We start from the raw sequence: 144,179 nt of genomic DNA, 5'->3' as shown, positions 1-144,179 counted from the left end.
TCACAAGAGCTGTGTCATCCGCATATTTAATAAAATGCCTGTTTTGAAAAGTGCTAGTGCATGAATTTATATATAAAATAAATAATAAAGGAGATAAAACACATCTTTGTGGAGAGCCTATGTATGTTATCTTCACATCAGACAGAAACGAACCCACTCTAACACGCTGGACTCTACTGGTAAGGAAATCCATGATCCAATAAATAATACCGGTGTTAAGAGAGAATTCACTGGCTAAAATTTCTGCAAGTATCTTGGGTTGCATGGTGTTGAAAGCAGATGAAAAGTCCACAAATACAATCTTAGCATGGGCCTTTGGTTTCTCAAGATGAGTATGCAAAAGGTGCATTAATGTCAGAATTGCATCGTCCACCCCCCTGGAGGACTGATAAGCAAATTGCAAGGGGTCCATAAGATGTTGAGTTTGTGATATAATGTACCGCTTAACCAGGCGTTCCAGGCACTTCATAACTAATGATGTCAATGCAATTGGTCTGAAATCATTTAACTCTGTGGGTCTTGGCAGTTTTGGCACAGGTATAATGGTAGATGTTTTCCACAGGATGGGGACTTTACAGAGATTAAGAGAAGAATTTAAAATGTCAGTGAACACAGGTGCTAACTGTTCTGCACAGTGCTTCAGGATATTACCACAGATTTTGTCAGGGCCAGGGCTTTTCCGTGGATTACAACATCTAAAAAAGTGAAAGACATCCAATTGTCTGATATTTGATACAGATGCAGAAACAGAGGATGAAGGGGGCAGCACCGCTTCAGCACCGCTGTCTCCCTCAAAACAACAGAAGAAGGCGTTAAGCTGGTTTGCCCTTTCCAGTCCCTCACCTCCATGCATAATCAGGGAAGGATTCCCCCTGCCCTTGTGGGGGACATTGGTCATGGTCTTAATTCCCTGCCATGCCTTACGAGAATTGCCTGACACAAGGGTTGCCTCAATCTTCTGTCTGTACCTGCTTTATTTGTCTTTTAATCTGTCTTTGAATGTCCCTTTTAACTATATCATCCTGATTCCTGTATGCATTTTTCTTTTCAATTAGAAAATGCTTTAATTTATTGGAGATCCAGGGCTTGTCGTTTGGAAATACTTTAATGGTTTTTATGGGAATGACTGAGTCTACACAGAAATTGATGTATTCAGATATTGTTTCCACTTGTTCATTTATATCAGGGCATTTAAAAATGTCCCAATTTGTGCAATAAAAACAGCCCTGCAGGGCCATAATACTGTCATTATTCCATACTTTGAGTGTTCTTGGGGCTTCTCCCTTTGCAGGAGTCTCTGATATGTAGGCCGGAGATAAACCACAATGTGGTCAGATGCCCCTAGTGGTGGAAGCAATGATGACGAATAAGCGCCTTTGACAGTTCCATAGCATAAGTCTAAAAACTTATTTTTCCGGGAGGGACAGTTGACATACTGATAATATGTGCGTAAGCACTTTTTCACAGGACAGTTATTAAAATCTCCTAAAATAAATTTAGGAGCATCCGGAGACAGTAGATCAAGCTTGTGGGAGAGATTAAAAATAATGTCAAGTGATCTGTCGAAATTTGCCTTTGGATGAATATATACGACAGTAAAAAATATCTGATCTGTTCCTGATTATCAAGTACAGGCCATTCTATCTATCATGTGAGTTTACTTGCATTGTTGCTGCCGCAGTTTATGTACCTCCGGAAGCTAATGCTAACGTGGCTATGAAAGAACTTTGTGCTGCTATTAGCAAATTACAAACCCTGCACCCGGATGGAGCCTTTATTGTTGTTGGGGACTTCAATCACTGCACTTTAAGATCTGTTCTCCCTTAATTTCATCGAAATGTCTCCTGCACTACAAGGGGACATAAAACATTGGACCACGTTTATACTAAAGTGACTGATGCCTACAAAGTCACACCCCTCCCCCATCTGGGTCAGTCTGACCACCTCTCTTTGTTCCTGCTCCCCAAGTATACCCCGGTCATCAAATGTGTGAAACCTACAATAAGGATTGTTAAAATCTGGCTGGAAGGTGCTGACTCCACTCTTCAACAACAGTTCCAGCACACAGACTGGAGTGAGTTTGCTGCCCAGGCCACCACAAACTCTCCGATCAACATTGACAATTACACCAACTCTGTCCTGGAGCACATCAACAGATGTGTGAGCAGAGTGACCACACACACACACAAAAAAAATTCCCCTATCAGAAGCCCCGGATGAACAGAAAGGTTCGCCTCCTGCTCAAAGCAAGAGATGCAGCCTTCAGTTCTGGAGGCTTACAGCTCAGCCAGAGCCAACCTGAGGAAGGGTGTCTGCCAGGCCAAACTCAAACATAAACAGAGGATTGAAGAACACTTCAATTCTTCAGACCCCCGGAATATGTGGCAAGGCATACAATCTATCACAGATTACAAACCACCTAGCTCTGTGCCCCCCTCCAGCTCTGCCTCCCTCCCAGACGAGCTCAATCACTTTTATGCTCATTTTGATCAAAATAATAAAGAGATCTCACTCAAAGCTGAGCATCAACCCAGTGAACTGCCTCTCACACTCTCCACATCAGATGTTTACTCCACTCTGCGTAAAGTGAATGGACGGAAAGCAGCTGGCCCTGACGGAATACCTGGTCGTGTGCTTAAAGCCTGTGCAGAGCAGCTGGCTGAGGTCTTCACAGACATCTTCAATCTGTCCATGGCCCAAACAACTGTCCCCACTGTCTTCAAAACCTCCACCATCGTGCCTGTACCAAGCACTCCACTGCCTTAGTCCCTAACGACTTCCGTCCTGTTGCACTCACCCCCATCATTGCTAAGTGCTTTGAGAAACTGGTTGCATCTCACTTAAAATCCTGTCTCCCTGCTACATTAGACCCATTCCAATTTGCCTATCGCAACAATAGGTCAACAGAGGACGCCATCTCAACGGCACTTCACTCTGCCCTCACCCACCTGGACAGTCAAAACACACATATGAGATTGCTGTTCATAGATTTCAGTTCTGCATTTAATACGGTAATCCCCTCCAAGCTGATCTCCAAGCTCAGCCATCTTGGAATCAGCACACCCATCTGCAACTGGATTCTAGATTTTCTTACTAACAGACCTCAGTCTGTTAAGTTAGATAACCTCTCCTCCTCCATCATCACCCTGAACACTGGAGTGCCACAAGGTTGCGTACTTAGCCCTCTCCTGTACTCCCTATTCACCCATGACTGTGTTCCTGTTTATGGCTCCAAAACCATAATCAAATTTGCAGATGACACCACGGTGGTAGTCTGATCAAGGATGATGATGAGTCAGCCTACAGGGATGAGGTGCAGCACCTGGCTGTGTGGTGTGCCACCAACAGCCTGGAACTAAACACCCAGAAAACAAAGGAGATCATTGTGGACTTCAGGCGGACTAGGAATCATGCACACACACCCATCTACATCAACGGAGCTGTAGTGGAGCGTGTGTCGAGTTTCAAGTTCCTTGGCATCCACATCTCAGATGACCTCACCTGGTCCCTAAACACCTCCACCCTGGTCAATAAGGCACAGCTGCGGCCTTTACTTCTTACGGAGCCTTAAAAAAGTTCACCTCAGTCCCAGGATCCTTGCTGAATTCTACCGCTGTACCATTGAGAGCATACTCACAAACTGCATCTCAGTATGGTACAGCAATTGCTCTGCATCTGACCGACCGCAAAGCACTCCAGCGGGTGGTGAAAACTGCTCAACGGATCACCGGCACCCAGTTAACTTCCATCGAGAACATTTATCACAAGCGCTGTCTGGGCAGGGCAAGAAACATCATCAAGGATGCCTCTCACCCTAACCATGGACTTTTCACCCTCCTTCCATCCGGCAGGCGTTACAGGAGCCTACGCTCTTGAACTAGTAGGCTCAGGAAGAGCTTCTTCCCCGAGGCTGTGACACTTCTGAACACCACACGACCAATCTAACCTGCACATGCTCTTTTACTGCACTGGTCACAGTACTTCACATACATTATTTGCACTATTCATATTTTGCACAGACTGCACATGGTTAAAGCTATAAACTGTCTAAAGTTGTTACTGTACAAGCACAGTAAACTATTTCTACAAAAATATCATTGCACTACTGTTATTTTGCATATAATACATTGATCAACAATACTTTTGCACACTCATCCAACTGTATTTATTACCACTGTTCTCACGTTCCTGCTATTCATAATGTATATATAATCCTTCATTGCTCTGTTCATAATGTACATACAATCCCTACATTGCATTCATATTTATATTTTGTATATACTCTGATCAAAATTGTATATAGCAACTCCACTGTACATTCTGCATATCATAGCTTTACTTACTCTGCACTTTTATGTATATAAAACACTATATTCTTGCACTTCTGGTTAGATGCTAACTGCATTTCATTAGCTCTGTACTTGTACTCTGCATAATGACAATAAAGTTGAATCTAATCTAATCTAATAAGCGTATGCTTTCACGCCGGTCCAAGTCAGGATATGATGAAAGATTTCTGGTGCATGCTGAAGACAAACTGAGTAACAAAAGGTACGGGATGAGAGTGGAATTGAAACATGCAACCTGTGCTGCAACAATTGAACCCATGAGAGAGGTCATGACAGAACCCGAGCGGACTGTCAACCTGTGGGCCGGGTGGGTAATGTCTTTGTGGGGAGGATGGATGTACTGGATAATTCAAACTGTTTTGCCAATTGTAGTGATATGAATTGTAGCCGCACTGGGTTGTACATAATAATTAACTTAAATGATATATAGGGAATTTGAATAATTAATCAGGAATATGATTAATATATATCTCATATGACAGTTACATTAAAAATATTGAAGATGAAAAATAGCTCAATTGCATATATCAATAAATCATTACAAGGCACTGTAATTTACTCATTAATATGTCAATATTCCATTCTTCATATCAATTATAGTGATATCTCTTACTGTAAATTACCGCAAATCAAACAGTGGTTTGTCCAGCAAACGGTCGTAAGATTAACTTAACTTTCAATAGGGTTATCACTTCTTATAATTCAAGGAAAAATATTCTCTGGCCATGAAAACATTATCCTATCATTATGAAATTTAGGTTACTGAAAAGTAAAGAGCTTGTAGCTAAAGATTAGACATTTCATTGACTCGTGAAGTGAGCGTTTCAGTCAGAGACAATCATGAATATATATTGGTTTTTAATAATTGAACTAATAATACATCAAACTACAAATCACACAAGGTAAATACGCGTACGACAATATAGACAGTAAACTTTGTACAAGACATAACGGAATCCAAATGAGGGAGAGAGAGAGAGAGAGAGAGAGAGAGAGAGAGAATGAGTGAGAGAGGATGAATGAGAGAATAGGCGTGATCACAGAATCACGCGCTCAGTTATGCAAACTCACAGACAGTAACCCTTGAAAGACAACAACGAATCAAATCACCTTGAAAAGGTAATAGACAAACTTTAAGCAGCATTTAAATCTCCATAGAGAATGATACTTGCATGTGGTCTCTTTGTGATTGGGCATGTCCTCTCGTGTCTTCCGGGCTGATGTGTCTCTTTGTCAACCGCCAGACCAGCGTGCGTGTGAGCAGCGTGAGCGTGGTCCTGTAGCTAGGCGTGTTCTTCCGTGTCTTCCAGTGCTGCTGCTGCAGACTCGCGCGGTATATTTGAAAGGTTCAACAAAGAAATGTTTCAGAATTCGTCTTCCTCGTGTGGAGAGGCGAATAGGTGAATAAACTTAGTAATGAAAAGAAACGAAAACACGGAGATGAAAGCTCCCAAAGGAGCCATTAGAGTAAGAGAGCGTAAGAGTCAGAGTAAGAGTCAAGAGTCAAGAGGGGGAGGAACTTCCTGGGTCAGTCCTTATAGCTCGACTGGTTCACGCCTCTGTTCGCGTGAACAACCAATGAACGTCCGCGATTTGAAGCAGGAAAAAGTTCCTTTGTCTCTGGGGAAACACCCACTCTAATAAGTTCTGGCTTATCAGATTTCAGCAGTGATATTCTAGCAAGTTCGTTGTGACGAGTGGGGCGGGGCCGAGGGACATGGGAGCGAGGCCGGTGGAGTGATTGGAGATGAACTACACCTGTTCGACCCGCCGGTCTCGAGGCCCATGGAGGAGATGGAAGGATATAAAACTGGAGCGACGACAGTGAAGGACGAGAGAGGACCAGGCCTGGGCTCTTAGTTGTGTTTTGGTTTTTATTTGCGCGCACCAGTCGTCCGTGAGGGGCTGGTGCGCTGTTTTGTGTTTGTTTTGTAATTAAAGTTTCATTTTGATTGTCCGCCGGTTCCCGCCTCCGTCTTCCCAATGATTAGCAAGGTTTATCATTACATTCGTAATTCCAGATTAATACATTTTACACACCTTTCATATAGGTGGATAGTTGGGTCACAACATGACAATTTACATATAAATTACATATATAACTGACAGAAACACGACGTTACATTCATATGCAGAATTACACACATTTAAAGATTAACACACAATAAAATTGTACATACTCCAATTTTTGATTATGGAAAACATCTAATGCACCAAAAAGCAATACTTAATACATTTAGAATACAGTACTAAAAGGTGCCAGTGAGCTGGCTTTTTCCTGTCCTGTTTGTTAAGTCATAAAGTTTTACGACCTGCTAAGGGGATAGGGTTACAACTCATGATTCTATTTGAGAACATTAAAATTAGGAGAAACATTTCCAATTTATAAATTGGCAACTTGTAATCCTCACATAACAAGGATTAACCATTTTATGCAAAGCAAACCTATTCAAGATACATATTATTAAGGACTTACATAAAGAGCATAAAGAAAAGTTTGTTTGTGTGTGTGTGCTTATGTGTGTCTTGTGGAATGTGTTTCGTTTCTCCTTTGAGGCTGCTGACGTGACTTTGGAATGTCTCGTCCAGTGTCGTAAATAATTTAAATCCAGCCAGGCTGGCGCCAGGCCAGGCATTTAGCTTAGAAAAAGTTGGGTTTATATGCCTGAATTCAAAATCTACAAGTTTTGGGTTTGCATTGTTTTAGATTCAACGAACCATGATTCATTAGTTCAGAACCCATGAATCGATGACCTGCATATCCGTTACATCCCCCCTTTCTGTCGGATGAAGTCCCTGTGTGGACATCATCGGACGGCAATCATCAGGTGGGCAGATGACAGGTGAATCATGATGGTCGTGTAGCAGGTGGATTATGATGTCAGGTGGTTCATGATGGCAGGTGGTTCCTGGAGCTGAGGATTCAGCTTGATGAGGTTCGGTGGTGTCTTTGACTTGGCACCCCCTTTCCGGGGATTCCATCGGAGACCTCCAGCCACGGTTGTTGTGAGTTTGGCTGTAGAGGTTTGCAACTCGTTGAGTCTCCTGTATAGGATGAAGGTCACGCCAAGGGTCAGGATGTGACCAATGACAGTGGAGATGCACCGTTTAGTGTCGGCAGCAGTCCAGGCTCGGACCGCAGATGACGGGTTCAGAACGGGCTGTCGAGACAGTGCTTGGAGGGCTGTGTTGACGGGAGTAATGTCAATGTGTTGGGTGGCACCTTTCAGTACTTGGTCAAGCAGGTTGACACGGGTGGCAGTGTCATGCTGGTCGTAGGTCAGTGTAGCTGTGCGTACAGGATTGTTGACGAGCCATCTGTCACCTACAATCTCTGCTTGCGTTTCTGTGACTTGTGTATGAGGCTTGGCTTCGGCAGGGCAGCGTGTGTCGCTGACCAGGGGTTGCAACTCGCAGATTCCTTCAGCGTTGTGTCTGAGGAAGGGTTTGCTAAGGCAGAGATAATGAATGTCTTTGGTCAAAGTACACATGTGCAGGTTTGGGGCCAGGTACAGTTGTGTGTCGCTGTCGTGGTAGGCCACCACATCTGGAATGTGTGTCTTTGTGTTGGTGTTGCTTTCCCCCAACCTGACACTGACAATGTTTTTAAGTCTGTAGACTTGGCTTGACTCGCTGATGGGTTGGTTCAGTAGCACATTCACTTCTCTCTGCTTGGGATTGACGTGCAGTAGGATGGCGCTATCCAGAGTTGGCCAGGTGTATTTGTAGCAGGTCAGCTGGCGTGGTGATGGCGTAAGCCAGCACAGTTAGCACAAGGCTTAAGGGTATCATGTATGGTGGGGTTTTACCCGTGGTTAGGCTGTCATTAGAGGAGCTAACCCCCCACAGCATGTCTGTTGTTAACGCTGTAACCAGCTGAGTCTGGGTAAAGTCATTCTGGAAGACAGTAAACAGCGGCTTCATGGAGTTTACGGTCTGGTTCGCTGCATTGACACTGGACATACCAATGTTAAACGTTCTGGCGGCAGCAGCGGCTCTGAGCAAAGCTCCCGGGAACTGTTTGGAGCGGTGGTGTTGTCCACCTAACTCCATTTGTGTAACAGTCACTTTCTCATGTTGGCTGAACATGTGTTTGACATCGGCCTCAGTGTGTGTGAGGGAGTCCTCTCTCCATCGGACACCTGTCCAGCTGTATTGGGTTACGGTGCTGGGGTAGTCTGCTCTGTCGTCGGTGATCAGGAGTCTCAGTGGTTCTCTCGGTGGCAGCTGTCCTCTCTTTGGCTGACAGCACAGCACGGCAAACCACAGCAGCATCCTGGTACAGATAACAGGGAGAGAGAGAGAGAAAGTTTCTTCCCTCAGGCAATCCATCTTATGAACAGCTGATAATAACTGTGGGACACACTACACTATTTATATTTATATACACTACACTTATTTATCCAACACACATACTTAGCGTACACTTAAATCTTTTGCACATAATATACATGTACATACATGGAACACACTACACTATTTATATTTATATACACATACACTTATTTATCCAACACACATACTTAGCGTACAGTTAAATTTTTTGCACATAATATACATGTACATACATAAATGCTCATTGTAATATACCTGCCATACATTGTCAATTTGTATATTGTCATTCCTTACCCACCTATTTGTATTTTTTTGTACTTTTTATTCCTTATTGTGTTTTTTGTTCTGTCGCTGTTATGTTGCACTGCGGACCTCTGTCACGAAAACAAATTCCTCGTATGTGTGAACATACCTGGCAATAAAGCTCATTCTGATTCTGATTCTGATTCTGAAAGGGGAGGAAGAAATAAGCGAGGGATGTCTTTGGTTGGACAGGGCGGTCTCTTTGCTTCGTGGGCGGCGACTGGGTTTAGCTCGCCCTGGCCCATGTTTTGCCACATCTTGCTGCTGACATGACGCTTGCTTCAGCAAAGTCATTAAGGAGGTTTCAGAAGCCCACATGTCCGCTATGTTGGTCTGTGTAGACAACGGAGCCAGTGTAAGCGTTTCTGAGGTAGGCAGTTTAACTAGTAAAGTTCTTATGCTGTGTGTAATCACTTTAACCTTGAAAGTGGGTGGGCAGGTTGGGAGTGACCTCAGCCTGTTGTTTAGTGTGCCAGTTTTGGCAAGGGTGTCAGTTTGATCTTTTAAGTCCTTGTCTAGACCTGGTAGCTTCGAGTGTCCTTTTACCTTCCAGTACACAGTCACATTGTGTGTTTTTGTGATGTTATCACATTGCTGGAACAGGTGTTGGTGTTTGACTGGCTTGTTGTTTGCAGTTTTAAAACCATTCTGTTTACAGCACGGAAGATGGCACACGAAACTGAGTCTAGCATAGTTAGAGTCTGTACAGGTTTTGTTCAAACAGGTGTTGAATTCAGCTGGTGAGTCGGCATAGTCGAACGGACACCTGTTGAAGGTGAACAGTCGGTTGCCAAATGTGAATGCCAGCTTGTGTGGGTTTTCCGGGTGCACCGGAATGGTCCAGAATCCAGAGGCCACATCAAGTGTAGGGAGGATTGTGGCTCCTCTGATTCGGGGCATTTCTTGTTCCAGCTGGGTCTTGTGCCATCGTGACAGCGGCACCTGTTGATTCAGTTTCCTGTAGTCAGTGGTGGGTCACCCCCCGCAGTTAGTTTTGAGGGCGGGCCAGATGGGGGTGTAGTAGGTTCTGTTGCATGGATGGATGACACCTTTCTCCAGCATAGATTCGATGATCTCCTGCACTGGTTCGTGTGAGGTGATGGGAATCTTGTACTGTTTGACAGAAGTGGGAGGAGCATCAGGGTGCGTAGGTATGCGCACCGTGTGTAGGTTGGTAAGACCACAGTCTAAAGAGTCTTTGGCACAGGATTCTTTGAGCTTATAAAGAACTTGTCTGAGTCTTTGGCGATCTGTATCGCTCTGAAGTGCATGAGCATCTTGTAGAATTTGCTGCACTTGAGATTGAAAACCTGTGTAAGGCTCCTCCGTCGGTGTGTCATCCGTCAGTTTGGTATTGAGAATTGTAGCAGCTTCATCAGTCTCACTGACGTTCTGGTGGGAGACTGTGTATACTGCGAGGTGTTGGTCATCTGTCAGATCCCTTCCGCACACCTGGTCTTTGCTCACCGACATGACAGATGTGATGGCGATGAATTTGAAGGGTGCGGTGAACAATGTGTTGTTTGTACTCCCTTCGGGTATCAGTGCAGGTGGAATGGGCTCAATGACAGGTAGTACAAGTTCAAAGTCATTAAAGTCATGGCTCACTAGCCATCCCAGCCGGTAGGCCTTGGGAATGTTGATGTCAGTTGCCGTGCAGTTGTTGCACAGGATGTAGACTATACAAGATGACACTTCAGTGAGGGGTGTGGCTTCAAGTGTGAGTCTGAGTTCCACACATTCAGGTGAGGATTGGAACAAACCCAGCATGTGGTTTAAGGTTTGACCACATTGCAGGTTTAGCCGAACAGCGACTCCTTTGGTGTAAGCTGGTACCACCGTACCCTGTTTGTTGACTAAGGTGCAGAGGCTTGAACTTGAGCTTGAGCTTTTGTCTGTCGTAGGGGCTGTATATCCATGGCTGGCTGCTGGGGTTCCCGTGACCTCTGTGACCTGGCAGTCTGGCTCTGTTGGAGTTCCTGTGACCTCTGTGACCTGACAGTCTGGCTCTAGCAACCTGTGTGGCTGGAGGGAAAGAGGTTCTCGCACTCTTTTAGCACCCTCAGGATCTCTGCTGTCTCAGACGTGGCTGCCCTGTGTTTTTCTGACGTGGGCTCAGGATTGAGCTTACCAGTGTCATGTCGAGAGTGGTTCCACTGCCGGCTGTCGGGGCTTTGTGTCCTGGACGGTGGGGATCGGCTCTTTTTGGGTCGCCGGTCCCAGAATCTTTCAGAGCGCTCGTTCTGGTGCTTTGGACGAGCACCACCACGATTGTGTTGCCCTCTGCTGGCTTGGAACGGTATTGACTCTCTTTAAAAATGTCTGTGACTGTGGTGTTGTAGGGCGCCCTCTAGGGTTAACTCCAAGCAGTGCTCAGAGACAGAGATTTTGGGGTTTTTCACAGTCTTTTCATAAATAGTCTTTTGCTTGGTGCAAGCATTGTGGGCTAAGTTCCGTAACTCTTGTGTAGTCATGTTACGCGGACACGCTGGGACTCTGAGATGAAGAAGTTTTTAAGTCGACATCCTGTTCCATACCTGGTTCGTTGCATGGTCCGAAGTAGGCTTTTCTTAGCTGTCTATAGAAAGTCTGTGGGTTTTCAAGTCGGCCCTATTTGAGTGTGTGTTAAGGAGCCCATTGTCTGAGTCTGGATCAGAGAATTCAAGAATCAAAGTTTTTAGCAGTTGCTGGTAGTCCGCTTTGACAGTCTCTGGTTGACGATCCAGAAAAATATGCACATCACGGCTGGACGTGAATTTTAACAGGTACAATGTGTTCACATCTGTCACGTTGGTGACAGTTTGCAAGTGAAAGTCAATGTCTTGTAAACAAGCGTGAACGTCATGTCCTCCTGCAGGATCTGGATTGAACGTAGGGATGCTTCTGGCTAGCTTGTCAAGTTCTTGGTAAACTGTGCAGGGTTTAGTGGCATGCGTTCTCTGGAAGGGTTCTCCCCCCTCAGTTGTTGACAGGTGTTCTTGTAAGCTGGCTGGTGATTTCTTGAGCCATGAGCTTACACCCCCTTTTTCAGCTCTGGTTTCTTGGCTGAAAGGGTTGGAGTGGCGGGCCGTGAGAAACTCTGTGGTGTGCGTTTCTCCGATCCAGCCACTCTGTAATCTGTGAGATTGTTTCAGTTCTGTGTGAACAGTGTCAAGTTCATGTTGGAGCTCGTCTCTCTGCAGAGTAAGCTCGTTGATTTTAGCTTGGGCCGCTTGCAAGTGTGTTTTGCAGGCCCAGGTTTTATAGTCTCTTTCTTTCAGTTCAGTCTCTGTTCTTTTTAGGAGAGCGTCACCTTGCTGGAGTTTTTTGTTGAGTTCTTTTCTGGCTTCTCTCTCCAGCTGTTCTCTTTGATCTATGTCAAGGCAAAGATCTTGCAGGGCATTGTGAAGTTTTTCTACTTCTTTCTCTAGCTCTGGATCTGTGTCGTCCTCTTTCTCGTGCTGGTTCTGGGTTTCGAGGAGGAGCTGATCAAGGCGACTCTGGGTTCAGGCCTGGTCCGTCCCGGCCTCCTCCGCTTGAAGCTTAAGCGTTGCTGCTTGCTGTTCAAGGTCGATGTTGCTCCGTTCACTGAGCCGTGCCTGGGTGACGAGAATGTGAACTAGGCTTCCGAGGATCCTGGCGAGTTCTTTGTAGTAGTCGCTTTGGGTTGGATCGTGTGCCATCAGTTCATCTAGCTCAGTGTCTAGTTGCTCTGGGTGCTGCAGGTTACTGGCGTCCTTGGGCAGGAAGGGGGTCGTCACTGCTTTCAACCATGTCGAGAGGGGGCCCCCGTGGACTGCTGGACTGGATGACTGGAACATCCTGACTCACTGTCGGTGAGAGAAGCACAGCACACACACAGAAAGACCAATGCAAGTTCGTTCTACGGTTAACGAGCTATATTCATACGGGCTGTGCCGTTTGACTGTGCCAGTCAGACAGTTCAGTAGCCAATTTACTTGGGTCAACGAAGGACCTGAAATGGAGATTTGACAGGCAGTAGCCTAGCGGGTCACATGATAACACCGGCTGCTGGTTGTCGCTCTACTATTTAGCTTCTTTGGTGGCTCTCACAGGTTACTGTCTCTATGTGAAATGAAAGAAACAAATCACAACAGAACAGAGGATAGAAAAAAGATCAAAGTGAAACAACACTTGAAATTAGATAAAAACAATAGTAACACAATGTGTTAGTGAGAATAAGGAGGCCTAAGCCTAATGCTAGATTTTAAGATTGAGCTGAGTAGGATCTGAGTAGGAAATCTAGAAAGATGGTGTGGCTTGAAGAAGCAATGGGTCAAACACTTAAAATATATCCAGGGGAATATCTAATATTCTGTGGCTTGTAATAAGTGGATGGGTTTTATGATATTTGGTTCACCGGGTGAATTGAAGCCATTCAGGCGGAAACCAGTGGCTTGGTCAACCTCTCCGTCGCTCCCCAAACACTCAACCGCAGTATCCCCGGCCCTCCGTTACTCTGGCCTTGCGCCCTCTCAAAAAGCTTGTGACTTTTAACACAACCTGGCAACACCAAGATGTCAACCGCCAGACAGCACTACAAAATTGGGCTGTTTCCTAGAACCCTCTCTTAAAAAGAGAGTGGCCCCGCTTTAGGCCCTGGATTAGGTACTGGTCCCAGAGATTGCATTGTGTGTGTTGGCTGGACTGATTGACTACTGTTGGAGTGCCAAATTGCTGATGTCTCCACTGCGTGCCGCAACGGACAGAGATAAGAGGAACCGAGTTTCACTCACAGCCAGTGTCGGTAACGCTGGTCGGCTTCCTTGCTCACTGGAAACCTGAGATGACTGTCCAATCACCAAGGGAGTTCTACAATCAAATACACAAAGGATGAACAAAGGAAACTTAAAGTTAATTAAGGTTTGGTTTGTTTAACATCAATTGAGTATATATATATATATGTAGAAATGAGAGGTAACAGCTTTACCTAATAATGATAAAACAACAAACAAAACATTGTGGTAATGATGGTAATTATCAAAATAACCTAAGCCAAAGGAGAGAAGAAAAATAATAAAAATCAAAATAACAAAAGACAGGAATGAAACACGGGAGAAGAAGTAGCTGGTTTTCACCACAAGGGGGCGTACTCCCTCTCTGTGCTTAACCTGGTGAGCAGAAAACTTAATTCAAATTAAAAATTGGTTTAAATCAAAATTTAAAATAAGCATGTAAGAAGAATTAAAAGAAAAATCTGAATAATATCCTATAATAACCAATGATAACAGTAAGGTATCATTAATAATTATGAAATTAATCAAAAAGGGTAAAAGTAGACATGCAATTCAAAACAGAATTGAAAAGAGAGCAAAGAAAGCTGAGAGCTGTGAGTCGATTTAACAGGAGACTGCCACTAGATGGCTTACTTCCTTCTAAGTGGGTCAATCAGTGGTTGACCTGAAACATCTAGATTTCCACTATTAAACAAATACATTTTAATTCAAATCATGTTTGAACTAAACTCAAAGTAAATGTAAACAGTCTGTAATTGTCTAACCTGGAATAATATTTGCATGAGCAAAGCTGTAAATGCAAATAATTATTGAGAATTTAGACATCTAATTCAATAAAACACAAAGGAATAGAGATTTAGCAGTGAGTGCATTATCTGAAACAGCCACGAGATGGCGTAGTTGCACTCATGCAGGCTGACAACAGAAGGCAGGGTGTAATTTTAAACTTCTAAACAAATGAAGCCCTCTGGTGTTTAGTAAGCGGAATTACAGCCGACTTCAATGTGATCTAAACTGTGCGCTCATCAGCGCTGATTTGATGCTACTGCACAAGAGCGGGCAGGATTTTTTCACTGCACTAAGCCCAAATGTGCACAACAGGAATTTTCCATCTGTTGACTCCCATAAACATTTATCAAAATAGCACCTATGATTTAAATGTTTTAGGTTTACAATCAGGTAGCTAAGCCAATTTTAGACCAGGAGTTTTTATCGTTTATTTTTGAATATCACTGTGGTTCACCACGAATTCAATAACAATATTTAATAAGCAAGGCCTTTTAACTGAAACAGAGGAACATCGCCCATGTTCAGATTTACATATTGCAACTAATAAAAGATTTCTTCATCTTTTAATTATTCATATTAAATTGTTCTCACTGCAGAGAGATCTTGGTCTTTATTAACAGGAGACTTTTTAACATTATACTGCAGTTTACTTTCATTAAAATAACAGTGACTATACTGTTACGTTTCTATAAATACCTAACGTGCTGACTCATCAGCTTTTTGCCTCAGTCAGTTAGGAGTGAGTTCGCATCTTATCTCACAAGTACATAATTTCATAGCGCGCGTGCAGAAATTATCAATAACCATATACACAGATTGAACTGGATTGCTCACAAAACGAAGTTTGAAATGCGCGCATTCCTCCACCAAATAATATGTAGCCACACTGGGTTGTACATAATAATTAACTTAAATGATATATAGGGAATTTGAATAATTAATCAGGAATATTATTAATATATATATATATATCTCATATGACAGTTACATTAAAATTATTGAAGATGAAAAATAGCTCAATTGGATATCAATAACTCATTACAAGGCACTGTAATTTACTCATTAATCTGTCAATATTCCATTCTTCATATTAATTATAGTATTATCTCTTACTGTAAATTACCGCAAATCAAACAGTGGTTTGTCCAGCAAACGTTCGTAAGATTAACTTAACTTTCAATAGGGTTATCACTTCTTATAATTCAAGGAAAAATATTCTCTGGCCATGAAAACATTATCCTATCATTATGAAATTTCGGTTACTAAAAAGTAAAGAGCTTGTAGCTAAAGATCAGACATTTCATTGACTCATGAAGTGAGCATTTCAGTCAGAGGCAATCATGAATATATATTGGTTTTTAATAATTGAACTAATAATACATCAAACTACAAATCACGCAGGGTAAACCCAGCTAACACAGTTACGTCGTGACGACGTAACTGGACCAGACCATATTCGTCGCAGCGACGTCCCAAATAACGTTCCAGCGACGTAACTTTGTGATTCCCATATCCGTCGTGGCGACGTTACAGTGGAAGGTCGCTGGAACGTGATGAGTACGTCCCAGCGACCAAATTGGCACGTTATGAGAACGTTACTATAAAGTACCATATTGGTCGCAGCAACATACCAAATAACGTTCCAGTGGAGTAACTTTGTGATTCCCATATCCGTCGTGGGGACGTTATAGTGGAACGTCGCTGGGACGTGATGAGTATGTCCTAACGACCAAACTGGCACGTTATGAGAACGTTACTATAAAGTACCATATTGGTCGCAGCGACATACCAAATAACGTTCCAGTGGAGTAACTTTGTGATTCCCATATCCGTCGTGGGGACGTTATAGTGGAACGTCGCTGGGACGTGATGAGTACGTCCCAGCGACCAAACTGGCACGTTATGAGGACGTGACATTACCGGATCATATTGGTCGCAGCAACGTATTTTCACCTCACCATTACCTTGAAATACATAAAGAACTAATAAACTCAATCCATCTCTGGTGCAAAAAATAAACCTTATGAAATCGAATTGTAATCTAATTATAGGGGATTCATAGTAAATACATCAATTACATACATGAAATGCAAACCAATACAAAAACATTACATTCTAATATAAAAAAAACACTGCATTCATTCACAAATCAACATTTATTCAGCACTACGTTCTACAAATACTAAGCCAAAACATTTTGAACATTGCACCTGTTCTTTAACCATGCAAAGTGTTTCTAAGTCATGAGCACAGAAAACTGAACACATCAATTCACAGATTACACAATATAAACAATAGAAAATGTTTGTCTTATTAAGGATGGGGATAGTTAATGACGTTATCAGTGAAAATTATATATAATTATCAGTACACTTATTGATACAACTCTACATAATTTGGTGCAACAAAAAAATACATGATAAATAGATATGAAACAATTCAGCAGATACTGCAGTGAGCGTCGTATATGAGGCTCCTGGTATAAATGTCTGGTGGTGATGTGCTTTAATTACACGGCATGCAGGAAAAATATAGGCTAATTCATGCGCACGATTTTCTATTTCATTCCCTCGATTTGCTAAATCATGTACACTATTTATACATCAAGAGAACGAATTAGTAAATTGTGCATACGATTAAGCAAATCAATGAAATGTAAAAGTAATCGTGCACGTTTTAGTACATCGAGGGAACGAATTAGTAAATTTTGGACATAATTTGTTTTATTTTTCTTGCATGTCATGATCAGGGCTCTGTGCTCACTATCAGAGGATAAACCTAAACAATATAGCAATTACCAAAGAACCATAATTTTTGAGCTTCTCAGAAGAAAAACATTCATAAAGCGTAAAGATATGACAAATGAACAATATAGAGATTTCTAGCATCTTTCCTGTATTATTTGAGCGTATTGACTTTCTCAGAAGAATCTGTGATCTCTGATTACAGACTGTGGAGAAGACTCTTTCAGACAGTGCTGAGGAGGCAGAGTTAGGTGCTGGACAGCCGATAGAGAAGAGGAAGAGTGTGTTTCTTACCCTAGCAGCAGAAAACAGGCTCTTCTGAGGGAAGGACAGGAGGCTTGATGCAGTGTTTTGCTGTAATAACAATGCTTCTTCTCAGCACCTGATGTTCTTCAGAAAAGAGTTCCTCTAGTGTAGAGTCAGACACTCAGATTTCTTGCAAACTGGAATCTTTTAATAACATTTAGCATATTATTGTAGTCATGTTCATTGTTTTTATTATAACACATGGAAAGTTTATGAGAAAATTGTTAAATGTGTTCTTCCTCCTCTTCTTCATCCTGGGCCTGCACTGTCAACATCCTTCTCTGGCAGCTGAAAGGAAGAATCATCTTGTTAATGTTGCTCATGTATGATCACAACCAGTCAAAATCTGGAATCTTTTCTTTATGGTTTTCAAGACAAGTCTCTTCTGTTCACCAAGGCTAAATTAATTTAATCAAAATTACAAAAAAAAAAAAAATATTGTAAAAAGAAATAACAGTTTTCATACTCTTTTTCGAATATACTTTAAAATTTTATTGAAATAATTATGAGGCAAAGCTGAATTTTTCAGTAACTTTACTCAAAAGGGTAAAAACCTTTTTGATCAAAGTGTACATCTGCTCATGACGTACATGATGTGAATCACATCTGCAGTTAGCTTACTACGGTCGTTAGTTCCACTGAACTCTATTGGTAACGATGGAACTTGTGACCAATATTTAGTTTTGGGAAACACTCCCCATAATAGAAATGATGGGGAAGAAAACTTAGCATTTCTGGAGAGTCAAATTTTTACTTCATGATTATTTTATAAACAGAAAGATCAAAACATTGAAAAAAAAAAGGTAATCTTTTGTAAAATTACAAAAGTCTTCTCTACCACTGGTATTCAATTTTATGCATTCTTGCTATTAGCCCCCCCCCAAAAGAAATAAATGTAACTGTAGTTTAGACAAACCTTTTGGGCAGCACAACTGTTGTCAACACTGATAATAATCAGAAAAATTGATTGAGCAGTAAATCATCATATTAGAATGATTTCTGAAGATCATTTGACACTGAAGACTGGAGTAATTAATGCGGAAAATATAGCTGTGCATTATAGAAATAAACTATACTTTTAAAATATATTTAAAACGTTTGACCATTGTGTACATTGCTACATTTAAATGAAAACTCAACTTGTAATAAACAATGCACACATTCTCAAAGAACTTACATTCTGGTGATTATTTCCTTCCCTCACTGCTGTCAGTTCCCTTCAGTCATTCCCAGACCTCCTCGTTTATAATCTTTCCCTCAAATCTACAGAAACAAACAAATAATTTTATAGACAATTTGGATAAGTCACGAATTGCAATAGTTATATAACTATAATCACAATACTCAATTATATATATAATTATAAATAAACATTGAATCGGCACACAAGTATCGGGATAGTATTGAATTGGCAGATTAGCGTATCATCCCAGCCCTAGTTACTACAGTCAAAACAATGAAACTCTCTTCAAGAGCGCACAATAACTAAGATTTAAAACTGTTAAAAGAAAAGGCTCAAAATATTGCACACATATAATACACAACATCAATATCTCTTCCCTTGGCATTTTGAACATTTCTATGAGTAATGCTACACGCTGTGACTCTGTGTTGCTTCAAGTGCATCATTCTGCGCACTGGTTGTGTATAAGCACTGCGCACTGTATAAGAGCCATACCCTTTTGTATTATAATACATTAGCACAATGAAAGATTATTAAGTCTTTCTTGTTCTGCCCCATCTAAAGTCAAAGTCAAAGTCACCTTTATTTATATAGCGCTTTAAACAAAATACATTGCGTCAAAGCAACTGAACAACATTCATTAGGAAAACAGTGTCAATAATGCAAAAATGATAGTTAAAGGCAGTTCATCATTGGATTCAGGGATGTCATCTCTGTTCAGTTAAATAGTGTCTGTGCATTTATTTGCAATCAAGTCAACGATATCGCTGTAGATGAAGTGACCCCAACTAAGCAAGCCAGAGGCGACAGCGGCAAGGAACCGAAACTCCATCGGTGACAGAATGGAGAAAAAAACCTTGGGAGAAACCAGGCTCAGTTGGGGGGCCAGTTCTCCTCTGACCAGACGAAACCAGTAGTTCAATTCCAGGCTGCAGCAAAGTCAGATTGTGCAGAAGAATCATCTGTTTCCTGTGGTCTTGTCCTGGTGCTCCTCTGAGACAAGGTCTTTACAGGGGATCTGTATCTGGGCTCTAGTTGTCCTGGTCTCTGCTGTCTTTCAGGGATGTAGAGGTCCTTTCTAGGTGCTGATCCACCATCTGGTCTGGATACGTACTGGATCCGGGTGACTGCAGTGACCCTCTGATCTGGACACAGACTGGATCTGGTGGCCACGGTGACCTCAGAACACTACCATCTACCACATGTTGCTGCCTTCATTACTGTGCTATACATTTAAAAGAAATTTATTTTACACACACACACACACACACATATATATATATATATATACATATATATACATAAATACACACACATACACACACACTTTTGCACATCCTGTCATACCAGTGACTGGATGTTGCTGCAATAGACTCATTTTGCAGCATTAAGGTTAACGATTAATCGATTAATTGATCGTTAATTTAAACGATGAAAATTGACATCCCTACAATGAAGTATAGAAATTCTATATTGATTTAAAAAAAAAATGCAAAAAACGACACTGATATCGGATCGGAATTACTGTCTCTTCTCATAGTGACAGCCAATCACATTAGTTTTCTGGTATTGCATGCACTCGATTGGCTTGCGTCTGCGCTAGGGTATTTGCATAAGACGTTCTGATTGGAGGACGGCTGCATTGGCGCTTGAAAAGTTTTCAACTTCTGCCACGACCAACGGACCCAGAATTAATTTCACCATGCTTGACGTCACTCCATTTAAAAGTAAACGAGAGGCGTTGACTCCCCGTGTGAATGGGGCGTTATATGTCTGGATACCGCTGCACAAATCTTTCACCAATGAGAAATGTAGTTCCAGCACGGCCTTACATCCAGGACAGCAGAATGGTCAGGATGACCTGAAACACATAACCAACTGAAATCAATTTAAATGTATTTAGTCTAGCCTGAGTGATGCTGAAACAACCAGGTTTAGTTTTTCGCCCAGGATAAACTGCTTCCTGTGGAACAGTCTCCATGATGAATGATCTCTTGATCCTGGATCCTTGCTGCCATCCACTCGGAGATGATTTGCATGATATGTGGTTGTGTCTAAAGGGTAATGAATCAATGTTACAAGAATACTGATAGCAGCACTATTGATCCTGTAGCTTATATAAATGTTTTCAGTACCGAACAAGTCAGGAACCAAATTAGTACCAGTTCTTGAAACCCATCTCTACTTGTAATAGTTGTCTTGTTGCTGCTGCGCAAACTGTCTCTTCACCTGACGATAAATATAAGTGTTCATTTTAAAGCAATAAATAATACATTTAAATTACTAGGTGGTAACAAATATATTTCCTCATAAGGAACTCACTGAATCATTGACTCAACTGGTGGCAGCCAGGCCCTAAAAAAGTAAACAATTTGTTTACTTTTTGTGAAACGAAAGTATCAGATCAATTTGAGAATTAAACTAGCATTAAAAAGCATGCATGTGAAAAACACCATCAACACCAATAATGAACAGATGACAGAATTTACAAGCCTGCCACTTGAGGGAGAAAAGGGGAAATTATTAATCCCACATACACTGAACATGATTTCGGCAGCCTCGGTCTAATTAACGTTAAACTTCATACAGCGGTTTATATTCAAGTTCACAGCATGGCTAGCATGAGCATCATCAAGAGCGAGCAGCAGACATTCAAACAAACTAATTAACGTTACTACGGTTAAAAAATATATATAATTAGAAAGTGAATACTGTATAGTTTATCGTGTTAAATTTCAAATAATTTAAAACAGGTAAGGTTATATTAGATTTTAACAGTTAACGTTACCTTAGACCACCTCTGAGACTGCTTTTAAGCTAATTAACGAAACAGAGCATTTATTTATTAAATTGAGAAAAACTACAAAAATACAAAACACTACTCTTTGATGGCATTTAACGTTATATCAGTTAAAATCTATGAATAAAAGTAGATTTATAGCGCTTACCTTTCCTCCGTGTCCGTCTGCTGGAAGTTGACCGTTACAAAATGACGGGCATGCGCACGTCACGCACTTCATTTAGAAAGTGACGTGCGCTGCTAGTTTAAGGTTTAAATGTTCATTTGTCCTGTACTCTTTCATTAACAAACATTATCACCATTTGCTAAGTAATTTTTTTTTTTGTTCTTAAACTGATGGCATATATATATATATATATAATTCATGCCATCTTTTAACATGCTTGATGAATTTTTTGTATAACATATTTCCCAAAAAATAGGCTGCTCAAATGGTATCTTAATAATAATAATACATGTAGTGCAATAATATTAAAAGTTATCTGAAGACCAACTGACCACGACAATACAGACAGTAACTTTGTACAAGACATAACGGAATCCAAATGAGGGAGAGAGAGAGAGAGAGAGAGAGAGAGAGAGAGAGAGAGAGAGAATGAGTGAGAGAGGATGAATGAGAGAATAGGCGTGATCACAGAATCACTCGTTCAGTTATGCAAACTCACAGACAGTAACCCATGAATCGATGACCTGCATATCCATTACAGAATTCTGATGTCGAGTGCAATTATAATCATTTACGTTTTCGATATTATAATAATTTATGAGTTTGCTTAGAATTAGAAACAAGTGTGTTTTAAGTTGTTATAATCAAAACTAATGTTAATGAATAAATCATTTATCAGAGAATGATAAAGAGGAGTAATTGTTGTAGAAAAAAAATATATTTTACTCTTTCTTATTTACTTTCTTAGACATTGTATGGGTTTTTATATATATATATTTAAATTTTCCTTTTGATTTATCTTGTGTTTCTCTCTCAATATGAATGCATGTCACCTGGAATGCAACGAAGACATCACACAGTAAAAAAAAAAGTGCCTTTGAAGTCTTTAGTGCAGTTAATTTAATCAGGAAAGACAGAGGGGTTAGCCATAAATAAAGACCTTTGACCTCACGGGTGTGAAGGCACCCAAACACATAGTAAAACAAATGATCAGAAAGAGCCTTTGAACTCCATAGTGCAGGAAAGAAAGAGGGGTTGTTGACCTCACGGCCATGAAATGAAAATGACAGCAATGCATAAGAAATATCCATATAAAAAATAAATAAATAAATTATAGCATAATAATCAACCTGTTCGAAAGGGTATAGGTAGAAGCCTTAGGCTTATCAAGATGTACCCACAGTAACTACAAACTAGGGCTGCACGATACTGGGAAAAAATGACATTGCAAAATTTTATTTTTCTGCGATATATATTGCGATATGAAATCTAATCAAATTTTTTTCTTTACAAGCAAAAATGGGGTGAGAACACTTACATTCTCATTTTAAATGATTTAAACATCAGATTATTATTTAAAGGTCCCGTTCTTCGTGATCCCATGTTTTAAACTTTAGTTAGTGTGTAATGTTGTTGTTAGAGTATAAATAATATCTGTAAAATTATAAAGCTCAAAGTTCAATGCCAAGCGAGATATTTTATTTAACAGAATTCGCCTACATCGAACGACCCGTTTGGACTACATCCCTCTACTTCCTGCAGGAATGACGTCACTAGAACAGTTTTTTTGACTAACCTCCACCCACATGAATACACAAAAAGGGGGGCGTAGTCTTCTTGCGCTCAGACGGAGAAGGATATGGCAAGCCAAATTAACTTTTATTCATTCGCAGGATATGTATTCTTGATATCAACAATTCAGTTTTCACTAGTAACAATGTTAATTCTTGATATCAACAATTACATTTCCACTAGTAACAATGTTAATTTTTGATATCAGGAATTAGATTTCTACTAGTAACAACTGCTATTTTTGATATCAACAATTCAATTTTCACTAGTAACAATGTTAATTCTTGATATCAGGAATTGTATTTTCACTAGTTAAATGTCACCATAGGCTTCCATTCAAATTTAATTGTTGATATCAAGAATTGCTTTCTTACTAGTTGAAATTCCGATTTCACATATCAGAAATACAATTCTTACTAGTAAAGACCTTTATTTTTGATATCAGTAATCACACGGTTACTAGTACCGACGTCAATTCTTGATATCAACAATTCAATTCTTGATATCAACAATTTAATTGTCACTAGTGACAATGTTCATTTCTGATATCATTAATATAATTGTTACTAGTAAGAAACCATTTTAGATATCAGAAATTACCCTACCAATTGTTGATATCAGAAATACATTTTCAGATATCAGAAATGAACAGTGTCACTAGTAACAATTACATTTTTGATATCAAGAATTAACATTTCAACTAGTAACAACTAAATTGTTGATATCAAGAATTCACATTTTTACTAGTAAAAATGTCATTGTTGATATCAAAAATTATATTTCTACTAGTAAGAAATACAAAGCTGATATGTGAATTTAGAATTGTAACTAGTAACAAATGCATTTTGATATCTGTAATAGTTTTGGCGCCGTTTTAACATTTAAACATGTGAATTGTTGATATCAACAATTTAATTCTTGATAACAACTATTTAATTGTTGATATCAATAATTGAATTCTTGATATCAACAATTACATTTCCACTAGTAACAGCAGGTATTCTTGATATCAACAATGACGTCATCACTCGCAGAAGTAAGTTTATCATATAAAAAATGAAATTACAACTAGTAATACACTTAATTCTTGATATCAGTAACTTAATTCTTACATGTTAAAATTGCATTTTCACTAGTAAAAATTTTAATTTAAGATATTATTATTTATAATGTGGCCTACAACAATAATGAGGTGCACATATTGGTCACTACTTGCACTAAGTAGCACGAGCAGCATCAAACTATTACTGTAAGAAAATACTCATATTTATTAAAAAGTGTAAATAGAATCTATTGCTAATAATATATGCTATTTACTTAGAGTAAATATAATTCATCGTATTCAAATAGGCCTGCCAAAATCAAATTCTAAACTATCAGCCACTATCAGACTATAAGGATCCTTCTAAGCCTTTTTCAGTTTTATTTACATTTACATTTAATTATTTAGCAGACGCTTTTATACAATAACAATAGAAGCAGTCAGATCAACAAAAGAACAAAATCAGTATACAAGTGCCATGACAAGTCTCAGTTAGTCTAGTACAGAACGCATAGCCAGGTTTTTTTTTTTTATTAAATATGAAAAGAAAGAAAAGTGCTAGTATTAGTTGGTTAAGTGCAGGCGAAAAAGATGAGTCTTTAGATGTTTCTTGAAAATGAGTAAAGACTCAGCTGTACGAATTGAGATTGGGAGGTCATTCCACCAGCTGGGCACAGTCCAGGAAAAGGTCCTTGAGAGTGATTTTGAACTTCTTTGGGATGGCACCACAAGGCGTCGTTCACTTGCAGAGCGCAAACTTCTGGAGGGCACATAAGATTTAACCAGTGAGTCTTGGTATGTTGGTGCCGTGCCAGTGGTCGTCTTGTAGGCTAGCATCAGTACCTTGAATTTGATGCGAGCAGCTACTGGTAGCCAGTGTAACCTGATGAGGAGAGGAGTAACGTGAGCTTTTTTTGGCTCATTGAAGACAACCCTCGCTGCTGCATTCTGGATCAATTGCAGAGGCTTGACAGTACATGCAGGAAGGCCCGCCAGGAGAGCATTACAATAGTCCAGTCTGGAGAGAACAAGAGCTTGGACAAGAAGTTGGGTTGCTTGCTCTGACAGGAAGGGTCTAATCTTCCTAATGTTGTATAAGGCAAATCTGCAGGACCGGCTCATTGTAGCAATGTGGTCTGTGAAGCTTAACTGATGATCCATCACAACTCCTAGGTTTCTGGCTGAATTGAAAATAAATGCAATAAATGTGTATGTAGTGTAGCGACAGTAGTTCAATATTATTGGTGTGCATAGAAATATGTTAAATGCTTGTAGATAATTTACCCCAATAAAACAAACTTGATTAAATATACAGTATCTCACAGGAGTGAGTACACCCCTCACATTTTTGTAAACGTTTTATTATACCTTTTCATGTGACAACACTGAAGAAATGACACTTTGCTACAATTTAAAGTAGTGAGTGTACAGCTTGTATAACAGTGTAAATTTACTGTCCCCTCAAAATAACTCAACACATACCCATTAATGTCTAAAGCGCTGGCCACAAAAGTGAGTACACCCCAAGTGAAAATGTTCAAATTGGGCCCATTAGCCATTTTCTCTCCCCGGTGTCATGTGACTCATTAGTGTTACAAGGTCTCAGGTGTGAATGGGGAGCAGGTGTGTTAATCTGGTGTTATAGCTCTCACTCTCTCATACTGGTCACTGGAAGTTCAACACGGCACCTCATGGCAAAGAACTCTCTGAGGATCTGAAAAAAAGAATTGTTGGTCTACATAAAGATGACGTAGGCTATAAGAACATCGCCAAGACACTGAAACTGAGCTGTAACATGGTGGTTTAAAACGATAGGTTTCACTCAGAACAGGCCTCGCCATGGTCAACCAAAGAAGTTGAGTTCACATGCTCAGCATCATATCCAGATGTTGTGTTTGGGAAATAGACGTATGAGTGCTGCCAGCATTGCTGCAGAGGTTGAAGGGGTGGGGGGTAAGCCTGTCAGTGCTCAGACTGCATCAGATTGGTCTGCAGGGCTGTCGTCCCAGAAGGAAGCCTCTTCTGAAGATGATGCACAAGAAAGCCTGCAAACAGTTTGCTGAAGACAAGCAGACTAAGGACATAGATTACTGGAACCATGTCCTGTGGTCTGATGAGACCAAGATAAACGTATTCCCTTCAGATGGTGTCAAGCGTGTGGTGGCAACCAGGTGAGGAGTACAAAGACAATGTGTCTTGCCTTCAATCAAGCATGGTGGTGGAAGTGTCATGGTCTGGGGCTGCATGACTGCTGCCGGCACTGAGGAGATACAGTTCACTGAGGGAACCATGAATGCCAACATGTACTGTGAAATACTGAAGCAGAGCATGATCCCCTCCCTTCGGAGACTGGGCCGCAGGGAAGTATTCCAACATGATAACGAGCCCAAACACAACTTCAAGACGACCACAGCGTTGCTGAAGAAGCTGAGGTGAAAGGTGATGGATTGGTCAAGCATGGGCATCCTCAAACGGAAGGTGGAAGAGCACAAGGTCTCTAAGATCTGGAAGAGGACTCCAGTGGCAACATGTGAAATCCAAGCCCAAGAGGGTTAACATTGAAATGGCTGAGACAGACATGAAAAAGAGGTTCAATAGACTTTATCAACAACATGTTTTATAAAAAAAAATGCATATTAGGACTTGACTCATTCAGGTAGCCAGCGATATTACAAAAAAAAAAAAGTCCAGTAAAATGTTTGTATGATGCATTATTCCCTTTTATGTTTTTCGTTTTGGTTGTTTTTTGTTTTTTATTTGATGTATTAGAAGAAAGTGTAAAAAAACAAAAATAAACACCTGAAAAAACGAAATGAAGTTACTTTTAAAACTAAATGAATGCCTTGTTCATTTTTCCTTTGAATTATGCGAAGGACTTGGTGGCCAATAAAAAGAAACGGCATCAATTGACTTCTTTACAATTAACAAAAATAAATAAATAATAATAATCCAGCCATAATATAATTTTCAAGTTTCAACGACAAAATAAATAAATAAAGGAGGAGCCGTTCACTAGTAACAATGTTAATTCTTGATATCAACAATTCAATTTTCACTAGTAACAATGTTAATTCTTGATATCAGGAATTCAATTTTCACTAGTAACAATGTTAATTCTTGATATCAACAATTCAATTTTCACTAGTAACAATGTTAATTCTTGATATCAGGAATTGTATTTTCACTAGTTAAATGTCACCATAGGCTTCCATTCAAATTTAATTGTTGATATCAAGAATTGCTTTCTTACTAGTTGAAATTCCGATTTCACATATCAGAAATACAATTCTTACTAGTAAAGACCTTTATTTTTGATATCAGTAATCACACGGTTACTAGTACCGACGTCAATTCTTGATATCAACAATTTAATTCTTGATATCAACAATTACATTTTCACTAGTAACGACACGTATTCTTGATGTCAAAAATGACGTCATCAGAAATGCAGAAATGTGTTTATCATATCAAAAATGAAATTACAACTAGTAATACACATAATTCTTGATATCTTTAACTTAATTGTTACATGTTAAAATTACATTTTCACTAGTAAAAATTGTTATTTTAGTTATCATGAATTCCTTTTTGGATATGTGCATAGCAATGAACTCCTTTTTGGATATGTGCATAATTTAATGACGAGTGCAACCCTTTATGAATGTTTATGGCGGATAAACGACAAGATACAGCTCAAAAAAGAGAACGGGCACATTCGATTGCCCTCTCATGAAAATAAAACGCTCCTGTAGGCTATTCTTAATAATTATTTTGTTTTTATTTTGAAAGGGACTACTTAACTCCGCCTACAAACGTATGGTAGTGTTTATAAAGGATGCAAAAAGACGGAGACAGGGGTAGCTGCAGCCTGGAGCAATGGGAGCGCCGAAAGGTAGGGGCGTGGCAAAAGGTTTCTCATTGGTGAAAGGAGTTTTACTGTGCTGGCAAATCAGCAGTAAATATACATTTACGTCATTTCCTTAGACAAGGTGGCAGCGATAAGACGTGAGGTAATTATTCATCGTTTATACGTTTATCTATACTTTATATACCACAAATATGTATATTAAGATAAGTTTGTTACAATACGATCATAATTTTTCCTTTGCGTTATATCTTGCAGCTTTAGTAATTAGTTTATTGTTGTTGACAGACATATGTACAGTGAGACAAAACGATGACCGCATCGACGGCGAATCCTTCAGAGATGATAGTTTATATCTGCGTCCTTTTTGTACAATAGAGTACAGAATACATCCTGTAAGTATAATAATTATTACCGCCTCTGCTATTACAACTGTATGAAGATCAATTCACAATCTGAAGATGATTAGACAAAATAAAAAAACTCTAATTTAGAGTTTGTTTCTACCTTTCTGCCAGGTCTCCAACTAATGCAGAGTATATTCAAGCTGTCAACACACTGGTGGTGAAGAACCCTTTTCAGAGAAATATAGAAAGAAATGACTGTGTAAGTTACATTGTTTTTAAACCATTGATTTATCTCTATCAACATAATCACACACAATATTGTAGTAACAAGATGTTGTAATCTTTATTTGCTGGAAAATGACAATCAGTCAAGTTTGTGTTTTAAGCACATCTGACACATTCCTAAACCTGAAATGTAAAGCAGAACGTGCTCCACTGGCAGGTTATTGTAGAATATGGAAGCACACTGCCATATGCATAACTTATTTTTGCACTGTTAATCAATTTTACATTTTCACTCAGTGCAGGTTAATGTAAGGAAGATACTGTACTACAGATATTTAAATCCTTTTAGTATGTACTCCACTTCTTCACTGCCTGACCATCATCTTAATGTTTATGCAGTTCAATGTTTTTATTATTTTTTATATCTAAAGCAAGTATTTAGATGTTTTTCATATCTATCACGGTCTACGCATGATCTGTTTCTGTTGTTCTGATGAAGGAAGCTTGTGTTGGGGAGGATTCAGTGTCTGTTGAGGCACATGTGAATGTGTTATAAAGTGAGTATCAAAAAACACATCCAGACCCCTCGACGGTCAAAGACCACACGACAGGAACATGCTCCTGGAGACGCTGAGAAAGCACGGAAGGAATGTCTGTGGAGGATGTACTCAAAAAATACACATACTTCAGGACACCTGCTGGAGTGAGTATATTAAAAAAAAAAAAACTTATCAACTGTAAAATATCTTGTTTCAAATCTTTTCAGGTAATATTTTATTCTTCTGTACCTTTTTAGCCCATCCGTCAATAGTTTTAGAAAACAATGCAAGATTTATCAGTCTATACAAGAACATGAAATGCATCGTATATTGTGAACGTTATACATTAGCTTCTGATTGTTTCTGCAGTTCTGCAGTGTACGTATGTAGCTACACCATCTGAGCCAAAGAGGATGGAACAGAATCTGATGAATCTGAAAAGTGTTTTCTTTTTTTCTCTTTATTTTTATTATTATTATTATTGTTGTCATTATTCTTTTTATTTATTTTATGAAAGGGGGACCCGGCTACACCTTTCCTACCATACACCTGATGGATACTGACTGTAAAATGGCAATCATAGTTCGAGGGCTCAGTGTGGTGACAGAAGATGGAACAGATGTGTGTCAGTGCATCAGCCTTGATGAAGCCTTCATAACAGCCTTCTGTGTGTATTCTGCTTTCAACATTACATATCCACCACACCTGAGAAAGACACTGACTTTCCTTCAGAGGCACATTGTCAACATTAGAAGATGGAGTCAAGCACTGTCAGTAACTTTACTCTGAATGATTAGCCTCTTGTATTAGATCCTCATGCCTTGACTGTACCATCGCCCAAAGTGCACTCGGAGGACATTCACTCTTTTGAAGTTAACCCAACATGTTGGAGTGGTAGATGCACATTAACCAAATAGCTTGCTCTATTCTTTTTCTATTCTATCTGTTTTCTTTTTATTTATTATATTATTTAAAAGCCCTTGCTATGTGTACTGTGTTAAGCTATCTGAGACTTGTTATAGCTCTTATATATCATTGCTCTTTTTGTTGTTTTTGATTGCTTCCACTTTGTCCTCATTTGTAAGTCGATTTGAATAAAAGCGTCTGCTAAATGAATAAATGTAAATGTAAATGTTAGTATAACCTGTGGTATAGATGAGTGCCAGTCAACTTTTTTCTGATTCCATTCTTTTAGGAACCATGCACAGGAAGCATAAGTACTTTTTGTACTCAGTGAAGAGTCAGTAGTACAGTTGTATTATAATATAATGGAGAAGGGTCTGGCTGCAGACTTGCACTCTCAAACACTTGCGCTTCTTTTTTTATTGGATATTTTATTCTAGTTATTGGTTACTTCTTGTTTGAATCTCTCAACATTTGTTTTTCTCTTGTGTAGGTATGGTTGACTGGAAGTCTGTCAGTCCAGATGTGAGGAAGACATACAGAGTGAAGCTGGAGTTCAGCAGATGTGTGATGGTCTTGGAAAGAAGGGCATCTTCACAGCTTTCTATTCAGACAAAGAGTTTGCTGGATTCTGTTCTATGGACTGCTACTACAAAATGAATTAATGAATGAGTGGTTTATCTATCTATCTATCTATCTATCTATCTATCTATCTATCTATCTATCTATCTATCTATCTATCTATCTATCTATCTATCTATCTATCCTTTTACTTGAATTGGTGACTGAAACTGAAAGCTAAATAAATGTTTTAGTGGATAAAGCTGTGTCTGTTTGCTTAATTGGTTAATGTCACTTAAAACAAGGTTACTTAACTCTTCTGACTAATTTTTAAATTTGATAATTTAATGGTTTTGTCATATTTATTTTTCTCTATCAGGCAAAACCTAGTTTTCTAGTGTAACACTTTATAATAAAGTTTCATTTGTTGACTGATGTATTAACTAACATTAACTATGAGCAATACATTTGATACAGTATTTATTAAACTTTGTTAGTTCATAAAAATACAGCTGTACGTTGTTTGTTCTTGTTAGTTTACTAATGTTAACAAATACAGCTGACTTTAAATGACTTTAACTTAAGAACAGCAAGTGCGACTAACCGTGTTAAGAGACGTTTGTATTCTCAAAAATAATTGTAATCTGTTTTTGATTATTGATAAACTAAGACCTAAACGTGTGGTGGTGATTACGTCAGTAAGCCATTTTGAAGGTACTTTCGAAAGTAATTTAAAATAATATTCTTTACATCATTAACGCTGTTTTTACATTGGATGAATTTCAATTGGTTTTAAAGGATTGTGTGTTTAATTTATCGTTTTCTATTAATCTATAGGCCAATCGCGATTAAGATTGTGGCTCGCCTTTAGGCAGAACAGCCAGTTTTCGCTAAACCTTTTGCCACGCCCCTACCTTTATTTCCACCAATGAGAAACCTTTTGCCACGCCCACCTTTTGCCACGCCCATTGCTCCAGGCTGCAGTTACCCCTACTTGAAAAGACGGGGTTGTACTATCGATTTCTGTGGCGCAGATGGTAATGCGCCAGCAGTCTGCGTTTTGTCGAGACGGACCCGAGTTCGATTCCGCCTTTTGCCGAGCTCTTTCTTTATCCTTTTCACATCCCGTATCAGATCGGAAAGTTATGTATTTTCAATAAAACTCAACGAAATGATCGAAAAGTAAAAAATACCGTGGATATTGTGTAAGGTTAGGTCTAGTTGTAGGAGCTCCGGAAAGTTAAGGTTTGGATGGCATTTAATTTCAAATTAAATAGCATCAGTGTGCATTGCATACATTAGAAATATATCGATTAAAATTAGCAACCAGACTTATGACGTTATATTACTTAACACTTATTTAAGACACTTTTTCGAGTATATATCGAAAGCAATTTAGAGAGAAATGGCTATGTGGAATATGTGTACTAGGAATTTGTTACGACATTCTAGTTCACTCACTAGCCTATTGCGGGCGGTGCTAAATAGAGTGTGGTGCTGAAGTGAATGTTTCTAATCTTTTTCCGCTTTTATTTATACAGTTGTTTTTGTATTTATTATTGTTTTCAGCTGTTTGTCATGTATGAATTATTCAGAACGATTCTTTTAATAAAACATGTTTTTTTCTCTCACCGTCATTGTGAATTGTACCGTGTTTAATCGGGTCTGTGCATTACTGTCGCTTCAAGCTGTCATTGGAACACCTGTACAGATTGTTGATAAAATATAAATAAATAGTTCTCTTTATGAAAGGCGATACAGCACAGATTAAACTCACAGTTGGACTGGCTGGCTCTGAGTACGCTCCTCACGTTCTGTCTAAATTTTGTTATACCTTTCAAATGACAATACTGAAGAAATGGCTCTTTGCTACAATGTAAAGTAGGCCTAGTGAGTATGCAGCTTGTATAACAGTGTAACATTTACCCAGCAAACACAGAACGTTGTGAGGACGTCGCCAGTTAGTCGTCATTTGGTCAGCGCGACATTACTTTATGGCGACGTTGTGAGGACGTCATGAGCAGATGTACACTTTGATCAAAAAGTTTTTACCCTTTTGAGTAAAGTTACTGAAAAATTCAGCTTTGCCTCATAATTATTTCAATAAAATTTTAAAGTATATTCGAAAAAGAGTATGAAAACTGTTATTTCTTTTTACAATATTTTTTTTTTTTTTTTTGTAATTTTGATTAAATTAATTTAGCCTTGGTGAACAGAAGAGACTTGTCTTGAAAACCATAAAGAAAAGATTCCAGATTTTGACTGGTTGTGATCATACATGAGCAACATTAACAAGATGATTCTTCCTTTCAGCTGCCAGAGAAGGATGTTGACAGTGCAGGCCCAGGATGAAGAAGAGGAGGAAGAACACATTTAACAATTTTCTCATAAACTTTCCATGTGTTATAATAAAAACAATGAACATGACTACAATAATATGCTAAATGTTATTAAAAGATTCCAGTTTGCAAGAAATCTGAGTGTCTGACTCTACACTAGAGGAACTCTTTTCTGAAGAACATCAGGTGCTGAGAAGAAGCATTGTTATTACAGCAAAACACTGCATCAAGCCTCCTGTCCTTCCCTCAGAAGAGCCTGTTTTCTGCTGCTAGGGTAAGAAACACACTCTTCCTCTTCTCTATCGGCTGTCCAGCACCTAACTCTGCCTCCTCAGCACTGTCTGAAAGAGTCTTCTCCACAGTCTGTAATCAGAGATCACAGATTCTTCTGAGAAAGTCAATACGCTCAAATAATACAGGAAAGATGCTAGAAATCTCTATATTGTTCATTTGTCATATCTTTACGCTTTATGAATGTTTTTCTTCTGAGAAGCTCAAAAATTATGGTTCTTTGGTAATTGCTATATTGTTTAGGTTTATCCTCTGATAGTGAGCACAGAGCCCTGATCATGACATGCAAGAAAAATAAAACAAATTATGTCCAAAATTTACTAATTCGTTCCCTCGATGTACTAAAACGTGCACGATTACTTTTACATTTCATTGATTTGCTTAATCGTATGCACAATTTACTAATTCGTTCTCTGGATGTATAAATAGTGTACATGATTTAGCAAATCGAGGGAATGAAATAGAAAATCGTGCGCATGAATTAGCCTATATTTTTCCTGCATGCCGTGTAATTAAAGCACATCACCACCAGACATTTATACCAGGAGCCTCATATACGACGCTCACTGCAGTATCTGCTGAATTGTTTCATATCTATTTATCATGTATTTTTTTGTTGCACCAAATTATGTAGAGTTGTATCAATAAGTGTACTGATAATTATATATAATTTTCACTGATAACGTCATTAACTATCCCCATCCTTAATAAGACAAACATTTTCTATTGTTTATATTGTGTAATCTGTGAATTGATGTGTTCAGTTTTCTGTGCTCATGACTTAGAAACACTTTGCATGGTTAAAGAACAGGTGCAATGTTCAAAATGTTTTGGCTTAGTATTTGTAGAACGTAGTGCTGAATAAATGTTGATTTGTGAATGAATGCAGTGTTTTTTTATATTAGAATGTAATGTTTTTGTATTGGTTTGCATTTCATGTATGTAATTGATGTATTTACTATGAATCCCCTATAATTAGATTACGATTCGATTTCATAAGGTTTATTTTTTGCACCAGAGATGGATTGAGTTTATTAGTTCTTTATGTATTTCAAGGTAATGGTGAGGTGAAAATACGTTGCTGCGACCAATATGATCCGGTAATGTCACGTCCTCATAACGTGCCAGTTTGGTCGTTAGGACATACTCATCACGTCCCAGCGACGTTCCACTATAACGTCCCCACGACGGATATGGGAATCACAAAGTTACTCCACTGGAACGTTATTTGGTATGTCGCTGCGACCAATATGGTACTTTATAGTAACGTTCTCATAACGTGCCAATTTGGTCGCTGGGACGTACTCATCACGTTCCAGCGACGTTCCACTGTAACGTCGCCACGACGGATATGGGAATCACAAAGTTACGTCACTGGAACGTTATATGTTACGTCGCTGCGACCAATATGGTACTTTATAGGAACGTCCTCATAACGTGCCAGTTTGGTCGCTGGGACGTACTCATCACGTTCCAGCGACGTTCCACTATAACGTCCCCACGACGGATATGGGAATCACAAAGTTATGTCGCTGGAACGTTATTTGGGACGTCGCTGCGACGAATATGGTCTGGTCCAGTTACGTCGTCACAACGTAACTGTGTTAGCTGGGTATTTACCATTCCTCTTGTCCACCGATGCTTCAAGAACCGGACAACATGTTATATAAAAATAATTCCTATAAGGACACAACTCATTCATGTAGCCAACGATATTCCAAAAAAAAAAAAAAAAGAAAAAAAAATCCGTTTGTATGACGCATTATTATCTGTCATATTTTTTTCCTTTAGTTGTATTTTTTATTTGATATATTAGAAGAAAGTGTAATAAAACCAAAAATAAACACCTGAAAAAGCGACATGAAGTTATTTTTTAAACTAAATAAATGCATTGTTCACTTTCCTTTAATTATGTGAATGACTTGTTGGCCAATAAAAAGAAACAGCATAAATTTATTTTTATTTATTTATTTTTTTACAATTAACAAAATGTTTTTAAATGAATCCAGCCATAATATAATTTTCAAGATTCACTGACAAAACAAATAAATAAAGGAGGAGCCGTTTCTGCCCATGGATGTTCTTCTGCCATCTTTGGCCAATGCTGAAAAAGGAGGAGTGTCGAAAATCTCATTAATATTCCTGATCTCATTACCATAGCTATTCTTACATGTAAAAATGGCATTTTTACATATCTGTAAAAGTATTTTTACTAGTTAAAATGTTAAGATATCAGTAATTCTATTTTCACTAGTTGCAAGGACAATTTCAGATATCAACTGCCTTCGTTGATATCAATAATTACTTTGTTACTAGTAAAAATGTGAATTCTTGATATCAACAATTTAGTTGTTACTAGTTGAAATGTTAATTCTTGATATCAGTAAATGTATTTCAACATGTTACAATTGTTATTTTTGATATCTGAAAAATAATTTCTGTTATCAATATAATTTCTGATATCTAAAATGGCTTTCTTACTAGTAACAATTACATTCATGATATCAGAAATGAACATTGTCACTAGTGACAATTAAATTGTTGATATCAAGAATTAAATTGTTGATATCAAGAATTAAATTGTTGATATCAAGAATTGACGTCGGTACTAGTAACCGTGTGATTACTGATATCAAAAATAAAGGTCTTTACTAGTAAGAATTGTATTTCTGATATGTGAAATCGGAATTTCAACTAGTAAGAAAGCAATTCTTGATATCAACAATTAAATTTGAATGGAAGCCTATGGTGACATTTAACTAGTGAAAATACAATTCCTGATATCAAGAATTAACATTGTTACTAGTGAAAATTGAATTGTTGATATCAAGAATTAACATTGTTACTAGTGAAAATTGAATTGTTGATATCAAGAATTAACATTGTTACTAGTGAAAATTGAATTGTTGATATCAAGAATTAACATTGTTACTAGTGGAAATTGAATTGTTGATATCAAAAATAGCAGTTGTTACTAGTAGAAATCTAATTCCTGATATCAAGAATGAACATTTTGACTAGTGAAAATTGAATTGTTGATATCAAGATATTTAATTACAATTTAATTATTTAATTACGTAATTTAATTACAAAATAAATGTAACAGTAATCCGTTACAGTTACTAAGAAAAAATTAGTAATTAAATTACAGTTACTCATGAAATTTGTAACGATTACAAAGAGGATTATATTTGAATATTTACACACATTCACATACAGCTTTTTTCTTTCCCAAACTGCACTAAGACATATGGCCCATAATCTCTGCGACGCGGAGAACACATTCATAGAATCCAGTCATAAAAATGGAATTCAGCCTATAATGCGGACGAAATATGCCACATTTTGGTACGGTACGGGTCGGGTCGGTACCCTTTTATTTGCGTTTCCACTGCCAAAAGTTGAGAATGGTACCAAAAAGCCGAACCGTACCGTACCACTTTTTGGGTATCCTTCCGTTGGGGTACCTAGCACAGTGGAACGGTACTAAAGGGTGGAGCTAGACTCACTGCAGAACGTTGATTGGTTGACAGAGAATCGTCATTTGCGCGTGCCGCAAGGGGAAAGACACAACACACGAGGCGCCATTTTTAAATTACAACAACGTCGCAACAATGTCGCCGCGCAGCATAACTTTACCGTGGTTGACCCAGGAGGTGCAGACCTTCTTGGGTATCATCGGTGAAGAAAGGGTGCAAAGGGAACTCGATGGCATGGTGAGAAACGAAAAGGTTTTTCAGCATGTTTCTGAGAGGATGGCTGTCGAGGGTTAGAAACTGCGGAGTGACTATCGTAAGGTGAAAGACCACAACAGCCGGAGTGGTGTTCACAGAAAAAATTGGAAGTGGCTAGAAATGATGGACGCCATCTACGGGCACAGACCGGCGAGTTTGGGACGAGAAGGAGGCATCGATACGGCTACCTCGTTGCTGGAGTCGATGATGGAGCCTCCCGGTAAGTTTGTAATTGTGAAATATAACGTTAGTATACATCGATCACGGGAAAGCTTACGTTCAATGCACAACTTTTGTGCAAGTCTGTTGTTTGTCTGTCAGCCAGCCAGTGTGGTATCAACCGATCATTTGCAAGCTAGCAAAACGCTAACGTTAGTTTATTAGCCTTTGGTGGACGGAGTACATGTCCAGTAACGTTACTTGTAGCCTACAGATACCCTAATAAAATACAACTGTTTTATTACTAAACATATTCTACTAAATATATATTAAAGAGAGATGGGTCCAATGATATAGCTTAAGGAAAGAGTAAGAACTCCGTCTGAAAATTATTATGAAATATCAGAGCAAGGTGAAAATGTCCACATTCAATAGGCTTAAACAGTACAGTAATGTTGTGGGGTAAAAAGTACAATATTATGCTTTGGAATGTAGTGCAATAAAAGTTACTCTTATAAAATTATAGATACTTGAAAAAAAAAAATACTTATGTACATTATACAAAGTAAAAATGCTTTGTTTGGCTACCCACTCAGTCCTACTACGTTGTATGTTCTGTATTTATCTCAACCGCATTGTTGCCGTTTGTGTTATTAATGTGACTTTTGTAAATTTTCAGTTGAGCATCCTAGCTGTCAGGAGGAAATGGAGGCACTTGATGAGATTTCCAACCTTGAAAGCTCAAGTTCGCCTGCCAGGACATCAACCCCGACACCACCACCAGAATCTGCTCCATCAACTTCGAGTGAACCTCGGCGTATTACAATCGGTAAGACATGAACACCAGAGTGAAAAGAAATGTATAATACTGTAATAATATATACTAGAGGTGTAACAATATATCGTGCCATAATATATTTCGCAATACAAAAGCGCAACAATACGTATTGTGGATGTTGACAATATGTATCATGGATAGTTCTCCCTAAATAAAAATAACTGTGTGAGAAAAAATTCATGTTTTCAGAGTGTCAGTACTACATTAAATTACTATATAATGTTGCTTATGATGTATACTAATGCAATGGGGGAATATTTGTGGGTCCTCATAATGGCAAATGTCTTATTACCAGAACGTTAAGAATATTCGTCTAAAATAATTCAGTATTTTCAGCTTCAGAATCATGAATATTTTTATTCTGGTGTCACCATTGTCCTTGGGTTACAAGCACCAAGTCCAAGCCTATCCATTTAAACCCACAATGTAATATCCAAGTTTTCATTTTAATCGACAATAATTTTTTTTTTTTACCTTTTATCATATGTCGTGGAGTATCGCAATATTGTATCATGAGTTCATTATCGTCATATGTTAATATATACATGTCCAATTTAGACATTGTATTGTAGTACTGTAGATATCTCCCCATAATATTGGTTGGCTCAAATCACAAGGATCAAAATGCTTCGCTAAACAAACCAACATTCCTGTCTCTTTTGCATTCCAGGCAAGAGGAAAAGGGGGCAACAGGATGTTCATGCGGCCCTGGTTGAGATGCAGGCAGCTGATGAGAAGCAGCAGGAGTGGTTGGAGAGGATGGAGGAACGCCGTGACCGGCGCTTCGAACTTATGCTGGAGGATGCACGTGAGGCAAGGCGGCATGAGGCTGAACTAACTCGCCAACACATGGAGCAGTCTGCAAGCTTCAATCAGGCCTTCCTCGGCACGCTCAGTCAGCTGGTGCAGGCGTTGAGTAGTCACCCCAACCCTGTGCCATGATCCAGCCACTTGTGCTCTTTTGCACACAGCACTTTAGACTTGTTTACTTTTTTGGACTTGTTTAATTTTTTGTTTGCACTCGTTTACTTTGTTTGCACTTTTAATTTTTGTTTGCACTTGTTTACAAAACCTTTTTTCTGTCGCACAGCTCATTTTTTTGTCAATAGCATTTGTTTGACTTTTTAAATTAAAGTACTTTTTCATTACCTCATGTGTCCTGTGTTCAATGGCCATCTCACACAATTCCTCCCTTACCCATTCTATAAATTGAGGTCGTTTTATTAATGTTCCTGTCATCTGGTGTCAATGACATCTATTGTTTGCTACCTTGGCCATAATGGCCATTTGGGAGATTATGCTTGCCTTAAATACAAATTAGTTAGCAATGTGTTACTTTACATTTATTGCAAACAAAATCTGAATTTATTTATTTTTACAGTCATAGGTATTGCAGAGTAATAAGTCCTTTACCCCAAATATTATAAATTAATATTATAAATATTATAAATTGTTCCCTTATAATTACACGTGTACTTATAAAGTATGTACAATAATTACAGAAAGGTACGCTATAAATTCGGTGTACTTACGCAGTACTTTCCGGGCTGTAATCATGAATTACTGCATAAATTATTTGTAATTTTCCATGTTTTTTAGCATAATAGGTCATAAGCTACATACCATGTAATATTAAAATAATTAGCCCTTAGTTGGGTAGCTTAGTTATGAAATACTGCATTTTATTTGTATTTTTCATGGTTGTTACTCCTTTATTCACCAAATATTATAAATTGTTCCCCTATAATTACATGTACACACTCTATAATTACCAAAAGGTATGCTGTAAATTATGTGTACTTGCGCAGTATTATCTTAAGCGTTACCAGATTGGCCATTTGATATAGTTACCCAAAATGAATTATACCTCATGTTTAAACACCATCTACATAAGAGGCAGCGGCAAAAATATTTCACAAAATAGGAAGAGGCAGGGTAAAAGTAAAAAGGATTTATTCATGTCCATAAAATCAAAACTTAGCGTTTACACAGGTGTGCCTTTGCTATCTGTACAACAGATTTAACTGTTCAAATAACGCATCAGACCCTCGCGTACATCCCTGCCCTCCTCCTCTGCACCCTGTGCCAGTGGCACCACAGGCTCTGCAGCAACAGGTGTATCCCATTCGTGCTGGGAATCCTCTCCATGCCTTTCACAAAGATTGTGCAGAGCACAACAAGTCAACACCATGGACTTCACCAGTTCGATGTCGCTGTCATTCCTCTTCATAAGGCACCGCCACCTTCCTTTGAGTCTCCCAAAAGCATTTTCTACCACCACCCGAGCCCTGCACACTTTTTTGTTGTAGGTCAGTTGTTCTGCTGTCAGCCGGCCATTGTCAGGGAATGGTTTTAGGAGCCAATTCTGCAAAGGGTAGGCAGAGTCTCCTAGCACATAAAAGCCAGCATTCACCCCACTGATGTTCCTGGTGCAAGCTGGGTAGAGGCTTCCACGCTCGACCAACTCCCACAATGTAGATAGTCTCAGAACCCGAGCATCATGCAAACTTCCAGCCATTCCTGCATATGCACTCCAAAATAGTCCTTTTCCGTCAACTACTCCTTGCAGGATGATGGAATGCCAGCCTTTTCTATTAAAGTAATCGCAGTGGTACTCCTTTGGGGCTATTATGGGTATGTGTGACCCATCAATGGCACCAACACACTGTGGAAGCCCCCACCGGTTCTCAAAGTAGGCTGCCATCTCTTTGAACTTCTGCTGGTCAGGGAAACATATCTGTTCTGGAACTAACAACATGCTAGCGGCCTTGCAGAATTCCTGGACGCACCGACACACTGTTGTTCTGCTGACACCAAAAAGATGGCCAATACTTCTGTAGTCGCTGTTGGTTGCAAGCTTCCATAGTGCAATGGCAACTCTTTTCTTAAGGGGAACACACTCTCTGTAGTTTGTGTCCTGCTTTTCCATTGCTGGATGCACCATGGCACAAAGGAATATAAATGTTTCTTCAGACATCCTGAAGCGGCTGAAAGTCCAAACGGTTGGTCTGCGGCGCTGATTTTGCACCAGATTGAGTATCTAGAAAACAAACAAACAAAAAAGTTAAGATTAATACAATGTCGCAGTGATGGTGGGTCATTAATTAAAAGTGCAACTATCATACGCCGGATGAAAAAATACATAAAGTATTATAAACATTGTAAGAGTTACCCTTGGACACGATAGAATATATAAATTTGTTAAAATATCTAATATACTGCACCAGAGAGGGAACTTTGGTGTCATTAAAGCACAAAGAAAAAATAGCTTACAGATATAACTATTTTCTCAAAATTATACTTCTAATCTATCATTAACCACAACTAGTTTTGCACTTGTAATAATATAGGCATTAACAGATTCATGTAAAAGTTTAATGATCTTAAAAAGTAACCTTCATAGTGCTTAATGAATAGACTGTAGTTTACAGTTGGCACAGTTAAAATCTGGTTTCACAGGCAGGGCGTATTGTACTTATTTATTCAGTGTAGGGTTATTTAATCTATAACAATATTGCTTAGTTAGCACATAAGATGAAATACATTAATACATGTCATAAAAAAGTTAGCTTAGCTCAAGCTTACCCGCCTGCGCCGTCGTGTTTGTCTTGCCTTGTCTTTACTCACGCGGTTGTCTGTCTCGTCCCAGCTCCTTAAAATTTCCCAAATTCCCCTGTATTTTTCCGCTGTGTTTTTCCTTGCAGCATGTAGCCTTTGCTCAAACAAATATTGTCTCTTCCTTGAGATAAACAGCCACACACCGAGAAGCAAGAATAGGATCTGCTGTATGTCCTCCATTGTTGTTTGCGGTGAACTTTCCTCTTCCCGTGCGATCGAATGACGTCAAGCTACTTTCCGTCATACACCACGCCTATCAAGTGACGTTATCACTACTTTCTGGAATACACCACGCCTATCAAGTGACGTTATCACTACTTTCTGGAATACACCACGCCTATCAAGTGACGTTATCACTACTTTCCGTCATACACCACGCCTATCAAGTGATGTTATCACTACTTTCCGTCATACACCACGCCTATCAAGTGATGTTATCACTACTTTCCGTCATACACCACGCCTATCAAGTGACGTTATCACTACTTTCCGTCATACACCACGCCTATCAAGTGATGTTATCACTACTTTCTGGAATACACCACGCCTATCAAGTAAGGGTACTGTTGGCGGTGGAAACGCTAGCCAAATCATGGTTAACAGACGAGACCCGTACCGTACCGTACCGTACCACTCGGTGGAAACGCGCCATAAGCGCACAGCTGGAGCAGAGAAGCGACACTTCTGTTCAGGGTTTCAGGTGCAGGTCAGTTTCATCTGTAAATATGCTAATGTAGTTTTGTTTTTGTTTACTTAGTCAAGCAGCAGCAGCACATTGCTCGCAATCACTCAAAATACTGTATAAACGACGTCATTATTATATATTATAATGTTACAGTAGTAATTTAGCACACAAATCATCATATTTTATCATAGGTTTAGGGGGAGCTAGTGCAGACAAAAACACAACCCTGAGGAAAATTAATATAGCCTATGGTATGACACTAACAGTGGTTTAACCATGGAATTTGTAGTAAAAATAAATATAAGTTGTAATTAATTTGCCAAAAAAAAAAAAATTGCACTTACAAAACATGGTAAAAGTCAAATAAAAATCTTCAGTATTAAAGTCATGAGAGAGATGGATGGATAATGGAAGTGAAGGTGCAGTTCAGGGGAGAACCTCTTAATTACGTTGCAAGTCCCCTAACCTAAGGATTCAAATCTTTTTCATGTCAGGTCCATAAGAAAAATAGGGTTGTCCATGTTTCAGAATGTGTTGTGGGTGTATGAGTGTGAGATTTCCCAGCCTATTTTTTTCCAATCCATCCCTCATGGAAATTAATCTCTAGAACTGCTCTGAGTCACTTCATGAGCATTTTTTACTCATTTTGAGAAACTATCATCATATCATATACAAAGAGACAGCATTGTTTCAAAAAGACACCAATGTTTCAGGAGTTTAGTACACAAAATAGGAAACATGCGTATTAGATAACCATATTTGAGTTGATGTAGCTATATGCTTTTATTTTTTTATTAACTATTTTTCCCCAAACCATTGTTAGATGCAGTTAGATGCCTGTAGTTATGCAAAGATTTGGTTTCAAAAACAGTATCTATAAACTATTTCTTTTGATTTTAAATCTGCATTGAACTTCAGAGTAAAAGGCAGTACTAAAGTCTGATTGTGTGGTGGATGTGTTCAAATGTGATCATCTTAATTCAGGTGATGAAGGATGGTGAAAGTCTGACAGTATTGAGCACTACTTTAAGGTTAAACCTGCATGGTGTAAAATGGTTGAAGATGATTAACAGCTGCAAATAAATATTCATTAGAAATTTATAAAAGTAATCAAAATGTACTCAAAAGTAATTAGTTACATTACTTTATTAGAGTAATTAAAAAAGTTACACTACTATTACATTTTAAATAAGGTAACTTGTAATCTGTAACCTATTACATTTCCAAAGTAACCTTCCCAACACTGGTCGCCATGTCGTCGAAACGCTGTTATTTTGATCTCGGAGTCAATAACCTTTGTTTGGGCTTCCCAGGGACGCTGTACTTAGAGATCAATGGTTACAATTTATGTTTAACTCGGTTCCCGAAAATTATAATCCACATGTAAAACTATGTGCAGCACATTTTGCTAAGGACATCTTCCTCAATCTCAATCAGTTTAATGCCGGATTCGCACAAAGATTATTCCTGAAAGATGGAGCAGTTCCCTCTTTGTCTAGAGAAGGCATTGTTTATGGACCACAACCGGTAAGTGTATTTTATTATTTAAGTTGGTGCATTTTAACAGTTTCTGTAACTTATTACACAAAGGGCAATGCTGTTTAGCTTTGTTAACTAGATGTTAGGGCTGTGCAAAAATCTAATGCGATTTTCATGCGCATCTTGTCAGTAAAAACGCTCCTGTGATTATAAGTACATCTCCAACACATGCTCCTGCCCACTTGCTTCTCAAAACTAGTCCAATCGCGTATCGGGGAGGGCAGCGTGCGCTTACCTGGTGTCGAATCACAACACAGGAACCACTGGCACAATCAGAACTCGTCACTTATTTCTGAAGGAGGGACTTCATAGAACAAGGAAGTCATCAGCTCGTTTTTATGACAGTGAAAACAGCGGTATACAGAGAGGTGAATTGTGTGAAAAATATTGTGTTTTTTTACACGAGAAACATTAACACATGTTATATTGCACATTGTAAACACAATCAAAGCTTCTAAAAAGCACGAAAAACGGGACCTTTAAGTAGATCAAGGGCGCATTTCTTTAATTTCTCCAAATGTAACTTAATCCTCTGCGATTTCAGCCGCTCAGATGTCTGGAGTAAATGACTACTGCTATGTTCCTTATTACATCCAACAACAAAACCCCTCAATCACTCAGGAGTCATGCTTGTCTGCATCTCGGACTGATGACGGCTCACTCAGGGCGGGTCTGAGGTAAGACAAGTCCAGTCTATGCTGAAACGCTGCTGTCAATCAAACAATCGTGGGGGGGCCTCCGACCGTGTGACGTCACACAGTCAGATGGCTCGATTTGAGAAAGGGGAAAACATTTAAAGAGATTACAGAAAAACCACTTGGTGGATTTTTATCATTACAGAGTGGTTATGTACACACACTGCCAACACACATTTCAGTTCAAACAACTTGTAAGAGTGCATGTAGCATTATATGACCCCTTTAAGATGAAGAAAAAAAAGCATATACACAAGTAAAAGAAGTGCAAGTAAAAGACCGAATACGCAATAAACCTTTGACCAGGCCGCTGGATTCTGCTTTGATGAGCTTCAAGAGGTAGTCACCTGAAATGGTCTTCCAACAGTTTTGAAGGAGTTCCCCGAGAGATGCTTAGCACTTGTTGGCCTTTTTGCCTTCTGTCTGCGGTCCAGCTCACCCCTAAACCATCTCGATTGGGTTCAGGTCCGGTGACTGTGGAGGCCAGGTCATCTGGCGCATCACTCCCCATCAATCAATCACCATCACTCTCCTTCTTGGTCAAATAGCCCTTGATGCCTTCAGTGTGACTCTTTCATAGTCATGAAAATAAAGAAAACTCTTTGAATGAGAAGGTGTGTCCAAACTTTTGGTCTGTACTATATATATATATATATATATATATATATATATATATATGTTTTTTTTTTTTTTACAAATATTTGACCGATCTAATTAAAGAGATTTTATTTTTTGACTAAATTAGAGAGCAGATATGTCAGCGCTACACAGTTCTGTTAACATACTTCAATTAAAGGGAGAATATCACACCATTTTAAAAGTTCATCACTTTGTTTATTGGGTGTAATATAACAGTAACAATGTCATTGTAATAATTACCGTATCCGTTAATCCGTTAGGTAAACTTTTCTTTTGCAACTCTCTTACCTTTCAGATACAATCTCATAAAGTTATAATTTTTCTTCTTTCAATGTAAGAAATGTTTTATTAACAAGGTTCGGGAGGAGCACGTTTGATACTTGGCCTAATTAGCACAGGTGGAGAACACTTAAGATAATCAACACTAGGGTATAAATACAGTTGACACCTCTCTATCCGTTGACGGTTTATCGGCATTTGGTTTGCACCTTTTGCTCCTTCTCTGCCAAACACCGCCATCGAGCTCAAGTCTTCACCAAGGCCATTGCTCTCTGCTTGTCCAGCCACATGCTTTCCATGACACCAAGGCTTAACCTCACCTCAACCGGCGTTACTTCCAATTTTTCCCTGGCATCCTCTTATCTTTCGGCTGTGCCATCAACTCCTCCAATCGGAAGGATTAACACTGATTAATTCCGACGCTCAGTCCTTGCGAAGGATATACAAAGTGGATCCATAGGATCTAAGTAATTCATCTCCCAGCAATCAGCCAATTCTCACTCCTAAATCCACTCCAGCAGAGCAGCAAATATTATGAACAAAGCTCAACACCACCCCGTTGCCCCGAGCCGCTGATCTCACCGCAGCAAAGCCTCATTTGCTTACCACTTCGACTCAACCTTTTACTGTGGATCTTCCGGCCGCAACATTGCATGCAGCCAGGTCTCAACATGGCACAGGCCATGTTGCAAATTCATTTAGGTAAAGTCGCTAAATGGCAGGTCGTTTGTTGTTTAAAGTTGTTAAACTACGTTGTGACACAAAAGGATGTTGATGTCATTTTTAGCTACGTCACAAACGGCATAGAATACAAAGATATTACTCAGATTTTCAGAATTCTGCAATAAAAAAGAAAGGATAAATAAAAATTATATTGAACAAACCTGACAATGTATTTTAAACCATATAATGTACATGTGCATTGTCAAAAGCGTTCAAAGGGCACTGACGACCTGATGATTCTCTCATATATTGCTTATTACTTATAAAACATGGTTTAGAACCTCAGTATTTGAATGAGTTCCTTTTACATTATAATCCTCTACGTCCGCTACGTTCTCAAAACTCAGGCAATTTGATAATACCTAGAATATCAAAATCAACTGCAAAATCAATCTATTTGGCGCCTAAACTCTGGAATAACCTACCTAACATTGTTCGGGAGGCAGACACACTCTTGCAGTTTAAATCTAGATTAAAGACCCATCTCTTTAACCTGGCTTACACATAACATACTAATATGCTTTTAATATCCAAATCTGTTAAATAATTTTTAGGCTGCATTAATTTGGTAAACCAGAACCGGGAACACTTCCCATAACACCCTATGTACTTGCTACATCATTAGAAGAATGGCATCTACGCTAATATTAGTCTGTTTCTCTCTTGTTCCGAGGTCACCGTGGCCACCAGATCCAGTCTGTGTCCAGATCAGAGGGTCAAGTCAAGTCAAGTCACCTTTATTTATATAGCACTTTAAACAAAATACATTGCGTCAAAGCAACTGAACAACATTCATTAGGAAAACAGTGTGTCAATAATGCAAAATGATAGTTAAAGGCAGTTCATCATTGGATTCAGTGATGTCATCTCTGTTCAGTTAAATAGTGTCTGTGCATTTATTTGCAATCAAGTCAACGCTATCGCTGTAGATGAATAAATGTAACAAAAAAATGTAACAAAAAAATAATAATGTATTACGTCAATGACTGATTTGTTCAAAAAGTGGATTTATTCAGTTAGGAAACACCTCCTTAGTTTGTTTCTCAAAGACGCAATTAGTGCTGTTACTGCTGTAGCTTAGTTTTCAACTTTTTTCATTGGTTAAATAGAGCTAACACAGGCAATATGGTGCCTAAAATGCACTTAATATTAACTTTTGTTTATTCAATTTTTATAAAAATCTAAATCACATTTGTCATGCTAATATCTGGAGAACAACTGTACTCTTAGTATGATGTTATATTATTTTAACTATATTAAATGAAATAAACCGACCCGTGGCGGCTCATGAATTTTAAAATAAAGGAGGCAAACTAATTGTATTGGTCTGGGGATCCCTGCCAATTGTTATTATTATTATTATTATTATTATTTGCTTAACCAGTTTAAAATGGCTTTTTGGCAGCTTTTAGTCAGAAAATATATTCAATATCGCTACTCATAGTGATATTCAGTGATGTACCAATACTTGGTAAATTATCAGCCCAGCCGCTCAGGGAGACGTTCAAACCATAGACTGTATTAAAACAGGTTCAAACTAATATCTAATTTATATCTCTATGATGGTTGGTTGATATTCCAGAAGAGAGGCTAGCCTCCTCTATGATGTTACTTTTCTCAGCACTCCTCAGCGCTGAAAGTGAACACTCGATGTTGATTGGTTGCCCTGGCCTCCCCCTCCCCTTCTCTTTCACTTAGCGGGTGTAATTACATCAGCAGATTCAGCACATTCGCGATAAAAAAGCGGAGCTTTCATGTAATGGTATTACAACTGTGAAATTACAAACAAAAATATATACATTCTGAGACATGAACTGAAATGAATAGTGAATTTTATTAACATTAAATCTTCCTCATTTTCACCTCAAAATTTGGGGGAACTGTGCCTCCCCTGCCTCACCCGACGAGCCGCCACTGAAAGCGACTAAATCATAGTAAACACGGGAAAATCTAAATGCGCACCCGCACTAGTCTAATCTAACTTACAAGACTTGTATATGCGTACACTATGGGTGTGTGTAACGCCTGTATAAAACGCCTGTTATAATCGCTAACAGCGCAAACTACATCGGTGACAAAAGTAAATTGATACACAATAATATTTTTTGGACATGACTTATTAATGACTCAGCATCATCTATATAAAAGAGAAAATAATCACGTCATCCGATGTTTAATGTGAATAAAGTAAGCTAGACTTATGGACTTCCACAACTACTGAAACACGATGTTTTCTCGCACCGGTCTGTGTGTGTGTGTTTGTCGGTGGTGGTGTGGTAAAAGGGGAGCAGGCAGTGGACCAAAGCAATGTGAGGCAAAGCAGGGGGAACTCGAGATGTTTAAAACTTTTTTTGTTGTGGCTCAGTTTGCATTTGTATTGTTTTACTACTTACACAATTAGTTTAACTATATATCTCATTATATTATTTACAATACTCATATTTCAATTATATTTTAGCGGGGGACAACCCTCAGATGGGGGGGTCCGGACCCCCCCGACCCCCCCGCGATTTCCGCCTATGCAATCAGCTGACATTTTGATAAAAGAAAGATGTTTTTGGCCAAAAGGGGGTGTGAAAGGATGTGAAAAAGTATGAATGATGGATTTTGTATGGCATGAAAGAGAGTGTCTGACGAGTCACTGAGGCAATTCAATCAATTTGCTAAAACAGCTGTATACAAATTGGGCCCACAGGGTAATTTATGCCCAGTAAAATAATGACCATGGATGAATTTGGTTAAGTTTCCTGGTCTGTACCTAGGTCATTGTTGTGGCAGAAAGAAAAACAGTGCCACACATGCACAGTGTATAACATGGGAAGGCAGAACAAAGCAAGCTTGCATCTGTCCACCCCACATCTAACTTTCATTTTCAGCATATCATGATGGAGTTGATTCTGTGTCAAAAAGATAAAACATTGTCTTTCTGACTGATAAAATAAATAAAGTGGGTTTGAGTTTTCCAGGTCAAAAGGCCTATGCTACTGAGCAAGATGGGAAATTATCCAGTAATATAGTGGAACTCAGTTTATAAAACAAAGAGATAACTGAATAAGCAAATTGTTGAGAATAAAATTGAAATGAATTGAAAAATAGTAAGGAGGCTGAAAACTGAGTAAAACCAAATTTTTTATTATATTATAGAAAATGGGCATTCACTCTTTTCTCATTTTAAGGACAGCACTGGAATTGTGAAAGCTCAAAAAGGGGCCAAGACAGCCCTCAACCCACATTACATTTCCACAGGTCACACCAAGAAGCACAACTAGCAAGATGAGCAAATTAGCATGCTTGATATCACTAACAAAAAACTCTGAAGTTTTCCATTTACAGGTGACAGCAGTTCTAGTAAGGCCAAGGAATGATTTGCTCCATCAAAGAGAACCAGTGAGTGTGCAGTCAGGGGCGCAACTATCCAGTGTTAGAGGGGTATGCAGCAAAACATTTTATATATATATATTATTATTGGGGGTGCACAGTTAAAATTTTCACAGTTCGGTTTGTTTCACGGTTCAAGAGTCACATTTCGGTACATTCCGGTAGCTATGTGCTATGTTTATGGAGAAACTATAATAAAAAAAATCTAACTACGAGCAACAGCAAAAATAAATACAATAGAGTAAAGAGGTCTAGTATTAGTTTTTAGGTACAGAAATTTAATAAAGTAATCAAATGTAAAACAGCATCGCATATTTGACTATAACTTAAAGATTGTTCTTTAATAAAGTTACAAAAGCTTTTTTATTTTTTTATATATATTTTTTAATATATTCTTTTTATTAAACATTTTAATTATTACAAACAAAAACATTAAAACAAAAACACAGCACAGGAAATAATTAACATATTCATGAACATGTGGACAATTTACATACAGCATTTCCTCATATGATTGTACCTAAATTTTATCCAGTTTTTGTTTATGACCGTTTAATCTTTAGACACTTAAAAATATTTTTAATATTTCCCATTTTTTAAACCGGAGCGATTTACCATTGCGACAATACCTCAATCTTTCTAGTTACAACTAAAGATATCATAGATTTCCACATCTGAGTAGAGGGGGCATCACTACCAACCCATTTGACCATTATAGCCTTTCGAGCCAACATTAGGAGAAACTGAACAATCTGTTACAAAAGCTTTTTAATCAAGAGCAGTGAGTGATTTCTTTGTTGTTGCTGTTTCTATTAATATAAAGACTGTCACTTTAAGAGAATGCACTGATACAGTGGCCTACCTTCAGCTGGCTATGTCTGCTATAGGATACTTACCAAGACGGGCATTTTGACATAATTTTTGTCTGAATTTGTCCATTTAAATAAAATACTTCAGAGAGAGCTTATATTTGCGCGCGTTCTGAGGCGCGGGTTTGCGCGCTTCGGATGAGCGCATGCACAAATCTTCTCACTGCGCGCGCGAGCTCGCGTCCTGCCTCTTAAATGTTTAAACTGACAAAGCTTAATTAGTTTAGTTTAAACACAGATATCAATGTGTGCTGTTTAGGTCTCATCTGTGCGCGCGCGCTATCAGCACCCGGGTGATGACGGAATAAATGACAGCTCATATTACAGTTTTATATATTTTTAGAGCATAGACGTCACATTTTAAATCCTACCTGTTGCCTTTCACCAATCACTTATTTAGCTGCTGTCGCATCCCTTGACATGCCATCTGCTTTTCCCTCTTTCTTTTTCTATTTTTAGCCCCCGAGAGCTTTTTTGTTTTATCCAATTTTTTCGAGTTTCAACGACAACGCACTAACGTTACTGCTGCTTACTCAGCGCTCACGGCGCCCCACCCACTCGCGAGGTTCAATGTCTAAATTCTACGATGGAATATTATGAGGGCACCGGAGCCTGTTAGTTCTCTAAACTTTATATATATTTTTATATATATATATAACTTTTAATATACATTTTTATTTTTTATCATTAAAAAAAAATTAACCATCGCTTTGGCGCCCCCCATGGTGCGGCGCCCCTATGCGCCGCATATGGCGCATACCCACTTTTTGCGCCACTGTGTGCAGTTATGATCTCAAGGGAGAGCCTTGCATTAATCAGCAAAACGGTTACAGAGTGACACCTGAGTTCACATCTCTAACCTTAAAATACGCCAACCAGCTTCGACAACTCCACACAGCATGAAGTGAGGGATTAAGGGTGTGCTAGTGTGGCGGGGCGGTTTAATTTTTGAAACACAAGAGCACGTTTTTATTCCCTAATAAAAAAGTCCGACTACGCCACCCTAGGGATTAGCCCCAGGGAAAATACTCAAACAATGAGCACAGCATACAGGTTCGGTTCCCTCATAGAATTAGGCAAGAGACGTGAGTAATACAAAAATACAAATGTTCATTAATAGAAAAATACTTTAAAATGTTGGACACTGAAACCCACTTTAACCTAAGCAATGAGAAAAACATGCAAAAACAGAAACTAAATACCGGCAGGCCTGAGGCTCCCAACGGCAGGAAGCAACGTAGAGTTTGATTTTACAGAGCACACTTCCACACGCACACCCAGTGTCACTTAATCACACAATCACACACTCAGTGTACACTGCACACGATAAAGGACCACCACCAGGAGGAGGAAGAGCAATCCACCCGTGGGACCCCAGTGCCTGCAAAATAAAGAGAAGAAACTATAACAAAGGTTCATAAAAAAAATGACCAGATGGACATCAATAAAGCAAATCCTCACAATAATAAATGTAAATGACAAAAATAAAGAAAAGAAAACCATTCAAGCGCAGGAAAGTCAATTAGTTGGTCACCTTAATAATACAAGACAATTTTAGCTCAGTAGAGGTTCACACACACAAATAGAATTGTACTTATAGATGGTTGATCACATGAACCAAGCAGTTAAATGGCTTGATTAAATATTACACGCAGTTTAAATGGCTTTACAAAAAGAAAGATGAAATAAAAATGAAATAAAAATCAAGCTAACCAAACAAACTATACTTCCAAAAAATTAGAAGTTAGGTAACAGAAAATAAACAAAAAGAGGTTTCAAATCAAACAAAGACACAAAGGGAAGCTAGCTCCCCTACAAGTGGAAGGAACCAACAAACAAACAAACCCACACAAACAAGGGTCAAATATAATGCCACGATAAGAACCAAACGAGCAGTCTCCGTCTCTTTAGTGATGATCGCGTCAGCGCAGCCGTATTAACCGCAGCATTTTAATAGTGTGGAGACAGTAGCAACAACCACGGCATAGAATGCGAAGGAGAATCCTATAACAAACGGTGATGTTAACAATCGTAATACTATCCCCACTCGCAGTCATAATAACGTATAAACACTTACCATCAGGAGATCACGCTAGATAGCATGCTTAATAGACACGGATTGGTCAGTCATGCCCACAGATTACACCATGGAATACAGGGAAACACGCCTATTTGATATCCGAAAGAATGTTAAACCCACACAGCCGTTTCAGCACCATATCACGAGCCCTTAACAATAACATTACCTGTGAGGTGAACAGTCATCAGACCCACTAAGCAGCACGGAAGGCACCGCACCAAAGCTGCAGTAATTGATAACAAATGATTTAAAAAAAAGTTATACATAGGAAAACTCCAGAAAGGATCACCCATTAAAACACAGCTCGCTTACCTACAACAACCGTCGACGCTAGCAAAACAAACGGGGAAATCGGACGTGACGCATCCCAGGTAACAGCCAATCAGACTTAAATGCACGGTACTACTTGCTGATAGGATGACACTGCTGTCAATCACCTGATTCGGTTACATTCCACCACCAGTTTCTGCAACGTCACCCCGACGGTGAACCACACAAAATCCCGAGGACACCTAGTGGATACCCAGGGAACACAACCCAGACACTGTGACAGTAGCACTCTGGATAAAAATAATCAAATGTGAGACTTAGTCTCAAAGGGGAGAATGTGGAAGATTTTCATTGGTCAATATGTAAACTATCCATCCATCCATCTTCTTCCGCTTATCCGGGTCGCGGGGGCAGCAGTCTAAGCAGAGAACCCCAGACTTCCCTCTCCCTAGACACTTCCTCCCTAGCTCAGAGTAGAGCAGCGGCTCTCCAGTCCAGTACCCTGGCATAGACTTTCCTAGGGAGGCTGAGAAGTGTGATCCCCCTATAGTTGGAACACACCCTCCTGCCCCCCTTCTTAAAAAGAGGGACCACCACCCCAGTCTGCCATCCCAGAGGCACCGACCCCGACTGCCACACGATGCTGCAGAGGCGTGTCAGCCAAGACAGCCCCACAACATCCAGAGACTTGAGGTACTCAGGGCGGATCTCATCCACCCCCGGTGCCTTGCCACCGAGGAGTTTCTTGACTACCTCGGTGACTTCAGCTTGGGTGATGGACGACTCCACATCTGAGCCCTCAGCCTCTGCTTCCTCAATGGAAGACGTGTCAGCGGGATTGAGGAGATCCTCGAAGTATTCCTTCCACCGTCCAACGACATCCCCAGTTGAGGTCAACAGCTCCCCACCTCTACTGTAAACAGCGTTGGTAGGGCACTGCTTCCCTCTCCTGAGGCACCGGGCGGTTTGCCAGAATCTCTTCGAGGCTGACCGATAGTCCTTTTCCATGGCCTCACCGAACTCCTCCCAGGCCCGAGTTTTTGCCTCCACAACCACCCGCGCTTGGCCTGCCAGTACCTGTCAGCTGCCTCAGGAGTCCCACAAGCCAACCAGGCCCGATAGGACTCCTTCTTCAGCTTGACGGCATCCCTTACTTCCGGTGTCCACCACCGGGTTCGGGGATTGCCGCCTAGACAGGCACCGGAAACCTTGCGGCCACAGCTCCGAGCGGCCGCTTCGACAATGGAGGTGGAGAACATGGTCCACTCGGACTCAATATCTCCAGCCTCCCTCGGGATCCAGTCTAAGCTCTGCCAGAAATGGGAGTTAAAGATCTCTCTGACAGGAGACTCTGCCAAACGTTCCCAGCAGACCCTCACAGTACGTTTGGGTCTGCCGAGTCTGTCCAGCTTCCTCCCCCGCCATCGGATCCAACTCACCACCAGGTGGTGATCAGTTGACAGCTCCGCCCCTCTCTTCACCCGAGTGTCCAAGACATACGGCCGGAGGTTGGATGAAACGACCACAAAGTCGATCATCGACCTACGGCCTAGGGTGTCCTGGTGCCACGTGTACTGATGGACACGCTTATGCTTGAACATGGTGTTCATTATGGACAAGCTGTAACACAGAAGTCCAATAACTGAACACCGCTCGGGTTCAGATCAGGGGGGCCGTTCCTCCCAATCACGCCCCTCCAGGTGTCACTGTCGTTGCCCACGTGGGCGTTGAAGTCCCCCAGTAAAACGACAGAGTCCCCAGTCGGAGCACTTTCCAGGACCCCTCCCAGAGACTCCAAGAAGGCTGGGTACTCTGCACTGCTGTTCGGCCCGTAGGCACAAACGACAGTGAGAGACCTATCCCCGACCCGAAGGCGCAGGGAAGCGACCCTCTCGTTCACCGGGGTAAACTCCAACACATGGCAGCTGAGCTGGGGGGCTATAAGCAAACCCACACCAGCCCGCCGCCTCTCACCATGGGCAACTCCAGAGTGGTGAAGAGTCCATACTCTCTCGAGGAGTGTGGTTCCAGAGCCCAAGCTGTGCGTAGAGGTGAGCCCGACTATCGCTAGTCGGAACCTCTCAACCTCACGCACAATCTCGGGCACCTTCCCCGCCAGTGAGGTGACATTCCACGTCCCTAGAGCTAGTTTCCGTGTCCAGGGATCGGGCTGTCGAGGCCCCTGCCTTCGACTGCCGCCCGATTGTCTAAGCACCGGCCCCTTACGGTCCCTCCTGTAGGTGGTGAGCCCACGGGAAGGCGACCCCACGTCGCTCCTTCGGGCTGAGCCCGGCCGGACCCCGTGGGGGGAGGCCCGGCCACCAGGCGCTCACATACGAGCCCCAACCCCGTAAACTAATCAGGCATAATCAATGTGAATCTAGCCATTTATGTATCAAGTTTTTCTACTGTTATAATCATGCATTTGACTGTATGTAGAGGCCTGCATGAGAATGGAATGTGCAGAGAGTGCAGGGGTATAGCATATCAGTTTTATTTTCTCTTGAAAATAAAATCTTTCTTCTGGAAACAAAATCCCGAGACTCTGTGATTCCACAGATCCATGACAAACGAAAATACACTACAGTAATCCACTCTATTTAGTGTCTGATAACGGTCCACGACTAACATCCACTGCTTTTGCTGACTTTCTAATTATCCACAGGCCAACGGGGCTGTTGAACAATTTAATAGAGTGTTGAAACAATGCATCCAATCTGCAATTCAGGAAAAGAAGCCTCGGAAACCAGCTGTGACACGGTTCTTTCATAATTTCCGGGCTACACCACATGCTACCACAGGGGCTACACCGTTTGAACTCCTGCGTGGCCGCAAGATGCGTACAAAATTGAATGTCCTGCCTGTCAGCACAGAGGTGAAGACATATTCTGAAATCAAAAATACTGTGACATGTAAACAGAAGAAATGTAAAGACTATACTGACCAAAGAAGAGGAGCTAAGGTACCAAATTTCAAGGAAAATGACTGGGTGCATATTAAGAAACCAGAGCATGTTCACAAAGGCTCAGCAAGGTAGACTGCTCCATGTTTGGCGAGAAGGAGAGTTGGTCCAAATACCTTCCTGCTGGAGGATGGGAAGAAATGGAATGCGTCTTGTCTTACTGGAGTTCCAAAACGAGGCGTTGATAAGTTTGGGAAAAATGCCAGAATGGAAACCAAACGTACAGCCTACAGCACAAGGTCATGTTGAGGAAAAGCGAACGAGTCCTAGAAGAAGTGTGAGAGTTCCTAAACAACCAGCTTGGTTGAAGGACTTTGTGTTAGAGAAATAAATACATGCAATGGGCTGAAATGGTTCATGGTTAAATCCAGTCAATGTTTTTTTTGGTTGTTACTTGGATTAGTGTAAATGTTATGGAGGCACTCCTTAAAGAAAGTGTTCTTTAAATGGGTAAATACACCATTTGTTTTGTTAATATTACTGTTTTTATATAAACAGGTAAATCGTTTCTTAAAGTAATTCTGTAATTCTGTATTACTTATGGTGTTTAGAATAGGGAACAATGTTATGTTGTGATGTTCCATCAGTACCCTTAAAAAACAAATGCTTCAAAGAAAAGGGGAATTGTTGTGTCTGCAGAGGCAATGTTTAACCACTAGATGGCAGTGGAAAAAGGAGAAAGAGGAGAGTAGTGGTGGAAATTATGATTCTTTCAAGAGATTTGTTCATTTTCAGTTCGTTCACCAAAATGATTAGTTCAGATTCGCTCACTGATTCGTTCAGTGACCATTTCTTCGTATTACACAAAAAATTCCTGCAGGTGGTGAAAAAGAGTGTCTTGTGTGTCATGTCTTAAGTCAACGAACGTATTCATTTGTTACAAAAACTGATTTGGCTTTATTAAAATGTGTGCATAATCGCATTCAATATATAAAGTCTAATTAAGTTTTTCAGATGAACAAAGCACAAGGTTTTCTAGCATAATAAGCATTTTAATTGTTTGGTCAGACAGTTCGTATATTTTATATTCACATTCCTAAATCAGGGATTAAACGTGGAGTTATGTTATGTATGCTAAATATGAAAACAAGCGTATGTGAAACAGTGCCTATAACTGCGCTTTGCATTTTGAGAGATTGACATGCTAAATTGCAAACTGACCCGGTTTACTCTAATTCATTTAGCTCTCGAACGAGATAGTACCAGTTCATTTCATTCACGAACGACATGTATCCGTTCATTCAACTCATTCACGAACGACATTTGTGTGACAGTTCAGCCATTTCATTCACGAATGATAAGATCTCTAGATCTTGTTCAGACTCATATGAAACTCGTTCATTGAAGGGCGTATTCGTTCACTACATTCAAAAAATCACATGCTCCGTCACATGTCATACTCGAAGGCTATTGGCTCGAGGTTGAGTAACTCTTTGACAGGATGAAACACTTCACAGAGCTACCCGGTTCACCGAGCTGCGCATGCGGCTTTTAAAAACCTCAATTCGTACACATCTCCTGCATAATGTATGCCGGATGGTTTATGAGATGATTTATGCTAATAAAAAAAAAAAACTAAAATACCAATACCTAAACTCTGGTGATTTGATTGGTGAGCGGATTCTAACTTAAACGCCTCTGATTCAAGAAATCTACAGATATGTCTGTGATTGGCTACTGTGGCGAGTGGGGCGGGGCCGAGGGATGTGGGAACAAGGAGTGAGGCAGGCAATGATTGGGCAAATCAGTGACACCTGCGACCCACCACCGGTCTCGAGTCCCACGTAGGAGATGGAAGGATATAAAACTGGAGCGACGACAGTGAAGGACGAGAGAGGACCAGGCCTGGGCTTTTAGTTGTGTTTTGCTTTTTATTTGAGCGCACCAGTCGTCCGTGAGTGACTGGTGCGCTGTTTTGTGTTTATTTTGGAAGTATTAAAATGTTATTTGATTGTCCGCCGGTTCCCGCCTCCTTCTTCCGGATGAATATGAAGGTTTAATATCATTACAGCTACATTGCTCAACGCTGCAAAAACATGTTGAAACAGAAGTCGATCTCCTAAACCAAACCATAACGCACTGGATAGTTTGCTATAGCTACAATAAAATGCCATTGATACAGCTTTAACTGAGGGTGCTTTTGGTTTTGTTTGAGGGTGCTTAGCACCTCTAGCACCCCTGTAGAACCGGGCCTGAATATAATGTACTTGTTTGTGTATCTTGTTTGGATGTTCTTGCAATATGCTTATTGTGATGTGTTTGATAGGCTCTAAATTCTTACCGTGATATTAAACATACAACAGCAGTTTAAGAGAGTCATATGTGTTGTCAGATTTGTCTCATTTAATTAAAAGCAGTTCAATTCTTGGCCCCCTCTGATTGTCTTCTGTAGTTGGGACGGGCCCGTGACATGCCTGAATCAGCTGCACTTGTTTCTTGTTCTGCTTTATTTATTTTCATCTTTTAGATGATTTGGTTGCTGCTCCTGAGATCACACAATTATATCCGATCATGAATGAATTATGTATTAGGAAGTGTAGTCATTTTAAGGCCAAGTCACGTTCAGTGAAGTCCTCATATTATGAAAGGCATAATCAATGGAATGTATATTTTAAAGTAAAATGTGTCACACATTATTTTCTGCATAATCAATGTCATTTTATTTTGTTGCATTTGGATACAGCACAAGCTAGCACTGTGGCACTCGACTCGTCACATTCCTACTGCATCCATCACACCCGTCCTTTCTCAGCAGAGTTCAGAGATCACTCACAGAGGCTGCAATGCTTTGAAATACCACTCTGACTACATTTTTATTCTCATTTTAGTGTGTCAATTTACAAATAGAAAGCAGAGGTAAGAAGAAGCTTACATACAATATGAAGATACCCCACTGACCCAGGAGGGATGGTGACGAGCTTTAGGTCTTTCACAGCTCATCGTATAAAGCCATGCACTGCAATTCCACCCATTTAACTCAAGTCCTTTTTGTAGGAAAATATATTGTAATGCATACACAAGCTACATACTCTTACATACATTTGTTGTAAATATTCCTAGTATTTAATTTGATTTTAACCAGGCGTTTGCAGCATGATTTTGATCGGTACAATTCAGGATGCTGTGGCATATGCGAGAGAAGACAAATGAGTAAACTCAAAGCTGCAATTACTGTCTGACGATATTTCTACCCGTGCCATTATTAAACGTCACAGATGTCTCGTTCTGCAGTCTTCAGACGGGTTGGTTAAGAGGTGATGATGTCGTTAAACTGCAGGCCCATCATGACATCATCACTGCTCCTTCCCCCAAATGCATTTAATAAAATTCACAACAATATAGTCATTCAGAAGTCCACTAAATAAATAGTATTTTACTTCTGACCTGTTTTCTAAACTAAAGATCATATTAAGTGTAATAATACTACTAAATCTAATAATAAAGATGTTAAATGTGAAAACATACTAAATAAAAGTTGGAAAAGATGACTTACATTCAGATTATGAAGCATCAGTTTGTTCTGTAATTTGTTTCTATTCGCTGCCATCGGCTCGTTATATTGTTCAAGGCTATTTCCTTCAGACAGGAATATCCCAACTACACAAATTCAATGAATGCCCACACAAAAAAAAAAAACAAACAAACAAAAAAAACAATTGATGACATGAGACAAATGTGTGATATTATAATGTATGACTGTTATTGTTAGTAATAATTCACTGTACATAATTAGCAATGTTTGAGTGTTAATATTTGCAAGCTTACGGACGGATGACACAGACACTGGAGCAAAGCAGTTTTTCAGGGTTTGGCCTCAGCGTTACAGCAGAACAACAGGCACAGCCTCACACTACATCAACTAGCCTAGCACTACATCTCATGCTGTTATTTGCTGCTGGGAATTCAGATTTTGTTGCTGTTTTTTTTTCTTTTTCTTTTAAAAATATATGTTAGTGTCAAGATCACAAAATTTGGCTTTAGTGCAGCGGCTGTATGTACTTCAAAAAAATTTAACGTAATAAATTGCATCAAAAACACCATTATTTTAAAAACTTACTTGGGCAACGATACAAACGATACACGGTTAAAAGCCCTGAACATTGATTATTAAGACAGAGAGACACATATGGGAGATTATTAATGTTCATACATACTGTTTTATAAAACACAAATTCATTAAGATAACTGTATTACAAGCAAAAAATTTAATAATAATAATAAAAAAATAAAAAATATACATTATAACTCAAATATATTTGCCTTTATGAAAAAAAAGTATGTATATACATGTATTTAATTTAAAAAAAAGAACATAAGTAAAAGAATAATACAAAAACAATACTTCAAATAAATGTAACGTTTTGTAATCGTGAATGGGAAAATAATGCCTTCAAACCATAATGAATAGTAAAAGATTTTTGCTTTTCAGCCTTTAAGACCTGACTTCTATTGACCGCAGTGATTTCAGCTGATGTATTCGACATAAGGCATTGTTCAGAGAGGCAGCAAAATCACTTTGTTTTGGTTTAGTCTGAACAGTTAAAAAAAAACAATTCTGGAACTGCATCTTAGACTGAAATACTGACTACATCATGTAAAGAATCAGCCTCAGTTCTACTGACTGTTAAAATTGTTGCAGGCAGTCACTCCTTCAGATCCCATCTTCAAAACAAATAGGATTAGTGTGCCACATGAACAAGGCCCAAGTCTGCCCTACACTCTCAAACAGTTGTATTCGTGTCTTTTTCCTGTTGTGTATGTTGTTTATCACATCTTCTTCTGCATAATTTCAGTGAAAGAACTGGCAAAACTTCCAGTGAGGGAGAATTTACAATCCAAACATCACTTGAAGCAGCGAAGTGAGCATTGTAAACAGTTTTCAGTGCTTGGATGGAATGTTGGAAGCAACTGTCCTGCAGGTTATTCGTGTCTGTCGGATGCATGTGTTTCATTATTAAGTGAGCGTGAAGCCGGCGGTTTTTGCTAATGTTGTTTCTTGTGTCATATAGTAACGACTGTCTGTCCTGAAATTAATATCCTGTCTAATACCATCAGGACCCCTCATTCAAATGGTCAAGAATGTGTGTGTGTAGAGGTGGAGCGTTAGTTTGGCCCCAGGAATCCTGTCACAGACGTGGGAAAGCTGATGCTGGGTGGAGGCATGTTGGGATTGATGGGAGATGTGGCGCCCGAGCTCCCGTGACCATTTGGTTCTCTGCGTCCGCTGTACTGGCCGATGAAGGAGCCGTCCTCATTAAACTGGATGTCAACACTGTCTCCGTAGTCGGCTAGACTGTCATTGCTGCTGCGCTTGCTCTCGCAGACAGACTGCTGACTGGTGGAGCACTTCTCGTTATCACTGAAGGAGATACAGAACAGATGCTTGGATTAAAGCTGACCAGGAAATAAGAGTACAGTCACGACCCAGTTAGTGAGAGAAAGCTGTTCTTACCTCTCCAGAGATCTGTGTGTGTGAGCGTGAGTATAAATGAAAGCAGAGACATACAATCAGCGTTAGATGTTAGCAGGGTCAAAATTCACCCAACCACCCCCACACCCCCACCCCACATTATATTGTTATTTTCATAAGTTCTTTTCGGGGTTATCAGGAGAAAATGACTCATAACGCGTATACACGTTAATCGACTCTAGAGGGTTACCGTATTTTCCGGACTATAAGTCGCACTTTTTTTCATAGTTTGGCTGGTCCTGCGACTTATAGTCAGATGCGACTTATTTATCAAAATTAATTTGACATGAACCGAGAGAAATGAACCAATAGAAAACATTACCGTCTACAGCCGCGAGAGGGCGCTCTATGCTGCTCACTGTGCTCAGTGCACCTATATCCTACACTGAACACATAGAGCGCCCTCACGCGGCTGTAGACGGTAATGTTTTCTCTTGGTTCTAAATAAATGCGACTTATAGTCCAGTGCAAATTATATATGTTTTTTTCCTCATCATGACGTATTTTTGGACTGATGCGACTTGTTCTCAGGTACGACTTATAGCCCGAAAAATACGGTAAATGAATTGGGATTGCTAGACAAAATTTGTCACTTTTTTTGATGTTAGCTAAAAAATTGCCTGTGTGCATTCCGACTTGTCAGTAGGTTGTCACACACACACAAACATATTTACATTTGGAAAGTAGAGCCAAATCCTAACCTGGGGCAGGTGAAATATAAATACACATATGGACTGACCAAGGGACATTACTACATATACCATTGCAGTAGTTTTTACCTAACCAGGGGTGGAACAACTAATAATGCAGGGATGAACATAATAAAACTGTCCAGGAAAAGGCACAGGTTTACAAAAAAAGGGAAAAGAACTTCCCAAAAATAATCTCATTTATGGGCACCCAGCCTAGTACAAGGTCTGACCGAATGGTATGCAACAAATTACTTAGCCTGGCATCAGGCTCCTCTGCCTGAGCGGAGGGGAAATTTCTAGAACAGCAGAAAAGCACTCTGTAGCACCTTGTAGAGAGCAATGGTGCCACAATCAAGACTCACCTACCCATCAATTACCTGTTCATACCCAACACTCTGGAGGTAACTGGCTCAGCATAGAAACTGTTAAATCTCACAAAAAGGTGTTAGGTGTCATCTAGCCCATAGCTCTACAAGAGTTTGCCAGATTAGTATTTTGCACCAATGCCCAGGCGGAAGTGACACTCCAAGTAAAATGAGCCTATATACCCCAGGGGCATGGCTCGCCCCTACCTATGGTAAGCAAAGGTGATGGCTAGTCCATGCATTTATGACCTCTAGACTGGACTATTGTAATGCACTTTTAGGTGGTTGTCCTGCTTCTTCAATAAACAAGCTACAGGTAGTCCAAAATGCAGCAGCTAGAGTCCTTACCAGGTCAAAAAAATATGATCATATTGCACCAATTTTACAGTCTCGGCACTGGCTACCTATTAAGTTCCGTATCAGTTAAAAATTATCATTACTTACCTATAAGGCCCTAAATGGTTTAGTTCCTGCATACCTAACTAGCCTTATACCATGTTACAATCCATCACGCTCCCTAAGGTCACAAAACGCTGGACATTTGGTAGTTCCTAGGATAGCAAAGTCCACTAAAGGAGGTAGAGCTTTCTCACATTTGGCTCCCAAACTCTGGAATAGCCTTCCTGATAATGTTAGGGGTTCAGACACACTCTCTCTGTTTAAATCTAGATTAAAAACGCATCTCTTTCGCCAAGTATTCGAATAATGTATCTCTTAAATTGTGAGTGTAGTTGCATCCGATCAAATTAGCATTTTTATTCTTTAGCTTGGGTTAAACTAATTAATTTTACTTTGTTGGATCAGCAGCTATGCTAATGATGTCTCTATTTGTTTTTATGTTTTGCCAACTAGGATTTACACAAGCTCCAGTCTGGATCCAGAACACCTCAGATGATGCTAAACCTGAATCAACAAACAGCACTAACAAATATTGCTACAAGTGTGACTGCATCATATAATAATTATTAATTATTAATAATATTACTAATGTTTATCATCTGGCTGACTACGTCTTGTATTAATTTTTTTTAAAATCCTGTCATACGTGCACAAACTGACAGTCACCACTTATAAGCTATTACTAAATATTGTAAAAAACATAATTTTCGGTAAAGTTGCTTTGTAACGATTTGTATTGTAAAAAGCGCTATACAAATAAACTTGAATTGAATTGAATCCACTAGCTAGTGAGCCAATCCAGGCCCGGCGTTAAGGGGGGGCTTGGGGGGGTGATCTCAAGCCCCCCCCCCCCCTAAGCCTGGCACAATAGAACACAAAAATGTAATTAAATAAGTATAATGTGATATAAAATGTGATGTGTAATTTCAATAAAAAGTTTAACACAACACGTTACTCGTTTTAAATTGAATCAAGTTTTAATCATACCATAACCACAAAAAAATATCAGGCAAAAATCTGACATGACCATCAGACTGGTGGTCGGCGGAGATTTGTCTCCTAGCAACAGTAATGGTTAGTAATGGTTAGATAGATTACCGTACGGCAGTATAAAAATGGGTATACGAAAATATATGATAAATCGGTCCCATAGTTTGCCAGATGCGACCGTGCAATTGCAAGCATCCAACAGCAACTCAGTAGACATGCTAGTCGACAAGACACCAACACCTATTGGTCCTCTGCCCTCATGCTCCAGCTCATGCATGCCTGGACCGCCAAGAGTGCCTTTCGACCTTGGTGAGGATAAACCAAATCAGGTTAAATTAAGACATTTTCCTCTTCGCCTTTGCTACAACCAGCATCGATCATTTGTTGCGTCATGGTATACATCACGGGAGTGGTTGGAATACTCCGTAGAAGCAGATGCTGCATTTTGTTTTCCATGCAGGAAATACCTAATATCTCCATTAGACAACGCTTTCACTGTAAGGGGCTTCAGTGATTGGAAACACGCTGTAGAGGCGGGAAAAGGCCTTAACCAACATGCAGCGTCAAAAGAGCACATTACAAGCATGGCACTCTGGAAAGACAGAGAAAAAAAAAGAACGTGGACTTGAAATTTCCACTATGGTTAACAGTAACCAATTAGCTAGGAATCGCAACTACTTCTCCTCTGTAGTGGACATGATTAAGTTTCTTGTAGTGAATCATTTGCCGCTAAGGGGAAACACAGATACTTTTGATAGTCTAACAGAGGATGGAAGCGGACTTTTCATTATTCGAATATACCCTCCGAAAATATCCAGAGTTAAGGAGTGTTATGAAGACAATACCACGCAATGCAACGTACAGTTCTCACGAAATTCAAAATGACGTCATTGCAAACATGAGCAGTCTGGTCACTGAAGAAATAGTTCGAGAAGTTGCAGACTCGTGGTACACAATCAAAGTAGATGGCACACGTGACCCAACTGGAATGGAAAATATTTCATAATCGTTCGCTTTGTTAAGAACAATTATCAAGTCACAGAGCGACTTCTTTCCATGACAAAAACTGAAAAAGGGGATGCCCAGACCCTTAATAACACAATAATTACAGAGCTTGAAAAGAATGGGCTAAGTACTTCTAAAATATTGAGCCAGGTGTATGACGGGGCCTCTCTCATGTCCGGAAAAAATGGAGGAGTACAGAAAATTTTGCAGGACAAATTAGGAAGAGTGATTCCGTACGTGCATTGCTTCAATCATCAGCTCCATCTTGTGGTAGTTCATGCAATATCCACAGAGCCCGCGGTTGAAGACTTCTTTAATGTATGTGACTTGCTTTATAAATTCATAAAGAAGCCAACCGTTGCTGTCTTGTATGGAGGGCAGCAGCTTAAGAGATTACTTGAACAGCGATGGACAGGGCATCTTCAAACTGTCAAAACAATTTTGAATTCTTTTCAAGACATTACTTTGTTGTTAGCCGAGATCAGTGGAAACCGCAGATACGAGATGGAGGTGCACATGGAAGCAGCTGGCCTGATTAGGGAAGTATCAGAGACGAGCTTCAAATTCATTGCCCACATGGTGTATAAGATTTTACTGCTGCTTGATGCTCCAAACAAACTGATGCAGTCAGAGGACATGGACCTTCTAAGTGCAGTCAAATTAGTTACATGTGCTTCAGAATGCCTTACGAAATTGCATAGTGAATCTGAGTTCTTAGAGCTGTGGGAAAAGGCCAACGACACTGAAATGCCAAGACCCCCCAAACGAAAGCGGACCATCAACAAAAGCCTTCAAGAATATCTGCTGGAGGAAAGCATTGGCCAGGCTCAAGGTGATTTGGGAAATCAAGAAGAGCTCAGACGATTATTCTACAGTACTTTGGATGCAGTGCTTGCAGAAATCTCGGAGCGTTTCGGAGAAAGAAATAGCAAGTTAATTGAAGCTCTTTCAGCTTTTGATCCAAAATGTGACAGCACTTTCTTGGATGCTCAACTCGTACAAGATATGATGAACTTAGTTAATTCAAAAGTGATTCATTCAGAATTTGTTGTGGCCCGACAGATCGATTTCTAGTGGCGGAAAATTAACACTTAAACAAATACTCCAGGAGCATCATACCATTCTTGAAGCCATCGAAGGAGCATGCTACATCAGCGAAAGGCTCATTTAGTGGAATTGGCATTTGAAAGAGACTTGACAAGAAAATTTCGGAAAGAATGGAAAGATACTCTACTGAGAAGGTTCAACGAGAGTAAGCACCGCAGACTCCAGCTGTTCTAGCAGGTTGGTGTTATTTTATTTAGCTACTATAGAATGCATAATTAGTTTATAACGTCATCATATTTTAATTGTGACTTAAAAAAATGTTTGCGTAAAGTTTGAACCAGTTCTGATGTGCATCGGGCCAGTGAAAAATCATAATACATTTTCTTCTTTGCGAATAGTGACGATGATTAGTAATATTAGTTACTTTGTTTTATAGGAAAAATTAAATTACATCAACACCAAACGCCCACTGACACTCACGCTATGTGCCCCCCCCCCCCCGGGAAGAAGGGATAGCCCCCCTGTTAAAATCTTCTGGCGCCGGAACTGAGCCAATCTCTATTTGGAGAAAGCCTTTCCTTGTTGTTGACCTCCAAAGTAGACCAAGAACTGAGGGTGTCTGATGAACCTCAAGATGTCTTCCACGATCCATAAAGTGCAAATGGGACACAGCATTGCAAGGGCTGGGTCTGTCTCCACTAAGGGGAAAATGCTTGGAAGTTCACCACCGGTTCCTGAAAGGGAGTGGTGGGAACTTTATACACATATCCAGACCAGGGTTTCAAGATCATGTGAGAATCAGCTGCCCCAAATTCAAAGCACATTTTGTCAAACAAAAATGCCTGCCGTCATGATGGAAGTCCTGACATCCTCCTTAATGAAACTCCTTTCAATTTTAACTCTAAGGAATTAGTAGCTTTCGGAGACCTAAATTGGAATTGGTTACAACCAATATCTGATGACTTTAGAGCTAATTGTGATTCACTAAATCTCTTCCATATTGTTGACAGTCCCACACGGCCAAACTTTAAAAACCCGGAAAAATCACCTCTAGATGTAATTAGATGTAATTTTAACTAACGAACTAACATTCATAAGTACTCCACTGCTTCCATATTTGCAAACATCAGTGACCACTGTGTCATAGCTACAGTTAGAAATACTAAAATATCAAAAATCAAACCATGTATTATAGTCAAGCGTAATATGAAGCACTTTTCAGAACAAGACTTTCTCCATGATTTATCTAATTTTGACTGGGAAAAAATTTATAACAGTGCAGATGTTGATAGTGCCTGGAATCTCTTTCATGAAGGATTTGTAAATATAATTAATAAGTATGCTCTTTTAAAGAAATACAGAGTTAAAGGCCGAAACAATGCTTGGTTTTCTCTGGATTTAGCAAATATCCTCCATGACCACAATGTGGCATGGGCAATAGCCAGAAAATCTAATAAGAACTCTGACTGGCTGGTTTTCAGGCAGCTGCGCAATGCATGTACTCTCAAAATTAGAAAAGCCAAAGCTGATCATTTTCTTTCTCAAACCACTCATAACCTGAATAACCCATCAAAATTTTGGAAAACTATCAAATCTTTATCAGAAAACAGTAAAGGTCAGGAGCTTCCTTCAAGCGTTGTGATAGACTCTAAAACAATTACTGACAAAACCAAAATTCTTGATTGTTTCAATGAACATTTCATAGCCTCAGGATTTTTATTTGAGTCACTAAATACTCAACATAAGTGTTCCCCTTTAACCTTTAACCCGAACCTTCTACTCAGTGTTTTAGTTTTAGTCCTATTACAGTTTCAGACGTAGATAAAGCCCTCAAATATGGACACAACAAAATCTGCAGGCCCTGACAAATTGGATCCTTACTTTTTAAAGTTAGCAGCTAATTTTATTTCCATGCCTTTAACTAATATTTTTAATCGGTGCTTGAACACAAATGGCATTCCGTCCATCTGGAAATTAGCTTTTGTGGTTCCCCCGTTAAAAGGTGGTGACCCTGCTATATTAAATAACTATAGACCGATCTCTAAATTGTCTGTCCTGGCCAAGGTTTTAGAGTCTCTTGTCAGTGATCAATTAAAGACTTTTTTAGACAGTAAAAATGTTCTGACTTTCAATCCGGTTTTAGAAAAAGGCATAGTACAACATCTGCAGCTCTTAAGGTTTTAAATGCTGAAAAAACAAAAGTAATGCTTTTTTCAAATTCAAAATCCAAATTAAATCTGCCTTCAATCATCACTTCTCAGGGTAAGAAGATTGAATGTGTTTCTAAATAAAGATATCTCTGTATTTTAATAGATGAATCTCTTTCTTTTACTTCTCATATTCAGCAGCTGGCAAAAAGATCAGAATCAAATCCTGTCAAATCCTGTCTCTCATTCGAATCTAAAAAGAGTTTAGTTGCTGGTACTTTTATGTCTATTATTGACTATGGTGATGTTTTATATATGCACGCTTCGTCTCAAAGTTTACATGCACTGGACACTATATACCATGGAGCTTTGAGGTTCATCACTGGTCTTAAAGTCCTCACTCACCACTGTGAACTGTATGAACGTGTTGGATGGTCTTCTCTGAGACTTCAACACTGGTATGTTTTTATATATAAGGCTATTTTAGGTCTTCTTCCATCCTACCTTCTGACCTACATCAGTGTAAAAAATATTGGGACTTACAATCTTCGGTCCCAGGATCTTGTTCTTCTGTCTGTACCAAATGTTAGAACTGAGCTGGGGAAAAAGGCGTTTAACTTTGCTGCTCCCTTTGCATGGAACAAGTTACAGAAAAATTTGAAACTTAATAAGTTTGTCTCATTGGTTACTTTTAAGAGGATATTAACTGACTTGGAAGCAGCCACATCTGGCTGTAGTTGTTCTGCATGATATGCTAAGGATTTGTGGTTGTTGTATCTGCTATTTTAGTTGTCTTATGTTATTGTGTATTCTGTGTTGTATGTATGGTTGTACTGCTGCCTATCTTGGCCAGGACACTCTTGAAAAAGAGATTTTTAGTTTCAACGAGTACTTTCCTGGTTAAATAAAGGACAAAAAAAAAAGTGAGCATGATCAGAAGAGCTTTCTTAAGGAACAAGATATCGACCTCAACTGACTCAAGCGGCTCTAAAGGAGCCCTCTCAGAAAACTGACAGACCAGCCAACCAGTGCATCATGATCTGCCACAATGACGGCAACATACACTTTCAAGGTGGAAGGGGACAGCCTCCTCTAAAACCTTTCCTGCAAAAAAGAAAGCACCACACTGATTGGACCTCTCTGGGGGGCGTCTTGGTGAAAATAACACCACTCAACAAACATACTCCACTTTAGCGCATAATCCTGCCTAGAAGATGGGGCTGTAAAAATAGTGCACCACTATGGCGTGCGGCCCGGTCCAAAAATAAGGCTACTGACTTGTCGCGGGAATACACCGTACAATTGCCAGTAGCCACTGAGTTTACCACTGATAGGCCGGCGGTGCATCAGTATACACACTCACCTCACGCAGCGAACGACTCACTTTCCTCAGCGAACGACTCACTCACACAGTGAACGACTCACTTTCCTCAGCGAATGACTCACTTTCCTTCAAGTAGCGAATGACTCACTTTCCTCAGCGAACGACTCACTCACACAGCGAACGACTCACCTTCCTCAGCGAATGACTCACTTTCCTCACGCAGCGAACGACTCACTTTCCTCAGCGAACGACTCACTCACACAGCGAACGACTCACTTTCCTCAGCGAACAACTCACTTTCCTCAGCGAACGACTCACTTTCCTCAGCGAACGACTCACTTTCCTCAGCGAACAACTCACTTTCCTCAGCGAACGTTTCACTTTCCTCAGCGAACAACTCACTTTCCTCAGCGAACAACTCACTTTCCTCAGCGAACGACTCACTTTCCTCAGCGAACGACTCACTTCCTCAGCGAACGACTCACTTTCCTCAAGCAGCGAACGACTCACTTTCCTCATGCAGTGAACGACTCACTTTCCTCAGCGAACAACTCACTTTCCTCAGCGAACGACTCACTTTCCTCAGCGAACAACTCACTTTCCTCAGCGAACGTTTCACTTTCCTCAGCGAACAACTCACTTTCCTCAGCGAACAACTCACTTTCCTCAGCGAACGACTCACTTTCCTCAGCGAACGACTCACTTCCTCAGCGAACGACTCACTTTCCTCAAGCAGCGAACGACTCACTTTCCTCATGCAGTGAACGACTCACTTTCCTCAGCGAATGACTCATGCAGCAAATGACTCACTTTCCTCAGCGAACTCACTTTCCTCAGTGAACGACTCACGCAGCAAACGACTCACTTTCCTCATGCAGCTAACGACTCACTTTCCTCAGCGAATGACTCACGCAGCGAACGACTCACTTTCCTCACGCAGCCGGCGACTCATTGGCGCTGCCGGAGACTCACTTTCCGCAGCCGGCGACTCACTTCCTCACGCAGCAGACCACTGACTCTCTCTTCATGTAGGGACCAAATATTATAAGTAAAGTGACTTCTATATTACATCCAAAAGAATATTTAGATATGATATTTAAATATTCAAAAATGTGTACATTTCAATAAAATGAAATAATTCCCTATTGCAAATTTATGAATGCATTGTTAACTTTTTTTTTCTGCAGTCACTAGGCTATATGTACTGAGACATTTGTAAAAAATCTATATTTTGTAAAAAAAAAAAAAATCTTTTTTTTACATTTTTATTCACTTAGCTGACGCTTTTATCCAAAGCGACTTACAATTGCCACATATGTCAGAGGTCGCACACCTCTGGAGCAACTAGGGGTTAAGTGTCTTGCTTAGGGACACATTGGTGTCTCACAGTGGATTCGAACCCGGGTCTCTCACACCAAAGACATGCGTCTTATCCACTGCGCTAGCACCACCCCTTAAAAAAAAATAAACCTGAGTTATAATCTAAACATCTGTATTTTCATACAATTTCATAAATAAGTAGGCTAATAAATATATAATGTTTAAAAAAATATGATATAAACTATTATAATATATAGTGAGAGCTAAGCTAAGCAATAAAAAAAAATGGTCCTGTTGGGGAGTTGGTCCTGTAGCTAATGTTTCATAATGATTACAAATTACAAAATCATAATTTTTAAAAACGTTTTATTGAAAATTTTGCCTTATTAAATGAAACTGATTAATTTTGGTAAATATTTTGCTAAATGTGTTTTTGTGCTGGTAGTAGGCTAGTGCTGGCACCTTGTCTGGTTTAGGCCTTTCATGGATAAATAATGATGACAATAAAACCGCCAGTAGGTGACAGCAAATCCATGGTTTAAGTATTTATTGAATCATTCAAATCAAACTTTTCGTTCAAAACGGCTGATTCCATTAGAAAGGAAACAAGTGAGTCCATCTGAATGGACTGTTGAATCACTGGCTCACTTGATTCGTTGAAAATATGATGAATTCAAGGAACGAAACACCGTTTTACTATGCACTGTTGTAGCTATAAAATTAATAGCACATTTGAGCTCGCGCACATGTGCTGATACTCAAGCATTGCTTAATGTGCAATGAATATAAAACGTAAAACATTTTTTTTTCATTTCTTAAATTATAAGGACATTCTAACTTTATTTATTAATTCTAACAGACTTCATTGCGCAGTGAATGCTTTTGGAATCTCAGGACAGGTTTTTTTTGCTTTTTATTTATTTTTTTGCACAGTCGGTGACTCCAAATGTCAGCTCTATCGTCTCTCAATCCGTCACAAACAGCGTATGAGGGACAATGGAAGCAATCAAAAACAACAAAAGAACAATGATATACAAGTGCTATAAGAAATCTCAGTTAGCTTAAACGCAGTACACATAACAAAGGCTTTTAAATAATATAATAAAGGAAAAAAAAAACAGATTGAATAGAAAAAGAATAAAGCAAGCTAGTGTTAGAGGTCTTTTTTGCCTTTGTTAATTGTATAATAAATTGAAATTAAATCGATAGAATACAAAAAGATTAGAAAGCTAGTTTTTTTAAAAGAACAGAATCAGAATAGTGAGTGTTAAAGTTAGAGGGTCAAATAAAGATGGAAGAGATGCGTTTTAAGCCGATTCTTGAAGATGGATAAGGATTGAGTACAGACAATCAAGTAAAGATTTACCCAAACGAAGGGCTGAGACTACAGAATATCCTCAATGCAGAAAGCACTCTCTCTCACACACACACAGTATCATCACTCTAGAAACACAATATAACATGGAAATTGCTTTTTTTTCCCTTAACACAGTTAAATGTTAGTGATGTGGTGGAAAACAAATAGTTTATATCATATTTTTTAAACATTATATATTTATTAAACTACTTATTTATGATATATATATATATATATATATATATATAATAATCTAATATATAATATATATTATATATATATATATATATATATATATATATATATATATATATATATATATATATTATACAGGTATAATATACCTTCTCTATATTATAGCTTTTCAAAAAATTAGCATATTGTGATAAAGTTCATTATTTTCCATAATGTAATGATAAAAATTAAACTTTCATATATTTTAGATTCATTGCACACCAACTGAAATATTTCAGGTCTTTTATTGTTTTAATACTGATGATTTTGGCATACAGCTCATGAAAACCCAAAATTCCTATCTCAAAAAATTAGCATATTTCATCCGACCAATAAAAGAAAAGTGTTTTTAATACAAAAAAAGTCAACCTTCAAATAATTATGTTCAGTTATGCACTCAATACTTGGTCGGGAATCCTTTTGCAGAAATGACTGCTTCAATGCGGCGTGGCATGGAGGCAATCAGCCTGTAGCACTGCTGAGGTGTTATGGAGGCCCAGGATGCTTCGATAAAGGCCTTAAGCTCATCCAGAGTGTTGGGTCTTGCGTCTCTCAACTTTCTCTTCACAATATCCCACAGATTCTCTATGGGGTTCAGGTCAGGAGAGTTGGCAGGCCAATTGAGCACAGTAATACCATGGTCAGTAAACCATTTACCAGTGGTTTTGGCACTGTGAGCAGGTGCCAAGTCGTGCTGAAAAACGAAATCTTCATCTCCATAAAGCTTTTCAGCAGATGGAAGCATGAACTGCTCCAAAATCTCCTGATAACTAGCTGCATTGACCCTGCCCTTGATAAAACACAGTGGACTAACACCAGCAGCTGACATGGCACCCCAGACCATCACTGACTGTGGGTACTTGACACTGGACTTCAGGCATTTTGGCATTTCCTTCTCCCCAGTCTTCCTCCAGACTCTGGCACCTTGATTTCCGAATGACATGCAAAATTTGTCCAAAAGTCCAGTGCTGCTTCTCTGTAGCCCAGGTCAGGTGCTTCTGCCTCTGTTTCTGGTTCAAAAGTGGCTTGACCTGGGGAATGCGGCACCTGTAGCCCATTTCCTGCACACGCCTGTGCACGGTGGCTCTGGATGTTTCTACTCCAGACTCAGTCCACTGCTTCCGCAGGTCCCCCAAGGTCTGGAATCGGTCCTTCTCCACAATCTTCCTCAGGGTCCGGTCACCTCTTCTCGTTGTGCAGCGTTTTTTGCCACACTTTTTCCTTCCCACAGACTTCCCACTGAGGTGCCTTGATACAGCACTCTGGGAACAGCCTGTTCGTTCAGAAATTTCTTTCTGTGTCTTACCCTCTTGCTTGAGGGTGTCAATGATGGCCTTCTGGTCAGCAGTCTTACCCATGATTGCGGAGTAATGAACCAGGCTAGGAGTTTTTAAAAGCCTCAGGAATCTTTTGCAGGTGTTTAGAGTTAATTAGTTGATTCAGATGATTAGGTTAATAGCTTGTTTAGAGAACCTTTTCATGATATGCTAATTTTTTGAGATAGGAATTTTGGGTTTTCATGAGCTGTATGCCAAAATCATCAGTATTAAAACAATAAAAGACCTGAAATATTTCAGTTGGTGTGCAATGAATCTAAAATATATGAAAGTTTAATTTTTATCATTACATTATGGAAAATAATGAACTTCATCACAATATGCTAATTTTTTTAGAAGGACCTGTATTATATAATATAATCTAAACATCCGTATTTTCATATATTATATAAGTAGTATATATATATATACGGATATATGGATGTTTAGATTATAATTCAGGTTTATTTTTATTTATTTTTTTTACAAAATATAGATTTTAAAAGGTCTCAATATAGCATAGTTACTGCAGAAAAAAAAGTTAACCATGCATTCATAAATTTGCAATAGGCAATTATTTATCAATTTATTGAAATATTTTAATGAAAGTAAAAAGAAAAAAAATACACTGTACACTTTTCTTAATATTTAAATATCATATCTAAATATTCTTTTGGATGTAATATAGAAGTCACTTTAATTATAATATTCGGTCCCTACATGAAGAGAGAGTCTGTGGTCTGCTTCATGAGGAAAGTGAGTCGTTTGCTGCGTGAGTCGTTCGCTGAGGAAAGTGAGTCATTCGCTGCGTGAAGGGGCGCTCACACTGAACTTTTCGTTACATTGACTTCCATTCATACACATGCGAATGCGTCAGACCGGAAACGCAGGCTCATGCGAAAACTTTCGCATTTCGCTGCGTTCGAAAGTTCAAGTTTGGTGAACTCTGACCTGCGAATTCGCATCACGTGAAGTCGTGTGACCAGTAGATGATCAATACGTCACTGCGTGACCTCTCTGTACAGAAATTAAAAAATGAAGGAAGTGCTAATTTTAGTCGTAGCGCAGCATCCTATTTTATAAAATAATTTCGCAGGTTCAAAGGCTAGTGTGACCGCCCCTTGAGGAAAGTGATTCGTTCACTGAGGAAAGTGAGTCGTTCGCTGAGGAAAGTGAGTCGCCAGCTGAGGAAAGTGAGTCGTTAATTCGCTGCGTGAGGTGAGTGTGTATACTGATGCACAGCCGGCCTATCAGTGGCAAACTCAGTGGCTCCTGACAATTGCATAGTAAATCCCGCAACAAGTCAGTAGCCTTATTTTTGGACCTGACCGCACGCCATACCCCACCTCTAAGAAAGGAGGACCTTCCTCAGGGGGCTACTCCTTATCCTCCATGATCTTGCACAGTATCTCTGTAAGGAAGCTTATAATGTGCACTTGCACAGACTCCAGGGCCAGCTACATCTGTGCAGAGTGTTTTATTCTTATTTGTTTGTTTTTTTTAAATAAATAAATGAAAAAAATGTGATTCCCAGTGCACACAAACTTCCCAGAATACTGAGTGCCCTTCGTTTATTTGTGGAAAAATACTTTGCCATTTCAAGTATAAACATGTTTTTTTTACACTTTTTTTTATACATTTTCAAATAATTTCAAATTTCTTAAATATGAAATAAAAGAAATACAATTATATCAGCTTTATATCGGCGTCCCTGCTTTCCAAGATATTGCATCGGCTGTCAAAAAAACAACAATATCGGTCGACCACTAGTTCTAAATATAATCTTATGGTGAATATAAATTCACTACATACAGTATGAAGAAAATGCATGTGTGTTACACTACTGCATGACTAATAACTAAAATGTAACTAATCATACATCTTTACTTTATATTTAAAGCAGCACATTATGCTATGCATTAAAAAGTGTTGTGCCACTTGGCAGAGAGTGTACATGGCTCTCTCTCTCTCTCTCTCTCTCTCTCTCTCACTCACACACACACACACACACACACACACACATACATAGAGAGAAAGAGTGTATATACATAAGCAAATGTACCATGTCAATCAACCTGTCAATTAAAATTCCAAATAATAAAAAATCCATCAAGACATTTGTTTTATTTTCATACAGTGGTGTAATATTTCATAGAAAAGCGTAATCTATACTACTGTCTGATATTCATTTTTAATTTATTAACTTAAACTCTAATATAAACTCTCAAGCTAAAATAGGCCCCACTCAGGTCATGCCATACAGGAACAGAGAGGGTCAAGGTTTTGGACACACACACGCACACACAAAAACATATATATTTACATTTGGAAAGTAGAGCCAAATCCTAACCTGGGGGAGGTGAAATATAAATACAAATATGAACTGACCAAGGGACTTTAGAGGAACATAGAAGGTCAAGGTTTTGGAGAGTGACTACAGACATGTTTTTAAAGCATTTAACGCATCAGCACCATCCCATACTGTGTAGTTCATTTTACATTTCATTATAATTGATTGGTAACGAAAATTATGCAGGATAACAAGTCACTGCAAGCAGTAGCCAATAGAATGTAATTATATGCCACTAAAATGCAAGAGATTGGGGCAAAAATGGCAGTATGAGATTTTGTCTCATATTTATATCAAGTAATATAATTAAGCAAAATCACATGGGTGGTGTTTTTGTCCCGATTTTCACTAGTACAAATGCGATCCTGATGTCATACAACAGTTCAGTAAATAAGAATATAATATTGTAAGATTTTAGACACATGAATGTCTAATTTATGTAATAATACATGATATAAAAATCTATTGTATCTATTATAATATATATATATATATATAATAAAATCTCTCCAGAAATTCAACAGTTACTCTCCAGGCCACTGACAGGTACTGTGATATTAAAGTCTTCATGTTAGACGGGACTGTTACATAATAATCATCACCACAAAAGGAAAATGTCAGAGCTACTTCTGTAAATACACAATAATGTGACATAAACTGCACTTACTTGTACTCTCCAAACTCTCCATCTTTCATTGTACGGGCCCCATTGACCTGATCCTCCTCTTTATCTTTCACTGAAATACAAAAAAAATTTAATAAATTAAAATACTTTCTAACAAATTGCCAAAAAGACTATTCTTATTAAAAATTCCGTACATAGGGTGCCTCTGGTAAGAGGTTGAATGGGGAGGAAGAGAAAGTGCTTGATACAGATATATATACAGTATTTGTGTATATGTAATAACATTTTTGTTTTTTGCCCCCATTTTTCATAAGCTGATATCTAAGAAAACCAGTCAGTATTTGATGTGACCACCATTTGCCTCACGCAGTGCAACACATCTCCTTCACATAGAGTTGATCAGGTTGTTTATTGTGGCCTGTGTCATGTGGTCCACTCCTCTTCATTGGCTGTGTGAAGTTGCTGGATATTGGCAGGAAATAGAACACACTGTGGTATACACAGATCCAGAGCATCCCAAACATGCTTAATGAGTGACATGTCCGGTGGGAATGCTGGCCTTGCATTAACGTCTCAGGTTACGAATGTAACCATGGTTCCCTGAGTAGGGAATTAGACACTGCATCCTCTAGGGGGCGCTATGGGGAACACCTCGTCGTTACCCATGTCTGAAGCATACATTGAAAAACACCAACCTGTTGGCCGGCTACAGCCTCTGACGTCACTACCGGTGCGACTATAAACAGGCACTGGGAGAACATGTCACTCACTTCTTCGTCTGAAGCTTGCGTCTGAAGCATGGCAGGGAGCTAGAGGACACAGTGTCTCGTTCCCTACTCAGGGAGCCATGGTTACATTCATAACCTGAGACGTTCCCTTTCAGGGGAACTTCAAACTGCCTCCTCTAGGGGGCACTATGGGGAACAGTTTACCCATGCCGCCATGCTGAGGGGAGTGCAGGCCAGAATCATGGCGAGCACTAAGTACCAACTCTACCATTTCTACTGGAGTTGCCCCTGGGGCGTTTAGACGGCTGTCTGTGACAGTACCCCTTACGGCCAAAGGCCTAAGCTACATACCCAACTTAATTGTTAGGGCCTCGGCCCCGGGTAGAGCTGAAGACTTGAAATCAGGAAAGATTCCTTTAAAGGTATATGGCTAAGAACCTAGCATTTTATACCAAGTTTTGCCTGTCACACAAGGGCTACCACTAGCTTATGCATAAGCTTGCTGAAAGAGCTGTCTCAACAGTTCTCTAGTAGCAACACCCTGTTTAGATAGGTATCCGAGGATACATAGGTGGAGTGGCGGCCAAGATGAACAGGGCTTTTACCAACTCAAGAAAGGGCACGAAGCAACCGTGCAAAGTCCTCACCATATAGGATTTTAGAAAGAACGCAGTATACTAGTGTGCAAACTTACCACAGTGTGGATTTCAGAAAGTTTGCAAAGACTTCACGTGCACACTTACCATAGCATGGATTTTCAAATACTGTTCTAAGGAGGGGCTCTCGTGGCACTCTGATAGAGCAGCTCATAGATGGAATGGTGCATCTCAAAACAGTATGTTTGAGAGTCATCAACTCGATCTATGGAAACAATACTGGAGCGCTCTGGGGAAAAAACAGAGAACTCAGTCTCATATGAAAGGAGAACTCCGAGCTCAGAGTAGCGTGCTCATAGGCAACCCTTCTTGGAAAAAAGGGGAGTGCTGCTAAACTACCACGAGAATCACCCAAATAGCCCCTCATGTTGAGGGAAGCGATGCTTGAGGTGTATAAATAAATATACACTAGCTGAATAGAGCCCAAGGAACCAAGGTCTAATCATCTCAAGAAAGGGAACGAAGCGGAGCGTGTAACCCTTACCATACAGGATTTCAGAAAGTGCGCAGAGACTTGCGTGCACACTTACCACTTACGTGGATTTTAGAAAGTGTGCAAAGTGTTCACGTGCACACTGACCACCATGTGGTTTTGAGAAAGTACACAAAGCTTAGCGTGTGTACCTAAAGGTTCCTAAGCATCGCAGAGGCACTAAATCGCACGGGAGAGGCAAGCTCATTTTACAAACCTTGGGCGAGGGGAGCATCACCTGAGGCAGCATATACAAGAAGGCTTCTGTAACTGCCACCTCCACTTCCCGCTAGATGCGACAGCACCAGTTAGTGGCCAGGAGACCCCTCAGGGTGACCTGGCCGGACATCCATGAAATTCCCTGCTGTGCTGTGCCAGGCCTGATGATCAAGAAGGCTCCCGCAGAAACCTGTGATCTCAGCCACCTAATACCGGAACATGAAGCTGGATGGCTGGTGCTGGCGAGTGTTTAGTAAACACTGTAATTAAGCACTGCAAAGGAAACTCAACAGAGTTTATTAGTAGACACATAATCACCAGCAATTTAATACACATAAGTATATACAGAGAAGGTTACATACTCACCCACCCTCCTGCGGTGGAACCCCGCTCAAGGGGTGCCACCTTTTAGGACCATCGGTAGGGTGGTTGCTATGAACATAGAACCAGCCAAAAACATTATAGGTCCAGCATAGGAGACTGTTTTGCGAGAGATTTCCATCTAACCTCGATCAGGTGCAGAGCTGGTGGTTACATGGGAATTAGGAAGGGGAGGATAAAAGCAGAAGTTAAAAATTCCTAAAGGGAACTAGTAGATTCCTCGGTATCACTCTGATTCGGACGAGAACGCTGCCTTGTCTGGATCACATCCCTTAGGTTCTGCTTACGTCCTCGTGACCCACGATTCCTCTTTCCCCTGCCCGCAGGTTGGGGAGGAGCTCGAGTCAGGACACTAGCCTTCTGTGCCCGTCTTTGATCCTCAGATCGAGACAGGCCAGGACCCCTATGTTGTTCGGGCTCGGACCTGGACCTACGTGGAATGAAGGATCTGAAAGCAGCAGAGCGCGCCTTCATCTCCCTGAACTTCTCGATCACTGTCTCAAACGGAAACCTGAGTATCGAGAGGAAAGCCTTTTCTTTCTTCCCAGTGTCTGCCAGGTTCATCCACAGACGTCTCTCCACTGCCACCATGGCGGCCTGCTTGGTAGCATGGAGAGAGGTGGCGCGGCTACCTGATCAGGAGAAAGGCCCTTGCCTCCATCGAGGTCTCTTAGTAGATCAGCCTGATATGCTTGAAGCACCACCATCGTGTACTGTATAACAAAGCCACAGCCTGACCTGCTGCGTATGCCTTGCCATTTAAGCCAGATTAATTTCTGAAGGGACTTAGATGGCAAGGAGGGAGCTTAAGAGAGGATGTCACCCCCACAAAAAGAAATTATATTTTGTCAGAAAGATAACGCTCATCGAGGGTTGTTTTTTTTTTTTTTGTGGCCTTACAGCGTTACCTTGTTAGTGCATTTTCATGGCAAGTCCAAATTTTCCGTGGCGTGATCCATAACCTCTAACAGCTCTACATACGCAGGACAGGAGAATTGAGAAGGCTCAGCCTCAGCTTCTTTACCATCCTCAAATATCTCCTGCTTTTCCTGGGTAAAAACCTAGCAGAGCACTAACCGCGGTATCAGATAGTGTTAAAGATATAACATCATCCTCCCGAGGCTCTCTCTTCGCCATTACAAACGCGAAAGGGAAAATCCCTCTTTAAAACATTCAAACAGATCCACCTGTATTTTCACGAGTTCATTCTCCTCAGTGCCTCAGCAGCGGCGGGTCCTGAACCGCGGGAAGCAGATGGCTGCCTTTTTTTTCAGAAGAGAGACGAACGAGAGCGGAGCTTTTTTTTTTTTTTTCTGAAAAAACGCTCACAATGCACATAGATTGCCTCCTCAAAGACATCGCATGTGTCAAATGATGCAAAGATCGCTTGTGTCATTGGGTGTCAAATAATGCCGACACGGATGCACACATTGTCTAAACGCTTGCTAGTAGTCGCCATGATATACAGAGAAAAATCACTCTTACCAGTTCTTACAGATGCACGTTTCAAATAGAACAGTCAGTGAAGACGAAGAAAAGAGTGACATGTTCTCCCAGTGCCTGTTTATAGTCACACCGGTAGTGACTTCAGAGACTGTAGCCGGCCAACAAGTTGGTGTTTTTTCAATGTATGCTTCAGACATGGGTCACGACAAGGTGTTGCCCATGGCGCCCCCTAGAGGGTGCAGGTCTGAGTTCCCTTGAAAGGGAGCTGGGATGTTTTCAGCTTGCGGGAATTGTGTACAGATCCTTGCATCATGGGGCTGTGCATTATCATGCTGCAACATGAGGGAGAAATCGACTGGTGCAGATACAGGATGGCTGCCTCTGTGACGTGCTCTGCAGTTGTTTTTGTGTTTTTGTTAGTTTGTCCTGTCTTTAGTTATATTCCTGCAATCAGTTTCACCAGGGTTGAATTGCTGGACATTCGGCACCACACATCTTATGATTTATTACCGGTTTTCGACTATTCTGATGTTTTGCTGGACAAACTTGCACATATACTATTTAAACTGAACTGAGCTGGATGCTCAGTTGAATGCTCTTTTAAGGAAACGGATTTTTTTATGTGCTGAGACGCACAGGGGAGACTGCAACATAAACAGGGGTTAGTGCAGCCTGATGTGTGCAACCCACTCGACATGGGAAACCACCACCCCTGATGCGCCATACCACCAACACGAAAAGCTCTCAAAGAGTGCACTGAACTCGTACAGTCTTTTTCTCTCAGCAGAGTAATCAGGAGAAAACAATGTGATCGCTCGGAGCCAAAGCGAGAAGCTGATATGCGTTGCACCTGCTACCTTTTTATGCTCATTCTCTGATCAGTGGCAGCTGGACAGTGTTAGGAAGGTTACTTTGGAAATGTAACAAGTTACAGATTACAAGTTACCTTATTTAAAATGTAATAGTAGTGTAACTTTTTCAATTACTTTATTAAATTAATGTAACTGTTTACTTTTGATTACTTTTTGATTACTTTTCTAAATTTCTAATGAATGTTTATTTTCAACTGTAATCATTTTTAAACATTTACACCATGCAGGGTTAACCTTACAGTAGTGCTCAACACTGTCAGACTTAGACAATCCTTCATCACTTGAATTAAGATGATAAAATTTGAACACATCCACCACAAAATCAGACTTTAGTACTGCCTTTTACATTGAGACTGACCTGAAGTTCAATGCAGATTTAAAATCATAAGAAATTGTTTACTGATACTGTTTTTGAAACCAATTGTTTGCATAACTACAGGATACACTGCATCTAACAATGGCTTGGGGAAAAAAATCGTTAATTAAAAAATTTAATAAATAAAACCATATACATCAAATCAGATATGATCTAATAAGTATGTGTCCTATTCTGTGTAATAAACTCCTGAAGCATTGGTGTCTTTTTGAAACAAACAACAACTTTTTGCTGTCCCATTGTATGTGATGATAGTTTTCTCAAAATAATTAAAATGCTCATGAAGTGACTCGGAGCAGTTCTAGAGATTATGTTTATGTGTTCATGTACATTTAAACACTGCTAGTTTCATTAGGCCTATGTGTAGTAATCAAACCGCATGTCTGTGCCATTAATTTCCATTAGGGGACAAGGAAAAAATTTCAGACCGGGAAATCTCACACTCACACAAACAAATTCGGAAACATCGACAGCACTATTTTTTGTATGGACCTGACATTAAAAAAAGGTTTAAATTTTTAGGTTTGGGACATGCAAAATAATTAAAAGTTCTCTCCTGGACTACACCTTCACTTCCATTATTCAAGTCTCTTTATTTTGCCCTGAAATCCATCACTCTCATGACTTCAAGATTTATCAAAACTATACTTTATAAAATGGCTTCATGTAGAAATTAGTATATCACTACAATATCTTTATAGAAAAATCTTAATACTGAACATGAGTCACCTTATAAAAAAAATAACCACGCTTTTATTATATAAAAGTACAGTAACCATGTTGTACTTCCATTATTCAAGTCTCTTTATTTTGCCCTGAAATCCATCACTCTCATGACTTTCATTCTCAAGATTTATCAAAACTATACTTTATAAAATGGCTACATTTAAAAATGAGTATATCACTACAATATCTTTATAGAAAAATCTTAACCACGCTTTTATTATATAAAAGTACAGTAACCATGTTGTTGTTGTTGTTTTTTTTGGAAAATGGATTACTATTTGTATTCATTTTTAAGTAAAATAATTTGTAAATTAATGTTTAATTTGTGGTTACCATGGTTTAACAATAGTAACCATTGTCTTTGGATTCATAGTAAAATATTAAAACGTTAATTTTCGTATGGGTTGTGTTGTCTGCCATCGCACTGTTTACTCTGATCTAATCTGTTTGGCGGAGAATGCGGGAGTCCAAGCATTGCCAGTCACGACTAACTGATTCATGATTTATTAGAAATGTAATTATCAAATGGCCGATTCGGAAATAATCGCTTCAATACATTCGGCAGGCAATTATACAATAATGATATTAAAATAGCAGGCCAAATCACATGCCAGGCCACCGGGAATTATCCCAGTTCTCGATGTCCAGTCCGTGCCTGATTTCCACAGACACGCAGAATGTGCAGGATTCATATATTGTCTTTTTGCAGCATAATATTCACAGACACTAGTCCATATCGCATTTTGATTCAAGTGTACTGATCTACTTTTGATTTATTCATCCAAAATGTGGCATTTTCCAATCGCGTTAGTCTATATAAATTCTGTTTTTTAATGACTGGATTCTACGAACCAGACTGTGTTTCTGCATCGCAGAAAATTATAGAGCGATATGTCTCAGAATAGTCAGTGCAATTTGTTAAAGAAATCAATTAAATCTGTATGTGGATGTGTGTAAATATTCAAAAGTAATCCCCTTTGTAATCGTTAACATTTTCATAAGTAACAGTAATTGAATTGCTAATTTTTTCTTAGTAACTGTAACTGATTACAGTTACATTTATTTTGTAGTTAAATTATGTAACGCCATTACAAGTAACTAATTACTCCCCAACACTGCAGCTGGATGCAATCATTGCATGCCAATGTCCATTGGCTCACATAGTTTACACTCAGAGTAGTCTCTCTAAGCGTGATCCCAATTTCGTCAGTCACGATGTGACTTGTAGTGACAGACTGAAAGGGAAGTCAAGTTCTGCGTATTATGTGATACTAGTTAAACAGGTCAAACTTTTTTCCAAACAACAAGCCTTATATCACTTGGGAGGTTAATGAGTGTAAACACACACACACACACAAACACACTTGGCATTTAATCAGAAGGACCCTGAACTTATGAAATAAATGGTCCCAAAATAGCTTAATCACAAAATAAGAGAAACTCATAAGCACCTAAATGATGTTAAAAAGACTTATGAGCTACTAATCATTTATTTCCTTAACTCCATATCATGTATGTAACCCACACATTGGATTATCTAAGTCTAATTACTTATTGTGTATGTCTTTTTCATAATTATTAAATAGTTTATGGGTTTATATTCATGTTTAGTATGTGTGTGTGTTTGAATCTTCTTGCTTGAAACGTTTCTGCCAATAAATTATTTGCCAAATTGATCGTATTTTTGTTATAGGAATCATGTGCAAAATTATACTCACATGTTGATTTAAGAATGGGGAGGAGAAATATACAACACCCTGAGTAAAGACAATATCTAATTAGTTAAGACACCATTTGGGAGGTGTCCCACAGCATGGTTTAAATAGTTAGGATACCATCAAATGTTGCTTTTTAGTTCTTAGTCATGCCTGCTTTTCACTTTTAGTCATCACTTTCAGCAATGCTTTTTGTCATCACTTTTTGTGTTCTTTGAGCGCAGTTCCAGCATGCTTTGGTCTGCATGCCCGATGCTGCTTAGCAATGATGAGAAGAAACATCACCTAGTCTCGTCAAACTTTACTTCTATTCTTTAACTTTAGTTTATTTTATTTTTCGTTGAGAGTTTCGTGTTCTGAGTTCAGTTTTTCCAAATGCCATGTCTCTGAGTCTGACCTCGACCGCCTGCCTAAAACTACAACCAGCCCACAACTCAGCATCGTCAGACGATGCCCAACCACGGGCTTCTTAAGACGTCACTTCAACAAATACTAAACTTCCAGCCAATCAGCAACCTCGGGAAACCCCCTTTTCGAAGACAACAAAGGGAACCACTTTACACAGGCAACGCTAGTAACTTACCTCCAGATTCTAGGCTGAACTGGTGCATTTAATATAAAGTTTAACCTCACTGAGGAACTCAATACGAGGGTTAATTTAGTGATTGATGGTTGTTCATGTCTATGCAATTTCCCGTATTGCTATAAACTTCGGGATTTCACATTCTCATTCTCTTAAACTCATTCTTTCATTCTCTTCATTCTCTTAAACTCTTTCATTTACCTCAACTTTAGTTAACATTAGTTTATATGTCTTAGATTTATCCAATAAAGACTTATTTATATTGAAAAGATAAGTATAAGATAATTAAGTGTTTTGTGCTAACAAGTTAATTTCTTAGACTGCCGATCTTGTAACTGTGCTAATTAGTAGTGTTTTCACTATATTTTGGATTTTAATATTCATAGCAAAGTTGATTTTATATGGCTCATTCAGTAAATTGCTAGTCAACTTAGTGATCAAACATAAGACCGATTCGGTCCAAATTCCCTATAAAATCTTTGAGCTAAATTGACCTGTTTGTTTCCCTAACACACACACACACACACACACACACACACACACACACACACACACACACATACATGTGTGTGTATATATATATATATATATATATATATATATATATATATATAATACCAGTTCCTAAAATAAGTCCAGAGGTGTGTGACTATTGCCCTAAATCAAGTCAAGTCACCTTTATTTATATAGAGCTTTTTACAATGCAGACTGTGTCAAAGCACTTCATAGTATTAAATAGGAAAATCGTGAGTCCCTTGATCTGCAGTGTGATTTTGTGTTTGGATTGGATCATGGTGTGGAAGATTAAAGAAGAGGTTAAGGACCATCATGATCCCTATCAAAATAAAAAGTGAACTAATGATGCTATCCTGACTATAATGCATCGTGTTGTAAAACATCTAGAGGATCCTAAGGCTCAGGCCAGGTATTTCTTCATTGATCTGAGCTCTGCTTTCAATACCACGTAGCCCGACCTAATGCTCTCCAAATTTAACAGCTTGGCTGTCAGTCCATACAATATCAAACAGTTCCAGTCATTTCTTACCGGTAGGAAAAAGTTCAAGTGAAGCAGACTCTTGCCAAGTACAGGTAAGTAGGTAGGTTAATTTCGTAACCTATTTTTAATTTAGTCTTAGTCTTAGTCTTAGTCTTGTGCCAAATGTCCTTGTTAGTTTTAGTCATATTTAATCATTCACAAATCTTTTTTTGTTAGTCAACTTTTAGTTGACTAAAAGTCTTTTTATTTTAGTCTAGTTTTTCTTATAAGCTGTCATGTACACTGTAAACCCTAATGTTGTCTTGACTTAAAAAATCAAGTAATGTTGACTAAACATTACTTAAAATTTTGCGTTCTGGCCCTGTCACTTAAAAATATGAGTTAATTTAACTAATTTACCTTCAAAATGCATAAACTTAAGATTTCAAGTGTTGTGAGCTCAAAATCATGAGTAATCCTTTGGAAAAACTCAAGTCACTCTGTTCTTCCTTTAATGTGATTGGCCATGGGAGGAATTCTGCCTAGCAACAAGAGAACAAAAGCACTGATTGGTGGATTACAAAATTCGTCCTTTTGGTCTGTTAGGTTTGATGAACTACATTTCAAGAGGACGTTTTTTTTAGTGTATTATGTTAGGTGAGTAAAGTTATGTAGATATAAAGTTGTTTTGCATGATTTCTACTAGTGAAATATGTTATCTTTGTGGTACGTGATTTTGATATGGTATGATTATTGAAACGACAACTTATAGTATTTCATGAAGTGGCCCAATCGTTTTCCTTTGAGAGAAAGAACATGGCAGCTAACGTTACTGCTTAACTCGTTAGACCAATACACTGGAAACCCTAATAAGTTGACTGAACTAAATTGATTGAGTAAACTCGTTGCCTCAATTTAATTGAGTAATGGAGTCTCCCAAAACTTACATATTTAAGTTTATTTAACTTGGCTTTTGTAGAAAACCCTAATAAGTTGACTGAACTAAATTGATTGAGTAAACTCGTTGCCTCAATTTAATTGAGTAATGGAGTTTCCCAAAACTTACATATTTAAGTTTATTTAACTTGACGGTTTTGTAGATTGTACTTAAATCACTCAGTTCACCAAACTTGGTGCTTATTTAATGTACTTAAACGATTATGTTCACTTAACTTGGTATTAATTTCAAGTGTACTTATATATTTAAGTTAACTCAACATGTAAATTTAACAGAAAATTATGTTCTTATTTTTGACCGCACACTTTTTGCACACTGAAGTAAAACAAATAACAGCATATTTAAACTTTGACCTTTTGACAAAATGTCACAATATTTATGAAAATACAGTAAACCCTATACTGCACTGTAAAAAAAAAAGTTGTGTCAACTTAAAAAAATAAGGCAACTTATCGCAAGTGCTTTTTTGAGTAAACTTAACAAAAAATTACTATGTTTGCGTATTTTAACATCAACCTAATCCATTGGGCAAAGTTACGTCCAGTGGACATCTTTTTATGTCTTTGCAGACGTTGAAAAGATGTCCACTGAGGAGACAGAATGTTTTATGATGTCTTTTTTTAAAATGTTTTTTATGTCTTCTGTACGTCCGATATAGACGTTCACAGATCCTCCTTACAAGGTTTTCTGTGACTTTATTTCTGTCAGACATCTAGAGAAGCTCTTATTGAGAATTAACAGAGGTTTAAATGTTGATACTTTATACATTTGAAGTCACCATTGTGGGGGAAAGTGTTTGGTTTAGTTGGGATCTTGGTGTTACCAGTTACTTCTTGTGTAAGCTTGTGTTTTGCTGCTGTAACAGTGTATTTTAAAACACTGTTTTTGTGGCGAAGAAAGACAAACTTAAATGAGCTCCGGTGTCATCAGCTCTTTATTGGTGTTAGCTTGTCTCTTGCTGCTGTAACTTGTGTGTTGTAAAACACTGTTATTGTGGCAATGAGAGTTGAAATCAGACATGCACATCTTGCTTGTAATGGTGACAAGTTAAAATAAAATGTATTGCTGCAACTGTGGATTCACTTTTATGGATAGAAACCTAGTAGATAAAATAATGTACTTTTTGAAAACAGATCACATCGTCACAAACAGACATCAAGATTTTGGATATGCATCACATCAATGGTGACAATTAGAACAAAAAAGGCTGTAAAATAAGGATGAGTTTGTGCTATGGAGCTCTTTTGTTTGTCACCGTTGTTGTGATGCATATGCTAAATCTAGAAGTCTGTGTGTGTGAGTACTTGATTCTTTTACTCAAAATATTTCAAATGCATTCATTTTGTCCATCTTCAAAATAAGTATTTTGCACTTGGTGCCTGTTAAAAATATCAAACAAAACTTATTTTATGATCTCAAATACGTATTATGTGATTACTTTCTCATCCAACAAAAAACATCTGATAACACCTGAGCTCATTTAAATTTGTCTTTTTTCACCAAAAAAACTGAGTTTTAAAATACACCAACCCAGCAGCAACTGGACCAAACACTTTCCACCACAATGGTGACTTCAAATGAACCAAATATCAACATTTAAACCTCTGAGTGATTTAGGTACAGTCTACAAAACCGTCAAGTTAAATAAACTTAAATATGTATGTTTTGGGACACTCCATTACTCAATTAAATTGAGGCAACAAGTTTACTCAATCAATTTAGTTCAGTCAACTTATTAGGGTTTTCAGTGTACAATAAATGAGCAGCAACAGGAAATATAATTTAATACAAAAAGCCTGTCTAGATGGTGGACTTGCGCTCAGCATTGTTTTTTTTTTTTTGTTTTTTTTTTTTGAGCGGCATGTGGACGAATTCTTTCTACGCACACACTATTTCATTTCTTGATAACAGACCGCTGCTAACTATAACACACAAATATGGAGCCTCTTCCTTCGACCTAGCATGTCGTCGTCACTCGTCACTCGTGTTCGTTTCGAGTGTTGTGTGTTCAGCAGTTTCGTGTTGCAGACACAGGCTGGTAGCAACAGGAGTATGACACCTGTAACTTGAGCAACAGCGCGAAGCAGCGAACTCGTTCTGAATATTTTAAAAGCGCAACAGCTGATGAAAAAGCAGAGTTGATTGTAGACGAAAATGAATAGAGATTTTATCTTAGTTTTTATTTTATACAAAACATTTTCGTCTCGTCTTTTTTCATAAACAATAATGCATGTTAATTTAGTCTTAGTCAGCGTTTTTGGACAGTGGTGCAGACTTGTCATCATCTCATCTCAAAAAAAGGTCGTTGACGAGCATATTTCGTCTCGTCTGACGCAATTAACACTAGTACAGGTCCATTACTATTGGTGTTCCCAGAGGGTATGTACTGTATGCTCACCACTTTTATTTAAACGGAACACTTTTTATTTTTATTATCATATTTTCCGGATTATAAGTCACATTTTTTTCATAGTTTGGCTGGTCCTGTGACTTATAGTCAGGTGAGACTTATTTATCAAAATTAATTTGACATGAACCAAGAGAAAACATTACCGTCTCTGTGCTCCTATAGCCTACACTGAGCAGCATGGAGCGCCCTCTCGCAGCATGGAGCGCCGACGGTAATGTTTTCTCTTGGTTCTAAATAAGTGTGACTTATAGTCCAGTGCGACTTATATATGTTTTTTTTCTTCGTCATGGCGTATTTTTGGACTGATGCGACTTATCCTCAGGTGCGACTTATAGTCCGTAAAATACGGTAATAATACTGGCCTTCTGTATAAGGATTGGGACTTTATTATATTATTATAGCATTATGCTATTGAGAGACAATTTTGTTGCATGGAGTAAAGAACACAGTCTTGTAATAAATAATACTACTACCTCCATCTGGTTGGTGTTTTCGCACCCAAGGTTTAATTACAACCGGGACTAAGTCAAAAACATCAGACCACAGAATTCTTCTATCACTAAGAATGAGAGACACATAATGTTTTTTTTCCAGCCAACTGTAGGAGGTGCTTTGTGTGGTACCTGAATACTTTCCTCCCTTGCTCTTCTTGATGTAGCACAGAATGAGCAGCACCAGCAGCAGCAGAACCATGGCGCTGATGAGTCCGATGAACCAGCCCTGAGTTACAAAGCTGCTGGGCAACTCATGCAGCTCTGAGAAAGAGACAACATGTGAGAGCACGGAATTAATGAAATAATCCAGAGATAACTGTTACTAGCCTGTACCTGGTCCAGCCGTTTTGAATTCCCAGGAGCTGTTTCCGGGCAGGATTTCCAGGTGGTACTGAACGCCCGGCGTCAGACCGTGCAGCTGATAGAACGCCTGCGAGGAGTTGACCTTCTCTGACTCTTTCCATTTACCATCCGCTACCATACACACAAACAACATTGTCACTGTGCAGTTCAGCATGAATTACATACATTTATATTAAAAAAAATTCAGGTTTTCTCATGGCGGCACATTTTGGCAAAACCTGCCCACACAAATCAGTACTGAGCAGTACACCTACACCATAACATCGGTCATACCAGTAAATTCAGCCAGAAGACTTAAGGTCTTTCCACACTGAGCGCAAAACCAATATTGGAAGAGATGATGCGCTGGAATAAAACAATAGATTTCTATGGATGAACATTCGCACACAAAAATGCAAATGTTTTTTTTCGAACCAGTCTGACGAATCTTCTGAGTTTCACAAAGTGAAGACACAGGCCGTCCAATAAGATTTGAGCTAGGATCATGTGACCGGAGCAGCTGTTGTTTCATAAAAAGGCAAGAGTGTTGGCTCTGTTTTGAAAACCAGTCTAACAAACACAAAAGAAGAGTATCCCGGATTAGAGAGTGGATGCTGAGTTCTTTATTGAAAAAATTCAATGAGTGCATGTGTCTGCTTATTCATCAAAAGCAACTAAAGCAACTTAAAAAATCACCATTGGAAATTATTACAAGCACTCGATGATGGTTTAAAGTAGGCAAGCAAATACATTAATAATTACATATATTTTCAAGTGTAGCTGGATGCTTTTAATTATATTTTAGGATGTAGCCTATTCTTATAAGAATTATCGATTGATTGTGTTTCTGGTGTAGAACCTTGTTTATCTTAATTCAATGCTGTATATTGAGCAGCGGATGATGTTAAAACCATTTACAAGATACATTTCTGAGGAAAAATGCATTGTTGGTCGTTGCTTCCTAGTGTGTGCAGGCGTGAATTAGCAGAAGGCCGAACAATCATTTCATGTTTGTTGTGAAAGCACCGTTTGTCGGTAATTTTTTCCATTTCACTCAGTGTAGAAAAGCCTTTAGTCCCACCTATATTCCATCTGTCAATTAAAAAAACTTTAATTTACATTTACATTACATTTATTCATTTAGCAGACACTTTTATCCAAAGCCACTTACAGATGAGGACAGTGGAAGCAATCAAAAACAACAAAAAGAGCAATGATATATAAGTGCTATAACAAGTCTCAGTTAGGTTAACACAGTACACATAGCAAGGGATTTTAAATAATATAATATAAAGAAAACAGATAGAATAAAATAAAATAGAGCAAGCTAGTGTTAGAGGACTTTTTTTGTTTTGTTTTTTGCTTTTGTTTATTGTATAATAAATAAAAAGAAAACAGATAGAATACAAAAAGATTAGAAATATTTGTTTTAGAGGGTCAAATAAAGATGGAAGAGATTGGGTTGGGGAGGTCATTCCACCTGGAGGGAACATTTAATTTAAAAGTCTGTAAAAGAGACATTGTGCTTCTTTGGGATGGCACACATTTGACATATTTACTGACAAACTACAATCCAGCTATGTGAGCCTTTGATATGATTTTATATATGAATAGCTATACATTTTAGATGCTATATTTAGATTTTTGATACATTTTAGGGTTCATCTAAACATGAAAAGAATATACATTAGCTGTAAAAACTAATTAAAATTACACACTTTTATTGCTCATGTTTGATGATGGTTGTCAACATCAATGATGATACTATGACAAAAGGAAAACACTATGTTTCATACTGTATCTTCAGGATTCAGGAAAAGTAGATTGATCAGACTCTCACCACTTTTTTTCAGGTAACGGAAGCTAAAGGCAAAGCTACGCCGTCTTTCTCCTGGCACCCAACTGATGTTAACTGATGTTTGTCCAGCTTCAATGTTGATTGCAGATGGCGGTTCTGCAGACAGAACATTTACATTTTTACATTTAGCAGACGCTTTTCTCCAACGCAATTTACAGTGCATTCAGTCTAAACATTTTCTTTTGTCCAAGTATGTGTGTTCTTTGGGAAATTAACCCAAAATTAATTATGTGACCTGTAACACACAAATTTTTGTGCAGTTTCACCTCCATCCAACATGGTGGCACCCTCCATTTCTATAGGCTCCCCATCACCAGCGGCAGTGAGTGCTCTGAGCCTGAAGTGGTATTGGATCTGAGGATTCAGACCCTTCAGAGTGAACTCAGTATCAGGGGGCAGGTTGAGGGACTCCATCAGCTGTGTGCTCGAACTTCCAGGCACAGCTAAATAGAGGACAGAATGTGGAATGGCAGCTTTATGCTGATGACACAGTAATTTATACATCGGCTAAGACATCTGCCAAGGTTGCTGCAGTTTTAAATAAACAAATGGAAAGGATATCTATATAGCTCCAGGAAGATCCTCTTACTCTGAATGTTAAGAAAACTGTCTTTATGTGCTTTTCTAATAGAAAGCAAAAAGAAAAAGTAATAATCTGAGTAAATAATAAAGAAATAGAGGAGGTAGATGAGCTAATTTTTAGGGACTGTTTTAGATTCACAACTTAAATTTGATAAACATATAAGAAAAAAAACTATCACAAATGGTAAGGAGTAACCTAAATTGTTTTAGACTTATTAGAAAATATATCTCAAATGAGGCAGCTCATCTTTTTTATGCATGCAATGATCTTGTCCCGCATCTCATACTGTATTACAGTTTGGACTCAAACAAGTGATTCCTTAATCAAAAAAATTGAAATGTTGTATAATCGTGCTCTAAAAATAATGGATAAAAAGCCAAATCGATGCCATCATTGCAATGTTTTTTAAAATATGTAATATGATACGTTTTACAAATTTAAACAATCTGTCATATATAAAATAGATTTTTAAATGTTTGCACAATAAGGCACCGTCTGTTCTATGTAAACTGATAAAGAGACAGGATGATGCATGTAGAATCACTAGGAGTAAAAGAGCAAAGAGGCTTTTCTATTGAGGGCTCCAGACTCTGGAACCTGTTGCCAAATGAGTTTAAGGCAATACTTGAAACAAAGTCCTTTACATTGAAGGTAAAGCGGTGGTTTAAAATAAACCAGAACTGCACGCATATTTAAATGTAATAATTTTTGTATGTAAAAGTGTAATGTAATGTAAAAGTTTTTCTTTTTCTTATATGTATAATTTAGGTAGGTATTTGAATGTCTATAAATGATATATTGTGGTAGTTCTCTTACGAGAGTTCTCTCGTACTGCGTCTTAGCTAAGACACAGTACTCGTTCCCTCTTCTAGAGAGAACCGAGGTTACGTAAGTAACCGAGTACGTTTTATTCTATGAGTAGTAGTTTTAGTCTTTGTTTTTTTTTAGTTTTTTTTTTTAGAAAAGCCTTTCTAGGGACCTGGGATGCAAATTAGCTTTTGCTATACTCTCTGTGTGCAATACATATTTTCCAGTTTTGACTGGGATAATGTTTTTTTTTTTTTGTACTGTCCCTAAAAAAAAAAAAAAAAAAGAAAGAACAAAATCCCATTAGAATGAATAAGATCAGTATCATTAAGCTTCCCTTTGTAAAGGTGCTCATTAATAACTGATAACTTTTTCTTAAATACATTAAAAATTCCGGAAAAGTTGGGACGTTTTTTAAATTTTAATAAAATGAAAACTAAAAGACTTTCAAATCACATGAGCCAATATTTTATTCACAATAGAACATAGATAACGTAGCAAATGTTTAAACTGAGAAAGTTTACAATTTTATGAACAAAATGAGCTCATTTCAATTTTGATTTCTGCTACAGGTCTCAAAATAGTTGGGACGGGGCATGTTTACCATGGTGTAGCATCTCCTTTTCTTTTCAAAACAGTTTGAAGACGTCTGGGCATTGAGGCTATGAGTTGCTGGAGTTTTGCTGTTGGAATTTGATCCCATTCTTGCCTTATATAGATTTCCAGCTGCTGAAGAGTTCGTGGTCGTCTTTGACGTATTTTTCATTTAATGATGCGCCAAATGTTCTCTATAGGTGAAAGATCTGGACTGCAGGCAAACCAGGTTAGCACCCGGACTCTTCTACGACGAAGCCATGCTGTTGTTATAGCTGCAGTATGTGGTTTTGCATTGTCCTGCTGAAATAAACAAGGCCTTCCCTGAAATAGACGTTGTTTGGAGGGAAGCATATGTTGCTCTAAAACCTTTATATACCTTTCAGCATTCACAGAGCCTTCCAAAACATGCAAGCTGCCCATACCGTATGCACTTATGCACCCCCATACCATCAGAGATGCTGGCTTTTGAACTGAACGCTGATAACATGCTGGAAGGTCTCCCTCCTCTTTAGCCCGGAGGACACGGCGTCCGTGATTTCCAACAAGAATGTCAAATTTGGACTCGTCTGACCATAAAACACTATTCCACTTTGAAATAGTCCATTTTAAATGAGCCTTGGCCCACAGGACACGACGGCGCTTCTGGACCATGTTCACATATGGCTTTCTTTTTGCATGATAGAGCTTTAGTTGGCATCTGCTGATGGCACAGCGGATTGTGTTTACCGACAGTGGTTTCTGAAAGTATTCCTGGGCCCATTTAGTAATGTGATTGACACAATCATGCCGATGAGTGATGCAGTGTCGTCTGAGAGCCCGAAGACCACGGGCATCCAATAAAGGTCTCCGGCCTTGTCCCTTACGCACAGAGATTTCTCCAGTTTCTCTGAATCTTTTGATGATGTTATGCACTGTAGATGATGAGATTTGCAAAGCCTTTGCAATTTGACGTTGAGGAACATTGTTTTTAAAGTTTTCCACAATTTTTTTACGCAGTCTTTCACAGATTGGAGAGCCTCTGCCCATCTTTACTTCTGAGAGACTCTGCTTCTCTAAGACAAAGCTTTTATAGCTAATCATGTTACAGACCTGATATCAATTAACTTAATTAATCACTAGATGTTCTCCCAGCGGAATCTTTTCAAAACTGCTTGCTTTTTTAGCCATTTGTTGCCCCCGTGCCAACTTTTTTGAGACCTGTAGCAAGCATTAAATTTTAAATGAGCTAATTAAGTGGATAAAAGTGTAAAATTTCTCAGTTTAAACATTTGCTACGTTATCTATGTTCTATTGTGAATAAAGTATTGGCTCATGTGATTTGAAATTCCTTTAGTTTTCATTTTATTAAAATTTAAAAAACGTCCCAACTTTTCCGGAATTCGGGTTGTATATAAAGTGCTAATTCTACTTCTAATTAATGAACCTGAGTTGACCTACGTTCATAGTATTGGAGCAGGTATCCTGTGAGCACTCCATTGGGTTTGTCTGGAGCTCCCCAGCGCAGGGTCATCTCCGTCTCAGATGGGCTTTCGAAGGTCAAGAATGAAACTGGTCCAGGAGCTGGATGCCAGAAGAGCACAAGTTCAGCTGATCTAAATCCACATTCATAGAGGTTTTCACGTGCGCTGTAAAAAGTTACCTTACCGCCCTCTGGAGTGCTAAAGTGATACACCTTCGAATGCGGACCTTCACCTTTGCTGTTGAAAGGTGCAACTGTCAGTGTATAGTTCGAGTGAAAATGCAAGTCGCTCACGACCATCTCCTCCTTATTTCCATTAGCCACAATCACTCTGTTCCGGTCTGCTGCTGGTTCTTGCATCGGCAGGCCTCTTTGGCTGTGAGTTCTGGGGCCTTTCTTTCTCACATGGATCTCGAGTGATAGACAGAGAAACAACTATGAGAATCAGCAGCTCCTCTAGAATTGTTTAGAATCTGGAAATGTTTTCAGCACTTTTCAGTTTTCAAGTTTTATTTTTGTTTTCAGAATGTATTGCTAAAAGGTAGGATAACACTCTGTAAAAACTCATTAAAAATTGTTCTTAATAACATTATTAGAACATTATCTACCAACATTCTAATAAAGATTTTAGCGGGAAGCTTCCCAGTGCACTACTGTAGATGTAGACTTGTGGATGTGGATGTGAAATTTGGGTTGAAAACCCACCTTTTGATTGATGTCTACCTCCATTGACATTAAGTAACTCACTTATTATAAACCAAATTGGCTTCATTTTTGTCATACAGTTATAAAACATATTTGTTATGAACAATGTTCTAATAATGTTATCAATAAACATTTTTAGAATGTTTTTAGAGAATGTTATTCTACATTTTAGGAGAATACTGTCGGAACTAAAATAAAACTAGCAGCTGAAAACATTCCCAAAACTTAACCTAATGTTGTCAGGAATTTTTTGAACTATACAATTTCTATCTGGGAGCCAAGTGCAGAAACTATAAATGGTGTTTTATAGATCATGTACCTTGTAGCCAAGTAAGTGTCCACGGACAGATTTCGTGCTGACTGGACTCCATTTTACCAGGACAGTGGTTTTGTTCAGCTCAGACACTGCCACATCTGAAGGAGCTTCCAGAGGTACTGTGAGATATTGAGAGGAATTTCTATGAAACTGTCTATGAAATTTTATTTAAAAAATAAAATGAAAAATTTCTGGAAATGCTGGGCTAAGATAAAGCAAAGAACAGGGTAAAACTGAAGCAGGAAAATGTTTAAGAACGCACAGTCTTCCCCTGAGTAACCAATCTCAGCATCTGGTTCTGGTCCTGCGCCAAGCTCATTGACTGCCTGAACTTTAATCTCGAAGGGGATGAAGGTCCCGGTGCCCTCCACAGTGAATGGAGGATTTGAGGCACTGCTTTCCATCCAATGTGAACCCCCTTCTTGACGCCAGTAGATCTTGTACTTAAAGCCTGGTCCATTAAATTGTCGTTGCTCCAGTTCCTTTCAAATGTAAAATAGTAAAAAAAAATTGATTAATTGTGACAATTGCATCAAAATCACTTTCTCTTTGTCACATGTAATACAGCTTTCTCTTTTGGAGAAGACTCCAGGAAAGTTACCATCCTGCAGACTTCAGCTCAAACTCCTGTGTGTAATGATCCACACTGACCACCTTGCTGAGCTGCTCTAAGTGTGTTGAACTGGAGTGGAGCTGAGCCTGCAGAATGGCAGCTCATCAGGAGCAGCGCTGGAGAACGTTAATCACCTGCCATGTGATGACCAGACTGTTAGAATCATTCGACACTGAGGTCACATTCTCTGGATTCATGTCAGGCTCTGTGTGCAAGAGAGACCATTAATACAATAAGGCTTGTTTCTTCTTATTTAAAGATTTATTTTGCTGTTTTTTTTTTTTTTTGCTTAATTATGATAGGACAGTTATTAGATGGGAAGTGAAGTTGGAGAGAGAGGGGGGTGAGATTGGGAAATCAGTGAAACTCAGAACTCAACCTCAGGATGTCGTTATGTTGGACACGCTGCCCACGAGACTTCAAAGGAAGAATTTCTACCAATTCAAATTTTCCTCATGAGATTTGCTTGGAACTTCTAATCCTATGCCATTTTGCCTGTCAGGGAAATGTGTCTTGATTTATGAATATTTAGATAACTGGACTAGAAAACAAGACTAGAAAATACAGAGAAAGAAAACTCAGTTTTGCAGTGAAAAAATCGTTATGTGTCTGTGCCATGGAAAAGTGTTCTTGTGGGGCCGATAGCCTCGTGGCCAGTGCACCGACATGCAGCACTGTTGCGCTTTGGATGTCCTGAGATCAAATCCCAACTCTAAGACCTTTTCCAATCCCACCCACTTGCTCTCTCTCTCTCCCAATTTGCTTCCTGTCCTTACTGTGGCCTATCTAAATAAAAGCAAAATGCCAAAAACAAATGTTATAGGTCACTCCTGTCGCTGGAAGCACTTGTAGGATGTGTTTCAGAGCTCAGAGAGTCTTACTGGCTGCAGGCGTGCTGTATGACTCTGAGGGAGGACTGGGCTCACTCATTCCTATGCCATTGACAGCTCTGACCCGGAAGTGATATGTGCTGTGTGGCTGCAGGTGGATCTCCAGGTGTGTGATGTCTTGAGAAACTCTTCTGTACTCCTCCCAGTGGCCCTTTCCTGGATTCTGCTTCTCTTTCCTCTCAATAACATACTCTGATGGACAACAGAGATGAAAGGTTCTTCACAAAACTGATTATCCTACTACTAACAGGAGAGTTAGTTTTTTTTTCTTTTTCTTTTTTTTTTTTGGTGGAGCATATTTCATAATGCTCACTTCATCTCATTTTAGGTAAAAAGAAAATGAAATAAAATAATATTTTTTTTTATTTTTAAAGAAATTTGAAGTAAGCATATTAGAATTCAACAGTATTTCTCCCTTTGGACTAAAAGACCTGAGGAACAGTGTTTTGTAAAGGGCTCAGATGAGAAGCCTGCAGGAGTTTTCCTCAGTGGATGTGTAAGATTGTTTCATATTACACACACATGAATAAACTGCTGGCACTATAAGAAGTTCTTGGACCATTCTAAGGATGTATAATGGTGTCAGGACTGAGTCAACAGAATACAAGTGGTGGGCTGTTGTGAGCAGAGTCAAAGATTTGATTTCGATTACCAGATATAGGACTGTTGTTTTCAGCGCCTGGCATCCAGGACAACGTGATACTACGTTCCTTCTTTTCAGACAGCTCCAGAGAGTGAGGAGAACCGGGCTTATCTGAGGAGCGTCCAACACATCAGTGTCTTTCAGAAGCAAGGCAATGTCAAACATTGTATTTGGTGTCAGTGACAGACTCACCCAGTACAATGATGGATCCGGTAGCGCTGACCGAGTCCAGTTTAGTGCTGATCTCACAGCTGTAGATTCCTGAGTCCTCCATCTGAACATCAGTGATCTTCAGAGAGCCATCGGGGGATTCAGTGTATCTGCAACCATTGAAATCACAAACTATAAACACCAGCAAATTCACTGCAGGAAAATGTGGTTCTTATGACCGGCTAGTTTCGGCAGCAGTGAACTGTGGCCATGTGTGATGCTCTCAGTTAGTTTCACACGCTGATAGAGGCATCTCGAAAGAGAGCGGCCAGTGAACTTTTACACAATATTTACTCAAAATAAACACAAAAACGAACAGATTTAACAGGAACTTAGCTTTGACATCACTTTTGTTAACTGCCGATTGGCTGATACCGATAAGCTCAAAATAGCAGAGATAAGTTTTATGTGCTGTGTTTACTTGTCATCATTAGCAGATGATGTGATCTTGTGTTTGTCCTTCTTCCACTGAATTGTGGGTTGTTTTAACATGTGGTCCACTGTATATCTGCACTGCAAAACAGCATCATCTCCATGTAAAACGCGCAGATCCTGAGGAGGGTCCACAATCTTAGTTCTGTCTGGAGACAATAATATAAATCGACATTCATCACCCATTTCAACTCATTAATGTGACATACAGAAGAGTCAATGATTCAAAGACTTGAATGTGTTTTTGCACTAGGTTTTTGGACTACTTCACTCCTTCAACCCACATTGTAGGGAACATTTTGGCTAGGATGTGCAATCATGTTTTGCTGTTTGCTATTGTTCCTACAATCTAATATATTAATGTCAACCAGGATTTTCATCAACAAAACTTTTGAATGGCACTGTGCATAAAAAAAAACCTTCAGTCTGAAATGCGAAAGGTTTGCACGGAGTTAGACTTACTCAAGACCTCCAGCACAGCACTGATGCTCCTGTTGCTGTGTCTCACTGAGCACGTGTACGTGCTGCTGTCATCTTCACTCACATCACTGATCTGAAGATTTCCATCGCTCGTCTGAGACATTTTAGCATTGGCTAGAGCTGGACCAGAGTTGGTAATCTCCCTGCATACACAAATAAACCGAATTACATTTGTATTATAAAAATGGGTCTTTTCTTCAATCATCAAACACTTCAAAGACGACAAAAAACGTAAATGAAAACTGATTTCTCATGTCCCAATCCCTTTAAAACATAGCAAATGTGTTTCGAAAGCAAAACCAAAAGCCCACGCTCACCAGTCGACTTTGGGTTGTGGGGAGCCAAACGTGCGGCACTGCAGCAGAACCGTTTGCCCTTCTGTGGCCTCGTACCTGAGACCGTCTTCTGTCAGGATCTGAGGAGGCAGCTCTGGCACACAGAGGGGAAGCTGTTTACTCACATATACAGTAGCACCAAAAAGATTCACATTTTCCATATGCTTGTTGGCATGAATCCATTCATTTTTAAGAACAAACCCTCATTCATTCTGGAGTGACCCAACCTTTCTACAGCATGGAGCAAATCATGCAACTAACTGAAGGGCACTGGATTAAACGGTGCTCACCAACTACATGGACATGTGTGTTGATCAGGATATTGCCGTGTTTATTGGTGGCCTCGCACTGATAGACCGCCGTATCGCTGTACTGAACGTCAGTCAGGATCAGTGTCCCTGAGCTCACATGCCGTCTCAGGTCCGGGTCCGTCCCTGCCACACACAGAGACCAGACAAACTAAACCTCAGACTTGAGTAGACGTGAACCACAGAGGTCCACAAAGAGAAAAGGGTCTGAGTGTTAGGAAACAATGACACATTTCCTATTGGGTGGCATTTACCAAAGAAAAAATCAATTAGATAATTCAGACTTAATATTTAGGACAATTTCCTGACATAAATATATACTTGTTTAAACACTTCTCTCTTTCTCTTATGTCCATCAATTTCACCCAACACTGCAAAGACATGTCAACTGACACCAAGGAGCCGGAGATGTTTGCAGCTTCACAAAAATGGATAGAACTAATAAACACATATATTTGATATTTTCACTAAATCTGAAACTCTTTTGTAAAGCGTCAATCTAAGGTAGGGTTGGCACCTCCAGCGATTCAAGATAATTCACGACCCAACTCTCATTAAAACAACAGCAACAACAAAATGATCAGTGAGGAACTCATAACTCAACAGTAAACCATGAGAAAACATGGTCAAGTTGTAAACTTACAGCAGAAAACATTAATATTGTTATTTTTTTTAATTTGATAGTTTAGAATTATTAATTATTAGTCTTTTTTGACAGTTCTGCAGCTGTTACCTGGATGGGATTAATTGTTATTATTATTATTTTTTTTATTTAAATTTATTTGCTTGATTTAAGACTACATTATTATGTAATTATTTGTCCCATTTTCATCTAAACAATTCCTTTTTTTTTTTTACTTATTAAAATGCCAAATTGTTTATGACATATGATTTATTATGTATACATTTATGATTAATATCAATAATAAATAATTAAATAAATAAATAAATAGGGCCTAAGATTAATTATAATATATTGACTTATCTGTCTAATCATGTCTAAAAATGTAATAATGTTTACCAAGCTCTGATAATGTATGGAATATTATATTAACAGACTCCAAATTTTACTAAAACAATAGGCCTATACCTTTAGAAGCATGGATGTGTCTGCCGCTTTCAATGTATCGTTCACACAAAAATGAAATTAGTCATAATTTACTCAGGTTGTTCTAAACCTGCATTTAGTTCTTTCTTCTGTTGGACACAAAAGATGATACTTTGAAGAATGTCTCAACCGCTGCTTGTAACTTCCATAGTAAGGTAAAAACAAAACAAACAGACAGATGCTTCTGTTTGAATGCTTCTCTGTAAAGTGCGCATTCATCAGTTACTGGACAGACTCATTGCTAACTTGCCCACTCTGCCCTACATCTGGAGAGTCTTGTGTTCAACAATTCAGATGTGAGCTGGTATGTTTTAAACCACACAGGTTTGTTTACCTGTCAAATAGCTTTAATGGCACGCATTCTGGTGACGCCAAAATCACACGCAAAATTACCTTCTCTAATACTTCTTATGAAACTGATTACGTTATAATTGCTACTATTATTATAAACAGTGCAGAATACTTAATGTTTATTCAAATGTGTTGGATTTTGTTAAATACGGGACAAAAGGACAAACAAAAAGATGCGTCCCCTATCAAATCAGTACGGGACACGTCATTTTACCTTTGAATACTGGATGATTGCGTATTTTAAGGGATGGGTGGCAACCCTAATTTAAGGACACATAAGATGAAGTAGTGAGGCTATGCATCAGATGGCACTATAACAGAGAAAGTCATGGTTGAACTACAGAAACTGCAGAATTCACTTCTTAATTGACCTACAGGATATTCGTGTAATTAGCCACCTGGTGATGCTGTCAATTGTGTCAAAGTTTTTTGGTTCATTCAGGTATATTTCTTTAACATAGTAATAAAGCCTTTAAAACTACACAAAGTAAGTAGACCGAGACTAAGAAATGTATTTTTGGGCTCACTGAGAGCTCTTTGCGTCTCATCAGCGGATCAGTGTTTGGTTGTGCATCTGTTGGTACCTGCGATGGGAGCGCCGTTGATGCTCCAGGTGATGTTTGGGGTGGGAATCCCCTCAGCCTGACAGTCCAGCCTCACAGTCTCTCCTGGGGCGTACAGGTGGTTCTCGGGACGCCTGGTCCAATACGGAGCAGCTGCCAACAATAACCACCACTCAAACTGTTAGAAAAGCATGTGATCTGTTGTATTATATAGTGTGTCAGCGTGTGAGGAGTGTGTGTGTCTTACCCTCTACCGTCACAGCGTAGTGGTGTTTAACAGAGCCCTGGCTGTTTTGGGCAGTGCATGTGTACTCGCCATCATCTGCCTCCGACACACTCTCGATCTGGAGCCAGTGCTTGTATTGTAGCTTCTGGACCAGCGCCGGAGACAGAGGACTGTCCATCCGTTCCCACTGCACCTTTGGAGTGGGGCTTAAACAGAAGCAAAATTTTGTTTTACTAAGAGTTTCATATTGAATCTAGGGGGTAAGCTATTAGACTGTAGCTGTCAAATGCGGCTTTACTGAGCTCTGACTTGAACAGATAGAAACAAAACGCTACTGGCTATTTTTAAAAGGGGGAGGGGCTGCTAGATATGTCCTGCCCTCTCTTCCTGTTTCAGTTGAAATTACGTCACTGCGTGTTTCAAGGCACTTCAGGGGACCTTTAATAAGGCTGTTTCTACTTGGGTGATTATTGTCACAATATTACATATGTATAATATCCATTATAGGCTGCATGCCTTGTTACCTGTTTATTGGATTTATGTCTGCTCTGTTTAGTCATGTGTCAGTGCTGTCTTTGTCTTGAGAAGAATGGTTGATGAACGCTTGGAATGTGATTTTTGAACTTCAGAGAGCAGCAGCATGTTTTATTCAGACATTTAAACTGACAAAACACTTGTAAACCACAGTAAATATGTGCAGTACACGTCCAAGTCAAATGTTACTTGGCTGATTATTTTTGTTGTTGTCAGCTGAAGAGTAATGTCTGTTTGTGAACTGACAGAACACTGGCTGAATACTCACAGGCCTTCTGGGATGCACTCTAGAGTCAGCGTTTGACCCCTGAGCACCAGGTAAGAGCTGTGGGATCCCGCTGGCTTCTGCAGCTGGGGCCGCCGGAGCTTCAACACAGAATTTGCTGTGGAAATAGAAGAAGACATTAAAGTGTGTGTAACCTATGTAACCCTGCATGGTTCCCTGAGGAGAGAATGAGGCACCGTGTCATAGTCACACTTCCCTCCATAGATGTGAATATTTAATACAATTATAATAAAAATTTTATTTGTCTTATTAAAAAAAAAAAAAAAAACATTTACCATACTCGGTTCCAAATCCTAGAGCTCTATTTTGGTGAAATGTTTTAAATGCTGTCCATAAAAAAAAAAAAAAAATTTAAAGTCTAAGTAAAATAAAACTTAAAAATAAATAAATAAATAATTCATAATTAAGATTTCTGATTTTGTTGTTGTTTGTAGCAATACATTTATTACGGCATTAGCTGCCCTTTACCTGTGTTATTTATTTCTTTATTTGAGACCCTGGACTACAAAACAAGTCCTAAGTGTACATTTTTCAAAATTGAGATTTATACATCATCTGAAAGCTGAAAAAAAAATAGCTCTCCGTTGATGTCTGGTTTGTTAGGAGGACAATATTTGTCCAAGATACAACTATTTCAAAATCTGAGGGTACACAAAAATCTAAATTCTGTGAAAATCCTCTTTAAATCCTGTCCAAATGAAGTTCTTAGTAATGCGTATTACTATTCAAAAATTACGTTTTGATATATTTATGGCAGAACATGTACAAATATCTTCATGCAACATGATCTTTACTTAATATTTTTTATATTTTATCATTTGTAAATCTCTTTGGATAAAAGCATCTGCTAAATGACTAAATGTAAATTTAATATCCTAATGATGTTTGGCATAAAATAAAAATCTATTATTTTGACCCATACAATGTGTTTTTGGCTATTGCTACAAATATAACCCAGAGACTGCTTTTGTGCTCCAGGGCCACATTTGTTCGTTTTAAGGGCATAATCCTCACCCCACCCAAACTCCATGGCTCAGTAAATTTTTTATAACATGCCTATCAAAAGTTAAAAAATAATTCTAATTAAAAGCATCAACAAAAAGGATTTGCTCTTTAGTATCCATAATATTGCCATTGCAATGCTTAGACAAAGTACTGTAACTGCTCGCAGTGCTAGTATTACTCATATATTGTTTTCAGTGATCCTCTTTGGACTATATACTGTTAGAAAAGATGGATGTTGAGTCTCCACTTCCTTCCACTATAGAAAAGTGAAGTGAAAACTTAATTTGGAGCCTGAGTCTGTGGAGTAGTGATCACAATCATGACACCACACCCTGGTTTTATAGCATCAAATAACATACATCAGTATATATATAATTGATGGAAATAATCTTAGGGAAAATGTTTTTGAAGTGTAATTAGATCATTTAGTTTACATGGAAAGGTTTATGATGACCTTTCCTGCAGTCAGCCACCAGGCTTCAAAACTTCACACACTTGCTTTTGGACATGCTTCAACTTGCTTCTATTGGTTTTGTGTTTTAAAGTATAACCTGGGTTTTGTTCCTAAGTCAAATCATAATATTACTTGATCTGAAACAGAGAGTATGTGACTGAATCAGTGGAGAGTCTACACACAGGGTGTGACGCTGATGGAGATGCGCTCTTTAGGGAGGATGACGCTGGCGCTGATGTAGTGGGCATTGCAGGTGTAGTCTTCTCTGCTGTCATTGACTAGTAAGTTGGCAAAGTACAGATTTCCATCAAGACTAGTGGTCACCCGCTCATTCAGAGGGATGTGGCGCAGCTCTGAACAACAAACAATAAATGAATAAAGAGAGAGAGAGAATTAATCAGTTCAAGTGTTATGCAGGGCAATCGAGTTTGGCAAAAGTAGATTCAATAGAAGACTTACGCATGTCCATCCAGTGTATTTTGGGAGTGACAGAGCTCTTGGGAGGGTTACAGTAGAGGACTGCGCTGTCTCCCTCCTCAAACGATCTTGTTTTCTGCCTCTTCTCTTTGGCCAAGGTTGGGATGGCTGTGAAAGAGCCAGAAGAATTTATCCAAGGTTATCCAGGCATCTTTTGCATGTGAATTCAATTTGTGAAGAATGGCTTAATGGAGACCTCAAGCTCGCTCTTGTTCTGAATACTGACCGGATCTCTCTGGAGCCATAATGTCTGCTCACTAACTGAGATATTGATCTGTCCTTCATTTTGTTTTCTCCAGCTGGCTTAAAACACACACATCCATAATGGACCTGGATTCAGTATTGGCTCTTGACAGTCAGTGCTGAGAAGGTTACTTTGGGGTAATTAGTACTATTTCAGTTACTTTATGAAATGAATGTAACTAAATACATTTGATTACTTTTCAAAGATTTCTAGTGAATATGTTCAACTGTTGAAAGGGTAAACCTTACATTAGGACTCAACACTAATTACTATCAATATCCTACATCACTTGAATTAAGATTCATTTTAAGACACAGCCACCACAAAATCAGACTTTAGCACCTCTTTTTACCCTGAGATCGTTCTGAGGTTAAATAAAGATTTATAATCATAAGATTTAGTTTAATAGCTATGATGAAACCAAATTGTTGCATAGATATGAAAGGAAATGCTGGAAACGAACAATGCCTTTGAAGAAATAACATTAACATTTAACATTTTCGTAAACTTTCGTACACTTTTTCTTTTTCCTCAGTAAACGGTAACTGATTCTAGTTAGATTTATTTAACATTTTAAATATGGTGGCAGTTCTGTGCTCGGCACTTGCTGCTGCAGATTTTACTCTCAATCTGAGTTTCATCACCCAGTGTGCGCTTGTTTTCTCCACTCAAACTGATGCATGCTGTCACACTGAGCACAGCTGCTGACTGTGCCATTGTGGAGAATGGAGAGGCTCATCTGGGTTTCTGTGCACAAGGAACCATGCTCTTTGCATTCTGCTTTTCCAATCGTAACCACTGAGGCGTAGTGCTTGTGACGCTTGAGGAGAGACTCACGCTCTGTGATCAGGTGCGCCAGGTCTGAGACGGCGGTTCCCAGCTCATTGGCCACGTAGCAGCGGTACGAGCCCTGATAGGATCGGAGCTCCTCTTTATCTTCTGCTGTCAGGGTCCCAGACTCAAACAGTTCCCTCCTAAACTCTTTGCCATCTTTGACCCAGCGGAAACTGTCAGTGTAAGGCGAGAAAAGAAAGACAATTTTAAATCTAAAGTGGGACAGTTAAGACACATGTACAGTTGTGCTTGCAAGTTCACTTCCCTGAACTACAGATGTTTCCATATGATCCACAACACAAAAAATGAGCTGTTCGCCTTGGCTTGATTCTAAATATCATTAGCTGGGTGATCCACAACTGTTTGCTTTGTAATAGCTGTGTGTGAGTCCCTTGTTCATCATGTCTGCCCTTCAGTAAAATCCTCCAGCTCCTGACATTCTTTGCTCATCTTTCACGTATGTGAACCCTTTCCATTAGCAACTGTGTTGTTTTTTACACTGAGGATGACTGAGCAATTATTACAAAAGCTTAGCACAAATATCAGGGCTGCCCTGAGTTGTTCCTTGAGATCCACCGTCCTGCAGCGTTCAGTCCAAACCATGCTGCGACACGGCTGTCTGCAGGAGGTTCAGGAGATCTCCAGAAACCGGACTGGGCAGCCCTGCTGTATAAAGTGATGTCAAAGAGATTATGAATCACCAAAAATGATTTGACTTTTCAAGTCCTGGGTGTCTACAATCCTGCACATTTTGTTGACATTTACAGTATCTGAAACAAATGGTTCTAATGATTTGACATACAGTAATGTAGCAAAGGGGCTGATGTTTGGCAGAAGGAAGGACCGTGCCAGACTCACCTGGGTGCCGGGTCTCCACTGGCTTCACAGGTCAGATTGACATCATCCAGAGAGAAAGCAGTGTGAGACACGGGCTGAGCTGTGATCGTTGGAGCTTGTTTTACTGGGGAAAAGATACAAAATACTCACAAGAAACCATGGTTGTAAGCAGTGTTTTGAGTTAAAGGTAGAGTTCACATCTGCTGGACATTAAAAATGCTCCTGAACCTAAATCAATTTTTCTCATGTTGTTTCCTAAAACACCTATAAACATTTGAAATAAGTCTGTAATAAAAATGACCAAATCTATCCATTTGTTTTAGTACAAGGTTCTTCAAAAGGCGGCCTGCAGGCAATTAGGCCAGGGAGAGGAAAAATGTTTGACCCGCGCTAATTTTAAATAATGTGGTATGAAAATTCAAACGCAGCAGCAGAAAACGAAATTACATTGTGTCTACACCAGACGCATTGCAACAAAATACAGCAGAACCCATTATAATCAGTGATGCTGATGTGGCACGGCACGACAGAAAACTGATGCCTTGTTCTATTTATGATGCACTGACACCAAGTTGAGATGATTTGCAATGCTTTGCCGTCCAGTGTAGATACGATGTGACAGAAGAAAAGTGAAGGAAATAGACCGTTCAAATGACTGATATTATCTTTGTTATGGAATACACGTTAGTTCACAGTTTTAACATACAAGTTTGCTTTAATTTATATTCAAGATCTGAGCTTGAGGCTTTCAACGCAAAATAATATTCAAACACACATATTAGACTCTTTAATTAAAGCACATAATCATTACCTGATAATCATATTTTGTATGTTATTCCTACTGCGACGTCACAGAAAAAAAAAAGAAAAAAAATTCTAAAATAGAATCCTGTGTCGCTTATTGTTGCGAATGTTAAGGACAAAAACTACATGGAAAATATAGTATTTATCACATTGTGTCATGTTTGGTTGGGACACACAGTGTGACAGCTGATTTGCATGGAAGACATTGAGAGCCACACATTTTTTTTTTCTCTCATTTGTTTTTAATATTCAACAGGCAAGTACGTATCTAAATGAAACAGACAACTGAGGAAAAAAATCTGAATATATATCTTGTGAACATCTTGTGACTATTTTAACAAAAGCAACAATAATAATTGTAACAAAAATACTAATACCACTATTACTAATAATACAAAGAAATAAAGTAATACAGAGGGATCTGAAGTACTTACGGTTGTTATATGTGTCTGTTAGAGCGCAGAAGGAAGCAGTGAATGAGAGAGAGAGAGAGCTCAGGGTTAGGCAGACTCATGCAGTACTCAGACCATGAGGCGTTTCTGTTGATGTGGGACAGCATCCTAATGAAATGCATTTATCCAAGTGAAATATTTGTTGTGACTAGCTACTCACCTTGCACATGCACAGTAGGGCTGTCAATTCATTACATAATTAACAAAGGGAAAAAAATTACTAGTTAAATCGAAGGCATTTTTCCGCCCAGTGGACCAGTGATGAACAGCTCACTGACTGATATAGAATGCAGCTAAATGCAGGACGCTGGGACCTGTTCGAGGTGGGGTTTTTTTTTTTTCATATTTATATCATATCACTAGTAATGAGTGCAATATCACCACAAGGACAAGCAGTTAATTTTTAAAAACAAATTAATTAATAATAGATTAATTAATTGCCACATTGTGTAATCATCATCTTTTGCTCAGAAATCTTTTTTTAAATAAAATAAAAAATAAACATGACAAATTCTAGTTTATGGGGGGCAAAAAAAGATCTTTATTGTCTTATTATTTCCAGTGAAATCTTTTACAATTGGATCCTGCTCTCATTTTCATTCGTCTTTAAGTTCAGCTGCATTACAGAAGATGTGACCCTGAATAAGGATGCAGCATATCTACCTGCAGAAGGAGCACACCAGACAGCGGCTAACTGTTGTGCTCTGACTAGCAGCTTTTTTTCTCAAATCGACTTGAATGAGCCCATCAAGTCATATTTACCAGGAGGTAGACCAGGGCATCAAACTCAGTTCCTGCAGGGCCACTTTCCTGCAGAGTTCAGCCCTAAATCTAATTAAACCCACCTGAACCAGCTAACTGAGGTCTTCAGGATTTCTAGAAACTTCCAGGCGAGAGCTTTGGAGCCAGTGGCTCCAGGAGACAGCTGTTTCAAACTGCTGTAAAAACTCAAAACGAACTTCATTTTGGCCTGATTTTGTTTGAAATGATGTCATATCAGTTCGGTTCTTCGGTTTTGTTTGAAGTATATCGGGGTCTTAAAATTTTACTTTAGCATGTCTATATCCCCCCCGCCCCCTATTGTATTATTTTTTTTATATGTGTGCTTTCAGTTGTTCCTACACTTTGTCATAAATTTTGAATTAATCTTGGAACGGTAGTTGATGAATCATGATTTGTTTGTCAAAACACTGTTTGTGCATTAGGTTAGTGAATGAGACACTGTGTCTTTGACCACATAACTGCAAATTAAGTCCAATTTTAAAGTAAGTCCAATTTAAGTCCAATTTAAAAGTATTTCTTAACATACCAACAAATACAGTTTTATATCAAAAGAGTGAAACTGCACCTACATGGTGGTTGTTATTCACCATTTGAGGAATGACACTTTGCAAACACTGTACTTGCACATTATAGAAGATTCTTTCTGAAAGAGGTAGAGTTTGGGTTGGATGCTACTCACAATCAGGAGGTATTATAATGTATCCATGTATCTGTAGCACATTGAGGAGGAGGAGCAGCAGATGAAGATGTGTCCTGTTGCTCCCTCTTCTGCATGCCGGCTGACACTGAACTAGAGGCATTCTGCATCAAACCAGCAGCCACTGCATGCAAACACAGCTGGGTCCAGACAGCCTCCACCGGAGCAAGAGACGGCTCACGTGTGACTCTGCACGCTTCTGATGCTTCTGCATGAGAAAGAGGAGAGCAATGAAGAGGGCCCAGATAGAGAGTGGGTTAAAACCATTGAATCAATGTTAAAAATAGTTAATTTGTCAGTGTTAATGACACTGAATCAATATCATGTTTGCACCCACAATTAATGATGACAAAAAAAATCTACAAACCACCATTATTCTGATAAGTGTTGGCTTTAGTTGGGATTTTGACTCTTGATAATTCATCATGTTTATTCTCTCTCAGTGCTTACAGCAGTGCTTTAATATAAACACATGTGCATTAATAAAGAAAGAGATGTTTTAAAATTAAATTGGAGTAGATTATTTTTTGTCATGGGTTTCAAGATGAAAATAAAGTTGAAATAATAATGTTAAAGTTGATCTTCCATTACTGATGCAAATGTTTTGTTTGGATGCAAGGATACTGTGGCGTAATATACAGAAAGATTTAGACATCAACACTCATCATGCAACCATCAACAATGGTGATGATCATCAAACTAATTCAGATAAACGGATCAACTGCAATGCATGCTGGGAGTCACAAATGCGTTTTGTACTATGTTGATACCCAGCATGCATTTCAGCATAAAATCTTCTTTTGTTGATTGTCACCATTGTTGAGTTTCATACGCTGATTCTTGAAGTCTACAACCCGAATTCCGGAAAAGTTGGGACGTTTTTTAAATTTTAATAAAATGAAAACTAAAAGACTTTCAAATCACATGAGCCAATATTTTATTCACAATAGAACATAGATAACATAGCAAATGTTTAAACTGAGAAAGTTTACAATTTTATGCACAAAATGAGCTCATTTCAATTTTGATTTCTGCTACAGGTCTCAAAATAGTTGGGACGGGGCATGTTTACCATGGTGTAGCATCTCCTTTTCTTTTCAAAACAGTTTGAAGACGTCTGGGCATTGAGGCTATGAGTTGCTGGAGTTTTGCTGTTGGAATTTGATCCCATTCTTGCCTTATATAGATTTCCAGCTGCTGAAGAGTTCGTGGTCGTCTTTGACGTATTTTTCGTTTAATGATGCGCCAAATGTTCTCTATAAGTGAAAGATCTGGACTGCAGGCAGGCCAGGTTAGCACCCGGACTCTTCTACGACGAAGCCATGCTGTTGTTATAGCTGCAGTATGTGGTTTTGCATTGTCCTGCTGAAATAAACAAGGCCTTCCCTGAAATAGACGTTGTTTGGAGGGAAGCATATGTTGCTCTAAAACCTTTATATACCTTTCAGCATTCACAGAGCCTTCCAAAACATGCAAGCTGCCCATACCGTATGCACTTATGCACCCCCATACCATCAGAGATGCTGGCTTTTGAACTGAACGCTGATAACATGCTGGAAGGTCTCCCTCCTCTTTAGCCCGGAGGACACGGCGTCCGTGATTTCCAACAAGAATGTCAAATTTGGACTCGTCTGACCAAAAAACACTATTCCACTTTGAAATAGTCCATTTTAAATGAGCCTTGGCCCACAGGACACGACGGCGCTTCTGGACCATGTTCACATATGGCTTTCTTTTTGCATGATAGAGCTTTAGTTGGCATCTGCTGATGGCACGGCGGATTGTGTTTACCGACAGTGGTTTCTGAAAGTATTCCTGGGCCCATTTAGTAATGTCATTGACACAATCATGCCGATGAGTGATGCAGTGTCGTCTGAGAGCCCGAAGACCACGGGCATCCAATAAAGGTCTCCGGCCTTGTCCCTTACGCACAGAGATTTCTCCAGTTTCTCTGAATCTTTTGATGATGTTATGCACTGTAGATGATGAGATTTGCAAAGCCTTTGCAATTTGACGTTGAGGAACATTGTTTTTAAAGTTTTCCACAATTTTTTTACGCAGTCTTTCACAGATTGGAGAGCCTCTGCCCATCTTTACTTCTGAGAGACTCTGCTTCTCTAAGACAAAGCTTTTATAGCTAATCATGTTACAGACCTGATATCAATTAACTTAATTAATCACTAGATGTTCTCCCAGCTGAATCTTTTCACAACTGCTTGCTTTTTTAGCCATTTGTTGCCCCCGTGCCAACTTTTTTGAGACCTGTAGCAGGCATTAAATTTTAAATGAGCTAATTAAGTGGATAAAAGTGTAAAATTTCTCAATTTAAACATTTGCTACGTTATCTATGTTCTATTGTGAATAAAATATTGGCTCATGTGATTTGAAATTCCTTTAGTTTTCATTTTATTAAAATTTAAAAAACGTCCCAACTTTTCCCAACGTTGTAATTGAATCAGCAATTGTATTTTTTTTTTTTTTTTTAGTACTTTCTGTTAATTCATAGATGTGTGATAGCTGTATCACTGCTTTAATCTCACACTGTAGAATCACACATAAAAAATACAACACACTTATGAGCAATTATTTAAATAACATTACAATGATTACAGTCACTGAATCAATGGTTGCTAGCTCTCAGGGAGATACCGAACTACACCACAAGACAAATGTACCCTTACCCACTAGAAAGCATTAAAAAATGGAAAAAAAAAGAAGAAACAGCCGTTAAACCAAAAGGTGCATAAAAGACAAACTCTCATTATCCATTCATCCATGGTAATGACACCGTTCTAAAGACATGAACTTCCTTCAAGAAGAAAAATTTATGTGCGAAATTTCATTACCTACACAGAAGAGAGAAAATAAAGAAAAGAAAAGGGAAGATTCATATATTAGTTTAAATAACAAGAAAACTCATATAAGGCAGCAGGGTGAGCAAGAGTATTTTTACATTATCCTTCAGAGCAAAGTGATGTTTGACGTCTTTTTACTGAATATCTCTCATGTGATCATAGCAACCACACACAATATAATCAACTCTGGGCATCTACAATCAGATACTCAGCCAATGGCTTCTAACAGTGGCATTAATGCACCTATGCATTAACAGACAGAGTAGACACTGACAAATGCCATGCATTAATATATATTACACACACAAGCACACACACACACACACACACACATATATATATATATATATATATATATATATATATATATATATATATATATATAAACAATAATTCATCTATATATATTTTTTTTTAAATAACTGGAATGAATTAAATTTCAATGCCAAATCTGAGAAAATACTGTAAATTCATACATAGTTAATAAGGGCTTAAACTATAAAAGCTTTTATTTAAAGTAATAACTCTCCCCTCTTTGTCTTGTTCTGAACATGAGCGGCAGGGAGGAGTGCAGCACAGTGTGTGTGTGTGTGTGTGTATTCGCACACACACACTGAAATATTGAGCAGTGGCAGCTGTGGTGGTAAGTGCCATTAATGGATGAAGTGGGGGAGCAGGCATTTATCGTTCTGTCCATCCGTCCATCCATCTGTATTTGTTTTCCAGACAGTTGATTCAATCATGCTGAGTCGTAGGATTTGTTCTGTCTGCCATACCCTGTACTTTTCTAATCTATTATATCCCTTTTCTTGGGTCTTCCTTGGGCTGTGTGTAGGTGTGCATGATTTTAATGTGTGTTCATATTATCGCAGCGATTTACATACAGATGTAATTCAGAAACCAGCATAATGCTGTTCTTGCCTAATGTGCATGGCTCACCGCCTCCTCTCCAGCTTCAGCTCCATTTCCATGACAACAAAATCCCATCGGAATCCCCCAGAACACACAGACATGGCTGCTGAGGAGAGTCAGGCATATGTGGAGCAGCCAAGCACTCAAAGACAGATGCAAACACTGTCACGGATGCCTCTGCCACACTATTGTGCACGCAGACTACAAAAACCACAAAGCTCAAGCTCAACACAAGCAACACTTGCCAATTTCTTTATATTCCAGAAACCAGCTTAAAGCAGGAACTGACTCACAACTGGCTGGACACAGCGGACAAGCAGCCGACTGTGTGGATTCCCGCCATCAGGGCTGTTAGCTAGACCGGCTATAAAGGTCTTCATAAACAAATGGGTCCTTCAAGACATTATATTGGCTGAAAAGCCCTTAAAGGGGTCATGAACTGAGAAACAAAAATATAAGTAAAATATAATAAAACATATAAGAGGTAATTGTGCTATAAAAACATCCTGTAAGTTTCAGAAATCTTGTTGTTAGTCTTAAAACAGCTTATATTGAAACGAGTCTGCAAAAACGACTGCTTGTGGAATGTGCCACTCTGTAATATTGTAGATAAGCACCACCTCTGCAGAAGATAAACACCTACTTCTACAGCACTGCCTTTTTAGCCTCACCCACTGATTCTACATCACTGTCTGTTAAGCCCTGCCCACTGATTCTACATCATTGCCTGTTTACCTCCACCCACTGATTCTACATCACTGCCTTTTTACTTCCACCCACTGATTCTACATCACTGTCTGTTTAACTCCACCCATTGATTATACATCGCTGCCTTTTTACCTCCACCCACTGATTCTACATCACTGTCTGTTTAACTCCACCCATTGATTATACATCGCTGCCTTTTTACCTCCACCCACTGATTCTACATCACTGTCTGTTTAGCCTCACCCATCGATTCTACATCACTGCCTGTTTACCTCCACCCATTGATTACACATCGCTGCCTTCTTACCTCCACCCACTGATTCTACATCACTGCCTGTTTAGCTCCACCCACTCATTCTATATCACTGTCTAACTCCACCCACTGATTCTACATCACTGCCTGTTTACCTCCACCCACTGATTCTACAATACTGTCTGTTAACCTCCACCCACTGATTCTATATCACTGTCTGTTTACCTCCACCCACTGATTCTACATCACTGCCTGTTAAGCCTCACCCACTGATTCTACATCACTGTCTGTTTACCTCCACCCATTGATTTTACATCACTGTCTTTTTACCTCCACCCACTGAATATACATCACTGTCTGTTTAGCCCCACCCACTGATTCTACATTACTGTCTGTTTAGCTCCACCCACTGATTCAACATCACTGCCTGTTTAGCTCCACCCACTGATTCTACATCACTGTCTGTTTAGCCCTGCCCACCGACTCTACATTACTACCTGTTAAGCTTCACCCACCGATTCTAAATCACTGCCTGTTTACCTCCACCCACTGATTCTACATCACTGCGTTTACCTCCACCCACTGATTCTACATCACTGTCTGTTAACCTCCACCCACTGATTCTACATCACTGCCTGTTTAGCCTCACCCACTGATTCTACATCACTGTCTGTTTACCTCCACCCATTGATTAAACATCACTGTCTTTTTACCTCCACCCACTGAATATACATCACTGTCTGTTTAGCCCCACCCACTGATTCTACATCACTCTCTGTTTACCTCCACCCACTGATTCTATATCACTGTCTGTTTAGCTCCATCCACTGATTCAACATCACTGCCTGTTTAGCTCCACCCACTGATTCTACATCACTGTCTGTTTAGCCCCACCCACTGATTCTACATCACTGTCTGTTTACCTCCACCCACCGATTCTAAATCACTGCCTGTTTAGCTTCACCCATTGATTCTAAATCACTGCCTGTTTAGCCTCACCCATCGATTCTACATCACTGCCTGTTTAGCCTCACCCATCGATTCCACATCACTGTCTGTTTACCTCCACCCACTGATTCAACATCACTGCCTTTTTAGCCCTGCCCACCGATTGTACATCACTGCCTGTTTAGACCCGCCCACCGATTATACATCACTGCCTGTTAAAACCCACCCACCAATTCTACAGCACTGCATGTTTAGCCAAGCCAAAGGCTAAAGAATACCCAAGACATGTCACTCACATAGTTTTGAATGGGGAAAATGCAACACATTATGGCCACTCAATTGCAGGAAGCCCCTGCAAGCAGCCGACTGTGTGGATTCCCGCCATCAGGGCTGTTAGCTAGACCGGCTATAAAGGTCTTCATGAACAAATGGGTCCTACAAGACATTATATTGGCTGAAAAGCCCTTAAAGGGGTCATGAACTGAGAAACAAAAATTTCCTTGATCTTTCAACATATAAGAGGTAATTGTGCTATAAAAACATCCTGTAAGTTTCAGAAATCTTGTTGTTAGTCTTAAAACAGCTTATATTGAAACGAGTCTGCAAAAACGACTGCTTGTGGAATGTGCCACTCTGTAATATTGTAGATAAGCACCACCTCTGCAGAAGATAAACACCTACTTCTACAGCACTGCCTTTTTAGCCTCACCCACTGATTCTACATCACTGTCTGTTAAGCCCTGCCCACTGATTCTACATCATTGCCTGTTTACCTCCACCCACTGATTCTACATCACTGCCTTTTTACTTCCACCCACTGATTCTACATCACTGTCTGTTTAACTCCACCCATTGATTATACATCGCTGCCTTTTTACCTCCACCCACTGATTCTACATCATTGCCTTTTTACCTCCACCCACTGATTCTACATCACTGCCTGTTTAGCCTCACCCACTGATTCTACATCACTGTCTGTTTACCTCCACCCATTGATTCTACATCACTGTCTGTTTATATCCACCCTTTGATTATACATCGCTGCCTTTTTACCTCCACCCACTGATTCTACATCACTGTCTGTTTACCTCCACCCATTGATTATACATCGCTGCCTTTTTACCTCCACCCACTGATTCTACATCACTGTATGTTTACCTCCACCCATTGATTATACATCGCTGCCTTTTTACCTCCACCCACTGATTCTACATCACTGCCTTTTTACTTCCACCCACTGATTCTACATCACTGCCTTTTTACCTCCACCCACTGATTCTACATCGCTGCCTTTTTACCTCCACCCACTGATTCTACATCACTGCCTTTTTACTTCCACCCATTGATTATACATCGCTGCCTTTTTACCTCCACCCACTGATTCTACATCACTGTCTGTTTATATCCACCCACTGATTCTACATCACTGCCTGTTTAGCTCCACCCAATGATTCTATATCACTGTCTGTTTAATTCCATGTACATGTACTAGGTGAGCACACAACTCACCTTATGAAATCTCATCTATGATTATTTGGTAAGAACATGTAAATAAAAAACTGTAAAAAATAAACCAATACACTTTTTTCCCCAGTTGCATTGCAATAGAAAACTGATAGCTCCACCAAGTTGTAGTTTAATGCAACAGCAGCAGCTTTGCACCAAACCAAAAGCGTGAATTTGATTGGTTAGCCAGTGTTTAATGTCAGGACATCATCAGACACAGACCATCTGTTCAAGTGTAACACACAGCAGAGCCCAGAATTAATGATCTCCCTATTCCCCACAGAACCCTGCCAAAATAACTCAATGATCCCGCCCCTAGAGGGACTCCTCCAAACAAAAGCAGAGCGTCCCATGTGTGTTTCCCATCCAAGCCTTTCTTTAGCTGTCAGAACATATTCACATTTACATTGAAATCAGCATAAGACTCTGCACAGGAATTTACAGTTCTGTATTTTGGGAGGAATTAACACAATTTCTTAATGTAAAATAACAAAAAAGGCATTACAAATAGTAATTCCAACTCCAAATTCATTAAGCTGTAAAACACTGGGCAAAATGACACTGCATGCATTGCCATATATTATTATAATAATATATTATATAATAATGTAATTCATTAACAGAATGTACATGACTATTTAATGATATCACACCAACATTATAGAGCTGTTTTTCTCAAGAGCTCCTTTATCACATATCAGAGCTTGCCAAATCATTTCCTGGAAGACTTCTGGAACTGTCATGTATAAGAGCCCTATTCAGTTCACAGTGTTCACACACACACACACACACACACACACACACAAACATTTCCGCAAAACAGCATGGTTGACATTTTGGGAATTTAGGAATAAATGTCAGTAAGCTGCTAGCTATCCGATGGCATGAGATTCTGGAATAAAAACTAAACAAAAACAAATAAAAATACTTTTTACTTCAGATATAAAGTATATAAAAAATAAATTAATAAAAGTAAAGAACGTAGAATGTAAAACAAGAACACCTTACTTATGACAAAAATAAGAAAAAAAACTTAACTATTTTCCGGTTAACACAACATTTTGTCAAAAAATACTAAGAAATGTGTGTCAAAAATGATATCCCATTCCCAGCTTTGTAAGGTGAATGCGTCACATATATATATTTACATACTCTAACACTCGCTATTCTTTTTCCATTCTATCTACTTTTTTTCTTTTTTTTATTATAAAAAATCTGTTCTCTATTCTTTTTCTTTCTTTCTTTCTTTCTTTCTTTCTTTCTTTCTTTCTTTCTTTCTTTCTTTCTTTCTTTCTTTCTTTCTTTTTTTGCTTGCGGTGTGTACCAGGAATTCTTACAGCATTGACATATTATTGCTCTTTTGTTGGTTTGATTGCTTCTATTGTCCACATTTCTAAGTTGCTTTAGCATCTGCTAAATGATTAAATGTAAATGTAAATATATATTCATTAATCAATGTGGTTTGTGTTTTATTTAAATGGAAATCAAATCTTCCAGTGTCAGTTTAGCTCAAACCAATGAGTAAGCACATTATTACAGTAGCTAGGTTGTTTGCTGGGAGCTGGTTAAAGGCCCAGAGAGAAGCAGGGAACCGATCAAACACGCTCTGCTTTGATGGAAACTTGGGAAGATCAAGTTTTTTGCAGTGGTTGACGGTAGATTTTGTGTAGTCGACTGAAGATGAGTATTGAAGAAACAAAAAAAAGGCTTTTCACGAGTTCACACTTATATATGATGAACAGAGTAAAGGTTATGCGTATTTGGCATGCTGTCTGGAGAGAAGGCTCCGAGCTTGGTTTTAAGCCCGGTGAAGGTAAGGAGTCGGGGTGGTGGAGGGATGCTGAAAGAGATAATGAAGGTAAGGCTGCTTTGATTATTTAGGGTCCTCTTTTGTGCTGATTGGATAGATGGTCTAATTACTGATGATGGACTGGCTGTGTTAATTATCTGCCCTGCTCCCCTCGAAATTTGTTATTAAAACATCACTTAGTGTAACATGCGACCTGTCTGTAATTCACAACAGTTACTACATTAAATCGAACAGAAAGAGGGTTTGGATGCTTAAAAGGAATTTTGTAGCATAAAACTGAAATGACTTGACTCTCTGGACACAGGGAGGATCTGTGACATCTCAGTAGCAGAAGATGGTTTTTATACGGAAAGATGTCAAAAGAGAACACGAGTGATGATGGGAAACTGAAAGACGGGACAGAGTTGGGACAGAGGGAGATGATCAGGTGACGAGGGCTCCACTGTATGTGACTGACCTAATGACACATTTTTTAAATCTAGTTGTTATTTTTATTCTTTTATTATTTAACAGTGTCTCAGTTCTGTTTCTCCATTAGCTGATTCCTGAAAGTATATATATAGTATATATATATATATATATATATATATATATATATATATATATATATATATATACAGTACAGACCAAAAGTTTGGACACACCTTCTCATTCAAAGAGTTTTCTTTATTTTCATGACTATGGAAATTGTAGAGTCACACTGAAGGCATCAAGGGCTATTTGAGCAAGAAGGAGAGTGATGGGGTGCTGCGCCAGATGACCTGGCCTCCACAGTCACCGGACCTGAACCCAATCGAGATGGTTTAGGGGTGAGCTGGACCGCAGACAGAAGGCAAAAGGGCCAACAAGTGCTAAGCATCTCTCGGGGAACTCCTTCAAGACTGTTGAAGACCATTTCAGGTGACTACCTCTTGAAGCTCATCAAGAGAATGCCAAGAGTGTGCAAAGCAGTAATCAAAGCAAAAGGTGGTTACTTTGAAGAACCTACAATATGACATATTTTCAGTTGTTTCACACTTTTTTGTTATGTATATAATTCCATATATAATTCATAGTTTTGATGCCTTCAGTGTGACTCTACAATTTTCATAGTCATGAAAATAAAGAAAACTCTTTGAATGAGAAGGTGTGTCCAAACTTTTGGTCTGTACTGTATATATATATATATATATATATATATATATACTTTCAGGAATCAGCTAATGGAGCATATATATATATGTGTGTGTGTGTATATATATATATATATATATACTGTATATATATATATATATATATATATATATATATATATATATAAAGATATAACACATTTTGTATATATACTGAAGCGCTCCATTTTTCATCTGTCTGCCTCTGAGTCTTTCCACACATCCACTCTTTCACATCCTCAAACAGAATGGAGTCTTTGTTTTGTTCATTGACTCATTTACTCTGAATAACAGTGAGCATATCAGCACGTCCCCAGAGTCCTTCTGTGTTTTATATATATATATTTATATGTGTGTGTGTGTGTGAAAGAGTGGATGTGTGGAAAGACTCATAGGCAGACAGATGAAAAATGGAGCGCTTCAGTATATATACAAAACGTGTTATATATTTGAATAAATATATTGTTCTCATCAAGCCAATCAACTTTCAAATTGACATTCAAATGTAAAAAAGCAAGCAGTTTGATGACAGATTCAACATGTCATCTAATGCCGATGAAGCAATTTGAGGAAAGTAAAAACCAGAGCTACAAACTCTCACGCTACAGACTCTGTTCTCACACTACTGTATGAGAGCATTTGTTCATGCAGTGCCAGTGACGTTTGTCTTTATGAGTTCTTGTTTTTTATATTTATAACATATGGAACAGTTTTGCTTTATCAGATGAGGAAGAAGAGTGCTGTGTCCATGAATATAAACATGACTCAAAATGTGATATTGATTCTTGTTTAAAAACAAGTAATGGCTTACATTTCAGAGACAGTAACTGTGTTTTTTTGCTCTATCCTGCTTTTTCGTAGCGAGTCTACTGCGTTTAAAATGATGAGAGGTTTCTCCGGTTTGTGAAAGTCCCACTGAAATCATAACGATCATTATCCATAAGTTTGACTGAATAAGCTGTCATTTTGTTCTATTTTCATATGTCAGAAGAATAACGTAACGCTTGGTATTTTAATGTGATGTGGCAAATCACTGGACGAGCTCTTCTCAGGCCGCTGCATTCTTTTCCTTTTTGTTTTCTGCTGTAAAAATATGAAAAAATATGACAACATACACAGTACTACTGCACATTTCTGTCCTGCTCTCCATATCCCATGAAAGTTTCACCGGAATGCACTAAGAATCTCTCGTTCACTTCTCCCCAAACCCACATCTCTTTCGTAGTCGGATGTGTTCAAATTGAATTGTTTCCCTTTTTCACTTCTAAAGCCTTTTTCTTAAATAAAACTTCTGCCACGAGCAATGGATCCAACATGAGACAATGGACCCACAATTCAGTTTGGCAATGCTTGATGTCAGGACAGGTTTGCACTTAGTAAGAAAGTATTTTTGCAGCGTGCTTGAATGAATGAAGTATTTAAACAGCGCTTGTGCTTTAAAAAAGGGGAGGAGACTGAAAGAAACTCTGGGTTTATCGAAGAAAACCTGCTCCTGACCAGGGGTGTGTTTCCCGAACAGTGATGTAAATCACTGATTAACCCCCACGGTACGATGCATTGTTGTGGAAACTAGCCAGTTATGAATGTTTCCCTAGCACTGTCGCATCTCCGGTGTTTGAACCACATTAGTTCAACAATTTAGGGCTATCATTAATGACGTCATGCGCATGAGTAATAACTTCTGCTAATTAACTGATTGGAGATCTCTAAGATGCTGCTGTGGTGATCAAGGCACCCGGTGACTAATAAATATATATTCCCTGTCATTTTGCTTTAATTGAAGTTTGACTACCTGCAGGTCCCTCTTTTAAGGGCTTATAGAAGACCCACTAAAATGGATAGATTTAAAATGTGTATATATTTAAATAGATTGCACTGCATGTTAGCTTGCTAACTGTGCCCAAGAGCATAATATTTAAGCCCATATGTCTTGCAAACAAGAAACCATGCTTCTAATCACCGTTGGAGATCTGTAGTTCCTAACACACAAGTTTGTGATGCTGATTGTGAATGTTTGAACTATGGTTTCAGGAAACCCTGAATCGTTGAACTGTGTGGGTAACAATGGAACTTGCAACCATCGTTGGCTAACGATGCTTTTGGGAAACGCACCCCAGGTTAGGTTCATAGAGTAAGTTACCATGGTAACTGACTCGGAGTACAAGTTACCTCTCTTTCAGAAACCGGCTTGACTTACCCTGCTTTCTCAGGTTTGACAAACCTCCCATTATGAAACAGAAAACCTAGAGTTTCCCTCATTTCAGGCTTAACATACTCAGAGTTATCACTTAACCTCCTTTCTGAAACAGAACCCATGTCTTTAAATTGGAATAACTGAAGAAGTTTAATTGAAAAGTGCACTTAAGTAACCGAAAAAACAAAGCACTCAACTGTCGCAGCTTTAATTACGTAGCAAAGGGGGAGGGGCTATAAGACTCCGATTATTAATGACAAAATAACCTTTTATAATTAATACACTACATGGTTGAGTACATAGTTCATAAGTGCATAGTCATTTGGGACACAGCTGGAGCGAATGATTCAAAAATCATGAGTCACTTTCTTCATCCCTGAATAAAGCAGTCCCTTTGAACAATTTGAATGACTCCATGACTCATTACTTAAGGCAGTGATATATTGTAACTTTTAAATATTAGTGTGGCATTTGCTTAATAATGATGCATGAGCCAATGTGTTATTATAGGAAATAAATATAAATATGCTCTCATTTAGTTGTGACTACAAACTTTGCTGGCTAGGGGCCTGGGTATAAATAACTTATGATGCAATATATATATATATATATATAATATTATTCTATGACTTATAAACAGGCATGCCAATATTTACATATTTAGTGCCCATATTTTAATTAAGGGTATGTTATAATAGCAACACTATGAATACTAATTTAATTATACAACTTAGTTAGGTTATGTTGAAGATATGAACATGACTGAAATATACATCTAATTCATTGAGTAATAAACCCATTAATCACAGTAAGTATTAAAAAACAGTATCATTAATTTCAACACAACACTATTTCCGGAGACTCATCTTAAAAGTAGTTCTCAAAAGTATATATATATTTTTCTTAATAAAAACAAATCTAACAACATGTCCACAAATCCAACATTAACAGGCAGACACAAAAACCTTTGATATTCAATGATGGCATAAATCACATTTCCCAGGGGCAAAAATCTGATCAATTAACCTCAAAACTGTTTTGACTGTATAAAACTCACACATATTGACAAAATTTAAAAACAATGTAGTCATTCATCAAGAGTGTTGAGAATGAGATGATATTTTGTGTCATCTGTGATCAAGAGAGGAAATGAAGGTCATCGAATCGCCCTACTGTTAACACAACATCCCAGGATACCCAGGATCCTCTTTAAAGAGCACCACACACACACACCACAAAGATAACATAACATTTTAATGACCATCTAAAATGAATGCACCAGTGAGTGTGTGATGGCAATATGACTAAAAGTGTAAAGTTTTTCAATGAAAATGTTTAGAGTAATATTAAACTAATCCAATCTAATCTAAAAACAGACTTTTCATTTAGTTTGGACACTCTTCCGGTTCAAGCATGATAAAGATGGCTAATTGTAATGGCTCCTCCGCTGCACAGCCCTAACATGGAGCGCTTCAGATTTCAGGTTGTCAGAAACAGAAGTCAGCCTCTATAATGATGAACGGCAGACTTCAGGAAGAATAGCTTTGTCTTACCATTTGCTCCAGTAAAGAAAATACTAATTTCCCCAAGAAGGAAAAATACAGAGAGATTGAGAGACAAAAGATGACAAATCTACCGTCATTCCTCAGCTGCTGTGGTTGTAATATTTTAAAGTTATTTCATTTTATTATATGTTATTTAATATTGTTATTCTTGGTATAATGGGTCATAAAACAAAGTATAGTGGCATATTTATTTATCGTGCAGTATTTAATTATGTGATGACATGCTTATGATTCAGCATTTTGCCATATTGTAATTGAGCACAGTGAAATCAAAGTGAAATTGAGTTAATCCTGGGAATTTAATTTAGAAATAGATTATTACTAACAGATTATTATCATATATAGTTCTACATCATAACAACCACGCCACATGAAGAAACAATGGCTGAGCCCGTTCACCTGCTAGCGACACACACACACACACACACACACACAGAGATAGGCGGAGACAGCTAAAAAGCAAAGAGCATTGCTAATAAAACACAGAATTTGTAAGATACATAAAGCACATCTTTCACTCAGACGTATCTGATGTTCTTCAAGGGGCCGTTATGCAGCAGTCAGACTGCATTACACAAGAAACAAATGAGCTGCAATGTCTTACTGTTCAGCAAACTGCTCCCAAGAATGAAACAGAATAGACATTGTCCTGCTTTTACATTAATACTTGTGTAAAAATGTCTATCAAATTCTATCAAAATGATTTCCAATTAGTGGTAATTATAAGACATACTGACGCCATGCTGCAATGAAGAAAAATCCCTTTTATTTATTTTCTTTTATTTCCTTCACACACACACACACACACACACACACACACACACCTGTGAAATGATCGGAGACTCTTACCTTCACAGACAGCGTAAAGGTTTTGGGTTTTGGGCTCTTCTCTGTTGACAGGGTGACACGCCTTGTTCTCCGTCTGTCTCTCTTTCTCTTTCTCTCTGCTCATCCCATGCGCTGGCTGAGGGCGGCTGGGATGCTGCAGTGAGAGGAAACACACCCTTCTGCCCCTCTGTCCTCCTCCCACACGCCTCTGATTGGTGGAGGAGCAGAGGTGACATCATCTCTTTCTCTGCTCTTTCTCTTCCACCCATCCCCTCCCTTCCTCTCTTCCTCTCTCTGCTTCTGTCTGAGCCACAATGGAGAGGTTTGGGCTTTTCCTCTCCTTACCCCTGCAACTCTTCAAGGCCTTTTCCAGAGAAGACAACCCTTAATCACCGTCTTCACAACAGCCTCACTCCGCCCCTTCGTTAGACTTTCCTGTTACGGTCACACCCAAATATTATGAACGTGTATTTCTACACAATGGTGGTGGCAGTGTCTTTATTTTAGGAATATTAATGGGTGCAAGCCACATATCAGATGGGAACCGTCATCATGGAAATGATGTAATAAGAGGCCTACAAGGAATCTTAACAAACAGGATGATTTAAAAACGAAATGTGATTTTTCTGTCCACTTGAGTGAGAGATGTCACCTAGTTTTGCGAGGTACACTGCTTCAATGGAGTTGGCTTTGAGTGAAGATTATGATTACTGTTTTTTGGCTGAAATTTCATCCATCTAAAAGGGCTAATAAAAGTGTTATTCACCAGAACATGAATTTGCTTGTAAACCCCGATGTGAGCCTCCCCACCCCCTGCTGATCAGCGGGAGCAGATGGAGCTGTGGGTGTGGGTGTGGGGGGACGGGCTCAAGGCCTTTGTCACACACACACTTAGCTTACACCACTGACAGAGTGCCAACATGGAATTTCTTATTAATACATTCAAAAGAAATTGTAATTGTTGTATTAAACATTTTTTGCAGTTGTAATTTTGCAGTGTAAATTATTTATTTTATGTCATATTATAAACATATGTATTGACTAAATAAGACATTGCCATTTAAATTGATTCATACACTTAATAAGGTTAAAATGGTAAAGGTCAAAAATGGCCATGGAGTAAATATCATAAATGTGTAAATGCTGGTATAACATTAATGAGAATTTATATATATATATATATAAAGAAAATCTGTGATCTTAGAAATGTACCAAAGCAAAAAAGGTACAGTCAGTTATTCAAAATGTTATAAAAAACTTGTGATGCAGTTGTTTACATTAAAAAAAAAATAACTATATTATTTTTTAGAACAATTTCAAAGTACTTGATTTAATAGATTTAGCTGTCAAGACAACAAATGTTTGTACATGATTCCCTGCTTGTCCTGCAGGTGCTAAACTCTCGCTGGTTTCCCCTCATCTGTAAATAAGACATCTGACCTTTTGCAAAAACAAGATAACCTACTTTTGCGATGTCCCACAAGTCACATGCCATGTTCTTACACAGTGAAAATACATAGAGGAACTGCATCTGAGAAAACATTTAGGCTATAAATAAATGAAGAAATAAGCAAATAATAATAAAGTGTGCTTGCCTTTTTCTTTTGAGGTGTAACTGTTTTTCAGATTGCCTGTCAATTAAACTTTGACAAAAGTAAATATTACAACTCTACAATTAAACATTACAAATATTGTTTTTATTAGTTAAATTAGCCCAAATGCATGGTTGTCAACTTTTATGTTCGGCGTGGAGTGAGTTTGCTGCATTCAATAATATTCACTTTGTGACAGCATGAGAGGTTCAGGATCTTTGGTTTGAGCAAGTTCCCAGTAAACACCACTTCAACAGTCTATTCAGTATGCAGGTGTGTTTAATAATAAAGCAAAAAAAGGTTTACTACTGAATTCTCTTCAGCTCAACAGCGCCTTAGTCTTTGTTTCACAGAGGTAGATGTCCTTTCTCCTCAACAGTTTCTCAAAAGCCACTATTAGAGAGTGCAGCTGTCCTCTCAGGCAGCTTGGGTTTTGTAGTCCTTAACAGACGGCCATCTAGCTCCAGCCATCTGAGGGCAATGTTTCTGCCCTCTAGAACACGCCCTCTCATGATGCCACAACTTATATGTATCTTTAAAAAATTATAATAAATAAATAAAAACTATTAAGATTCGAGTTGCAGTTTAAAAGTAACATTTAAAAGATTTTGGTGTGTGGTCATGGTATTACAGTGGAGCTACAAATGAAAATTGTGATTTTTCTTCAGGCCACAAAATGACTCTCTTTGCATTGGAATTTAAAACACTTTTCACTACTATAACCTTATGCACTGCACTAGCTAGTAGTAATATAAATATTAAAAGAGAATAAAAACATTTTAAACAGTCATTATGGCATCAACGTAATAATCAATGCACAATATAATGTAATGTGTCGCATCCATCTCTGTTTTTCAGTTGCTCTGGCCGTTAACTGAGGTGCTACATTGTTCATTAAGTGATCCAAAACTGTATTTAATGATTGAATTTCAGAATTAGAATTACAAAATTTGAAAGTTGAGCACACACCCCATTAAACCTGGTAACCATTTGGTCAAGAATGTGTGTGTGTGTGTGTGGATGCACATGAGGATCAAATTATTAATTAATTTTTTAGGAGGTTTGGAATGATTCCGAGCATTAATCTGATATGGAATACGTGTCTCTCAGAGGTCCGTCATACCGTCTCTGCATTTCACTCAACTTTAACAGGATCTGTCTGGATCTGACACTCCAGTCAGAGCCAGACGGATCAGTATTTTTTTTCCCTTGGTTTCCACTAAAACATATGAAACAATCCATAAGGCAAGCACAGTTTATTCAGATGCATTTATACACATCATGTGCTCTTTTCTTTCCCCATCTCATGATTTTGTAATGTACACATCTTCTCGATCTGCATTTGAATGTGATTCACATCCTCCTCCATCTCCGGCTCTGTTCTGGGTCCGTCCCCTTCCTGTCATCCATCACTTTACAGTAAAAATGACTCAGCACATACACACAAGAAAAATCTATGAGCAACAGTCTCACTGACATTCATGGCTTTTCTCTAGCATATGCTTAAAGGGTGAAAACTGATATGAATATACAAACCCAGTCAAATATACTGTCAAATTTGATTGTGGCATTTAAAAAGAAAATCTGACACTTACCATGCATACCGTTTCTTATTGACTTACTCAAAGGAGATTATTGTGTTGTGTTTTGGTAATTATCTGTTCTTATTATTAGTTATGTGGTGATATGCTCTAGGAAGTTCCCGATCCTAATAAATAATTTTTGTTTGTTGGTTATTATGTGTGTGTAAAATGATTCTGATTATAAAAAAAAAGATTAAATAAAAAGAGCAAACAGGTCTGGTTGCTGTCTTTTAGTAACACTATTGCTGTCTCTCTATTTGTACAGATATGTGTGGTGTAATATTAAAGTGTCCCTATAATGCCTTTTCGACTATTACCTTTCATGTAGTGTGTCATGTAGCTGTATGTGAAAAAAAACTATCTGCAAAGTTGTGAAGCCAATAGTGTACATTGAACAAAGTTATTGTCTGTCAAAAAAAAAAAAAAAAGGAGTCGGCTCGCAATCGCCTAAACGAGTCGTCAGGAATTTGAATGTTATTTTGTTATGGCTCTACGTAATGAAGTAACAATCACAAAGGACTGCGCCATCTGACCAGTCACAGCAGTGAGGGCTCATGGAAAGAAGCGGTTTAGAGAGACTGATTCTTCATTCGTTCATGGATCATTTAGGTAAAATTAAATCTATTTCCTGAGAAAACTAACATGTTTTTTGACCTGTAAACCTGATGCATGTAAACCTGATTTTAGAGACTCATTAAACAATATTAGCATATTAGCAACCTTTAAAATGGCATACTAAGGGTGATGATTCGGCCTCCAGTAAATGCCTCCATCTGCTGGCTGATCTGAGTTAAACAGGGCTTGCAGTCTTACAGCACTCTTCCTGATTTTAGATAGTTAGATATGTTCCTATTCTGTTGACCCTGGAACAAAATTTTAATCCAAACATTTAATCTTGACCATATCCCTACACCTAAACCTAACCTTAACCATGAGTAATCCCTAAAATCAGAGGAAATGATAGATGAATGACACTGACTCAAAAACTATAAACTGGTTCTTCAGATCTGATTGGTTAATCACAATATTGATCCATTAAGATGTCACACTTTGTAAAATCAGGTTCTGCATCCCAAACCAAGGATCAATGTGCATGTGCTGCTAAATCATTATTTGTGACATATGAAGAGATGAGTTTAGGATGTGCACGAGTTTGAGGCATGCAGTATAATATTATGGAAATTCATTCAGTTCACAAAAAAATATGAATGTCAGATAAATCGAATAACAAACTACTGTGTACCAAAGTGCTGTACAATCATATTGGGTCTACAGCTGGAGAGACTAATGGAGCAGTTGAGCAGATGGAGATCATTCGCAGGCCATGATTGACAAGGGCAGGCAGAGGGAATCTGACCAGGACACCGAGATACACCTTACTCTTTGTGAGAAGTGCCAGGGGAGTTTTAGTCACCACAGAGAGTCAGGACCTCAGTTTAACATCTCAGAGCTGGCCTCAGTAACACCACTTCCAACAGAAAGAGGTCTCCCATCCAGTGTTAGATCAGGCTTATAGTAACACTCCACTATTTATGAAAATAGGCTCACTTTCTAACTCCCCTAGAGTTAAACAGTTGAGTTTTACCATTTTCGATCTCCATGTCTGGCGATAGCATTTTAGCTGTAGCTTAGCATAGATCACTGATTAGACTATTAGCATCTCAATCAAAAATCACCAAAGAGTTTCAATATTTTTCCTATTTAAAAATTGACTCTGTAGTTACAGTACATCGTGTAGAAAGACCAACGCCAAATGAAAAGTTGTGATTTTCTAGGCTGATATGGCTGGGAACTATACTCTCATTCCGTAATAATAAAGGAACTGTGCTGTCGTCAGTGTTGGGGAGTAACTAGTTACATGTAACGGCGTAACGTAATTTAATTACAAAATCATTGTAACTGTAATTAGTTACAGTTACTACGAAAAAATGAGTAATTAAATTACAGTTACTTATGAAATTTTTAACGATTACAAAGGGGATTACATTTGAATATTTACACACATCCACATACAGATTTAACTGATTTCTTTCCCAAATTGCACTGACTATTCTGAGACATACCGCCCTAATAATTTCCGGGATGCGGAAATACAGTCTGGTTCGTAGAATCCAGTCATAAAAACGGAATGCCTAACGCGGACGGAATATCCCACATTTTGGATGACTAAATCAAAAGTAGGTCAGTACACTTGAATCAAAACATGACATCGACTAGTGTCTGTGAATATTAAGCCCCAAAAATGCAATAGCCTATATGACTTTCTGCGTGTCTGTGGAAATCAGGCGCGGACTGGACACCGGGAGAACCGGGACAACCGGGATTTTGCCCCACTATTTAATATCATTATTGTATAATTGCCTGCCGAATGTAGGCTACTAAAGCGATCATTTGCAAATCCGCCATTTGATAATTAAATCTCTAATAAGTCATGAAGTGTTATGGGCCTTTCACACAGGACGCGGTATGCGCGGCGCTGCGCAAAAAAAACCCCCATTCATCTCAATGGCTTACGCTGCGCAAGGACGTTATGTTGCTGCGTCGACCAAAGCGCAAGCGCAGCGGTGCGCATCTTTTGCGTGCTCGCGCGCACGCCGCAGTCAAAGTTCAAAATAGTTCAACTTTTGCCACTGCGCTATGTGACAATTACCAGACTCAGAGTAACCAATGCGACAGAGAGAGAGAGAGAGAGAGAGAGAGAGAGAGAGAGAGAGAGAGAATAGAGTGGACTGTGGAAGCGCACAGACTCCGAGTAATCAATGCGAGAGAGAGAGAGAGAGAGAGAGAATAAAGTGGACTGCTGGAGCAGAGAAGCTGAACTACTGTTCAGGGTTTCAGGTCAGTTTCATCTGTAAAGATGCTTTTTTGTCTTTGTTTCTTTTATTTATTTAATCAAGCAGCAGCATGTTGCTCATCAGTCATCACTCAAAATACTATATAAAGGACATCATTATTATCTGTTGTAATGTTACAGTAGTAATTTAGCTGAAAAAAATTCCGATTTTTTTATAGGTTTAGGGGGAGCTACGACAGACAACAACACAACCCTTACGAAAATTAACATTTTAATATTTAACTATAAATCCAGAGAAAATGGTTACTATTGTTTAACTGTGGTAACCAAAAATTTAAAATTATTTTACAAATGTATTTAGTATGTAATTATTTTGCATGTCCCCAAATTAAAGATTTAAACCTTTTTTTATGTCAGGTCCATACAAAAAAATAGTTTTTTTCCATGAATTTGTTTGTATGAGTTTGATTTTGATTTTCCAGTCTGAATTTTTTTCCCAGTCCGTCCCTCCTGTAAATTAATGGCAAAGACATGGTTTCATTTACTACACATAGGCCTACTGAAGCTCGCAGTGTTTTCAACCTCTGCCGTCTTAATATAGGAGTACACAAGTACATAAACATAATTTCTAGAACTGCTTTGTGTCACTTCATGTGCATTTTACTTATTTTGAGAAAACTATCATCATATACAGAGACAGCAGTTTAAAAAAAACACCAATGTTTCAGGAGTTTATTACACAGAATATGTCACACTCTTATTAGATAACTGTATTTAAGTTGATGTATATGCTTTTATTTATTATTCTTTAATTTTCACAAATTTAGAAAAGTAATCAAAAAGTACTCAAAAGTAATTAGTTACATTACTTAATAAAGTAATTGAAAAAGTTACACTACTATTACATTTTAAACAGGGTAACTTGTAATCTGTAACCTATTACATTTCCAAAGTAACCTTCCCAACACTGCTTCCTGACCTGTTACTCACTTCAGGAGGTGTTTGGGTTCTTCCTGAAAAAAAAAATGGCTGAGTAAAAGTGAGTGTATTGACGCCTTGACAGGATCAATGTTTGTTTGATCTACATGGTATATGTTGATACCTAGACACCTGCAGGCCACATGCTCCCCGTCTACATCCACCTCTGAAAAGGAGGACGATGTCTGTTAAGTCAGTACTTCCTTTTTTCCTGTTGCATTTCCTAAAATAAAAATAAAATTCTCACCTGGAAAGACTCCAGACATCGTCCTCCTTTTCAGAGGTGGATGTAGACAGGGAGCATGTGGAGGTGTCTAGGTATCAACATCAAGGCATCAATACACTCACTTTTACTCAGCCATTTTTTTTTTCCAGGAAGAACCCAAACACCTCCTGAAGTGAGTAACAGGTCAGGAAAGAACTCCTCAGAAACCCCCACAGCTCTGGTTACAGATACAAACCATCATATACCCAGTAATAAATGCAACACAAGTCAAATCTGAGATCTGTTTGATCTTTTGATTTACACACACCTCTGTCATGTCAATCAAGGGTGACAGGACCCAGTGACATGGCAACCGCTTTGACAGACAGGCCAGTCATAAATCAATCCAAACTGACCATGTAGACTTTTGACTACCTGTCAGTCTACGCTGACTGCACGTACATAAATCAGGCCATAAATCAGGGTCATAAATCATCAAGATTTGAGACAAAGGATATGATAATACTACTCACGAGCATTTTTGGCTAGCACATGGACCTTTTTCGATAAAACTTCCTCTAAATGTATTTAAATGTCTCCCTTTATGTGCTCAAATGTATTTATGTGGCAAAGTGGAATAGATGAATGTTACTGTGTGTTTAATCAAACTTTATATGCATGTATTTAGGAACAACTCTGTATCCCTGAATTGCAAAATTATAGTTTTGGTGTCTGTATAATCATAAAAACCCGACTGTAACGAATCTTGACGGCAAATAACAAAAAGATGCATTGTTTCAGAAGAACAATCTTGCTGAGGAAAATTTTTTAATTTTGTCATTGCCATAAATTAGACCAGTGGGGGAAATCAGCAAACAAAGAAGATTTTTCCCGCCTCAGTTTCTCACGCTTCATTGGTTCATACTGAAAGATAGGTGTAAACCTACTTTTCCATAAAAACAAAGGGAAATTCTTGTTCTTGGCATTCTGCCAGAGAAAGAGGGGGCTCTCATCTTCGCGACCGGACTTTCCATTTGTTCTTCTTGACTTTTCGTTTCATTTTAGTTTTCTTTATTGTCTTCTGATATTTGACTTTGTTCAGTTGTCTTCACGAGCCAAACAAACTTAAGTCTAATCATCTTTTGGCAAACTTTACATTCGCGTTAACCATCGAGCTCACGCATCATCTGCTCTGAAAGAACAACGCTGAAGGACAATTTGAACTCAGCTACACACAAGAGCCAGATCAAAGCAAGTACTTTCTTATATCGCAAACTTAGAATTGCTGTTTAAGGTTGTCTAGGCTATTCCATGTTTGTGAAATTATTCAATGACTTGGGGTCTCTTGCAAAGTTAACTGTTTGAAAATTGTCATGCTGAGATTGGCCTTCACTCTTTCTCTCTCTCTCGTTTCTTTTATTTATATAGCGCTTTAAACAAAAAATTTAAACACAGTTTCTCTCCCTCTCTATCTCATTACTATTCTCATTCGTTTATCTTGTTTAAATTGTACTGGTCGTTTTGCTATATACTCATATTTACTCCATGTGAATTGTAGTTATGTACTCTAGTCTGTTTTTATTAAATACCATAATTTGCTTGAATTGAACTGTTTTATTGCTTATCGAGAATGAAGTCCCTGAATTGTGTGATCTAAGCTACAAGCTTTGTTTTCTATGAATTAATTTCAGTAATCTAAGTAGTACAGACACAGAAAATATAGTTCTCTTACGAGAGCTCTCTCGTACTGCGTCTTAGCTAAGACGCTACGGGAAAAGTCTCTTTTCACGAAATACTGAAGCAAAAAATTATCCTTAATTTTGTATTTTTATAAAGCGCATTTGCAGCAGTACACAGCCATAGGCGAGACGGCTCATTCGCTCATTGGCTTGTTATGCGGCAACTGCACAGCCTATCGAGCGCAGGCTGATGCAACATCAGACCAATAAAGGCGCTTCGCACCCTTCTTGCCACTTCCCGCCGAAACGGGTGTGGCCCAACCTATAAAAGGAGCTCGAAAAGGCTGACTCACCTGATTTTTAATCTCTTCAGCGAAGCTCACGCATTGCTGGATCACGGAGGAAGCAAGCGCCGTCTGAGAAAGCATATCAGAAGGACGAACCATTCTGAAGCTGCTGGCATCGCCGCCTTCCACTACCGTTCCTGCTGCGCTATCCGGCGACCTATATCCTTTCAACTCTGTTATATCCAGCTGTTCTTTATGTGTGTGTGTGTTTGCCCTGCGACACACACTCGTAAAAGAGCTCGCGTCTTTTTTAAGATGCCTTCCTGCGGCTCGTCAGAGCCCCATTTAGCGAGGGAGAACGGTACGTCATCTGTGTCTCCTGCCTGGGTGAAGATCATGCAGCGCTCGCGCTCGCGCTCGCTGACGGCGGATGCCCCCACTGCGAGCTGTTGCCATGGTGACTCTGAGGACTCGCCTGGCCTTTTTCTCTGAGCCTTCTGAGGAAGTCGATCTCAGGCCCGCTTGGGGGAAGAGGACACGCGCTCTCTGCTAGCTTCGGGCAGTGAGGGCTGGGCGAGCTCCGAGGATCTCGCGCCTTCTGCTCAGAAGCCCAGCAGACGAGCTGACATCGAGAAGGAGCCGGGGCGAATGCTCGCGTTGGCCGCGACGAGTCTCAGCCGCGAGTGGTTTGCACCAGCCCCCCCCCCTCTCGTTCCCGGCTGGATGGTATTTCCCTTTCGGATGAGCGTACTTCTCAAAGCCCACCTCATTTCTTCCTGAGCTTCACGAAGAGGTGGCGAAGGCTTGGAACGCTCCATATTCTCACTAGCATTCTCCACACTGATGATGCTAAAAAACAGGAACTACTAGTCACTTCCGCCGGTGGAACAGGCGATAGCGATGCACTTTTGTCCGGCCTCTGCTGGACGGCGGCAAAAGCGGTGTTGCCATCTAAAGCCTGCTGTGTGACGCTGCGGCTGCACTACTCGCGATGGCTGCTTCATCGAAGCGCAGGTGTACGAGTTCCGCTGTGGCCGAGCTCTCACCCAAGCGCGCCGCTGTTTCAGTTCCAGGAATTGTGACTGTCTCAGCGTTTTCTGCAACGCGCAAGCCTGCTTAGTTGCCCGCTTGCCTGCACACAAAAGCCGTTATTACAACAGCTTCAGCAACGCAGCTCGAGACCCCCGTTCTCACTCTACCGGCCGTCGGCCCGCGCCGCAGGGACCGCGGCAGAGGATTACGGTGAGGCCGGGAGCCCCGAAGCCATCCTAGGAAAGCCATCTATGCATGCTGCATGACGCTGCGTCTGCACTACACACGATGGCTGCTTCATCGAAGCGCCGGTGTACGAGTTCCGCTGTGGCCGGGCTCTCACCCAAGCGCGCCGTTGTTTCAGTTCCAGAGATTGTGACTGTTTCAGCATCTTTTGCAATGCGCAAGCCTGTACGGTTGCCCGCTTGCCTGCACACAAAAACCGTTATCACGGCTACCCAGATATTTCCCGAAAAAGGTGTAATTTCTGGTGTCCCGGCCACGGCTGATGGTGCTATAAATGTAGTGACGATGCCCACTGCTCAGTGCCTATCTCCACATATAAGCACAGCCCTTCACACAGGGCTCGCGCCCATAAAAGCGACTCAATTTGATCACGCGCACTACATAGTAGACGTGCCCACTCCTCAGTGCGAGTTGGAAGTGGTAAATGTGCACATATGCAGCCCACAGTTACTCGCAGACATATCGAGTCCCACGGGACCTGCTCAGCCTTCCCCCAGTCGGTTAAGCGCCGGGACGGGGTCAAGGAGGAGCGATCTGCCCGCTGTGATCAGCGTGCTCCCCGCCTCAAATGCGTAGCACACCCGAACGCCGCCGTTGCCCAGTCAATAGAGCGCGCTAAGCATCCAGCCCTTAGCCATTCATGCAGATGCATGGTCAGCGCTTCCAGGGGTTTCGGATTGGGTGCTAGGCATTATAAAGAGAGGCTCCGCGCTTTTCAGCGCGCGTCGAAACTACGGTCAAAACAGAAGTAGCACACATACTTCGGGCCGAAATATCAAAACTGTTGAGCAAAGGGGCTGTAGAGCCTGTGTCTCAAGCTCAAAGCGAGGGGGGGCTGTACAGCAGATACTTTCTGGTGCCCAAGAGAAGCGGGGGTCTCAGGCCCATACTGGATCTAAGACAGCTGAACAAGGCATTGATGAAACGCAGTTTCAAAATGCTTACGACCAGGAAACTCCTCGCGCAGATTCGCAGAGGGCACTGGTTCATGTCAATAGATCTGAGGGACGCGTATTTTCAAATACAGATAGCGTCAAACCACAGGCGATATTTGAGATTCGCCTTCGAGGGCCAGGCATACCAGTTTACAGTCCTCTGTGGCTCCTCGTACGTTTACGAGGTGCATGGTTGCAGCGCTCGCTCCTCTCAGACTCAGAGGCATACGAGTGCTGGATTATTTGGACGACTGGCTGGTTCTGGCCCGATCACGAGCGGAGCTTGTGGACCACAGGGCCGTTTTACTCGATCACCTCGAGAAGCTCGGCCTCAGTGTCAATTGGGCGAAGAGTTCGCTGAACCCCAGTCAGACGATTCGGTTTCTGGGTATAGTTCTGAACTCGTGTTCCATGACGGCACGGCTGTCACCACAGCGCGTGATGGGCATTCAGCGCGCAGTGAGTTCTTTCCGCTGCGGCGCGACCGTGTCGCTCAAACACTGTCAGAAGTGCTCCGCATGCGCCCCCTGCAGTTCTGGCTGAAGACGCGGGTGCCGCGCAGAGCGTGGGCGTCTGGCCGGCGGCATCTCAAGGTCAATCAGAGCTGTGTCACAGCTCTGGCACCTTGGACAGCGAACGGCTGGTACCGATCAGGTGTAAGCCTGGGGACTTCCCCAAATGTGAAGATGGTGTCGACGGACGCCTCCACTTCGGGATGGGGAGCGCTGCTCGAGGGCAGACCGTCCTTTGGCCTATGGTCAGAACGGGAAAAGCTCCATCATATCAACTGTCTGGAAATGCTGGCAGTGGAGAATGCGCTGATGCGCTTTTGTCCCCAAATCAAGGATCACCACGTCTTAGTCCGTTCGGGCAACATGTCTGTGGTGTCCTACATAAATCGCCAGCGCGGTCTGCCTCGTCAATCAACGTGCGTTCGCTGAGGGCAGTGCATGTGCCTGGGCTACAGAATCTGGGTCCAGACAGGCTGTCCAGAGGCAATGTTCCTGAGGTCGAATGGTCTCTACACCCGCAAACAGTCCGGCCTTTGTGGGAGAGATTTGGCAGGGCGGAGGTGGACCTCTTCGCGTCCCACGAAAACGCTCACTGCCCTGCGTTCTTTTCCAAGAACGAAAGCGCGCTGTCATGGGAATGGCCGTGCTGCCCGCTTTATGCTTTCCCTCCCATCTCCCTCCTTCTGCAGGTGATAGAACGGGTGAGAGAAACGAGATGTTCAATACTGCTTGTAGCACCTCTTTGGATGAACCAACCTTGGTTCCCAGATTTGATGCAGTTAGCAGATATCGCCCTGTGGCCGGTACCGTTGAGGAGGGACCTCCTCTCGCAGGCCAGGGGCTCGATTTGGCACCCTGAACCGGAGTTGTGGTCCCTCCATGTGTGGGCGCTCAACGGTTACCCGCTGATCTCGCAGTGGGAGTGCTAAATACCATCACTCAGGCTAGAGCTCCGTCGACACGACGTCTGTATGCCTCGAAGTGGTCGGTGTTCTCCAGCTGGTGCACAGCTCGAGGTTATTCACCCCTTAGTTGTGAGGTGACGGAGGTCCTCTCATTCCTACAGGAGCTGTTGGATAAGGGCAGAGCCCCATCCATGCTCAAAGTTTATGTGGCGGCCATCGCGGCGTTTTCTGAAATGGCGCTCGGTCAGTCAATAGGAAGGAATGATTTAGTCATCCGGTTCCTCAGAGGAGCTACGAGGCTGAATCCTCCCAGACCTCCGTCAGTCCCTATGTGGGACCTCGCGGCGGTTTTGGAGGCCTTGAAGGGTCCCCCTTTTGAGCCTATCCAATCGGTTAGCCTTCAGCATCTGTCGTTCAAGACAGTATTCTTGTTGGCTCTCGCTTCGGTGAAGCGTGTGGGTGATTTGCATGCACTCTCGGTGAGCCAGTCGTGCTCGGAGTTTGGGCCCAATGACTCAAGGGTCATACTCAAACCTAGGCACGGTTATGTGCCGAAATCCCTCAACACACCGTTTCGGGCTCAGGTTATTGCCCTGTCTGCCCTGCCGGTGTCAGGAGAGGATAGAGACTCGAGTCTTCTTTGCTCTGTCAGGGTTTTAAGAGCTTATGTGTCTCGCTCTGCTGCCTTTCGGCAGACGGAGCAGCTGTTTGTCTCGTTCGGTGGACGTTCCAAGGGAATGGCTGTTTCGAGACAGACTCTATCCAGATGGATAGTTGACGCCATAGCGTTAGCTTACGCTTCCAGGGGCCTTCAGTGCCCGTTGGGCGTCAGAGCACACTCCACAAGAGGCGTCGCCTCGTCGTGGGCGTGGTCTACTGGGATCTCCTTGCAGGATATATGTATGGCGGCAGGTTGGGCCTCGCCGTCTACATCTATCAGGTTCTATAACCTATAAATTGCAAGCAAGGCTGCTGTCGGTATTGTCGAATCAGGGCCCTGAGGGGAATTCTGAGTTCGCAAGCGATATGCGCTGCCGACTGTTATATGGGCAGTATTGCGTAAGACCCGCATTGCCACATTGGTCAGGCCTTGCCTCGGCTGTGTGATGTCATATTGCCGCATCTACGGATGCTGCTAGATATGGGACGGAGGGCTTTTCCCCCTTTCTGTCCTGGACTCTCTGTGAGTCCATCAGGTGACTGTGCATTGTAAATCCTGGGCGTTGCTTCAGGTTTATTGGTGTGATCCCTGCGCGCACGGCGTTTTACATTGGGTTCCCATAGCGTCTTAGCTAAGACGCAGTACGAGAAAGCTCTCGTAAGAGAACATACTCGGTTACTAAACGTAACCTCGGTTCTCTCTAGAAGAGCGAACGAGTACTGCATTCTCTGCCGTGCGTACGATTCACTCTGGTTCGCTTCGGCAATGAAATAAATCAGGTGAGTCAGCCTTTTTGAGCTCCTTTTATAGGTTGGGCCATACCCGTTTTGGCGGGAAGTGGCAAGAAGGGCGCGAAGCGCCCTTATTGGTCTGATGTTGCATCAGCCTGCGCTCGATAGGCTGTGCAGTTGCTGCAGAACAAGCCAATGAGCGAACGAGCCGTCTCGCCTATGGCTGTGTACTGCTGCCAATGCGCTTTACAAAAATACAAAATTAAGGATAATTTTTTAGTATTTCGTGAAAAGAGACTTTTCCCGTAGCGTCTTAGCTAAGACGCAGTACTCGTTCGCTCTTCTAGAGAGAACCGAGGTTACGTTTAGTAACCGAGTACGTTTTTTCCTGATCAGAAGATTAATACTTCTTGGAGTTTGTAAGAAGGGTATTCTTATTGATTTTTGATAAGGGAGTCTAGCCTCCAGTTCGCGGGACGAACAGATTGTCTAGATTAATTATAGTAAAGGTTACCTTTAAATGATTAAATATTCCCTCTTTGGGTAATTTAATATTTGTAAGCAATAAGCACATCATATTCATAGACTCATGAATATTCACTTCATTTGAGTTAATTATTTCCCAAGAAAGTGATTGTTGCTACACTCAAGACATAATTGATTGCCTTTCACGATGTTACAATGGGTGTGTGATTATTTTATATGCAGGCTTATATATACATACACTTAAACTATGCAGCAACGCATTTAAACATCCAGAAGACGATGCATTTAGACATCCAGGGATGTGCAGAAAAGACGTGCAATTCACGGCCAGAGGACGTCAAAGACGTCGGTTCAACTTTCATTTTGGAACAATTTTTCAACTATTTAGCACGGCATAAATCGGTAGAAATACGTAACAGAACATTTCCTAAAAATGCATTCAGATACGTTTGTACATTTCTATAGTTCAATGGGGTTGCATGTATAATTGTTACTTTGACTTTTAGCTACGTATAGTTCAATATTTACCCGTGTTGTGAATCGATTTTGAGAGGCGTCACTTTTACACATGCATTACACGTCCATCGTGACCCTCTGTGAAATCCTTATGGAATATGCAAAAGCTGTGCTTACACCTTGATTAATACTGGAAGTGCACCAAGTAGTTTTTAAGAGGTTTTAAAGAGGTTGTGAATAGATGTCCACTGACGTATTTTACACGTCTCGTCACGGTTGTGAAAAGACGTCCAAGCAAGACTAGCAGGGGAAAAATGTTTTATACAAAGTAAATATATTTACTTTATCTTGTTTAAATAAATTATAATCACACAGTGCCCAGTGTGGTTAAGTGATTGCAAAGCAATGCTGCAATTTAATCATAATTTTAACCTGTTTTATGTATTCGTTGTTATTATTTTTATGAAATCTATGCATATACAGTACATGTAAAACAGATATATATATATATATATATATATATATATATATATATATATATATATATATATATATATATATATATATATGGTCACCATTTCGGTCTGAGTTGTATGTAATTGCCAAAACGGTGCTGCCAAGATGTAGACACCAAACATAGTAATATATTTCGTGATATTACAAAATCCCGCGATAGGATAGATTATCTTATCGCTTTCTTCTGGAACATTGAGCAACCACGAGGAGAGTTGAGGACTCGAGGAGGGAGATGTATCTATTTATTATATAAAATCTACTGTTGGGTAAGTACATTTTGTATTATTTGATTAACGTGCTTGAGTTTTACTTGTTTGACACGAAGGAACTGAGAGGAATGATGCCCACATTGTCAACTGAGATTCACTGAGTATGGCTAAAATTAGCTAACGTTAGTAGGCTAAAAGTTACTTATATTGATGTCATTTTTATTGGTACGCTTTAATTCACAGCATCACAGCCCACCTGTCTTATCAGAAATGTCCTGTTCTCTTTCTCACAGTTACACACCTAGTTAAGGGTCTTTCTCAAGGGCATCACATTAAAGCACAACATCTTTTATACAATAAAAATAAAATCTAATGCATGTTGATTACCTTTTTCTAATGTTTCATCTTGTTACAGGGTTTTTTTTTTTTTTTTTTTTTTTTAGCTTTTTTACCATAAAGATATTTTGAAAATAAGTACATGTCATTTATCTCTAACTTTTTTATTTTATTTATATTAAAAATAAATATATTCTCTTCCCTTCAGATACTGTGAAGTGGATGCAGTGAGAAGAGAGAAGCTCAAGAATTATGGTTCTTTGGTAATTGCAATATTGTTTATCTTCTGATAGTGAGCACGGAGCCCCGTGCTCACTGTCAAAAAAAAATAAAAAACTTGTGTTAACGATTTACTAATTCGTTCCCTCGATGTACTAAAACGTGCACGATTACTTTTACATTTTATCGAATTGCTAAATCGTACACACAATTTTCTAATTCGTTCTCTCGATTTATAAATAGTGTACACGATTAAGCAAATTGAGGGAATTAAGTAGTAAATGGTGCGCACGATTTTTTTTTTTCCTGCATGCTTGTAATTAAAGCACATCACCACCAGACATTTATACCAGGTGCCTCATATACAACGCTCAGAAAACAATTTAACTTTTTTTCTGAAAAAGGTGCAGTATCTGCTTTATTGTTTCATATCTTTTTATCATGTCTTTATTTTTTGCACCAAAAGAGTTAGAGTTGTATCAATAAGTGTACTGATAATTATATATAATTTTCACTGATAACGTCATTAACTATCCCCATCCTTAATAAGACAAACATTTTCTATTGTTTATATTGTGTAATCTCTGAATTGATGTGTTCAGTTTTCTGTGCTCATAACTTGGTAACATTTTACATGGTTAAAGAACAGGTGCAATGTTCAAAATGTTTTGGCTTAGTATTTGTAGAACGTAGTGCTGAATAAATGTTGATTTGTGAATGAATGCAGTGTTTTTTTTATATTAGAATGTAATGTTTTTGTATTGGTTTGCATTTCATGTATGTAATTGATGTATTTACTATGAATCCCCTATAAGTAGATTACAATTCGATTTCATAAGGTTTATTTTTTGCACCAGAGATGGATTTAGTTTATTAGTTCTTTATGTATTTCAAGGTAATGGTGAGGTCAAAATATTAAAAATAAAGGTGGACATGGTATTTTGGTCGTTAGGACATACTTGGTACATTGCTGTGACCAGTGTAATCCGATACTGTCACGTCCTCACAACGTGCCAGTTTGGTCGTTAGGACATACTCATCACGTTCCAGCAACGTTCCATTATAACGTCGCCACGACGGATATGGGAATCACAAAGTTACATCGCTGGAAAGTTATTCGATACGTCGCTGCAACGAATATGGTCTGGTCCAGTTACGTCATCACAACGTAACTGTGTTAGCTGGGTAGCTAGTCATGAATGTTTGCTGATCACAGTCACATCTCTGTCGTTTGAACCACTTTAGTTCAACATAATTGCATTTTGCATCTTTATAGATCATGGTAGTTGATATATAACTGGCAATGGGCAAAATATCCTAATGATAAAGGTGACATATTACGCCCCATTTTACTTTATGTAATGTGAGTCTCTGGTATTCCCAGAATGTGTCTGTAAAGTCTCAACTCAAAAAACCCAACAGATCATTTATGATATCATTTTGAAAATGCCTATTTTGAGTGGAAGCAGAAACACAAATGCGAATTAGCTTCTGCTCCCTGCCTCCTTTTCCAGAATACAGCTGCATTATTACCTGCTAATAACATATGTTTTGGTTTTGGTTAACATGTTTATCTTACTGAAATCTAAGTTCTAAGAAAATTCTTAGAAATGTGGGCGTTTACTCTTAAAATTAAAGAAAAAATCCTAGTAAAGAAAAAAGTAATCCAGAAAGCATATTAACCCTTAAAAGAGGTCTTAAGGTCAAACTTGTTAGGAGCACAGACAAGGACTTTTAAGAGGCTTAAGAGTTTCTTTAGCAGAGGAGAAAATGGCAGAAAGACGAAGAGGCAGAAGAAATGTGTTGCAGACAATGGATGACAGTGAGTTAATAAGACACTATAGATTAGATCGTGCAGGGATCATGTTTGTGACTGATCTTATTAGAGACGTGCTCTCCGACACAGCGCAGAAATGCCATAGCGCCAGAAATGAAAGTTATCACTACATTACGATATTTGGCAACTGCGAAAATGCAACAATGCAATAGTGATGATTTGGGTCTGTCACAACCTTCTGTAAGCAGAGTGATCACACAAACAATTACAGCACTTTCAGAACATCTTATTGTGTCGCAGTTCATTTAGTTTTCACTGGACATTCCCACCTTGCAGCCTCAAAAAACTGCATTTATGAATATAGCAGGCTTATAGGTGCGCACAAGCAGGGGGAAAGAAGCGTTAATAGTTTGTGCTATACGCTCCCATGTCTGCTTCTTGTCCCTTGCTGTGACTTCCGGCCCGAATTTTCCTTTAAGAATGGCCTTGTGCTCCTCCACTAACTGGGCTAACAGTAAACACTGTTCCTCTGTCCAGTTTGGTTTCTCAACCTTCTTGGTTTTGATTCCATGTTTGATACATTAAAACCAACATTCAAACCGCCACTTAAATAGGACAGCAATCACTGTAATTCAGGGGTGTCAAACTCATTTAAGGTTGAGGGCCGGATCGGAGAAAATGTCCCCTTGTGCGGGACAAATTACCTTTTTGTTAAACTCTAGTTTGCTTACAATTACATTAATATTAAACATACAAACTCCAAAATAATTTACAAAAATGTATATATGTGTGTGTACATGTATGTGTGTGTGTGTGTATATATATATATATATATATATATATATATATATATATATATATATATATATATATATATATATATATATATATATACAGACACATATGGGAAATTTATTTTTTTGAAGATGATGCTAGGTTATTTTAGGGGTGTGCAATATTGACACAAAATGACACACACACACACATATATATATATATATATATATATATATATATATGTGTGTGTGTGTGTGTGTGTGTGTGTGTGTGTGTATATATATAGGCTATATATATATGGGTGTGTGTGTGTGTGTGTGTGTATAAAAACTGTATAAAGTGTATAAGGCCACCAGTAGGTGGCAGCAAATCTCTGTCTTTATGAGTGATCAACTAACTCAATTAAAACGGCTGATTAATTTAGAAATGAAGTTAGTGATGGTCTTTATGAATGGGCCACTGAATCATAGATTCAAATGCTTTGTTCAAAAACAAAGATTAATTCAGAAACAAAATACTCGGTGCTGCACAGAGACACACACTTGGTCTTACTTTGGCCTTGTTAAAAACTTTTCCTTGGCGAAACAGACATAGACAGCATTGTGACTAATATAACACACTTAATACTAGCATCTTTTTAGTTGAGCTATTGTATAAAAGCGATCGCGCTGACATTCGGGAAAGCAACACTCTTGTTATAGTTAGACATTACTTAACGATCATGACATAAATATTAAAAATACAGGGCATTTTTGCCTCATATCTTGAATTATATTGTAACCTG

General features: G+C 39.3%; 1 protein-coding gene and 4 long non-coding RNA genes across 8 annotated transcripts; 1 reads left to right on the top strand and 4 right to left on the bottom strand.

Moving 5' to 3' along the window:
- Nucleotides 1-17,431: 17,431 nt before the first annotated feature.
- Nucleotides 17,432-20,013, bottom strand: LOC132117830 (uncharacterized). The gene is made up of 3 exons (XR_009425855.1): nt 19,933-20,013; nt 18,736-19,284; nt 17,432-17,841 (listed from the first exon to the last, which is right to left on the bottom strand). It is a non-coding gene; the product is annotated as an uncharacterized LOC132117830 (long non-coding RNA).
- A 222-nt stretch (nt 20,014-20,235) lies between these two features.
- LOC132117828 (uncharacterized) lies at nt 20,236-21,737 on the bottom strand. 2 transcript variants are annotated; one of them, XR_009425853.1, is made up of 4 exons: nt 21,694-21,737; nt 21,068-21,100; nt 20,881-20,974; nt 20,236-20,799 (listed from the first exon to the last, which is right to left on the bottom strand). It is a non-coding gene; the product is annotated as an uncharacterized LOC132117828 (long non-coding RNA). The 2 variants fall into 2 exon arrangements; XR_009425852.1 differs by lacking the exon at nt 21,694-21,737 and having other exon boundaries at nt 21,068-21,590.
- A 6,441-nt stretch (nt 21,738-28,178) lies between these two features.
- LOC132117639 (uncharacterized) lies at nt 28,179-30,455 on the top strand. 2 transcript variants are annotated; one of them, XR_009425796.1, is made up of 5 exons: nt 28,321-28,335; nt 28,479-28,585; nt 28,709-28,800; nt 29,266-29,465; nt 29,819-30,455. It is a non-coding gene; the product is annotated as an uncharacterized LOC132117639 (long non-coding RNA). The 2 variants fall into 2 exon arrangements; XR_009425795.1 differs by having other exon boundaries at nt 28,179-28,585.
- A 30,074-nt stretch (nt 30,456-60,529) lies between these two features.
- Nucleotides 60,530-124,664, bottom strand: l1camb (L1 cell adhesion molecule, paralog b). Of its 2 annotated transcripts, XM_059527134.1 has the most exons (28): nt 124,501-124,664; nt 109,732-109,957; nt 108,252-108,266; nt 107,035-107,137; nt 106,180-106,349; nt 105,081-105,206; nt 104,804-104,974; nt 103,145-103,259; nt 102,364-102,548; nt 102,138-102,269; nt 100,077-100,220; nt 99,769-99,880; nt 99,434-99,594; nt 98,961-99,120; nt 98,522-98,649; nt 98,339-98,440; nt 97,678-97,878; nt 96,931-97,001; nt 96,446-96,665; nt 96,187-96,302; nt 95,348-95,573; nt 95,141-95,263; nt 91,983-92,159; nt 91,699-91,812; nt 89,850-89,990; nt 89,646-89,777; nt 76,547-76,616; nt 60,530-61,222 (listed from the first exon to the last, which is right to left on the bottom strand). In XM_059527134.1, the coding sequence occupies exons 2-28, from the start codon at nt 109,850-109,852 to the stop codon at nt 60,967-60,969; spliced, it is 3,792 nt and encodes a 1,263-aa protein (XP_059383117.1). In that variant the 5' UTR covers nt 109,853-109,957; nt 124,501-124,664; the 3' UTR covers nt 60,530-60,966. The 2 variants fall into 2 exon arrangements, with proteins under 2 accessions (XP_059383117.1, XP_059383118.1); XM_059527135.1 differs by lacking the exon at nt 108,252-108,266.
- Nucleotides 103,512-104,609, bottom strand: LOC132117826 (uncharacterized). The gene is made up of 2 exons (XR_009425851.1): nt 103,923-104,609; nt 103,512-103,821 (listed from the first exon to the last, which is right to left on the bottom strand). It is a non-coding gene; the product is annotated as an uncharacterized LOC132117826 (long non-coding RNA).
- Nucleotides 124,665-144,179: the final 19,515 nt, after the last annotated feature.

Source organism: Carassius carassius, chromosome 37 (genome assembly GCF_963082965.1).
Source record: "Carassius carassius chromosome 37, fCarCar2.1, whole genome shotgun sequence".
NCBI lineage: Eukaryota > Metazoa > Chordata > Actinopteri > Cypriniformes > Cyprinidae > Carassius > Carassius carassius.
Note: the sequence above shows the minus strand (reverse complement) of the source record. Positions and strands in the feature narration are given on the sequence as shown.

Bases quoted from the DNA above. Each gene is read 5' to 3' on its own strand.
- l1camb (XM_059527134.1), bottom strand. From the start codon at position 109,852: ATGCCTCTAGTTCAGTGTCAGCCGGCATGCAGAAGAGGGAGCAACAGG. The intron at 105,207-106,179 runs GTGAGTCTCTCC...GCTCTTTCACAG, and splicing joins GGCGCACCTGATCACAGAGC to CCATCCCAACCTTGGCCAAA. The intron at 96,303-96,445 runs GTGCGTTCTTAA...AATATCTCACAG, and splicing joins TGGTTACTCAGGGGAAGACT to TACCTCTGGAAGCTCCTTCA.